Source organism: Leptonotus elevatus, chromosome 13 (genome assembly GCF_054856555.1).
Source record: "Leptonotus elevatus isolate MCC_2025b chromosome 13, RoL_Lele_1.0, whole genome shotgun sequence".
Taxonomy (NCBI): domain Eukaryota; kingdom Metazoa; phylum Chordata; class Actinopteri; order Syngnathiformes; family Syngnathidae; genus Leptonotus; species Leptonotus elevatus.
Window position 1 is genome coordinate 2878854 of NC_141251.1, and position 117909 is coordinate 2996762.

At 41.0% G+C, this 117909-nt stretch overlaps 5 protein-coding genes and 1 long non-coding RNA gene across 8 annotated transcripts; 3 read left to right on the plus strand and 3 right to left on the minus strand.

The window, feature by feature from the left end:
• Positions 1 to 960: 960 nt before the first annotated feature.
• Positions 961 to 12227, plus strand: LOC147163476 (monocarboxylate transporter 9-like). Of its 2 annotated transcripts, XM_086093701.1 has the most exons (7): positions 961 to 1014; positions 1099 to 1461; positions 2802 to 3025; positions 4631 to 4774; positions 6112 to 6207; positions 7925 to 8785; positions 10170 to 12227. In XM_086093701.1, the coding sequence occupies exons 2-7, from the start codon at positions 1277 to 1279 to the stop codon at positions 10355 to 10357; spliced, it is 1698 nt and encodes a 565-aa protein (XP_085949827.1). In that variant the 5' UTR covers positions 961 to 1014; positions 1099 to 1276; the 3' UTR covers positions 10358 to 12227. The 2 variants fall into 2 exon arrangements, with proteins under 2 accessions (XP_085949827.1, XP_085949826.1); XM_086093700.1 differs by lacking the exon at positions 961 to 1014 and having other exon boundaries at positions 1073 to 1461.
• Positions 12228 to 12665: 438 nt separating this feature from the next.
• On the plus strand, positions 12666 to 15685 carry LOC147163477 (protein FAM13A-like). 2 transcript variants are annotated; one of them, XM_086093702.1, is made up of 6 exons: positions 12666 to 13269; positions 13705 to 13906; positions 13980 to 14186; positions 14582 to 14762; positions 15001 to 15143; positions 15227 to 15685. In XM_086093702.1, exons 1-5 carry the CDS (start codon positions 13186 to 13188, stop codon positions 15140 to 15142), a joined length of 816 nt encoding a protein of 271 aa, XP_085949828.1. In that variant the 5' UTR covers positions 12666 to 13185; the 3' UTR covers position 15143; positions 15227 to 15685. The 2 variants fall into 2 exon arrangements, with proteins under 2 accessions (XP_085949828.1, XP_085949829.1); XM_086093703.1 differs by having other exon boundaries at positions 15231 to 15685.
• Positions 15686 to 20411: 4726 nt separating this feature from the next.
• fam13c (family with sequence similarity 13 member C) lies at positions 20412 to 31357 on the plus strand. Its single transcript, XM_086092771.1, has 10 exons — positions 20412 to 21192; positions 22307 to 22550; positions 23777 to 23906; positions 24039 to 24120; positions 24918 to 25135; positions 25226 to 25309; positions 26510 to 26614; positions 27125 to 27306; positions 28405 to 28506; positions 29697 to 31357. Exons 1-10 carry the CDS (start codon positions 20967 to 20969, stop codon positions 29821 to 29823), a joined length of 1500 nt encoding a protein of 499 aa, XP_085948897.1. The 5' UTR covers positions 20412 to 20966; the 3' UTR covers positions 29824 to 31357.
• Positions 29897 to 47567, minus strand: phyhiplb (phytanoyl-CoA 2-hydroxylase interacting protein-like b). The gene is made up of 5 exons (XM_086092773.1): positions 47348 to 47567; positions 39433 to 39629; positions 37971 to 38145; positions 36046 to 36163; positions 29897 to 33681 (listed from the first exon to the last, which is right to left on the minus strand). The coding sequence occupies exons 1-5, from the start codon at positions 47451 to 47453 to the stop codon at positions 33126 to 33128; spliced, it is 1152 nt and encodes a 383-aa protein (XP_085948899.1). The 5' UTR covers positions 47454 to 47567; the 3' UTR covers positions 29897 to 33125.
• A 30-nt stretch (positions 47568 to 47597) lies between these two features.
• LOC147163480 (uncharacterized) lies at positions 47598 to 48699 on the minus strand. Its single transcript, XR_015096855.1, has 2 exons — positions 48551 to 48699; positions 47598 to 47720 (listed from the first exon to the last, which is right to left on the minus strand). It is a non-coding gene; the product is annotated as an uncharacterized LOC147163480 (long non-coding RNA).
• Positions 48700 to 55233: 6534 nt separating this feature from the next.
• On the minus strand, positions 55234 to 117649 carry LOC147163481 (protein bicaudal C homolog 1-like). Its single transcript, XM_086093758.1, has 21 exons — positions 117231 to 117649; positions 103591 to 103637; positions 94368 to 94437; positions 87389 to 87468; positions 85901 to 86059; positions 83310 to 83363; positions 78878 to 79060; positions 75306 to 75557; positions 73166 to 73297; positions 69865 to 70057; positions 67819 to 67968; positions 66791 to 66978; positions 66567 to 66708; positions 63857 to 64010; positions 62747 to 62906; positions 62613 to 62652; positions 62388 to 62542; positions 62096 to 62258; positions 60758 to 60921; positions 60340 to 60439; positions 55234 to 58890 (listed from the first exon to the last, which is right to left on the minus strand). The coding sequence occupies exons 1-21, from the start codon at positions 117427 to 117429 to the stop codon at positions 58763 to 58765; spliced, it is 2913 nt and encodes a 970-aa protein (XP_085949884.1). The 5' UTR covers positions 117430 to 117649; the 3' UTR covers positions 55234 to 58762.
• Between the last annotated feature and the right edge of the window lie 260 nt (positions 117650 to 117909).

Sequence of the window (117909 nt, forward strand, 5' to 3'; positions counted from 1 at the left end):
AAAAGGGGGGGGGGGATAAAATTCCTCAGGACCTTCGCCGCTTCCACAGCGGCGCTTTGCTGTATTTTCTGGAAAAGAATTCGGCCCAGTAATCCCCCTCCTGCCAGGAAAAGTGACAGGAGCGAGAAGTATTTGCGTAGCGCTCACACTGGCATTAAAGTGACATGTTGCCTGAGACCAGTTCCAACCAGATTGAGAGCATGTGCATGGCGGGCATGGGTGGGGTGAGAAGGTGCGGGAACCCGAAGAGGTCAATCATCAACAAAACATCAAAGGTTCTGCTCTTCTGACGTTCTTCATAACCACAGCAATGTTAGAAAGATCTTCACGTCCAATAGAAGGGATGGAAAAAATAGTGAGAATATAAAAATCAGCCACCTCAAGTATCAAGATCGAATCTCATCTCAAGTCATCAATCGGACTCTTTCTTTGTCAGAGATCATAAAGACGCAAAGCTGTTTTATTCATTACGGCCTATGAAAACTGGACTTGACAACGACTCAGTCTACAACTTGGATAACAGTCATTGTAAATTTAATGTGCCCTCAAAGTGACTCAACGGACAGTCGTTTGTGTCGAAACTGCTAGCAACAAAAGTGAGAACACCCCAAAGTGAGATGAATGCCCACATTTTGACCACAGCTTGCCGCGTAAAATGTACCATCCCCTTAATTTTTTTGCTGTAATTTAAAGTAATCGGTGTACATCTTGTATAACATTTGCACACTTACTGTATCCACTAAAAAATAACAACTCACATGTAAACCACTGGCAACAAAAGTGAGTACACCCCAAGGTGAGACTGCCCTAAGTTTTGTGTATAAAAATACTGTTAGCTGTGTGAACTGCCAAGCCTTTCATGGGCGGAGGTTAATCGATACATCCCTTCTTTTATATTCGTTGCCCCCCCCCCCCCATTTTATAACTTCCCAGCTTGCACACGTACAAGTCCACTTCATAACCAACTATTACCAATTAGCTTTTGTCCTTCCATTTTTTGGCCGCCTATCTGAGGTAAATATTAATATGAAATGATTTCTAAAAAGGTGTGTCATGTGTGGCTTTTTTGTTTTTTTAATTTTTTTATTGCTCATAAAGAGCATCCGTATGCTTTTACGGGTATAGTCGTGCTCCCGCTGGCCGGCGAGAACAGCTTGGAACCGGTTTGATCGCCTCGTCGGCCACAAAGCGGCCAGAAAAACCAGAAGAAGAAGACGACGACGACGACGAAGGAGGAGGAGGAGGAAGAAGGAGGAGGAGGAGGCGCAGTGCGCTGATGCTCGGCGTCTCGTCGACACCTCCTCTACCAGACGTCACCAAAACAACACCGCGTTTGTTTTGTTTGCTTTTTTTTTTCTCCTCCATCTACAAAACCGCTTGTCGTCGTTCCATCCCCGTACATGGAAAGTTGTCGCGGAGGAGCGAGCATCAGCACCGGCTGCTGCTGCTGCTGCTGTTGAGGTGAGTGCCGCAGGGATTGTTAGACAAAAACAAAAAAAAATACATAAGATAAGATAAGAGATGGTTTCTATTACGATCTGGAGGCTCGACGTCGTCTCGGCGTGCGATTCGACTCACGGTGACATGACAAGAGGGTCTGCACTGTTGTCGTTGCGTTGTAAACAAAAGCAAGGCGGAATGCTGCTGTTGCTGCAGTGGTTTGTTTTGTTTTTGTTTTTTCAGTTGCACTTGCTCTCGAAAAACAGCCTGGCCACCAAACGTAGGGAGATAATGTACTAGCGAAGAAAGGAAAGTCACAATGAGGGGAGAGCAAAGAAATAAGCTACATATTCTTGATGATATGCTTGAAGCCGTGATTTAAAACCTATATTGCAAACCCTAGCCCAGGCTAGAAATCCTGACTTGAAACACACATTCGGGCTAAAAAAAAAAAAACATACATGAAACCACCAATACTTGATTGAAATCTCAACCCTCGCAAAAAAAAAACCCCAACTCATTTTAAAAAATCTTAGCCCTAAGCAAAACACGATTTGAAACCCTAACTACAAATCCTGTTGTAGGGTAGAACCCCTACTTGGAAACTTGAGCACTAAACTTAATTTGAAAACTCTTTAACACTGTGTTGAAAGCCCAAATCTTCCACTAAAATTTCATTTATCACAACGATGAAAAATTTCAAAGACCTTTCTTTCTGACGCAGATACAGCGCCAACTACTGGCAAGGAGGACTTGATGTCGCTTTTTTTTCAATTAAGTATCAGTAGCCTGGAGGTGTTCCAGGCATGTCCAGCCGGCGGGAGGCCCCGGGGACACGCTGGAGACACAATGTCTAGGTTGAAAAATCAAGCTGGCACAATCACTGGTATTGGTACTTGCTCATTTGTATGTAAAAGCCTAACTTGAAGCCCTAACCCTGTCATGAAACCCTAATCTTGTCTTGACACGTTACTTTTAAACTCCTCAATAGTCCACAAAACCCTAACACTTGCCTTGAAGCACTATTTCGGAAGGCTAACCCTTGCAAGAGGTCATCTGAAGTTTTCTGGAATGTTGCAACATTTGAGGAGGACATTTTGAGAATTTACCAAATGAAAATGCGCTTAGGAATTGTGATTGAGTAATTGTTCTGTGTCAAGATGAAGATGCTGGCCACACACACACACCAACAACCCCCCCCCCCCCTTCCCCCCAACTTTCCCCTCCTCCAAGGTGTGGTTATAAGAAGCAAAAGTGCACCGACTGTGTCCTCAGACACATCCAGGAGACGGCCCCAGAGTGTACACTTTTGCAAAAGATGACGGCGAATTGATTTGTCAACCCCCCCCCTCCCCACGCAGGATCCCGGCGGGCGGCAGCGACCTCGCCGACATGGCTTCCAAAGCGCTGGACGGCGGCTGGGGATGGGCCATCGTGGTGGCCTCCTTCCTGGCGCAGCTGCTGGCTTACGGCTCCCCGCAGTCGGTGGGCGTCCTCTACCCCGAGTGGCTGCACGCCTTCCAGGAGGGCAAAGGCATGACGGCCTGGGTGGGCTCCCTGGTGGCCGGAGTGGGCCTCATTGCTAGTGAGTAAGCACACGCGTGGACCCCAAAAAAAACATGTTCCGATTTTATTGGCGCTGTCAGAAATGTTGTGGTTGTTGTTCCTTGTACGTCGGTTGCCTTCATTTGCTTCATAAGTGGCAAAAATATAGTTTAGAAAGTCAATCACTATTGATAGGATTGAGAAGTGAAAAAAACATTTTTCACTCAAGACTTTTTGTGATGTTTTTTTCATCTTGAACTTGATAAAAAAAAAGTTTTTTTCTTATTGAATATTTTTTGTGTCTTTCTGAGTGTTTTCCTGTTTTTCTGAATATTTTTTCCGTTTTTTAAATATGTTTCCTTTTTTTCTGAATAATATTTTTTTGGGGTTTTCTGATTTTTTTAATGACAGAAAAAAGTAATTTTTTGGCTCTGTTTTTTGAGTATTTTTTTCTGCTTCCCTAATATTTTTTTTCTGTTTTTCTGAGTTGTTTTTTGGGGAGGGGCATTTTTTGATTTTTTTTTTTAAGTTTCTGTTTTATTGAATATTTTTTGTTTCTTTCCCATTACGGTATTAGTATTTTCCCTATTTTTTAAAATAGTTTTTTCCTGTTTTTCTGAATATTTAAAAAAAATATTTGTTTCCATTTTTCTGAATAATAATTTTTTCCGTTTTTTCTGATTAGTCCCCCCCCCCGTTTTTCAGAATTAATTCATTAAAATATTCAAAAACAGAACAAAAATATTCAGAAAAACAACAAATATTCAATAAAACTACTCAAAATGATGAAACGCGAAATCGAGAGCGTCTACATTAAAGCACTTCCTGAGGCAAATAGGTGCATAATATTATGACTAGACAGTATAAAATGATCATCGGGAAAAAAAAATCTGCCTCTAGCTTAAAAAACAAGAAATCAGAGATCGAAGGTATACCTTAAGAGGTGTCAATCATTTCATGCACACTCATTGTGCGGTAGTTTCTTTTATTAAAAAAAAAATGAGAAGCACATTTCTACAACAGACAAACAATGTTTTTCATGTCATGACTATTTTAACAAAACATAACAAAGAGGAACTTCATATTTTTTTATATGGTTTGTGTGGATGCCAGTTATGATGGCGCATACTGTCGATCACAAAGGAGTGGCTTCTCCCTCAAAGAGTAACAAATCAATGTTTTGGCAGCGCATTTTATGTTTTGGCAGCGTCATCTGCTGACATGCGCCATTATGCCCCCCCGCACTACTAAAAAGTGGCGCACTAAAGCTTGACCTTTACACCTTGACCTTGTTTCCTTCCTCTTGTGACGCCGCCGATAAAAGCAAGCACGGACTCAGGGAGGGAATTCAAACGATGGCGCTGTTTTTTTTGCAGCATTTGCAACAACAGGGGCGGAAGGGGAAACCGGACGTGGCTTTGATGAGCACTTTAGCGGCTCGCTGAGCTGAGGTCGTCGCTTTTGAGCTGGAAAAGCAAACAAGCGCGAGTCGAAGGTTACTTTTCGAACCACACGAGCGTGAGGCAAAAACTTGGTCAAAACAATTTTCTTTTTTTTTCTTTTTTTTTGTCAGCACTTCCTAAAGGTTCCATTTTGCCTTCCGTAATGAAACGGCACCAATTTCTCCCCGTCTTTCTTTTGGTAGGTCCCGTGTGCAGCGCCTGCGTGGACAACTTTGGCGCTCGGCCCGTCACCATCTTCAGCGGCGTCATGGTGGCCGGCGGCCTGATGCTCAGCGCCTTCGCACCCAACGTCCAGTTCCTCATCTTCTCCTACGGCATCGTCGTCGGTAAGCGCGAGCCCGGGAATGCCTTTGATGTCAAAAGCGGCCACCGGGAGCGGCCTAAGCTTCTTATCCCTTTTGAAACGCACGCAAATATGGATAACGATTCCAGACAGCTGCGATGACGTAACGCGGGAGCTGATGACAGCTAATGAATATGAGCGTCGTGATAAAAGCAGCACTTGTTTTGACATAACGTCAGGGACTGAAAAATAACCAATGGCTTTATCGCCGGGTCCCGGCGCGACCTTTTATGACCCTTTGCCACCTGTTACCAAATGAAGCGTACGTAACGCTGCAGAAAGCAGGAAGCCCCGAGCGGACGTTATGCATATTTCAAGGCCCTGGTTTATTCATAGAGATGCGTCCTCGTGCACGTGCGGCGTATTGTCAGATCGGCGTTTGCGTTGAGCGCGTATATGGATCGCGCACGGCAATGCGGCGTTAACGTATGACGCAAACGAGCACAGGCGTGCCGCGCCCGCGTTGAACGCTGACAACGTTGAGAAGCAGCGGACTCGTTGCAACTGATGTGTTTGGATTGGGAAAAAAAAGATTCCATACGAAATCGAAATAACGTTTTAACACTTAACACTGCAGATGATATGCTGATATTAACTCACAAAACACATTTGTCATGCCCACAGGGATCATTTGGCAAATCTCATGATTATAAATTTAAATAATCACATCAAAATTCAAAACCGTTTTTTGACATGCATCTCCTTTTCACACATTTCATCCGATTCACATCATTCCAATGTCAACATATTCCAAAAATTCCAAAAAAAATAAAATTTCTAAAAATTCTCATCATGGGGGTTATTACTCGTCTCATTGCAGAAATTCTCAGTTTCCCCCAAATTCTGCATTTTCGAACCAACATTTCCAACGGGACATTCAACATAACAGATTCACAGCACATCGTTCCCATTTGGGATTTTAATGGCAGAAATTCACATGCGCCGAAAAGTCATCATTTTCACAATTCTCACAAAAAAAAAAAAACTAATTTATTCACAAAGACACATTTAACAAAACAGATCACAACCATTCTAAACTCTTCATGTTCAGCTCATTCAGTTCACCTTGAGAACGACCTTCCACATGCCAACATTTCCACAATCACCCCACAAAAACGTTCTTCATGAATTCCAAATGACACATTTGAAAAAAACAACAGCCATTTCATTCTATAGCGTTCCACATCATTCTGAGTCATTCCACATGTTTCCAGATGTTGTCATTCAGTATTTCACACAAATTGCAAAATTCACATTCTTGTCTTTTTTCTTACTAATATGAATTCCTCCCCCTGCCTTCTTGGCTCTTCCCTCACGTAGGTCTGGGTTGCGGTCTGGTCTACGCGGCCACCTTGACAATCACCTGTCAGTATTTTGACAAGCGGCGCGGCCTCGCCCTCGGCATCGTCACCACAGGTACCGACCGCCGCCGCCTCCTCCTGCACTGCTGCTGCAAAGTCTCCTTTTCCGCGCCTTACCGCTTTCGTGCATGCGCCGCTGCTTGGCAACCGTGGAAAACCTACCAGGTAAAACATCCGCAGTGCAGCAACGGGCAGAGTGTTTTGGGAAGTGGGTCGGTTTGGCTGGCAGCGCCAACTGCAGTGCCGGTTTTTGAAAGGTTTGCAAAAAATGCAAATTTGGCCAAAATCGATTGCAAAGAAAATGGTCGTATTTTGCTTCACTAGAAATATTTGCCTGCGGAGTTTCCTTTCCACTTTGCTGTTTATTATGGTCTGTGTATCGGTTATCTCTAAATGCGGTCCGCTTTGCACAAACAGCCAAAACGTGGACGGCTGCCAAAGGGGGCCGCACCCGCAGCTTCAAAATAGCCGATGATCGTTCGGCGGGTGACGCCGCGTGAGCTCTGTCCACTTCCTGTTTAAAGTCCAACGTCCACACCCAGCAAATGCAAGATATTATGGAAGCTGCTGAGCTATGGCAATATTTAGTTTTAGTATTCATTATTCATTGTTACGCAACCAGCTTGATCTTGTGAAATGGGGTAGAGGTGTGGATGGTCACAAGGTTCCAAGTACCGCTAAAGGATCCAAACGTATGCAATCGTCGTTTCATAAATATGCATCCAAATTCGGTCAATTTAAAAAAAAAGATCGTCAAGTTGTCGATAGGAATGAACGGTTGCACATGTAACCTGAGATGGGCTGGCAAATAGTCCAAGTCACCCTTGTGAAGCGATGCATCTTTTTAGAGCTGTTAAAATGATTCGATTAATCGGCAAGTAATCGATTGTCAAATTAATCGACAACTATTTTTAATAATCGAGTAATCGTTTGGAGCCATTTTTTCATTTCAACTTGTCCAAATCCTCTGATTTCAGCATATCAAACAGTAATTGTTCACTGGTCATGAAAGAAGGCCGATTATCTTCTGTGTTTAACTCGTTCACTGCCATTGATGGCAAAAATTCATTTGAACTATTTCTATTAGTTTAACTTTGTTTTCCACTTTTGTTAACAAAAGTATGAAAACCTAGAAAAAAACATTTAGAACAGATATCAAATTTGTGATTAATCGTGAGTTAACTCGTGAAGTCATGCGATTAAATTACGAAAAAATTTAATCGCCTGACGCCCTTAATTTTTAATAATCTTTTCTTCTTTAAGGTAATTAAAAAACTTTTTGGGGGGAAAAGTTGAAAATGTTAATAAAAATTAGGGGCATCAGGCAATTACAGTTTTTATTCATAATTAATCACATGACTTCACTAGTTAACTCACGATTAATCACAAATTTGATATCTGTTTTAAATGTACAATTCCCCCCCCCCCTAGCTTTTCATACTCTTGTTAACAAAAGTGGTAAAAATGTTACACTAATAGAAATAGTTCAAATGAATTTTTGACGTAATGGCAGTGAATGAGTCAATCAAAATAAGACATTTGCAAACAATGACCGAACCGATAACAGTACAACATCAATCCCCCCTTTTTTTTTTTTTAAATCACTATACGATACAAAGTACAAAATAAACACTAATCACGCTAATCAGGGGGAAAATGCTTTTTGTAATACACCTTAATGCAAAATTAAAATTAATCCGATGAGTCGATGAATCGGATTGAACAATCCATACATGAATGGATTCTAAAAAATATTCACGTCTGCCGTCCAGGCACCAGCGTCGGCGCCTTCATCTACGCCACGGCTCAGAACGAGCTCATCGTGCTGTACGGCCTGGACGGCTGCCTGCTGATCATCGGCGCGCTGGCGCTGAACCTGATGGCCTGCGCCGGCTTCATGAGGCCCCTCAACATGCCGGGCTACTACCTCAAGCAGAAGGCGGCGGCCCTGGAACGCAGCACGGAGGAGCAGCTCTTCCAAAAGCCCCAGCCGGACGAGCTGAAGACGGCGCCGGGTTCCGCGGCGCAAGGCAAACGTCTGGCGAAGGAGATTCTCATCGCCATCGACGGCATTCAGGCGGAGAAGAAGAGGGGCGGCCCCCTGGCCCGGCTGGGCATCATGAAAGTCGTCAAGGAAAAGAGGCGGGCCTACTCCAAGTACATGAGCGTCATGCACGAGATCCTGCAGGACCAAGCCATGGTGGCCTTCTGCATCGGCGTCTTCCTCTTCAGCCTGGGCGCGTTCCCGCCCGTGCTCTTAATCGAGGACGTGGCGCAGAGCCAGGGACTCATCGAAGAAGTCAGCGTCATTCCGCTGGTGTCCATCGGCGCCATCGCGACGTGCGTCGGCAAGCTGGTGCTCGGCATCCTGGTGGACATCAGGTGCATCAACAGCATCTACATGTACACCTTCACCATGTTTGCCGGCGGCGTCGCGCTCTTGCTCATCCCCGTCACCGAAAGCTACTTGGGGCTGCAGATCCTCGTCGCCGTCCTGGGCTTCTTCTCGGGAAACTGGTCCATCACGTCGTACATCACCACCAAGATTGTCGGCTTGGACCGACTCACGCAGGCCCACGGGATCGTCATGTTCTTTGGCGGATTCGGGATCATGCTGGGACCGCCTGTTGTTGGTAAGTAGATGAACGCTAGGCAGAGGGAAAGCTACCTTAGACCTGGGTTCACTTCGGGGAACGCCACAAAACTACCAAAGGATTCGACCCGCTTCGCGCAGTCACAGAACTACCTAAGAAATGTGCTTCTTTGTGTGAAGTGTTCCAAAAACCGAAGAACTGGGCCACAAAGTCAGAACTGGACTTTGACTGTGACAAGGGACAGAACAACCTCAGAACTGGACTTTGACTGTGACAAGGGACAGAACTACCTCAGAACTGGACTTTGACTGTGGCAAGGGACAGAACTACCTAAGAACTGGACTTTGACTGTGACAAGGGACAGAACTACCTAAGAACTGGACTTTGACTGTGACAAGGGACAGAACAACCTCAGAACTGGACTTTGACTGTGACAAGGGACAGAACAACCTCAGAACTGGACTTTGACTGTGACAAGGGACAGAACTACCTCAGAACTGGACTTTGACTGTAACAAGGGACAGAACAACCCCAGAACTGGACTTTGACTGTGACAAGGGACAGAACTACCTAAGAACTGGACTTTGACTGTGACAAGGGACAGAACAACCTCAGAACTGGACTTTGACTGTGACAAGGGACAGAACTACCTCAGAACTGGACTTTGACTATGACAAGGGACAGAACTACCTAAGAACTGGACTTTTGACTGTGACAAGGGAAAGAACTACCTAAGAACTGGACTTTGACTATGACAAGGGAAAGAACTACCTAAGAACTGGACTTTGACTGTGACAAGGGAAAGAACTACCTAAGAACTGGACTTTGACTGTGACAAGGGACAGAACTACCTAAGAACTGGACTTTGACTGTGACAAGGGACAGAACTACCTAAGAACTGGACTTTGACTGTGACAAGGGACAGAACAACCTCAGAACTGGACTTTGACTGTGACAAGGGACAGAACAACTTCAGAACTGGACTTTGACTGTGACAAGGGACAGAACAACCTCAGAACTGGACTTTGACTGTGGCAAGGGACAGAACTACCTCAGAACTGGACTTTGACTGTGACAAGGGACAGAACTACCTCAGAACTGGACTTTGACTGTGGCAAGGGACAGAACTACCTAAGTGAACCCACTTCTCACAAAATGACAGAACTACCAAAGAACTGTGTCCGCCTTGTGGCAAAGAGACACGACAACCTAAGAACCGATCCACTTTGTGCAGTGGCAAAACTACCCAAGAATTAGATCTGCTTACTGCAGGTGACCCAGAAAATAAGATTTGCTTTACTGAAGTTTACAGAACTATCCAAGAAGGTAGCGCAAGTGATACAGTAGAACTACCTCAGACCGAGACCACTTGGTTAAATGTTTTTCGGGCTGACCCGCTGTTTTGTGTTTCATCACCTTTTAGGCTGGTTCTTCGACTGGACGCAGTCGTACGACCTGGCGTTCTACTTCAGCGGCGGCTTCGTGTTGCTGGGAGCGCTGGTTCTCTCCCTGCTCACGCTGCCTTGCTGGACCAGGAAACCGCCGTCCGACAGCGACAGGCCGGGCGTCCAGTACACCATCAACTGTGACAAAGTGGCCTCTGTAGCTTGAATGGCAGCACACGCGGGGTTAACATGGCAACGCTCAGCAAACTCTACCCGAAGAACCTCTTGAGTGCAACGAGCACGGTTGGCCCTTGTTAACTGCTGCCAGGTTTTCCACGCGCCAAAATACTTGCCAGAGGAAATAAAGGACTTTCCTCTCAAAAGCATGCCTGCATTTCTCAGGTTCACGCCAAACACACATTGCACATCCGCTGAAGGGGGAGGGTCTTTCTTTATAGCCTCATTTTACGGGGTGGTCCGAATCAATGGCCGAGCCAAACAAACGGCTGTGCGCTGAAACTTGAAACCACTGGAAATGCACAAGCAAAACGTCAAGAATTCCCAAAAAACTTATAAATGTGTTCTAGGTCAAATATGACTATGCTCCCAAAGACGTATTTATACGTTTTTGTGTGTTCTACAGCATGCAGGTTTTGATGCAGCCTCTGGAGTGAAGAGAATGGTTGAAGCAATGGCAGTTATTACAAAAAACGGCCAGCAGGTGGCAGCAGAGTATAAGAGATCAACCAGGGCCATATTGCAAAAAGCTCTTTCCCCCAGTGTTTTAAACTGATTTGTGAATAATGATGAAACGTAGCTATATTCTAATGCTAATTGCAGCCACACGGAAACAGAAATATACTTGTTTTCTCCTGACGAAAGAGGAGATCCTAATCTTTCTTTTTGTTAGGTTCCATGTTTTTATAGCAATAGAACACAATGTCCTGTGGGCCTCGCAAAATCAGTCAAAATCCAGTCAAACGGCCGGGAGCGAAGGGGGTTGCTTCGGTGCAAATGGCTGGGAGTGAATGAGTTAATAATCGTAAGCTAAGCAACAAGTGTTCTGTACGTACAATTACACCTCGTACGTTACAAAAGCGTCTTTGCGAGTTCCACGTGACGCCCGTTTGAACAACGCACACGTCTTGCTTTGTAGATATTTCCTTTTCAACTTTTTTTTTCTCCTTCAACCGAATATCACAACGTGAGCTACACTTGCACAATCTATTGAGCTCCAATACAAGAGCTGCGCCAAAAAATATAATAACGCTCAGCATTGATTGACACTGTCGGATGCATTCATTTTACAATGTTTATTTTTCTGGTTTCTGTATAACTTTTTACAGCAAAAGGAGTGTCAGGATCAAAGACATGTCAAATCTGTTCGGTTTTTTTTTTTTCTTTTCATATTTCATCTCTTTGTGGCATAATTATTTTTGACCAGGCTGGTCCTTTTTCATGCCTATCGCTGGCGCCGGGCCAAAATCTTGTACCTCTAAAATCGTCACTTTTCAGGAGACCCCAAAAACGACCCCCCCCCCCTCCCAACCATTAAAGAGAATAAGCCATTTTTAACACTTTAGATTGATCAATAATTGGTAAAAAAATGACACCCAACACCAAAAGTATAGAACATGAAACTTGCCAACTTGTTTCGGCCCGTCGCCAGCGATATGTTTGTATATGTTGCGTGTGTTCGTATCTGCGCATGCACACACGGGGTGCACTGTGCAAACTTGTGTGTTGTTTGATATACTTTTGTATTAGCACTAGTTGAAGTCCTACTTACTAGTGACTTTTTATATGCACCAGGCTGTAGATCTTGTAAGTCATGTTGTAACTGTGTACGTGTAATCACACGTAGGCTTTGAGAATCACTTGGACGTTGTTCAGGAAACAACTGAAAAAGGAGTTCTAGTAGCAGGTAAAGATTGTTATTGTGGGATTTTGTGTCAGCGAATGCAATACAGGGTGCAGACGTGATGCAACTGACACTCACTTTGTATAGAGACCGTTATGTCTGTTTTCCTACACTTATTATATCTATGTATTTTATTTCTATTCAATTCTTTTGTATGCATCGTGCCAATAAAATATGTTTTGAAGACTTTGTGTGTGTTTCTTTTATGCAATGCACAAAACATATCAATTTGATTATTGTACAAAAGTTTATGAGCACTCACAGTAGACAGGTCACGCGGGTTTTCAATTTCCTGGGTTTTCTTCTGGCGTCCTCTCGCAAATGTACTAAAAAGACTAATTTGACAGAGTTTCTGATATTTTGGTTACCTTAGTTAGGCACATTGATCAACATACTAGCGCAGAAAAGTTGAATATATATTTAGAGTAGTTTATATTTTTCCTTTAAAAAAAAAATCGTACAAATTTACTTATTGATATGGCTGCTGTGAGATCATGTGGGCGCGGCTTGTGACGTCGACAAACACGGAAGTAGATGACCACGATCATAACGATAATGAGGTATGTTCTTTAAAGAAAACGTCGGCATTACGCGAATTTAAAAATGACAAGTACATCACCGCAACGCTACTTGTTACGTGTACGTGAACTGATTACACAAAAACCTGTTGGTCGGTCATTTATTTTTATTTTTTTTACACTTTCTCGTAAACCCGGAAGTTGTAAGCGTTCAAAACGTCGCACAAGTAGTTCCGTTATACGTCCAGTAGTCCCGTTAGTCAAAGAAAGTAAGATACAAGCACTCTGTCCAGACACAGTATAGTATTTGTTTTACTTTAAAACCAACAATACTCAAGTGTCTTTGTTATTCAGGCTCTAAAATATAATCGACTTTGAGAAAACAAGCGCGCGGATCGATATCTACGTCACGTCAGTATGCGGCTACATTTCCCTCCGCCAGCCTTATTTCTTTTTTTTCTTTTCGGTACCGATGACCTCATTGGTTAGTCCCTAATCTCGATTAAATGGCTCTCTGTAGCTACAGTACAATTAATTGAAGAACACAACAATACAATGGAAAAGTCAAGGGTTGTCTTAAAATAGGCAACCTTTTCTGAGACCAAATGGCTGCAAATGAGAGAAATAAATAAAACACCAACAGAAGTGCTTGATGTGCCATCTGGCTGCAACATGGGAGGAAAACTTTCATTAATCTCTGTAAGTAAGTCCTCAATCACTTATTTTCACCTTTGTCTGTTTTGGGAGCTATCTAAAGGTTAAATGATTTCATAATACTTTGCTGTATTTATAATTTGATAATGTACCCGCACCTAAAAAGTAAGGAGTGGACTTAATGGAGTTAATGAATGGGGGCGACCAATCCTTGCCAACAGCCTCTCAAAAATACACATTCTCATTTCCTTGTCTTTGTTTTTGTGCTTCATTATAATAAATAATAATACTACACAGTATATTGTATGCGGAGCCTTAAAACCAGATGCAGTTTTGAGGTCAATGTGCGCTGTTCAATGGCTTGGTGTGTGCTGAAAAGTCGCCAACTCATCCTTTTGTGATGGTCCATTTGAGTCGCTTTCGGCCGCTTCGCATGGCGTCCACCAGTTATCGTTGTTGTATCCTTCCCCTTCCTTCCAGCAGGAAAGAGCTTCGGCAATAAGGATGTGGTTTGGTATTCATTTCAAGCGAGATCCAGCTGCTCCTCTCCGGGTGCCAAAGTCTGGAGTGGCGCCCAAGTCTGTGTTTGGCGTTCCTCTCCAAACGCTGAGACAAAATGGGATGATGAACAACGGGATACCGCTCGTCTTACAAGATATGCTGGAGTGCCTGGAGAAAAATGGTAATTGATGCGCACATCTGTGATTCATTCTCAAACTGTTTGTGACTCCATTTTTTTTTTTTTTAATAATCAGGGATGGAATACAAAGATCTCTTTCGCGTGGGCGGCTCAGTGGTGAAGATCCATCAATTGAGATGGCGGCTGGATCGTGGCGAGAAAGTCAAACTGGAGCTGGAACATGTTTCCACTGTCGCGTCGCTCCTCAAGCTTTTCTTTCAACAGCTGCCCGAACCCATCATCCCCGAGTACCAACGCAGAAATCTCGTCCAGTGCTTCAGAGGTACAGTACTTGTGAAGTCAAGGGGGGAAAAAAAATGTTTGACACCTGTGTAAATAGTAGGAGGAGAAATAGAAGAAGCGAGGCTAGTTGTTAGCTTCAACTTGTCATTTATTGTGCTGAATGACTCGACAGCAACACAACTCGTGACTTCAGTTTGTGGCTGGCAACAGCGCCTTCTTCAGGTCACTTTGGTAATTGACTGTGTATCCTGCTTTTAGCGTTACTCCTGAGACTTTTTCATCGGAAACTTATACAAAATATCTAAATCGAGGACTGCCACTCATTATTTTCAATCTCATTCATTTTTTTTCCCGCATTTCTCAAATGTTCATCTTGAGCTTGTAAGTCTTAATGTCCAGACATTCCTGTCCCCTTTTTCATGTTTCCTTCCTTAGCCAGCACAGACGAGAGCCAGTTCAACATGGCCTTAAAAAAACACCTTTGCCGCATCCCGGACGAAAACCTCACCATCTTGTTGTACTTCGCCGACTTCCTTTCCAGAGTGGCCGCTTGCAGCCAGTTGAATCACATGACGGTGGACGCTCTCGCTTCCATTTTCGGACCCTGCATCTTTCAGTAAGTTGCTAGAGGGACATTTAACACTTCTGCACGTTACTTACTGCTTATTGTAAACCGAGTTCACAGAGTTCATATCTCAAGTTTGAGCTCAAAAGTCAAAGCAAGATCATATCTGAAGGCGCCGCTTACAATCCAATGACACTTCTGCTATGCATAATTGTGTCCACTAGATGGGAGTGTTTCACAACCCGTTTGTAGACTTACTTGCCTGTCTCGGCATGTTTTCCCCATGCAGCGTTCAGGCTGGACCCAGAATGCTGGAGGAGCAGAACGTGTGCAACACCGTATTGGTCCATCTCCTCCGGAAGCACAAGATCATCCCTCTGCCCCCCAGCGCCTCCCGCCCACCTTCCCCGACGCCCTCGGACCCCTTCTGAGGTGACCTTTTGACTTCTTGCCAATGTAAAAAAAAAAAAAAAAAAAAAAAAAAGGCTTCAAAAATGAACAATCTCATATTGAAGGCAGGTGCTGAGTTATCGCTGTGGACAGCAGGCCGAGCATGTCGCATGCACCATCGAGTTGCAGATTTCAAGGGCGGAATTTGAGAAATTGAGGGTGGAAGCGGCTTTCATAGGTTGGATTGCCAACGACTCGACAGAGAGGCCACACGAGCCAGTGTGGTTAGGAAACAGTGTTGGGAAGCGCATGACAGCCTCGACAAAGTGGTTAGGAAGTGTGGAGGTGATGGGGAGGAACGTGAACTCTGTAAGAGAACTGAGGATGATGATGATGATGATGAAGTCCATCCTCATGAACAGCCGCCATCTGCACGACACTGCGGCTGCTTCTCTTAGCAGCTGCAGTGACAGATTTTTAACTGATTTATTTTATATTATTTAATATGGATGTACTGTTAGCTACTGGATACCTTGAATTTCCCTTTTGGGAATAAATAAAGTATCTACCTACATACCTGCAAATTGACATTAGGGCTGAATTATTTTTGAAAAATAATCTAATTGCAAATTTTTCCCCCCTCAATATTGTAATTGCAATATAATAAGCGATTATTATTTTTTCAAGGCTTTTCCATGTCATTTTTTTAAACAATGAATAATATAGTAATAATAGTTCCATCCATCCATCCATCCATCCATTTTCTGTACCGCTTGTCCTCACAAGGGTCGTGGGGGTTGCTGGAGCCTATCCCAGCTGGCTTCGGGCAGTAGGCGGGGTACACCCTGTACTGGTTGCCAGCCAATCGCAGGGCAGTAATAATAGTTATAAGATTTATTTATTTTTATTATAAATAAAAGTTTTGGCATTTTAAGTTAAGCCCGTATCCCACTGATGGATGAACATTAATGCTCTAGCACAAGAAAAAAACAAAACATAAATATGTGTTTGGGAGCATTGTAATATTTAAATATAACTTTTTTTTTAACATGTTCAAAATGTCATTGATTACCTTAAAATAAGGCAAATGAGCCAAGAATTCATATGAAATAGTTTATTTATCTACTTCAATTAAACCTCTTACTAAACATTTTTGAATTGTAAGTGTTCAACAACTATTTAACCAAATTCTACAATACAAGTATGTTGTAAGTGATAAATAAGATTACAACAATAATGCAAATGCAGCAGCGGCTTTATCACTTCAACTCAAGAAACAGTATGTGAACATGTGCAGGCCACATGTTCAGCACAAAATTAGCTTGACACGGTCAATTACGGAAAGGTGAAATGTGGAATCAACATTTTTGGCTGGCGAGTGAGTACGCTCAAACGCATTTAGATGCACCACGAGTGGGGGGAAAAAATGCTTTCTTAGCATTTAGCCCACATTATACAATTACTGTATGTAAATTAATTAAAAACTGTATGTAAATTAATTAAAAAATTAAGTAAAAAAACATTGCTTATTCTTTGATTTATTACTATGTCTGCAGTGCATTTTTGCAGTTCAGCATTTTTTATATAGAAATACTAATAAATATTTTGATAATAAATATGTTTGTAGCCTATAAGTACATTGTTTTGACCGTACTTGTGAGTACGTTCAAATACAGTATTTAAATACATTGAATTGGGATACAAATAATAATAAAAAACACCTACAATTATTTTCAATTAAAAACAAAACAAAATCTACAAATATCCTCTATTGTGATGATGACAATTTAAATGTGCTTAATTATTTCTTTGATGCGTTTCGGCCAGAAGCGACCTGTTTGAATGCGAGTGTTCGCGCGCATCATTTGTGACCGACTTGCAGCTCCTTCCAGGGGCTGCAACGGGCGCCGTCCCGCTGTGCGTAATGTTTACGTGCGTAGCGTTTGGGCTCCGGCTGTAATTGAAAGCATCGCGTTGAGCCGCTCTGCCTCCAGGAAGTCGCTCGTTTGACTATGGCGGGCTCATCATGCGTGCGTTCTCCTCGCTAATGGAAGCCGCCCTCATGTCAGCTGCACGCTTGACTGCCGGCCATCGGACATGCAAAAGCGTGTTGTTGTGTTTGCCGCTCTTGTGCGCTTCGTCTGTTGATGCGCGGCAGGCGCGTTATTTAACATGCTAAAACCATCAATTCATTTTTAGGATGGACATCGATAAAGGTCCAAATATGGATTCCATTTGTTATTTTGTTTTTTTACACCATGTGAGTCACGATGCAATCTTTTGGTCATCCGACGAGACCAAACATGGACAGCCCGATGAGCTAGTGGTTAGCACGTCTGCCTCGCAGTTTCTGATTCTGATACAAGAATTAATTTGCACCTTCTGAGTCATGATGGATTTTGCAATCCTCCGCAAACAACCATGGACGAGCAATTTCTTTATTTTATGTCTGCCTCACATTTTCGGGTTTTAGCCAGCGAGGCACCCGATGGCTGACCACCAAGACAACACACTTATATTGTGTTTTACAACAATACTTAAAGGGGAAGTCAACACCCCCCCCCCCATTTTTTTAAATTGACAATAATATGTTCTATGCAGCCCCAGTAGTCTAAATATGGCATTCTGGTTACTATTGCGTTAGTGGAATATGAATTAAGCAGCAAAATCCAGCAGTTATTATCAATATCAGAAGGCGGCCATTTTGCCGCTCGTTGAGTGACAATGACATCACAGTTGCTCAGGTCTCAGGTAACAACCAATCACAGCTCAGCTTCAGAAAACAGCTGGTGAGCTGTGATTGGTCGTTGCCCGAGCCCTGCGCAACGTTGATGTCATCCTCGGTCAACAGCGCGTGGCAAAATGGCCGCCGCCTGAGGTGGATAAAACAGCTGGATTTTGCTTCATAACTCATATTCCGCAAATGTAATATTCATCAGAAGTTTGTGCTCTTTAATTCACCTGAAACCTGTTATAAATCCAAGACCCCTCACTTTAAACGAATACTTCAGAGTCCCGCCAGAGTTGTGAAGTTGTCAGAAGACCAGAGGAAGGATCAAAGGAAAGAAAGATGAAACAAAGTGAAAATCAACACCAACCAGATGCCAACCTCCACAAATCCATAATCTGTCACCAACCCCAGATGCATCTAAATTCCAAAGGATTAGGCCGACATCAAGAGACCAGAGGAAAGACTAAAGGAAGGATAGATGAAGCGATAGAGTTCCCCATTTTTAAAATGGGAGGTCTTCTCCCATTTAATATTTTTATATCTTTTCTTAGGCAATGATCATAGGAATACACGGAAAAAGTAGTGAAGTCGTTGGTGTCCAATTTGCGTGACCAAATAAGTTACGTCACTTTGCTAAGTTTGCTCCGAAGTTGTCTGTTAAAACTCCAAAAGGCCTGGCTGCCATTGCCGCTTCCGTCTTCACTCAGGTGACGTGATTGTTTGGGACGCCGCCGTCGTTCTTGTCCTCCTTCTGCGGCCAGCTTGACTCGCCTTCGCTCTGCCGGTCGCGCGGTCGGTGTGACAAGTGGGTTATTGGAGCAGCGCGGTGCCCACAGACACGCTTTTTGATATGATTCCAGTCCAAATAACACGGAGGCGCCGCGGGCTTGGGGGGGGGGGGGGGGGCGCTAAGCGCTAACTGGCTATTTTGCGCTGACCTAGTATGGTGGGTGGCACACTGCTTCCAGAGAGCAGAGCTGCAGGACAGGTTGTCTCACTTGCGCCTCACTCACTAAGCCACAACTTGAATGGACTCGCAGCAAAACAACACACTTTCATTTGAACTATTTCTATTAGTTTACATTTTTTTCCCCCCACGTTTGTTAACAAGAGTATGAAAATGTACATTTAGAACAGATATAACATTTGTGATTAATTGTGAGTTAACTAGTGAAGTCATGCGATTAATTACAATTTAAAGTTTCAATTGCCTGGCGAGATGATTATTAAAAACATTTGGGGCGTCAGGCGATTAAAATTTAATGTACTTAATCGCGTGACTTCAATAGTTAACTGATGAATAATCACAAATTTTATATTTGTTCTAAATGTACAATTAAAAAAAATCTAGGTTTTCATACTCTTGTTAAGAAAAGTAGATATTAAAAAAAATAAAAATAACAGAAATAGTTAAACAAATTTTTTGACGTCTATAACCGTCAATGGCAGTGAATGAGTATGGCGATAGATGTCAAAAATTAATTTGAACTATTTCTATTAGTTTAAAATTTCCCCCCACTTTTGTTAACAAGAGTATAAAAACCTAGAAAAAAACTTATTGTACATTTAGAACAGATATGAAATTTGTGATTAATCGTCAGTTAACTATTGAGGTCATGCGATTAATTACACGCCTCTAATTTTTAATCATCTTTTCTTAAAAAAATATCTAGGTTCATACTCTTGTTAACAAAAGTGGGGGGAAAAAATGTTAAACTAATAGAAATAGTTCAAATGAATTTTTGACGTTTATAGGCGTCAATGGCAGTGAATGAGTTCATATGAATATGCAGGACAAACATAATGTTGACATTTTGAGCGAGCTGCACTTTTTTTGTTGTTTTTTTTTGTATGCAAGAAAGCACTTAGCATTGCGACACAAATGAATGATCGTGGTTATTTTGTTGTTGTTTTTTGCTTCAAGCCCTTTTTTTATCGGGTTACGATATTTCATGATCTTTATCTTGCATCATCAAAAATGAAATCTATTAAGAGCATGGCACACAAGCACACATTTGATCTTGATCTAAAATCACATGTTTGTCATACATGTGGTTCGAAAGTGCTACCATGACGAAATCAACTTATTTTGTCATGCATCTTTTGTCACGTGTGCGTCCCTTGCGTTTCAACGGTCTGCCGCACAATGACACATCATCACTGCGTTGGTCTTCCTTCAGGCAAAAAAAAGAGGAGGAGGATGCGGCGCTCCTCCTGACGCACACGCACTGACAATTACGCCGGCGATGACGTCCGACGGATCCCTCCGTCCTCGCTGCCATTTTTAATCTGTGACAAGAGGGCACCTTTCCACGCTGCTGCGAGTATTTTTTGGGACTTGCTTCTGGAAGCGCGCTCATCTATTCATGCCCTCCCCCTCCCCCTCCTGCTCCTCCTCCTCCTCCTCCCCCCTCCCATCCCAGCCCTTTGTGACGCACAACAATGTCTTTTTTTTTTATGAATGAACAGTGCAGGAGCGTGAGAAAGCAGCGTTTGAAGCCATGACGGTGACGTCAGAGCTACTTATTTAACCCCCGCCCCCCCCTCACAAAAAAAACAACAACCTCAAAGCAAAATGCTTTTCATTGCAGCCTCCATATTTGATAGCGACGTGACTCCTGCATCATCATCATCATCATCATCATCATCATCACCGCCGCGTAGCCGCCCGCGCTGGCTCTGACAACGTTGCCGTGGTAACGCCCTCACATCATCCTCCTCATCTCATCTCCTCTCCCCGAGCACGCACGCACGCACGCACGCACGCACGCACACCCACGCCGCACGCAAGCCATACGAGCGGTATTCCCGCCGCGCCCCTTCTCGCCGCGCCTGATGAATAATCCATGTGGAGGCGGTTGAGCAGGGAATGCCGGTGTCGGCCATGTGCGGACGTCGGCGCCTTTTCCCGCTCGTCGTCGTGTTTTCCTGCATGATGGACTTCGCTCCCGGATCCCGCGCTTGGACGCCGACGTGCTTGGACAGTGATCCTTTTTTGGCTGAATGGCATCATCGACAAGGTGATGTTGGAGACGTGAGGAACGGCGAGGCGGAGGACGCCATTATTTACTACTTCCCACGCGGCGTCAAAACAGCGCGGAGACTTTTTTAAGGACACCTCTGCGGTCGTAGCCATGTTCTGCTTCTGCTTCCAGAGCCCCTCCCTCAAGCTCCAAGCCCTGGAGGCTGATTTCAGTCCCCCATATCCGGAGCAAGAAGACCCCCGAGACCAGAAGAACCTGCCGGGCCGCCAGCAGCCTCTTTTGAGCGGGCGGCCAAGCCCGCATTTGGACCACAAGCCGATTCTACACTCGCGTCCGCCGACGCCAGCTCAGGACAACGTACACTCGTTGCAGTACAGTGAGTGCACACGCACGCACGCACACACGCACACACGCACACACGCACACGTTCAAATATCATGTTTATGTTTATTTGAAAAGCAACTCCCTATTTTAAGAGACTTGTCATCTATTGTATTTGTTCTCTTTTTTTGTGTGTGTGTTTGTTGGAATGCAATGTTTCCCAACACCCATCAGACGTTAGAAACATCTCACGACACACCAAGGATATTACCAAAAATAAAACAAACTTTTTTTGTTAATGAAATAAATATATATATATATATATATTTATTTTTTATTTTTTTGGGGGGAGCTTTGTTCTTTTGAGTGTTTTTTTTCCTTCAGTTTTATTGACCCCCCCCCCCATTAAAAAAAAAAAATTTCCTCAGTTTTTTTGAATAATTGTTTTTCTGAGTAATTTCTCCCTGTTTTATAATTTGTATTTTTTTTTTTAATGGTTTTCCCTCAGAGATTAAAGAACAAACCACAATACAGTATACACATTCATTCCTTTATTGCGAGCCAGTAAGTAAACATGACCATCTTATTGCATATGGAGGTATGCGGTCCGCTTCCGCTATAAGTCACTTGGAGTTCAGAGGTAAAAAAAAGAAGAAGAAAAAAAAAACAACACCAACTCAATTTTTCGGAAATTTTTTTTTCCTGTTTTTTTTTAAATATTTTTTTTCAGTCTGTTTTTCAGACAGAAAAAAAACATATTCAGAAAAACTGAAAAAAAAATACTCAACAAAGCTTCCCCCAAAAATTAGTCAGAAAAACAGCAGTTTTTTTTTTCTCAAGTGAATGCAATACGCTTCCATATTACATATATATATATATATTATATATTATATATATTCAACAGACTGCATTCTGATAGCCTTTATTGGTCCACAGGCTAGCCGCTAGCCTGTGGTCTCAACATGTCCGACTGACTCGTTGTACGTTCCACTCTTGAACTGGAATTTGAGCCGCTGCTCACTGCTCCGCATGCTCCCCAATGCAAGTGGACTGTAACTGTCAAATATGCAAATATGCCTTTGTTTGCTTTAAGTTTAATGATGCAAACAAAAAGTCACTTTTCCATGCTATATCCTTTAAAATGTTGTCACGTCTTCCCTGCCCGGCAGTTCCTGCGCCTTCCCAGGATTCTTCATGTCCTCCTGCTCCGTGTAGCCCCTCCCCTCCCGAGGGAGCGCCGGCACGTGACGACCCCCCGGCCAGCCCCCCGGTCAGTCCTCTCCTGCTCTCGGCTTTCACCACGGGCGAGTGCCCCGTGCCGTCGCCTCGCTGCCCCAACTTGAGCAGCAGCCTCCGCTACAACCTGGACCCCGACGCCGCCCCGTCGCCGCCGTGCTCGCAGCACATCCGCGTGTAAGAGATGACCTCGACCGAATTAGGAATGTTTTTTTCAAAATGTCTTTTGGTCCAAAATCAGAAGCGTATTTCGTCATCTGGACTGCAACCCGTCTGAAATTATATTTTCATCATTGGCTGAAAAGTTTTAAAGTATTGTTGTCAAAATGAGTGAGTTAATTTTGAGTTAATTTAAAGTTCCTTTCACGCCACAATTTTTTTTTTTACGCGCGATTAACGACCGCTCCTACTTGGAAAGCCTTTACTGAAGGAATTCCAGTTGCAATGCAAAATTTAACAGCCATAAATGTAATAATAGTGCATATATTTGTGGAGACTGGGGTTCAAGTTTCATTTTACAATTTAAAAAATGTGCAGCGTTTCACAAGTTACTTCATGTTAAAGATGACATAACTCTTCATATGAAAAGGAAAATGCACTGAGCTGTCACCAATGTCTTACTAATTCAATTATGCCATCTAGTGGCAGAAAAATGACCAACACAATTCAATATCACGCTCGTTCTTTACAATACAGTACAGGTTCATCTTTTTAATTTTAACTCGGTTTTATGAATTAGTATGAAATTACGGTATCAGTGACTAAAACATGCAGCCATATTTCGATTAGTTTAACATTTTTTCCACTTTTATGTTAACAAGAGTATGAAACTTAGAAAAACATATTTTATTGTACATTTAGAACCGATTATAAAATTTGTGATCAACTCATTCACTGGCAGCCATTTTCACTGAAGCAACCCCCTTCGCTCCCGGCTGTTTTACCGGATTTTGCAAGGCCCACAGAATATTGTGTTCTATTGCTATAAAAACATCGAAACTACCAAAAGAAAGATTAGAGTCAACAAGTATATTTTTATCTGTTTCCGTTTTGCAGCAATTAGCATTAGAATGTAGCTCAGTTTAATCATTATTCACAAATCTGTTGAGAACTGTGGGTGAATGAGCTTTTTTCAACATGGCCCTGGTTGATCTCTTTTGCTCTGCTGCCACCTGCTGGCCGTTTTCTGCAGTTGAGAAGTTGCATCAAAGCCTTCTGTATGCTATAGCATAAAAAGACGTATAAATACGTATTTGGGACACAAACATTTCAAATAGAACATATTTATGTTTTGGGGAGCAAATGAGTTAATCGTAAGTTAACTATTGAAGTCATGCGATTAAAATTTTGAATCGCCTGACACCCCTATTTTAAATCAAAAGTTTTTTTATTTCCATCTTTAGGGCGCGCTGCAGCGTCCGCGCGGAACCCGACGACGGCTCGCTGTCCGTGTCGGTGTTGAAACGACACGTTCAGACCTTGAGGAAGAGGATCCGACAGCTGGAGGAGCATTTTGAGCAGGAGCGGCTCAAGGTGAACACCAAAGTCGAAGCGGCTGAGTCACGCTTGGCCTGCGAGCCGCCGCCGCCGCCGCCGCATCTCACCACCGCTGACGTCACCGCACGAGTCTCACGTGGTTGTGTTTTTTTTTTGGGTTTTCGCAAGCCTTCCTATTATGACAAGAACGCACATCCCGAGGTTGCCAGACTCATCAAGGAGCTTCTGAAGAGCCGCAAGCAGCTCAAAGGTCTGATGAGAACATCTGATGCTGTTTTTATAAGAAACACAACAAAAACTATTTTTGTTGCTCATTAAGAAAAAAAAAAAAGGGATCTATTTTTTCCATGTTAAATGTCCAAAATAGGTTTGGATGAAGAGAAAAACAAAAAACTAAACAAAATTTCATAACATTTCTAAATAAAAAAAAATATTTTTCATTATTAATTATTCGCTCACAAAATTTGGAGATGTTTTTTTTTTAATCCAAAAAGGCATTTTATACTTATTTTGATAAAAATAAAAAATAAAGTTGCTGTTTATTTATTTGCTTATATGCTTTTTGTTACTTTTTGAGGATTCAAATTTGTAATTTTTATTTTGAGATTATGTGCAATTTCACTTTATTCTAGTATGGCTAATAATAATAATAATAATAATAATAATAAAATAAAATAAAAATAATATTAACATTAAAAAACAGACAATTTAAAGACACATTTTTATTGCAAATTGTAATTTTATTTTGAGATTATGTGCAATTTCACTTTATTCTAGTATAATTATTATAATAATAATAATAATAATAATATTTTTTTAATAAAATAAACCTGACAAAGATACAGAAATTTTTATTTCATTTTCAGATTTTCTGCGGTTAAGAAAATGGATGGATGGATGGATTTTCTGCAACAACAAAAAAAAGTTCATTGTTAATCAAAACAAATAACTCAAAATGTCGATTTGTGAAAAATGTCAAACGCAACTCAACTCATTGTGAATTTTTAACCCTGTGAGCACCAAGTACTTGTTTGTGTGTTCCCGCAGAGCTGAAGTTGTGTCATGCAGAGGAAGGCGTCATGAAAGCAGGTTTCCACCCTCCGCCAGAAAGGAGCAATCGGAGCGAGGCGACCCGTTCGGGGCTGGAACTTCAACAAGTCAACAACATCAGCAACACCAAACCCAGCGTGGAGGAAACGCTCCGCGTCATCACCGGGACGCTGACGGAGACGCGGCGAGAACTCGGCTTGCCGGACAATATCAAGGTTCTCTTACTTCCATTTTGAACGGCGTCAATGTCGGCACGAGCCGTTGTCCGACTTCTCGGTCCCGTGCTGATGTGCGTTCGCGTGCAGGAGATGAACCCGTCCCAGATGAGCTTGGAGAAGTCCAGCCTGCAAAAGTGTTTGCTCTATTTTGAGAGTCTGCATGGACGCCCGGTAAGAAATGTGCTCTTCTCATCTCTCGACGAGTATTACGTACGTTATGTCATCATAACTCTGCTCGTATCAATTTTCCAGCGATCGTCTTCAAGCTGTTAATGTCCTGCAGGCGTTATGATGTATATGATACACAACTTTTAAACGGATTCTTTTGGGATTTCAATGAAAGAAACATATTGCTTTTCAGTAATATCAAAAAAACAACAACCTCTCATTAAATTTTGAGTTATCGGTACATTCTTTTTTTAGTTAAAAAAAAAAGAAGTTTTAATTGAATTTTTTAGTTAGTTTTTTTATTTTCTTAGTTTCTTAGTTTTTTACAATGCAATATATAACAATTTTTTTTTTTTAGGTTTAATAAAAAAAACAACCTCACATTAAATTTTGAGTTACCGGTACATTCTTTTTTTAGTTAAAAAAATAGTTTTAGTTGAATTTTTTAGTTAGTTTTTTAATTTTCTTAGTGTTTACGGCTATGATTTGGAGACTTTTTGTTTTTAGTTACTTGGGTTATATAAATGTTGCTTTTAGTTTTTGATAAAGTGCAAAATGCAACAAAATGATTTTTTTTACATTGTTATTCAAAATAACAGATGGATGATGTTTTTTTTTGAATTCCAAAAATAATTTGACGATTATTTAGTTGTTCAATAGTGCATAGTGTTTATTAATGAACATTTCGATAGTTACCAAAAAGTGTGGCTGCACAATTAATACAATAGAATGTGCAGACTGCGTGTCCTAATGGAAGAGTTAAAAAATGCGTTTTGATGAGATGAAATCACAGCTATCAGAATTTTTTTTCCCCAAAAATTTTTAGGCAATTTTTCTCAATGTGAAGAAAATGTTTCTAGTTTTTTTTTTTAGGTTTTGATTTTATTCAAAACTCAACCAATTTTGCATGTTGATTTTAGATCCATGTTTTTTTTTTTTTTTATATAATTGTTGAGTGTTTATGCAAAACACATTTTTTTTTTATGTTAATGCTTTTTTGAGGTTCTAATTAAACAACAAAAACCTTCTTGGTTATGATCAAAAGAACCAGTTTAATATCAGCATTTTTTGTTCAGCTTATTGACTGATCTTTTCAACTGGCCCGCTCTCTACCTCTCTAAAGTTTTCATTCATTCATTCATTCATTCATTTCATTACACGTTGCTCTCACTAACGATGTGCTCTCCGTTTGTGTTTTTTTAGAGTAGCGCAAATGAGCGGTTGCTGGTCAAACCTTTCTACGAGCGCTACCGCATCCTCAAACAGATGCTGCTTTCCTCCACCACCTCCGCACTCATCACCACCATTGTAAGTAGAAACAGCTTGAAAGGCAACTTCGCCACACTTTGGTGAAAACTCATTTTTAGCACACACAAAAAAAAAATCTAATTCCATGACAAAATCATAGTTTTTAGTTGTTCATCAAAAGAAATAACCCACAACATTTGGAGATACATGATCAATTAAAAAAAACAAAAAAATTATGGTTTTGATAACCATCACTCATATTCTAATGATTTTGTTGTTGTTGTCAATTAAAAAATTAGATACTGTACATGTTAATTATTTTTATGCAAATCAAAACAAAATCACATTTGCTCACGAAATGTGAAAATACAGGATAATTTTTTTATATAACAAAACATCATGGATAAAAGTTATTCACCGTTTCCACACATTCAAATGAAATAGTGTACTTTGCTGTCCTCTAGTGGCAGTGTGGGCACATTACATGAAATCTGACCAATATGCATCAACTTAAGCCCTTGTTTGAACTGCATTGTTATTGTCCAATCAATAAGCGACGTGTGACCACAGGAGGAAGAGGAGGGCTCCGACGACGACCACCAAACCCCGAGACATCAATGCGTGTCACCGGGGGGGCCGCCTGCCCCTCCCACTTTGGAAATGTCCGACACGCCGCTGGTGTCGCCTCTGGAGGAGGTCAAGTGTCTTCAGCCGCAGATCGTCACCATGGCAACGCTCCATGAGGCTTCCAGGTACACATTGTGTGCACTGTGCGGTCAATCGTTTGCACTGGGGGGGCAATTTTTGAACATTTTATTCTATTCTCGCAAACGTTTTGGCGGCCTTAACGTGGCTGAGTGAAAATGAATCCAATTTTTATTTGTTTGCTGTGAAAAATATTGCAAACATGCGCCCCCAAAATCATTCAGTAGTGACCCCTGGAAAGTAAGAAAAAAAAATACCCCTGACAGGAATTTTAGGTGGACATGAAAAAGTCTCAAAGACCCGTGCCTGAAATTAAACAGGAAGTCGGCCATTTTGTGGCTATAGTGTTGACCAAATATGGAATTTGAACCCCGACTAGAAGCAAATGAGCAACAACTAATAAATATATTTAAATAAGTAAAAAATTATTTGTAGTAAATAAGAAATAAAATAGCTTTGAGAGACGTTTTGCCATCGAATGTGTCAAATTTTGACAATCATTTGAATTATTGGCCAAAAAACGAGAAATATTTCAAGCCTAATTTTAAGACGCATGTCATTTTTTTACATAACAAATTCCCATGTCCTTTTTTTCTTTTTAGATAATTTTAACATAAACAAATAATAAAATAAAAATAAACTAATAAAAATAATAATAATATAATAATAATTTAAAAAAACAAATACAAATTATATGATATATATTCATTAGTATAAAGTAAATTAAAGTATAATTATTTTTTATTTTTTGTTTTTTTACGTTTTTGGGATGTCTGCATTCAGTTTCATCCCCAAAAACATACAAATGTAAAAAAAATAAAATAAAATGGACATAAGTGTTTTTCACATAGCAGTATATTTATCGTGGATAGGTAACCTGATTATTATGCAATTCAAACAATATACTTTATGCATTTTAAATAAATACTCCCATTATTAATTTAGAGTAATTATACTTTATTTAAATACTAAATACATACACCTGAGGATTAAGCATTTCAAATAAATAGGCTTTATTAAACTCATGAATATGTATGTTTATTTGGTAGGTTTGTGTTCAAATTATCCCCCCAAAAAAGAAAACGAAAATGAGAATTTCATCATGTCAAAGTGCAGTTTCTTGACGACTTGTATTGATCACGCAGATCGGAATTACTGGACCATCTTCGGATCACCCGCTTGGAAAAACGAAGGCTCCACCGAGCACTGCGGGAGTTTGAGGACCTTTTCTACACCCTGAGTGGAAGGTACGCATACGCAAATATCAATAAATATTTTACTATTTTACTTTGCAACTTGACTTTGCCTTGAAACTAATTTGGCTTCCAACAAAAAGAACAAAAGAATTCCGTCATTGTAATAAAATATCTCCTCGACTTACAAGTGACCTGACGTGAGTTTTTTGAGATGAGAGCCTTTTTTTTCTTTCGTTTGTCTTGAATTGTGAGCAAAAACTTGAGTGCTAGCCTGTAGTAGCTAATTTGACAGTTTGACACATAGGGAAATGTTTTGCAAAAACGTAGCGCAATGCTTGCTTCGAGCTATAAAAAAAAAAAAGAAAGTCAACTAGCCTAATGCTAAAACACGATGCAAAATAATATCAGACGGGCTAACAAAACTAGCATCGATGTTGCAGTACCACTCCCAATTTTAGAGGCTATCTACATTAAAGTGATACTTGACTCATTGAGCCATTTCCAGCAGCAAAAAGTTAAATATTTTTATATTTTGTCCAGAATTAATTTGATAACTTCCATTATTTTTCATGTACAAGTTAATACCTTTCAAATCAATTTATTCCACTTGCTGTCGCCTGATGATGACATCACCTGTGCTGAGGAAGTAGGTAACGAGCAATCACGGCTCACCTGTTTTCTGGGTTTGGTCAGTAAACTGATAAACAAAAGATGAATTAAGTTATTACATTAATTATAGATAAAATATGAACTTTTTACTGCTCAATGAGTCAAGTATCCCTTTAAAAAGTGTTTTCTCCAACTGGATAATCATGCTTCCGTTTGTTTGAACTTTTTATCCCAATTCCATGATTAAAGTTTAAATTTGATTCCCATCCTATCAGTCTCTAATGCAGACATAAATAACAATAATCGCAGGCATATATTTTTTATCCTCCCGTTGAGTTAATGCATGGAATAAATTCTCTCTATTATGTTTTATAGAGTTTAGAGTGCTATTTTTCTTGTAAAAAAAAAACAAAAACAAAATTTAAGGTCTGGAACCAATTAATGGCATTTCCATTCATTTCAATGGCAAAAGATGATTTAAGATGCGAGAGTTAATGCTACACATTTTGTGGCAAGTTTTTTTTGTCTTTTTTAATTGAAAGAGACAAACTAATCCGAGTAAAGCAACAAAAGGAGCATGGAACGTTTTTTGTTTTGTTTTTTGATGAGCATGGCGTGCTGCCCTCCCACAGGGTGTGTCAGAAGGAGGACCGCGGGCCCATGGTGGAGGAGTACTGCCAGTACAAGAACCTGAAAGCCAAACTGCGCCTGCTGGAGGCCCTGCTCAGCAAAAAACAGGACACGGCCAAGAGCAACTGAGCCCACGATGAGGATGATGAGGATGAGGATGATGAGGATGATGATGACGATGATGCACTTTACAGGAGGACAATGGCGTTGAAAGGGATTTATTTTTAGTCCAAAAAGCACACGATGAAGCAAGTGTATGTTGTTTAGCATCCGGACTCTCAACTTGATGTTATTGTACATTGTGAGTTGTGTCAATATTTGTGCAGCTGTGTTATGGCACTTTTGCTTGTTCTTATAGTGGAATATGCATTTTCTAAAAAAACCCCAAAAAAACATCAATTGCATGAGGGAGTAAGTAACATGCCGAACACAGAAAAAAATGGTACAATTATGAGGAAAAAGTCACAAAGCTATCAGAACGGTCGTATATTTTTTCTAGAAATCGTAATAATTTCAGCAAAAGGTATTAATATTCAGAAAACTAAACCGTGTTTTTCCTCCACTCAAAATTAACTCCCAAAAAGATTTTTGTTCTCAAATGTTTTCCCAAGTATTTTTTTTCTTGACTTTATATGTTCATAACATCCTTTTTTGTAATAGCGCCACTTAAAAATAAATAAAATAATTCCCTTGCCTTGCCAAATTTACAATTTAGTTTTTTTGTGATAGTCTGACTGTAGTAAGACTTTTCCTGAAAAAGTGATAAAAAAATGAAAAAAACTTGGTTGCTATATTGTGACTTTTTTTTGCACAGTAAAAAAAAAGTCACAATCTTTACCAATTCTTGAATTTACATGAAATTATACCAAATAATATTTTTTCCTTTGAGCAGTTGCTAAATTAAAACAAAGAAATAAGAGATTTTAGTGGCAATAACAATACAGGAAAATAATGCGTCCCCAAAATCACATTACAAGAAAAAGAAAAAAGTCATTTTGAGGAAAACTAAATTGTCTTTTTTGAAACTAAATAAAAATGTATGAGGAAAAAAAAAGTAATATTACGAGCTAAATTGACAAAAGTTGTAATATGAAAACAAAATATTTTTTTGAGCCGTCTATGTGAAGAAATTAAAAGTTTATTATATTTTCAAGAAATATGTGTTATTGGCGTGTAATGTTACGACCATATTTTTTGGGGTCAAATAACTTTCTTGAAAAAAAATCTGCATCCGAATTGTGACTTTTTTTTGGGATAAAGTGAGCCACTAATTCGTGTTAAATGCAATCATGGAAACAGTTGACGTCCTTCGTTGTGCTCTGATCTGCATATATATATTTATATATATATTTTTTACATTTATTTCTTGTAACTATTCCCTTTGAATGCTGACTTCCTGGTGAACGTCGGCATGGCAGTGCATCGCAGTTCCGCTTTTTGTGTCTCGTCATATCTTGTGTTGGAAATTCCACTTAACTCCTTCACTGCCAGTGACGGATATAGACGTCAATTTAAGCGGGGGCTGGAAGTCAATGAGTGAAACGCTCTCAGTGACATGAATCCGAGCTCTGTGCACTTCTGCTTTATCGAACGCTCTATATAGCCTCCCTATATATGTACATATGAATGTATCAATAAAAAATAAATACTTTTTTCACATTTACCCCGCTCAACTTTTTTTTTTTTTGGTGCCTTTCTATCAACCACTGCACGACGACGACAACAGAGTGTTGCAGAAAGGGTTGCCATGGCGACGAGACTCAGTACACCCGTGCTGCAAAAAGACTGCATCATGCTTTTTTTTTTTTTTTTTTAAGGTTATCACTCTTGTCCATCACAATACACACTTTCCAGGCCTTGTTTGCATGACTTTGGACAATCACTTTCCACAGCTTTTTTTTTTTTTTTTCTCCACAGTCTTAAGTTGTTTTGAATCCCTTTGGTTTAAAGAAAGAACAGGATGAGGCAGGCAGCCTCACAAAGTTGGACGACCAGTCCACGCCATAGTTGGAGGTAGCGAGAAGGTGTCGCCCGCCGCAACGGCAAACGAAAAGGATCACAATTAAGCTGGAAAGAAGAACGATGCTTGACAATAACAATAACGACGCAAAAAGGAAATCATTAGTAAAAACTGAATAAAAAAAAAAAAAGTAAATCAAGCAGAGAAGCATGTTTGTGTTAGTGTTGGTGAAATGTTGTGCAGTGTGTGTGACTAGCGTGCATGTAAGCATGTATTACACATATTACACATTTTTTCATAATACTAAAACGTCATGAAAAAAGCTCTTCATAATAGAAAGAACAGTCATATTTTTGATAAGATGAAATAGTACGAGAATTTTTTTTTTAAAGGTTTTCGCTTTGAAAATGATCACAGTGTACTAGAAATGAATAAATAAATTCTTGCCGAAATTTTGAATGAGAGGTCAACAGCGAAAAAGTTGCAATACTTTGAATCGGCCAAGTTTTTTACTTTGAAATTTTAAGAGAAAAAAGTACGGATAAATTGAACAGCTTAAAAGTTTGAACAGTGTCAAAAAATATAGAAATTAGAGGGGGACAAAAACGAAACAAAAATCTAAATTTGGGCTTTCGTTTTGAAATTTTGAAAAAAACGCTGTGGTAGAGATAAGATGAACAGTTAAAATGTTTTGGGGATTTATTAATAAAATTAATTAAAGGGAAATAACCGAAAACTTTTATTTTCTAACTAAAAAAAAAATTGGGGTAGTGATAAAATCAACAGTTTAAAGTTAGTTTGAATCGGTCAAAAAAAAAAGTAGAAATCACAGGGAAAGAAGAAAAATGTAAATTAAATTTTAGCTTTTATTTAGATTTTTTTTTGTAAATTGTGTTTTAAAAGTTTAAAATTGGAACAGTTTGAATCAGTCAAAAAAAAAAAAAAATTAAAGGGAAAGAACCAAAAAAATCATTATTTTGGGGTGTTTTTATTTGGAAATTTGGACAAAAATGTGGTAAAAAAAATATGCTGAAAAGTTTAAAGTTGGAACGGTTTGAATCGGTCAAAAAATGTAAAGATTAAAGGGGGAAAAAAATGCAGTTTTCTGCGGGGCTTTTATTTTTGAAATTTTGATTTAAACAATTGTGTTTAAAGTTGAAATGGTGTGAATCGGTCAGAAAATGAAGAAATTAGAGGGGCAAAAAAAAAATCGAATTTTGGCCTTTTATTTTGAAATATTGAAAAAAAACTTGTGGTAGCGAGAAGATGACATGTTATCATTTGTAATGTTACGGGACCATAATGTGAATTTTGGGGGAGAAAACGGCGTTAACAGTACGAGAACAAAAAGCTGTACGTGAGTGTGCATGGATGACAACATGTATTTACGCATGTGTGTGTGTGTGTGTGTGTACGCGCCGCTTCATGCAAGAGTTGCTCCGCCCCCGGGCGCCCGGACCCCCCCCCCCGATCAACGTCCCACGCTGATGTTGCAGGTCTTGCAGCTGGGGTCCTTCTTGGCGTTGACGGTGGACAGACTCATGAGCTGGTGTCCGCTGATCTCGGCCACCGTGCCCAGCGCCAGGTCCACGGGCTCCGTGTAGATCACCTCCAGGATGACGTCCTGGGCGTGGCGGAACACCAGCTCGCCGGTGCCGTCGTCGCCGCCGCCGTCCTCCCGCTGGCAGGTGAGGAAGCGGTTGTCGGCGATGTCGAGGGCGGGCAGCCGCTGCTTGCAGAAGTCGTCCCCCCGCGAGCCCTTGGGCGCCAGCACCAGGATGACGTAGTGGTAAGCCGTGTACATGCAGTAGAAGTCCCCGAAGTAGAGGTTGGCGTCGGGGCCGAAGAGGGCGTCGGCCCGCACCTCGAAGCGGTGGCGGCCGTACGGCGAGTCCTGCGGGGTCTTGCCCGTGTTGAACTCGGTGTTGCAGCTGAAGAAAAGACCCTCCAGCTTGCCGCTGATGGGAGAGCCGTGGCTGCCGCTGTTGTCCTTCACCGACGGGAGCATCCGGTTGGCCTGCTCCTCCCTGGAACCACAAAGAGCGGGCGGAGGGAGGGGTGTCAACAGGTCCCGGGTTCAAAGCGGCCCTCGACTCATTTTTCAAAGCAAATATGTTTGCTGCCGTCGGGCGCTTTTAACTCGTTCACTGCCAATGACGGCTATAGACGTCAAAAATTCATTTGAACTATTTCTATTAGTTTCGCATTTTTTTCCACTTTTGTTAGCAAGAGTATGAAGACCTAGATTTTTTTTATTGTACATTTAGAACAGATATTAATCGTGAGTTAACTAGTGAAGTCATGCAATTAATTACCAATAATCTTTTTTTTTTTTTATTGTAATTAATCGCATGACTTCAATTGTTTACTCACGATTAATCATACATTTTATATCTGTTGTAAAATGTAAAATAAAATAAAAAATTCAAGTTTTTCATACTCTTGTTAACAAAAGTGAAAAGAATGTTAAATTACTAGAAATACTAGACTTGTGGAATAAAGGAAATCCTGTAATGGTATTATGTAATCAGGATAAAAAAAAAAAGTTTCAGATACATTTATTTAAATTTTAGATTAGATTTTTAAAAGAAACCAAGTGTGCTGTCAAAAATATCTGGTTACTTTCGGGGGCTAGCAGCGGAAGCTAGCCTGCGTGTTAAAATGTGTTGGAATATCATCACAAATTGCCCACAGCTGTTTCTTATGCATGTTAGCTTCTTTGACGTCTCTGCTAAATTGTTTGTAGCATTCAATTTAGCATGCGCGCGTGCCCTGCGCCTCGAGGGCCTCCTCATCTCTTTTGCCCCCCCCCCCGAAAGCACTTTCTTAATCCCAGCAGTGTTTCCAAAATGAAAGCAAAGCTGATCACATTTGCAAAATGAGATCGACTCATTTACACGCAGCTCTCGTGTCGCTTTGCCGCCGTAATGACATTAGCGCAAGTGAAGGAAATTGCCAAGAGAAAAAAGCGGATTTCATTATGACAAAGTGCTGGAAACAAAAGCGGCACATGAGCCGAGCTCGCCCTCTTGTGTCAGGCGCACCGACGCGCCAATGGCGATGGTTCTGGGTTTGAATTCTCTGGTTGGGCTCAGCAAGACCTCAATGAGGGCAAGCGCTGTGGAAAATGGACGGATGGATGTCGATTTATGAACGTAATGAAAACACTCCCCGCAGCTGCCGCGTGCAGGAAGATTGCATGAATACATGTTTGCGTAAATGGAGAAGCGCTAATGGACCACACATTCAAATGCAATATTGATCGGTGGGGATGGATGCATTCGGGAACTTTGCTCGCGTTGGCTTCGTCGTGTTCTTTTGTGCTAGTAGTGTTTTGTGTTGGTTTTGTTTTTTTAGGGGTCAATGAGATTCATTGCAAGTTTCATCATTATGGAAAATATATTAAAAATATGCAAATTCAGTTTTTCTTGGTATTATTTTAATAAAAGTGAAAAGGAATCAAATCTGAATAAACGAAGTAATTTTTTTTCTTGATTTTCAAATGGTGAATTTCACCTGAAATATTCATCGCTAGTAATAATATTAATTAAAAAGGATAATAGTTGCAATAGAGTTACAATTTTCCATGTTTTTTTTTGCAACCAAAAAAAAAGATTTAAAATATTTTTAATGGATAATCATGGATAATCTAAGAATACATTTAATTACATTTAAGGACACATTTTTTTAATATGAAAAAAAGGCGGGGGGCAGCAGAAAAAAATTAATAAAATCTTATTTTTTTGCTAGATTTTCAAATGGTGAATTTGAGTTGGGGCTGAAGGTTTGACATTTAAAATGGTAAATATGACATCAAAATATTTTTACGTTGAAAAAGACAACAATTTATTAAAATGATTATTAAATATTATTATTATTATTATTATTATTATTATTATTTTATTTATTATTATTATTATTATATAAATATTTTTACATTTGAAGGAAAGGGGAAAAGGCCTGTAGTAAACCTAATCTTTTTTTAAATAAATAAATAAATAATCTCGATTTTTTTAATGTTAATGTTATATATTTTTACCATAGTAATGTTTCAATTTAAAAAAAAGTAAAATTATTTCTAAATTGTTATAATCTTCGATAATTAGTAGATAATGTAATTTATACATATTTCTTGTTTATTTACTGTTACTGTTACCTATACACATTTTTTTAAATGTAAAAATCAATAAATAAATGAATTTATTCAAAAGGATTTCTTTCTAAAACTTTGAAATGATGTCCTTGATCGGCAACATTAAATCCATCTTATAGGTTGAAGTAGCAATTGACTCATTTTCTCGTTTGTTCCTTAACGAATGAAACAACTGAGCTCAAGAGACAAACTCGCATCACAACACAAATAAAGTCGACGGCAATCCCAAAGTCGCTACCTGGCGTGGTCAAAGTATTCCTTATTCTGGTTCCGGTAGAAGACGGAGAAACGCAGCATTCGTCCGGAGATCACCTCGGCCTTCGCCAGGAGCTGGTTCAGATGCACTGTGGAATAATCTGCAACGAAAAATACAATCATTTCAAGGGACCGCCATTTTGTGCTGATTTGGTCCCTAATGCAAATTAACCTGCTCAAGCCACTTCATTTATTTATTTATTTGTACTAAAGCCTCACAATGCTGCCAATGTTGCTTTTTTTTGCGCTGCTTTACATCCAGCTGGTGTGTAGTATTAACCCCCCCCCCCTCCCAAATCACGTGACCTCAAAGCTCCCCTCCCCCAAGGTCACCCTCTACCGGCATTAAATGCACTGACCTCTGCGCCGCGAGATAAACCGCATCCGCATCGCTCGCCTGGCTGCTTTATTTAATCCCACCGTCCTTCCCTTAATCTTGACGGCCTCCATCCGTATCAATCTTGCTTGTGCTCTCGTACGTCATGTTGGACGAAAAGTGCTCGGTCACGTCCGGTGTGATGACGGAGCCATCTTTTAGGGCGCACTGACTTCCTCAAGGGTACCCTCAAATGTCGGGACAATGAGGGGAGTCTTGTGTAGGAGGACATTGCACGGACATTCAGCCAGGCAGCGTGGTGCGCTAGTGGTCAGCACATCTGCCTCACAGTTCGAAATCTTGGGTTTGATACCAGACGTCATTCGAACAATTCGACTCACTTCGCAAAAAAGCAGCTGTGTAGCCAGCTTAATGCTAACATATCATGGAAAATGTCATTGACATGCTAACGGTTAGCATCAATAGTCGCGATTTTAGAAAGTTTTAAGCGATATTTGAGCACAGTTGACTTGAAAACGGCCGGCCATCTTAATGCTAACATATCATGGAAATGCTATGGTTATGCTAACGGATAGCATTAATAGTCAGCAGTTTTAGAAGGTTTTAGGCAGCAGATATTCAACCACAGTTGACTTTAAACCGGCCGGCCATCTTAATGCTAACATATCATGGAAAATGTCATTGACATGCTAATGGTTAGCATCAATAGACGCGATTTTAGAAGGTTTTAAGCAACAGATATTTGAGCACAGTTGACTTTAAACCGGCCGGCCAGCTTAATGCTAACATATCATGGAAAATGCCATTGACATGCTAACAGTTAGCATCAATAGTCGCGGTTTTAGGTTTTAAGCAACAGATATTTGAGCACAGTTGACTTGAAAACGGCCGGCCATCTTAATGCTAACATATCATGGAAAATGTCATTGACATGCTAATGGTTAACATCAATAGTCGCGATTTTAGAAGGTTTTAAGCAACAGATATTTGAGCACAGTTGACTTAAAACCGGCCGGCCATCTTAATGCTAACATATCATGGAAAATGCCATTGACATGCTAACAGTTAGCATGGATAGCCACGGTTTTAGAAGGTTTTAACTTTCAAGCAACAGATATTTGAGCACAGTTGACTTGAAAACGGCCGGCCATCTTAATGCTAACATATCATGGAAATGCTATGGTTATGCTAATGGTTAGCATTAATAGTCGGCAGTTTTAGAAGGTTTTAATGAACAGATATTTGATCACAGTTGACCTAAAACCGTCCGGCCAGCTTAATGCTAACATATCATGGAAAATGCTATTGACATTTGAACAGTTAGCATGGATAGCCGCGGTTTTAGAAGGTTTTAAGCAATTGAACAGTTGCCTTAAGAACACCCTGCCAGCTTAACCGCATTCTATTGAATTTTTTTGATTATGTACAATATTCTGTGTGTGTGCTATTTTTCTTCATTAACAAACACAAAAGTATTTGTATGTATTTTTTGTGTGAGGCTGGAACAGGTTCATTAGCCACCGCTAACGTTAGCACGTTACGTTGCGTTTCCGCTGCTCCCTGCGACTCACCAGCAGTGCAGAACTCGATGATTTCGCTCCACTCAGAGACGGCGTAGTCCCCGTCGGTCTGTTTGGACGCCGTCTGGACCGCCACCGTGTACTCGGTGCGCGGGCTCAGGAACCAGTGGCCCCGCACCGTCATGGGCAGAGGCACCGCCTTGGCCACCAGCTTGGTCGGCACATCCTGGAGGACGATGGCACGTAATCCAATTTTCAAACACACGCAGTTGAAATTGAACTTGTTACTCTCGTGCTGTTGTGTTGGTTGTGTACTTTTTAAGGGGCGTGGCAAATTTGAACCGTCAGCATCTGGACTTGGGTTGGCTGGTTAGTCTGTTAAACTCAAATGTTATCTTCGTAACAAGTTGCCACTGTAACGCACCAACATCACATCACAGTGACCCCTTTTCATTGTAGACAGACCCCCCCCCCACCCCCCTCAACCCCCACCCTGTGACCCTCGGGGGACAACAGCACCAATATTTCATCCTCTGCCCAGCAACATCGTGGCACCATTAATCTCCCGACACTGCTGCTGTTGCACACTTTATCAAAACAGCGTTAACGTGGATGCTTAGACAACAGAAGCCCAGTAAGGAGAAGGAGCCAGATGGACAGAAAATTGAAAAAGCGGCTGACATCGAGAAAGCATCCCAGTGAGCCGGACTGAAAAACAGCCTGGAGGCACTAATGATGGCAGCACAAGAACAGGCCCTAAACACAAGATCAATCGAGGGCGGAGTCTATTACATCAGATAGGACCCCAGGTGCAGGCTGTGCAAAACGCACGCGAGAGATTGTGTAAGGCATCATCGTATGAAGAATCATACGGCCGATAATAGATCCATTTCAAAAAGTGTTCAGCACACTTTTTTTTTTTAGGGAACTAATTCTTAAATTTCATAGATGCTGCCGACCCTGGGAACTTTGCACCTTCTGTTTTTGTTTGACGTAAAATTCTAATACTATGGATATTTTGAAATTTTAGAAAACTTTATTTACTGTCGAACACAATAGGGAGCTATTTACTTAAGTTTTTATTTAACCTTTGAAGAATGCGACTGCCCCTGGAAGATCCCTGAATTTTAGCTCGACTTTTCAAACAAAGATGTTTATTGACTTAATTTTTTTTAAACTCCAATATTTTACGATCCCTAAAAGTTGCTTAAAAAAAAAACTGGAGTATGTATTTTTTTTCCAAATTTTGATGCCAATATTTTCCCTTTGGTGAAAATGAACATTGGCTCCAAATATCGGTTATCGCCGTCCTTGACAACTAATAATCGGTATCAGTATAAAACATAAAAAAAAACATATCGGTCTATCTGTAGCAGTAACCTCCAGAATAAACGGACATGTACTGTTGCGTAAACATTTTGAGTCCATCATGCCTTCAAGCGCACATGAAGGTAACATCAGGGAGTCAAACACAAGCAAGCGGGAAAACAAAAACGCTTCGCTGGTGCGTCACCTTGTGTTTGAATTTGTTGGAGTTTTTGTTCTCCTTCTTGTTCAGGTCGATGAAGTAATGCGTGATGCGCTCCTTGCCGCGCTGCTCCATGTCCCAGCAGATCTTGAAGGAGTCGCAGGTGATGTTGCTGATCTTGATGCTCTGCGGGACGGGCAGCTCCTCCATGTCGGAGATGGCGCCATCTTGGGATTTACTTCCTGCGCAGAAAAGGAAGTCCCAAAATGTTGACATCTCCCCCGCCGGTGCATTCATTACGCTCGCAGCGCTCGTTCTTTTTATCCGCTTGATTCGCTGCTCGTGATTATTCTCGCGCTTCCCTGTTGGCCACTTACAGTATAACCGGCGCAGGTTGCCATGGAAACACATCATCCCGCTCACAACGCGTACCTGTGCGCTTCCCCGAGCAGAAGCCGCGTTGAATATTTCAAAACGCCGCTGATTGAATGGGCAGAGGAAGATCCATCTCTAATCAGCAGCGAGGGTTGCAAAAAATGACATTTGCCGCTCGATTTGGTCCGATCCGTCACGTATTCGTCAGTCGTCGTCGCACGTGGGCGCGACCCACGGCGCAAAGCGAGGTCAACGGAAATGTCAAAACGCGGCTCAACGGCGCCTTTGTGGAATCGCGGAGGAATATAGACTTTTTGCGTCACACTCAACAATGCGGTGTGTGTGTGTGTGTGTGTGTGTGTGTGTGCAACGCGAAGAATGCACGTCGAAACAATGGCGGAAGCAGCCGAGCGTGGTGCAGCCATCTCCATTCATGCGCCGAGATTAAAAGCAATTCCATAATTGGACTGTCTCGCAACCGCATCAACACGTTTACACACATGTACACTCATTTAGGAATAATAATAATTAAAAAAAAAAAAAAATTTAAAAAAGGAATAAGAATGCAGAGTGTGTAGTTTGGAAATAGCCAATCGGAAGGCAGCTTGCAGAACTGGGCGTCACTGTTACATGAACACATGCATAACTAAATATGTAAAGTGGAAACGTTAACCCTCGTGTTATGTTGTGGGTCAAAATGACCCATTTTCAAGTGAAAGAACAAATATTAGCTTTTTACGATAAAATGTTTTTTCATTTCGACATTATTTGCAATAAAAACACTGAAGCAACCCCCTTCGCTCCCGGCTGTTTTATTGGATTTTGACTGATTTTGCAAGTTCCACAGAATATTGTGTTCTATTGCTATAAAAACATGGAACCTAGCAAAAAAAAAGATTCGAGTCTCTTCTTTTAAGAAAAAGGTCTGTTTTGGAGCAATAAGCATTAGAATATAGCTAAGTTTCATCATTATTCACAAATCTGTTCAAAACAGTGGGGGGGGGGGGACTTTTTGCAACATGGCCCTGGTTGATCTCTTATACTCTGCTGCCACCTGCTAGCCATTTTTGTAATAACTACCATTGCTTCAAGCATTCGCTTCAGGTCAGAGGCTGCATCAACGCATTCTCTGTATGTTCTAGCATTAAAAAAACAAAAACAAAAAAAAACATTAAAAAAATAAATAAGATGCCACAATAAATTACATTTGTGCGACATTGAGGTATGTCATTAGCCAATCAAACCTGAATCGTAAACGGTAAATAACACTTTATATACACACTATCATGGTGCCTAATAGGCTCTGAATCAGCACTACTGATTCTGAAAGCTTTGGGCAGATTAGCTTGACATAGCAACACAAGAGAAGCGGAAATTTAAATGGATTTAAAAAAAAAAAAAACATTAAAAATAATTGTTTTTTACATACATGCACTGGAAACCACCAAATGAAGAGAATATAATTTTTCATAATTAATAAACACGATTTCATGTGACAAATATTCAAAAAGGAAGTCACGATAGCAAAGCACGTTCGTTATCTGCATACGCTCCATCCGAAAGTACATTTTGGACCGTCGTGGTTGTGCAAGTGTTCGGTCCCACCTTTTGTTCCTGACCTTTTGATTCAGGCAAGAACCGCGGGGTCAGCCAAAATAAATGGAAACGGAACACTTGAGAGACTCAGTACATCACCAAAGTCATCTCGGCGCACGGCGACTCGAGACTGGCCTTTCATATTTGAATTTAGTTGAGATCCAACAGTGAGCGAGCGTGGCCACTCAACTTTTATAATGATCCCGACAGCAGATCGTGCCACCATATTTCAAATGAGGCTATTATTTCTTTTGTGGCGTATCCCGTCCTCTCCGCGGTCATTTATCACAATCCACCAGGGGTCGTAACATTAGGCGAGCAAGATCATCTGCATTATTATTAACACTGTCCATCATCGTAACGATGAAGCACTGCAAGAGAGAGAGAGAGAGAGAGAGAGAGAGAGAGAGAGAGAGAGAGAGAGAGAGAGAGAGAGAGAGAGAGAGAGAGACAGAGAGAGAGAGAGAGACAGAGAGACAGAGAGACAGAGAGAGAAAGAGTTGCTAAATGGAGACAGTTGGAAGAGATGCTAGTTAGCTTGTAAGCTAGCTATACAGATCATTTTACTTTTTGTACTTCATTTTTTAAAGTAAAATGAACCCTTTCTTATTAAAACAATATAAAATGTTTTTTAAAAAGTAAAACCGTGTTCTATGTTATATTATTTATAATAATTAGATTAACTTGAAGGGATAGCAAGATAGCTAGCTAGCAGCGGCCGGAGTAGCTAGCTAGCTAGCTAGCTCGAACTTATATGCATAATTCGTGGACATTTAAGAGTTTCTTTCTTGTTCACGTCAAAATCCTATTTTAGATAAGACTTTTTCATTCGACTGCGTCCCTAATATTGTGGCCAGCCCGCTCTGCCTTTTCCAGGTACAGTGCGTGCGTGCGTGCGTGCGTGCATTCAAGCTTTCGCCAGCCTGCGCCGCTTATCTGCGACCGATCCTCCGGGGACGGTGAGAATGAAAGATGGAGGATGAAGGTCAGACGGAGGAAGTAGAAATTAACCCTCAAAGTGCTCGCCTGGGACGACTCGAGTGTTGCCGTGACTCACATTTGTCGGCGCGTCGACTGCATTGAAGCATACATTCATTTTGCAGCATCGCCATTTCACCTGAAAAGCCACTGAATGATGACTACATATTTACTATTGGAATGCGTTATAGACCAAACAGAAAGAAAATAAACACGCATCAACAGTAGCTGTGTTAGTATTATTCAAAATCTTTTTCATGCGGTTTTAATCCAGTCCAAACATATTTTATAGCCCCAGCCCTAATAGGAAGTGCTTACAAGAGAGCTCTCAGGTGCCATCTTGTGGCATTTTATTGCCAAGGAACTATGCTGAAAAAAAGGGGAGGAGCTTCATTTAGACAAGGCCATTTCCCAAAGAAGTGCTTTGCTGCCATCTTGTGGCATCTATAGGCATTTGTAAACTTCTTGAGGGCTCGTCAGTTATCGGCAGATTTTACACTCAATAAGGACTTTAATTCACTTCATTTGAAATTAGAATTTGGGCTTTTGAGCGAGGATGAGGTGGTTTATGCACTAACAAAATGCCACGTCCTTTTGTCTTGGACCGTAACCCACTCGGACCAGCCCGCCATCGTTTTTAGGTTAGCAGCGCAGCAGCGGACACGGATGTTGGCCCGGCCTTTAGAAAAGCGCGTCTTTGTTGCTTTTTGCGACACGGCTTACTAGACTGACACGGATGTCACGCTGAGAGCGCCGAGCAACCGCAAACAAGAGCGTCTTTCTCTCGACACCGAGCCACGCAAACAATGTGCCCGTTCATCGGCGTGTTCGCACATCAGCAAGTTTCCCATAAAAGAAAATAAATTCAAGACAGCACATGACATATACTGTAGCTTTAAGTAACATCGCATTGAAGAAACTTTGAAACTATTAGGGCCCGACCCATATGCATTTCTTGAGGTCAATGCCGATACCGATTTTCGGTAGAAAAAAATACAGATTACCGATTAATCTGCCGATTATTTAAAAAAAAAAATATATATATATAATGCATAAAATTGTTTACCTCGTTTATGTTTAACAAATTTAAAACATCATAAATCATGCTGTTTCTACTAAGTACTGTCTCAAATGTTCTCCAATTTCGATACTGTAAATGTATAGGATCATATGCAGAGAAATGTTTTTTTGGGAGGAGCAATATGGCGGCCTTGCGGATTAAAAAATCAGTCAGTAATATAGACAGATCAGTGGATCCTCCCTTCGCTTTTAGCATTAGCGCTAGGCTAACAATGTTTTAAAAACAAAGCATGTTTTATATTTAAATATACAGCGGATGTCATTTATTGTAATGTAATTTCACACATTGGGAAGAATTTGTGCCTTTGCGTAGTATCTTATCTGTGTGTGTATGAATATTCGTTATTTGGAGGGAAAACACTCCCGAAGTCGATGCTAACTTCCAGATAGCATTTGAATGGGATCCTCCCTGAGCTTTTAGCATTAGCGGTAGGTTAGCGATGTTTTAAAAACGAAGCATGTTTTGTATTTAACTATACAGAGGATGGACGTCTTATCGTCATGTGTTTTAGTTTTACAGTTAACTCCAACTGGGGTGTCATTAAACAACTCGAAGGACGGCTTAGGGACAACAGAATAACCAAAATAACACGCTACACATTTGCTAATTGCTAATGCTACGCAAGCAAAATGGTGCATTCAGGTTACTTTCACAGCGTCTGAAACTTCGGTTTTCTTCGATGATAACGTTTTAAGCGGAAAATTATCTGCCATTTGGCCCAATTGGTCGATCGTTTTGTCAGATGTTTGAAAGGCAATAATACCGATTAATTGATCGGGCGCTAGAAACTATCGATGGAGCCAATCATATCATTTTCCTTACGACTGTGCCGTCATGTTGTAGACACGCGGCCGGCTGGAAAACGAGCTTTCAAATTAGCCGTCGAGCGCTCGCGCCGCAAGTCGGCGCAACGCTGACGTTAATTTCCTCGTCTGCGTCGTTAGCAGTAAGCGCACGTCTGAGGCCGACATCATTAATTTGCATTTGATTAAAACTCGCTCCTCAGAGAACTGCGCAGGCTAATTTATTTAGCGGACGACCTTCCATGATGGATCAAAACAATCGACTTGTGATGGTGCTAAAATGGCCAGTGCAGATTAAAAGGTATATTCGTGTACAGGTATATTCCTTGTACGTTTTTCTACTATACAAACAATTATCTTAATGTTACTTTTAATCTGGGAGTGTCGAAGTAGCGCGTCCTCCATTTTGAGGAACAAGTCCTGCATTTAGACTGTAGAACTTTGTCATTCTCCACCACACACTGACAAACGGTCCCAGCGCGTGTTTATTGCATTGAAATGCACCGACAGCGCTCTGTGTGTGCGCGCGCGCGAGAGTTCCGTTCCCACAGACAGGAAGAGGCCCAGTGACGCTGCATGCGCTCGCTCCCGTTTGCTGGCTCAGCGTGGCCGCCTGCAGCCTCTCATGCTGCCAATTAAATATTGATGGCTGTTAGAGGTAAATTTAGAAAGCAGCCAAAGTACCGAAATGAATACGGTCCGGAGAATGGAAAAAAAAGAAAAGAAAAAGTTTTCCAGATAAGGACACTGGCTATTTCCAGAAAAATCAATGCGAGTAGTTTACATGCGGGCGTTGCGTCTTCCATGCTTGTCATGTTCAGGGTCGAGGCTGTTCCTGTTTGTCAGGGTTCCAAGCAGTCGATTCTCGATTTTGTTGCGGTTCTCTTGGCTGAACTGATTCCAGTAGGCTGCATGTACCGTTATGTGGATGGTAGATTATTTTTTGTCCAATCAGATTGCAGCTTCTATGTGTCGCCATGTTAGTCTAATTTGCCCGGCAACTTCCGCATCAGTCGCGCTGACCGATGCAATTTCGGATAGATTAGCAATGGGGCTGTTTCGTTAACCAATCAAATTTTGAATTCACCTCACAGGGCTAGCTGGGCAACAATGTCACCAGCAGGCGTGTGGTTGGTTAGTCAGAGCAAAACTGTTTGACAAGCAAAACAAGTCTAATTTAAATGTAAACCTATGTTAGCATTTGGCCTCCTTAATCAATCCGATTTTGAATTAGGGCGAGCTCGTCGACAATAACGTTAGCGGTCCTGTGAATGGTTAGTCAGAGGCTAGCAAAATTGTTCAACAAGCAAAACTGTTTACCTAGCTTAAATGGTAACTTAAACTAGTTTAGCTAACCAATTAGATTCTGATTTCACATCAAAGGGATAACTGGTCAACAATAACGTTAGCGGTCTTGTGAATGGTTAGTCAGAGGCTAGTAAAACTGTTCAACAAGCATAACTGTTTACCTATCTTAAATGGTAAAACTTCAACTAGTTAAGCTAACCAATTAGATTCTGATTTCACATCAAAGTGCTAGCTCGTCGACAATAACGTCAGCGGTCCTGTGAATGGTTAGTCAGAGCAAAACTTTTCAACAAGCAGAACTGTTTGACTATCTTAAATGGTAACTTAAACTAGTTAAGCTAACCAATTAGATTCTGAAATCACATCAAAGGGCTAGCTAGTCGACACTAACGTTAGGGCGCTCAAGTGACTGGTTGGTCAGACAAAAGTTAGCAAAACACACCTCTAAATCCTACAATTTGTGCTAAACTACAATAGTGATGGGACTGTTTTTTTTTTTAACTAATCATTTTCACCGATTTCTCATGCTAGTTAGCTGACTCACAATCGCGTTCGCATTTTTCTTCCTGATTGGTTGGTCAGAGCAAAACCTGTCATAGCCAATTTAGACTAGCAAAACATGCTAATACATTTTACAATCAGCGTATCTGCTGAGTTTTATGTATTTATTGAAGTTATTTTCCATGTTGTTAGCTAAATAATGATCCCGAACGACTGCAGGTGACATTGTGAGCTGTCACATTGCGTGTTTGTGTTTTGTATAGTGGAATGCGAAGCTCGCTAGCTGTGCGGGGCAATTTTTTTTAGCTTTATGATGATGATGATGATGACACGGTCCTGCAACTAAAACCGGTCTTTCCCGCTTCCATGAAAAGCTCATCGTTCGTTGGCCATCAAAGCAGCCAAAATGTGCGTTTGTTGCTCCATAAACAAACACCATGTGGGTGTCTCAAGGACACACAGGGCTGGATTTGTTTGTTGCGAGCACAAGCGGCTGCAAATGTTATGAAAAGGCTCCCCCCCCGCTTGCACCTGCAGCCTCCCAGGGCGCCCCCCCCTGAAAGCTGGCAGCGAGTCCACTTCTGACCATTAGCCAAATGAAAGCCGCACAATCAGGACAGCAGCGCGCTAAGTGCAGCATGAGGAGTGGCTGCACAATCACCAGGTAGAGTTGGTGGAAATGTGTAAATAAATAAATAAATAAATAAATAAATAAATAAAAGAAAAAAAGGAGAATTGATCTTTTGGTGTCTTTGAGGCTGTTGCGGATGCTGCACGCTCGCTCACATGTGGCTGCAGCCATGTTGGAGGCTCGCAGTCTCTCCTCATGATGACTTGCTTTTTTTTTTTTTTTTTTTTTTTTTTGGGCCACCACATATTTGAGGGTTCAACACCTCTGATCTTCAATGGTGCAGACTCATTATGGGATGGTGGCAAGACATCCAATCCACTCTCATTAAGACCATCAAGGGAGAATATTTGCAGTTATGATGCATCTTTACGAGAAAGCAGTTGTAGGTGTGGTGGTGCCTGGACGGCTGAGATAAGATGTTTGTTTCTTTTTTCTTTTTCAACATGCATTGTGGCACAAAAAAAAGGGCTTTGTTGCCTCTTGAAATTCCACACACGCACCAGCCCTTTCAACAGACCCCCAACGAGTCGCTTTAAAGGCACACGCGTAAAAAAAGAAAAAGAAAAAAAAAACGCAAATTCTGCACGTCACGTGAATAAAAACACAAGAAAACTAAACAAAACTCGCACCCGAATACACTAACGCACTCAAAATAACACTCGAGTAGTAAGTTGACGCTGAGCTCACCGTCTCGTTCGCACAACTGGATGGCGTCCAGGCTGAGGTCCTTGAGCATCCCCTCGCAGGGGCTGAGCGGGCTGCTGATGTTGCGCGCCAAGCCTGGTGCCTCCATCTCGGCACGGACGACGATGCTGCGCTGCCGTGTGGGCTGAATGGCCGGTTCGGGGCTGCTCCGCGGGTGCGAGTGGACGAGGAGGAGGAGGAGGAGGAGGAGGGGGAGGAGGGGGGGGGGAGGAGAAACAAATGGACTTTGCGGTCGGTCTCTCTCTCTCTCTCTCTCTCTCTCTCTCTCTCTCTCTCTCTCTCTCTCTCTCTCTCTCTCTCTCTCTCTCTCTCTCTCTCTTTCTCTCTCTCTCTCTTTCTCCCGACACGTCACGGGCTGAGGAGGGAAACGGAAGAAGAAAAAAAAAAAACCCGCCCCGTTGCACACTATTACACGAATGCAAATATGATTTCAAAATGCACAATTGCTTGCTTGTTCGTTTCTCGATCGCGGTGAGAGCCACAAGTGTGCGCGCATGCGCGGATTAACGCGAGCGTTCCGTCGTCAATCGAATGGGCGCTTATGTAAGGAGATGATCCCGCGGGTTCTCCTCCTCTGTGTTGCGTCAAAAAAAGAGAGAAAGAAAGAAAAGAAAAAAAAAACACGCCTAACGTCAGAAAGGCAGTCGTATCAAAGGAACCACGACGTTCGGCTGTCGGTCCGTCCGGAGCTCAGCTCAGCTCAGCTCAGCTCAGCTGCGAGTGGACTAATGAGCTGGCGGGGAAGGAAAAAAAAGGGGGTTGGGTTCGAATTGGAGCCCCCTTTGACATATTGCACGACATAATGAGTGCACATCTGCAGGCTTTAAGCTTGATTGATGCCGAATTAAAGCCTTTTTCTGGACAAATTAGCAAAATCATCAAGGAGGCCAATTGGAAGAATTACAGCTGCCGATTAAAAGGAGACTTAATTGTTATGCTTTAAAAGCAAGGAGTCTTAATAACATGACTGCTTTTGTTAAAAAAAAAAAGAAGAAGAAAAAAAAGCCTGTTTTAGGAGGACCCTTCTACTGCGGGGCCAATGCCAAGTCGTTGCCATTAAAATGAGGAATTTGGGTTTAGCGACAGCCGCTGCAGTGTGGAGAAGGAAAAACACACCGATACATAAATCCAATCATGTTTATATTTATAATTACATCAGAATCTCATGAGCTTGTGTAGTTGTACCTAATGAAGTGTCTCAGTGATGGAACGTGCACAGCCTGCCGCGTGTGTTGTGTTGTGTTGTGTGTGTGATGCTGATTACGGGCAGGAAGGTCTCCCAGAGGTCACGAGTACGATGAATGGACGACAAAGCGATGATTTGCAGGCCTTGGGCGCCTCCTAACACCGTTTGGCCGCGTTGGAGTCGGGAGTCATTTTCATGAGTGAACCTCCCAAAGCGTCCAACTGTCACTTTGTATTTGTTTTTGTCGCTCTCGCTAATACACAAAAGCACCCCGAGGAGAGGCGACGGGGTGCTTATCTATTCAGTGGACAACCCCGTTTGTAAATGCGCCCCCCGTGAGACCCCTGAGTCATGCTGTGTAATATAGGGAGGGGGAGGGGGAGGGGAATGAGGAGGAGCCTGGTAGAATATATTCTGGCTGACAAATGATTCGGTTTCTCTGTATATTTTTTTAGTGCTGTCAAATGATAATTTTTTTAAAACTAATTAATCGCACAATAATTCTGTAATTAATTGTGATTAATCGCATTTTGTACTACTATTTTCTTCCATGCTTGTAACATATTTGAGTGAGTAAAATCTTGGAATTCATGTAAAAAAAACAACTAACTAACCCTAACCCGGTAAATTTTTTAAAACGAATTAATCACACAATAATTCTGTAATTAATTGTGATTAATCGCATTTTGTACTACTATTTTCTTCCATGCTTGTAACATATTTGAGTGAGTAAAATGTTTGAATTCATGTAAAAAAAAACAACAAACTAACCCGGTAAATTTTTAAAACTAATTAATCGCACAATAATTCTTTAATTAATTGTGATTAATCGCATTTCGTACTATTTTCTTCCATGCTTGTAACATATTTGAGTGAGTAAAATCTTTGAATTCATGTAAAAAAAAACAACTAACTAACCCGGTTAATTTTTAAAAACTAATTAATCGCACAATAATTCTGTAATTAATTGTGATTAATCGCATTTCGTACTACTATTTTCTTCCATGCTTGTAACATATTTGAGTGAGTAAAATCTTGGAATTCATGTAAAAAAAACAACCTAACTAACCCTAACCCGGTAAATTTTTAAAAACGAATTAATCGCACAATAATTCTGTAATTAATTGTGATTAATCGCATTTTGTACTACTATTTTCTTCCATGCTTGTACCATATTTGAGTGAGAAAAATCTGGGAATTACTACTGTAAAATACAAAGGTTGAACAAAATCAACAAAACTAATTAAGTGAGTTAATTTTTTAATGCTTTAAAGAATTTAAATTGATTTCTAGAGTTAACACTTCCATTTTGACAGCCCTCTTTTTATTTTTTAGACAAATGACTTTGGGTTACCCACTATTTTCAGTTCATAAACACTCTTGGCGTGGCTGTGACAGGCTCAGAACTTTATGAACATCGTCTGTGTGCTTCGGGTATCCCTTCAGCTGGCCTAAAATGGCCGCCGCATCCCACAACGTAACGCAAAAGCTGGCCAATGGTGCCAAGTGTCACTTTGAAACGCTTCCAAAAGCGCGCGGCTTGACCTACATGTGTCTGTAAACAAGCCGCATTTTTCCACGCACATTGCGGGATTAGCACATCAGGTTTTACGGAGGCCAGCGGGATCCAACTGCAAGCTAAGCTCATAATCACGCCGCGCTCAGTCGGACGGCCAAGGCCTCGTTCACCTTTTTAACATTCGAGCCGAGCAAATCTTGCGAATTTGCTGCCCCGAAGGTCGTGCCGGCTCCTGCCGGCTCTGCGACAAACACACGGAACATATCGAGAAGTTGGTTCCGCTCGTGATGCTCTTACGTAGACTTAATAGGACGCAGCTTGTGAGCGCGACTTAGCAGCTTGCCCCCCGTTGCGTTTAAATGCCTTCATCGCTAAAAGAGCTCAGCGCCCTGATAGCCGCAGATTAGCACACGAGCGCTCGTTGAAAGGAATTTTGAGCTTCACAAACACCAAGCGTTACATCATCAAAAGGCCTCAAAGAGCTACGACGAATACAAAAAAAAGATAGGAAGAAAAAAAAACAAAGCTGATTGTTATGCACGCCATGCATCGTCTCGTTCTCTTTGTCGCTCTGCTTTTTTTTTTTTTTTTTTTGCCGGGGGAATAAAAGGAGGAAGATGAGGAGGAGGCTGACTGATTCTGGAGGTTTCATTCCTCCATCCATCAGACGAGCTCATCCCCTCCAGCCGCAGTCATTATGTGTTAAGATCAGGGATGGGGAGACAAACGGACACAGCATCCCATGGAAGATAATATCATTGGGATTTTTGTCAACAAAATTGCGATTCAACGAAATGTTTGTGCTGACAAACCAGCAATAAATTCATCTGAACTACAAAAAAAAAACAATATCAGATTTATTAGTCTTGGCACTAAAACATTCAACTTGAAAATAATTTTAACAAACAAGTGTGTTTTTTTCCAAATTGCAACCTTTGCGATTTGAAAGTGACAAAAATGCTGACTCCATTGTTCAGCCTTAACTCATTCACTGCCATTGACGGCTATAGATGTCAAAAAGGCAGTTGACATTTTTTTATTGTACATTTAGAACAGATATAAAATTTGTGATTAATCAAGAGTGAACCAGTAAAGTAATGCGATTAATTATGATTTACAAATGTTATCGTCTGACGCTTCTAATTTTTAATAATCTTTTCTTAAAAAAGAAAAAAAGAAAACTCATTCACTGCCATTGATGCCTATAAACGTCAAAAATTCATTTGAACTATTTCTATTAGTTAAATTTTTTCCCCACTTTTGTTAACGAGAGTATGAAAACCTAGACATTTTATTTGTAATAATCGTTTTTTTTTAAGAAAAGATTATTAAAAAATTAGGGGCGTCAGGCGATTATTAGTTTTTATTTGTAATTAATCGCATGACTTCAATAGTTAACTCACAATTAATCACAAATTTTATATCTGTTCTAAATGTCCAATATTTTTTTCTAGGTTTTCATACTCTTGTTAACAAAAGCAGTAAAAAAAATGTTAAATAGAACTAGTTCAAACAAATTTTTGTAATTTGTTTCCATAATTAATCGCATGATTTTACAAGTTAACTCACAATTAATCACAAACGTTATATATCTGTACTCAATGTACAACATTTTTTTCCTAGGTTTTCATACTCTTAACAAAAGTGGGGAAAACGCTAAACTAATAGAAATAGTTCAAATGAATTTTTGACATCTATAGCCGTCAATGGCACGCACACACATTGTTGTCCTCTCTTCATCCTCACTTTTCTAAATCCCTTTCATGCTGACATTCATCATACCTTGCTTTATGACAATTATGACCCGCGTGTGCGTGTGTGTGGGATTGGCTCACCTCGACTGTGAGTTCAGAGGCCGCACGACGACAGATGGAGGACGGAAGGAAGTTGGAGGAAGAGCGATGGAGTCTTCATCCTGTACGAGGGACGAGCTTGTACTTGGAACAACTCAAATTAGCGGTGAGAAACGCTTCGTTAGCACATTCTAATAAGAACCTATCAAACACACAAATTGACAATATATCCAACCCCATACCGAATTTCTAAGTCATGATATGAAGGCAAGCTGGGTGAAGATCCAGAGCCATTTTCAAGCGACGGGCAGATTCTCAGGAATTTGTCTTTGGTGACGTGACCGTTTTCTTCATACACACAGTAGTAGAGCAATGATTATCCAGATGTGGTACGGATAAGACTAGAGGTACAAGGGCGCCACCTAGTGGTATGCAAAATAATTGTATTTCACTTTGCATTAAAAAAAACATTTTTTTTAATCTTTATCTTTCATTTACAAAACATTTTAATTGAATCATAATTGCAAAGTAAAGCATTCTTCTGACAACATTAAAGTCTAAATATGTCACAGTGGATTCTAAAAATATAAACAATTAAAGACCTAAAAAAATAAAAAACATAAATGTGTGTTTTTTTTAAGAACACTGCATTTTATTATTAACAACTAGTTTGTACTTCTGCAATATACACTCACCAACAAGATCCAGTCTGCTGTTTGGCATACACTTACTGGCGAGATGATAACTGCCAGACACTTAAGCTCTTGCCAGGTATAGTAAATATTCAAGAATGTTTTCAACGGTGGGGGGGAAAAAAAGTGTCTTATTTAAAGAATGAAATCTCCAAGAATAAAATGAAATTGTGCATTTCCAAACATAATCCATCCATCCATTTTCTGTACCGCTTGTCCTCACAAGGGTCGCGGGGGTTGCTGGAGCCTATCCCAGCTGGCTTCGGGCAGTAGGCGGGGTACACCCTGTACTGGTTGCCAGCCAATCGCAGGGCACACAGAGACGAACAACCATACTCACAATCACACCTATGGACAATTTGGAGTGTCCAATTCACCTGCCATGCATGTTTTTGGAATGTGGGAGGAAACCGGAGTACCCGGAGAAAACCCACGCAAGCACGGGGAGAACATGCAAACTCCACCCAGGAAGGCCGAAGCCCGGACTTGATCTCACAACCTTTGCACTGGGAGGCGGTCGTGCTAACCAGTCAGCCACCGTGCCGCAAACATAACGTGGAAGCAAATCACACCTCGCGCGGTTGACACTTTTTTTTTTCCCGCAGAGGCAATCTGTCGACGTGCGTGCGTGCGTGCGTGAACAATATTGTGGAGCGTCAAGTGGGAAGCTTGCCCACATCTTGATTGCTGCTTAGTCATATCAGTTGTTTTCGTTCAGCAATTTACAAGAGTTTCTCACATCTCGGCGATGCAATGGGACAACATAACCGTGCTGTTGATTGAGGATGACTTGATTGACAGCTTTTCTCAGCAAACCTCATGTTTGACTCAACGGGGGAATTTTTTTTTAAAGAAAATGTGACATGTTAAGAAGCTTCTGAAGAAGTCAAAAGATGCTTTTGAGAGTGAACGCCACAAGAGAGATTTCGGGCTAAGAATGAGCCTGAAATGCACTTTACAGGTGAAATTCATTTGAGAAATCACTTTTTTGTGCCCTAAAAGGAAGCTTTAAAACCACTCCAATAATCACCGCTTGTGTTCATCTGGTACCGCAATAAACGTTTCCCTCCCACATATTAACCCAGTGAGAGAAGGCTGTATTGACACAGTCGTCAGTGTTACACAACAAACAGGTGGGAAAAAGCGGTGGTGAAGAAAAAAAAAAGGAAAAAAAAGGTGACGGAGGGGAAAAAGTGCAAGTGAGTCACATGCTGGTGATGAACAGACGCTTCGGTGGCGCCACCTGTTTGGAGGAGGAGCCTCCTACGTGCCATCATCATCACCACCCTCCAGCTGACGCGAGCATGACATCACACAAAAATGAACATAAAAACAAAAATTTAGATGAAAAAAACCCAACTGCATTTCAAAGAAACGCAACGGGAATTGAACTAGAATGTGTGCAATGTGTCCATCTTTAGTGTTTATTTTTGAAGCAGCAACACTGCCCCCTTGAGGCTTGATATGAAGTCGTCATTTGGACAATATGACCCAATGGACTGTTTTTCTTGTTGTCATAAGAGGCGGCAAATCCAGGTCCAGAAAATAAAAACTCTGCCACAGTTTGGCTTTAGCCCCTGATGCTAGTTAGCTAGCTCCCTAAAAGGTAAACAAGCACCATGGGAGCTAGCTAGGGAGCTAGCTAGCTAACACCGTTTATCTCAATAATTGACAACCCTTCCAAATCATGCAGTAGTCTGACACCAGCCTCATTTAAATACTACAGTAGAAGGAGCCATGATTATTGTTAACAAATAAAAAAGGCCCAAGAAATATTCAACAACAAAGGTGGCAAATCCAGGTCCAGAAAATAAAAACTCTGCCACAGTTTGGCTTTAGCCCCTGATGCTAGTTAGCTAGCTCCATAAAAGGTAAACAAGCACCATGGGAGCTAGCTAGCTAACACCGTTTATCTCAATAATTGACAACCCTTCCAAATCATTCAGTAGTCTGACACCAGCCTCATTTAAATACTACAGTAGAATGAGCCATGATTATTTTTAACAAATACACAGGCCCAAAAAATATTCAACAACAAAGGTGGCAAATTCAGATCCAGAAAATAAAAATCCTGCCAGTTTGGCATTAGCCCCAGGTGCTAGCTAACTAGCTCCCTAAAAGGTAAACAAGCACCATGGGAGCTAGCTAGATAGCTAGCTCCTTTGGCACAGTTTTTACTTTCTGGACCTGGATTTACCACCTCTTGTCATCCATTTTGAATCCATCCATCCATTTTCAATAGCACTTTTCCTCATTAGGGTCGCTGGTGAGCTGGATTTTATCCTTGCTGACTTTAGCCGAACTAAATGGATATCTTCCATACGGATTAGAAGTCACGGTAGTTCAATGAGAGATGCAAATCAGAATTAGCACTCACAATTGTAAGAAGAAGAAGAGACTATCACATAAGAGCATGAAAAGTGTTCTTTCTGGCTTCCATCCACCTGAAAATACAGCAGACACAGAGAAGAATCATTTTTGCATATCAACTGCGTGAGAATGTTTTGGAAGCAGAAAGGTAGCAAGGGAACGAAAAGCTTTTAGATAGCGACAGACAGCCGAGATTCTCCACTCGGAGCCTCCCTGGAGTCTCACTGGAACGTTTGGAAAAGAAACACACACCAGATGGAACATTTCCCAGACAAAGCACAAGAAAAGAAAAGAGTAATTTTGCATACATTTATTACCTTCAGAATATCAATGTTGTCAATCATTGTTTTTGTTTTTTTTGCCTGACTTATGGTTTATCAAAACAAAACAAAAATACTTCTTTAAGATAAGACAAGTGGAATAACAAACTGTGAACAAGAGCTTTTTGGCCACGATGCACAAATCCTTCGGTGCAAAAAAAACAGTTCTGGATTGAAAAGTTGCACAAATGTTGCAGAGTTCCCTTAGTGGTTTTACATTTCTTATGAATTTACCATAAAACTGCAGTACAAAGACGTTTCCAATAAAACCCTTTTGGCATCCAACAAGGCTGTGAGGAGCTGCAAGTAAACTTTTTTTGACACGATGAGTCTCTCTTCATGATCCACAGAAAAAGAAAACAAAAACATCAAACCTCAAATAAAGCGCTTCTTTTTCAACGGGGGAAGTCCACTTAAAAAAAGTATTTCAAATATGTTCTACACGCCCCAACTAGTCTAAAGACAATATTTTGACATTTGTGGAATATAAATTAAGCAGCAAAATCTACCCGACGACTGAAAATTACATCACAGTGCCAGAAAACTGTGATGTCATTTTCAGTTGACAGCAGAGGGCAGTATAATGTCAAAATGGCCGCCACCTGAGATGGGGGACGATTTTGTTGCTTCATTCATATTCCGCAAGCGCAATATTTGTCACAATGCCGAGTTTAGACGAGTAGAGGCGCATAAAAGAACATTACTGTAAAGAAAATTCTTGACTTGACTTCCCCTTAAAAGAACATTCACCAGTTTCCATGTAGTGCTTCCATTTTGTATTTTTTGAAGATTTCAATACAAAAAACAACAACAACATAAAATTAGCTGATTAGCATCGGCAACCTTGTCTTAAACTAATTCACTGTACTGTAGTGTTATTGACAACCGCGTTGACAATGGTTCAAATAGACGTAAAAATAGGCAAAAGTGGTTGAAAAATTGCAATTGAAGGAAAATAATTCCGATGCAAGGCACTAAAATTTGTTTACTGCTGATATTTTCCATCAATAGTTTAGATGCATCGACACTCGAAAGGCGGTCAATTTTTTTTAAAGTGGAAGTCAACCTTAAACGTTTCTTGACCTCACTAGTCTAAACATGACATTCTGATTAATATTATATTTTTGGAATAAGAGTTAATGCAGCCATTTTCATTCATCTAAAGGGGCGGCCATTTTGCCACTTGCTGTCGACTGACGATGACATCACAGTTGCTCAGGACTCAGGCAACGGCTAATCAGAGCTCACCTGTTTTCTGAAGCTGCGCTGTGGTTGGTTGTTACCTGAGACCTGAGCAACTGTGATGTCATCTTCAGTCGACAGCAAGTGGCAAAATGGCCGCCTTCTGATATTGATAAAAACGAATGGATTTGGGTGTTTAATTCATATTCCACTAAGACAATATTTAGACCAGTGGGGCTGCATAGAACATATTAATGTCAAAACAAATGTTTTGGGTTGACTTCCCCTTGAAGGCACTTTTTACACACAGAAAAAGAAAATCTTGATCCTTCATTTGTAATACTGTCAAATATTAACAACGACGCAAAATTGCACTTTTGTTTCAAATCGAACCTCTAAATCTTCAAGAATCTTGAGAATAGATGCGTAATCCACTGGCTTCGTGAAATGCAGCTTAGGCAAGGTTTTCATGAAGATGACCCCAAAATATGACAGAAGAACATTCTCGAAGTTTCTTTGCATTCCTTCAAATGAGTTGTCGTGGTTTCTGTGAGATGCAGTCAGCGCAAAACGTCCCTTCTTCAAGCGCAAAAAAAAAAAGAAGAAGCTAACTGGCACTTGAGGCTACAAAACGTTCCTTGACGAGGTCCTTGCTCCGCGGAGAAGGCAGAGGAGTGCATTGTGGGATTTTGAGGCCCACCGTCAGGCCGACGCTGACAAATAACAGGCGGGGGGGAGAAAATACAAAAATGATGCAGACGAAAACATGCTGCGGCCTTCCAAGCGCTCCACAGACGGAACATAAAATGACAATAATAAAACCAAATAATCATATTAAGATATTTGTAACATAGAAAAAAATACACATGTAAACTGATTACCATTATACACCCCGCCCCTTTCCCCTAACATGGTCATTAAAAAAAAAAAAGTTTTTATAAACGAGTAGAACATTTGGTCGAGGAACTCCACGGACGCAAACGATGGCGAGATGTCGGAACAGCTGCTGAACATAAACACGGACTTGGGAGGTTTGTTCCCAATCAAAACAGTTCCCTTTTTGGTACACGGTCTGCCGACCAGTCTACTTTGGTGCGCTGACCTACTTTGCACTTTGTTTGGCCACGCCCCCTCACTCTCATTACGACGGTGTATTACGGCCACATATAAAAAAAAAAAAATTCAGAAGGGGGGTAATATTTTTTATTTATTTATTAATTTTTTTTAAGTGTGAGGTTTTTTTTCCTCACAAATTTGCCATTTTATAAAGTGGAAAATTATAGTCGCAAATGTAAGATTTTTTTTCTTGCAAATGTGCTACTTTATAAAGTCAAAAATGTTCCACGTCATAAAGTCGCAAAATTATGTTTTTTTTTCTTGCAAATGTGCTACTTTATAAAGTCGAAAATTTCCCACTTCATTAACTCGCATATTTATGTTGTTGTTTTTTTCGCGAATTTGCCACTTATAAAGTGGCAAATTTAAGAGTTGTTTGGCAAAATTCCAACTTTGTAGTTTTAGCAAATTTTCCACTTTATAAAGTCGCAAAATTATGAGTTTCATGAGTCACCGGTTTTAGCCGCAAATTTAGGGTTAAGGTTTATAAAGTGGCAAATTTCCCACTTTATATAGTCGTAAATTTAAAAACAAACAAACTATAAAGTTGCAAATTGATGTTTTTTTCTCGCAAATTTGGCACTTTATAAAGTCGTAAATTTGCCACTTTATTGTTGCAAATGTATTAGTTTTTTTCTTACTAATTTTTGACTTCATAAAGTCGCAAATGTATGTTTTTTTTCTTGCAAATTTGCGACTTTATTGAAATTGATGAGCTTTTTCTCAGAATATTACCCCCCCTAAAAAAAAAAAAATATGTGGCCCTAATACGCCGTCGTACTCTCACCCGCAATCAGGCTGGTTAAGTGCTTACATTTGGCTTGGTACAAAAAAAAGCATCAGTGCTTTTTAAGTCGGATGCATAGCTATTATTATTATTATTATTTCAATCTATTTGAAGGCGTTCACAGGCAAAAATCTAGTAACCTTAAAGTGCATGTCACCGACACGGCTGCAGCGGCGTCAGTGGCTAAAATGATTGAACTAATCATTCTGCCTGTTCCCTTGAAAAAGTGGAGTCGGAGCGCACAAACGCTTCCGATAGACTCAACGGCTCGGATCGGAGTGAACGTCGAACCTCAGGAATCCATTTTTGGCAAACTATGGCTTGGAACTGCATGTTTATACAAGATGGCGCTGTCTGTCAACAGTCTGGGCCTTAAGAAAAAAAGGTGGCGCGGCGCCATGGAAAAAAGGGACGGTGCCGGGACGGGTTGGCCTACCACCGGCCGCTGACGCTGGCCATGTCGGCGTGGAACTGGCGGGAGAGGCGACCGCTCGCGCCACCTTCCAGGAAGGACGAGCGGATGGGGGGCTCGAATAGTTTGCGCCGGTTCTTGTTCAGTTCTGAAAAGACACGAGCAAGGAAATCCTCGTCCTCAATCACATAAATGCAACAGATTTTTTTTTTCCCGTGCTTGTGTTTGTTGAATAAAATACACGGGAAGAGGACCTTGAAAAAATGATCACAATATTGGAAGAAAACAATAAATCAATTACAGAATTTTTCAAAACGATTGCACCCTAAATCAAATCATATGCAAGTCATATATTTTCCTACTTTCTTCCTTGTTCAAAATCACTTCAGCTACAGAACGGCAGAGTGCAAAAAGATGACATCGCTGATGAAAAACGACACCCAAACAAGAGCATTGGAGCCAGTGTGTCAATAAAACAAAAGTAACATCAGCTAGTGGAAAAATACACACACACAATGCTCATCTACAAAGAATTAAAATGAATCCTTCTTCATCCTGCGTCCCTTATTTTCCATTTACCGAGAGGGATTGGCCTTGTCTGACACGCAAGAGGAGGAAGGTTCTCAAGTGACAAATCACTAATTCGTCGATTTTTTTGTAAACATGGACAATAGTGAAATAAAAATGGTGCACACTTTTTTTTTTGTTTAACTATTCAAACATACAAAATAAGAAAACGTTCACGAAGCTGCTGTAGGTCACTACTCACACTCACGCAGGCTAAGCCCCTTAAAGGCACACCTCTAAATTACGAATACTACCAAAACCGTTCACTTCTTTAAATTATTTTTTGAATTACATTTGTATCCAATACAGTGTCACAGTATTTGTCTTAAATTTACAACACAAAAATGTTTTGATTTTTTTGGGGGTGGCTGGAACGGCCCGGCACGTAATGATGGTATCATTTTAATGGGGAGCATTAATTTTTAGATGCAAGTGAATTGAGTTCAATACGTGGGAATGAATAAACTAAAAATAAATAATTATATAGTAATAATAATAATAAATAATAATAATAAATAATGAATAAAGAATAAAATAATAATAATAAATAATGAATAAAGAATAAATAATAATAATAATAATAATTATTTATTATTATTATTATTATAATATAATTATTTGTATTTATATTTAAAAAAATTATTTAATAATAATAATAAATAATAATAATAAATAATGAATAAAGAATAAAATAATAATAATAAATAATGAATAAAGAATAAATAATAATAATAATTATTATTATTTATTATTATTATTACTATATAATTATTTGTATTTATATTTAAAAATTATATTTAATAATAATAATAAATAATAATAATAAATAATGAATAAATAATAAAATAATAATAATAAATAATAATAATAAATAATGAATAAAGAATAAATAATAATAATAATTACTATTATTATTATATAATAATTAAATAAATAAACAACGACAGTATTATTGTATATGTTATTGATTGATCTGATTGAAATGATTATTTCAGCATTTTGCCACAGCGTCTGCCGGGTGTTGAAGTACCTGAGATGGCCAGTAGCATTTTCCTGCGAGCGCCAAAGGTGGTGATGCCCAATTCCTTCAGGTCCTGGTCGGTCAGAGTCAGGAATGTCTGGAGGTCGATCTGAAAGTCACAACAAAACCATTTCAGGACTATTTTCACAATTCCGCAACCTTTATGAGAAGCAGTCCAAACCCATCATGTACTCTGTACACAGAAAACGATTCAATTTTCGAGGTTGGCCTCGACTCCTTTCGTTGCCCCTGTATAGGTCATTTTTCATAACTTTTTTTTTTTGGGACAATTGTATGCGTTTTTGCTATTTTGATGCGGAATAAGCTCCCCCAAACCCTGTTAACAAAACTTCCTAATCATTTAAAAAGGGTTGCAGTTGATAAAACGAGACAAATTCTGTCCACATTCCGGGTCAATGCGTCTTACCTCCTGTTGTTGAAAGACGTCGGTGTACTTCCCCAGGCCCAACTTGCTGAAGAGCTCGGGCAGGTCCGAACCTTTGAGGGAGGAATTGAGGCTGCAGCCGTTGCTGCCCGTCACTGACGAGATGCAGTCCATGTAGTTGCTGCTGCTCAGGTAATGTTCGGCCGCTGGACGTCAAAACGACAACAAGGGAAACGATGTTGAAAACGATGGAAGTATGGAGCTTTGAAAAATACAGCATGAGGAGAATAAACTGTAATCATAATACGAAAACATAAATATGTGGAAGATCTAACAGGTACAAATAAATAAATAAAGTAACTGCAAGTATTAGTCGTAATAGAAGTAGTATTAATAACAGAAGAATTATAAAAAGTAGTAGCAGGAGAATTAGTAGTAATAGTGGTAGAAGTAGTCAAAGAAGTACGACTATTATTGTTAAAAGCAGTAGTCAGGCCCGGACTGACACGGCGGGACCAGCGGGATTTTCCCCCGGTTGGCCGCCAGGGGGCGCTGTTTATTTCGGCCCGCAATAGCATGTTTGGCTGATAATTTTTCTGCTCGTAATTTAATGTTGTGGTATTTGTATTTGTTGGGAACAGTAGGTTTTTCATTGAGGGGGGGGGGGGGGGCATGCTTCTCCAATAAAAGGAAGAGATAAATAGCAGGGCTTGATCTGCTTTCTTGGAATAAAAAAAAAAAGTAATTACATTGAAAACAAATATAGAAACGACTTTTTACTTTATTTCAAATGTGACTGAAACGAACTTTTGCATTTTTTACCCAATTTTGTAAACCCCGCCCTTCCTAGTATATATACTTCTTCATTGAAACACTGTAAACTAAAGGGTGCCGGTCCGAGCCATGAAACTCCAGGGCTGAAAATGAGTCTCTGGCAGTAGTCATTGTAATAGTAGAAGAAGAGGTAGTGAGAAGTTGAAGTGATAGTAGTAGGAGAGTAGAAATAGATTACATACCATAGGGGTGTGCAAACTTATGAAAATGGATGGAAGGCTTGCAAGAGAGGAGAAACTTTATGCTAGAACGTTTGTTGATATTTGACATTAACAAAAAAAAAAAAAAATCATTCTGTCCTTTCTCACTCAGTCAGCCTGCACTCCAAAAAGTCACGAAGGCCAATCGCCATGGCAACCGCACACAGAACTGGGCTCGCTGACCAAGCGTAATGGTGCGGAATGGAGAGCAGCTGCCACCCGAGGGCAACTTCAGCTCAATAGACGCAAGACGTTTTTTGTTGTTGCTATATCTGACTTTATTGTCATCAGTAATAATAATAATAATAATAATAGCAATTAAACGAAATGGAAATCTTCTGCCGACCTGATTTGTTCTGCTTCCTCTTGGGGCTGCTGACGGCGGCGGGGAATTCGGCGTGGGCCTGCAGCCCGTTGGACGTGCCGTTCCTCTCTCGCCAGTTGTCAGAGTCACTGCCGTTGGCCACGCCTTCGCGGCTGCCGGCGCGGGACAGCGACAGCGGGGAACCCTGAGGGAGGAAGTTCACCCAAATATTAGGCTAGCCCGTCCCAATAGTCGATATCAGTTGCAGACACGTTGATCTGGGAGGTAAAAAATGGCGGGGGTGGGGATGAGGGGGGAGGGGGGGGGGTCTAACCTCATAGGTGGTGCTCATGCTGGGCTTGTAGGGCACGTGATTGGCTCTCCTGAGTTCCTTGATGGTTTCGGCCGGCATGGACTTGGAGAAGCCGAGACCGCTCCAGGTGTTCGTCGGGGTGCGTACCTCCGTCACCACCGGTTTCTTCAACATGGCTGTGAAAATACGTTATTTGAAGAGCCTGCGACAGCATTCAAGGATTTGAATAAAAATATGTTAACTTACCTTTGGTTGCTAACAACTTTTTCTGTTCATAGTCAAATGCCTGTAAACAAAAACAGTATTTGTTCTCAGTATCAAAACAATTGTGTTTTTCTCTCTCGTTTTTTTTTTTCTTTCCGGTATGCGTTTGCAAGCACCTGCATGTTGGCAAAGGAGGTCTGCGGGGCCAAACGTATGCGCTCCCTCTCGTTCTGCTGCGCCGCCCTCTCGGCCGCTCGCTCGCTGCCCGGCGCCCTTTTGTCGGCAACGGGACTGTCTGACGAACTGGACTCGGCGTCCGACAGGAGACAATCGGAACTGCACAGAAAATGTAAGTTACATTAAATGACATGAGCATGTTTTTTTTTTTGTCATCTCTGGATGACTGTAATGCACTTTTACTTTGGAGTCAGCCGTCAAACGTCTCCCAGTGTGTTGGTTGATTTGAGAATCTTTTATTAAAGTTTTTACTTAATTTAAATTTTTTTTTTTAATTGATTTCACATAACATTTTTATGATTTTTTACCTCCGAGTGCCAAAGATATTTGAATGATTTCTGGGTCATTTTGGGATGCTGATTTATAAAAAATAAAAAAAAGGCATTAGTTTCTTTGAATTGCCTTTAGTTTTTCACATATCAAAAGTTTAGACAATTAATTGATTGATAATTCTTTTGTGAACATCAAAAATGCGCATAAAAAAACTGAATTAAAATGAGACAAGCCTACAAACAGCACAAGAAAATTTGTAAACATCGAGTTATTTTTTTAAAATTATATACATATATGTATATATATATATATATATATATATATATATATATATATATATATATATATATATATATATATATATATATATACCCCAAGAAACAAACAAACTAGAACCAATTCGTAAAAAGTATGCCACATTCGGATTCAGCGTCATCAAAATACCCCAAAACTGTAGAAAACTGAAATATGTTTTGACAAATGTTTTAATATGTTTCTTCATTTGTTAAATCCTTTATTTGTAATGAAGAATTAATTGTAGTAACTTTGCTTAAGTTGAATGATTTAGCTTATTTCATTTTGTCTTTTAAAAAAAGGAAAGTGTGGAAGGTTGTCCGTTTCCTACAAATTGTATTCACTGTATTTTAATATAAACCCTGCAAATTTCTCATTGATGGCGTTTTTCCACGAGCAAAGCGCAACTGAAATCCTCCAAACGGCTTCAAGTTCACGACCGCACTAAATGTACTGCAGAGTGTTGCTAAATTGTGACGTACTGCAGATGGGAATTCTTGGTGCCCTGCAGAAGTTCGACAGCTTGCCGTTTTCCCGACGACTTCTTGCAGGAGGCCAGCATCTGCTTTAACTCGCTGCCGCTGGCCGAATGCGAGGGGCTCCTTGGCATGCCCACCTCCACAAATGTGTCCGAGCCTTCAACGCATAAACAAAGACGCCGTTAAAAGTCCCGGCGGATTTGAGGATTAGTGAAAAACAGCAGCTGGAAAACTTCCTTTTCAGCCGGCCGCTATATGCTGCGCGACGGGACGTGTGAGAGTTCACATCAACACGATATGAATATGCATTTTAAGTTGTGCACGGCCAAGAAAAATAAATATGATGTCAGGCGATCTAATGGAGCTCTCGGGGGGGAATTCGCGTTGGAGCGGCCCACCCTGCAAAAAAGACTAAAGTGAGCGGAGCCGGGGTGGGCGAGCCAGTCCAAATACACTGGGAGACACAGGAGGAGGTGATGGAAGGATGGAAGCAAGGAGGGATGGAGGGAGTGGGAGAGGGAGAGAGAGAGACAGAGTGGGCGACAGAGCGGGAGGGAGGGATGGAGACAGAGAGAGAGAGACAGCAAGAGAGAGAGAGAGAGAGAGAAAGAGAGAAAAAGACAGCAAGAGAGGGATGAAGGGAGGGAGTGAGAGAGACAGAAAGAAAGAGCGAGACAGAGAGAAAAAGAGAGAGAGACAGAGAGAGAGAGAGAGAGCGAGAGAGAGCGAGACAGAGAGAAAAAGAGAGAGAGACCGAGAGAGAGAGAGAAAGCAAGAGAGAGAGAGAGAGACCGAGAAAAAAAGAGAGAGACAGAGAGAAAGAGACAGAAAGAAAGAGAGAGACAGCAAGAGAGAGACAGAGACAGAGAGAGAGAGAGAGACGGAGAAAAAAAGAGAGACAGAGAGAAAGAGAAAGAGAGACAGAAAGAAAGAGAGAGACAGCAAGAGAAAGACAGAGACAGAGAGAAAGAGAGAGAGAGAGAGCGAGAGAAAGAGCGAGACAGAGAGAAAAAGAGAGAGAGACCGTGAGAAAGAGACAGAAAGCAAGAGAGAGACAGCAAGAGAGAGACAGAGACAGAGAGAAAAAGAGAGAGACCGAGAGAGTGAGAGAGAAAGCAAGAGAGAGACAGAGACAAAGAGAGACAGAGAGAGAGAGAGAGAGAGACGGAGAAAAAAAGAGAGAGACAGAGAGAAAGAGAGAGAGATAGAAAGAAAGAGAGAGACAGCAAGAGAGAGACAGAGACAGAGAGAAAGAGAGAGAGAGAGAGAAAAAGAGAGAGAGGCCGAGAGAGTGAGAGAGAAAGCAAGAGAGAGACAGAGACAAAGAGAGACAGAGAGAGAGAGAGAGAGACGGAGAAAAAAAGAGAGAGACAGAGAGAAAGAGAGAGAGAGACAGAGAGAGAGAGAGACAGAGAGAGTGAGAGAGAGAGAAAACCTGCCCATGACGCGTCACATCAGGGAAAACGTGTTCGGTAAACACGCGAGAAAAAGGAGATGCGTGAGAGAGAAAGATTTGAGGAGGGAAACCGCGAGGAGGGCAGAAGTTAAATTGTCTCCGCTCGCGAGTAATAAGACAGACTGAGAGGTTCAGGGAAATCGGGTGATTTGAAGTATTCTTCACGGGGCTTTAAAACTTACATAAATCTTTCACATTCTGAACTTGAGGTGAGGACGACAGCTCAGGAGAAGACAGGGGAAAGCTCCCGCGCTTAGTTCATGGATTCATGGATTATCTTTTGGTGTTTAAAAATAGACATCATATGGATCACCCCCCCCCCCCCACACACACACACACAATTTAAAATACTTCCCTGGTGTTTTGAAGGAGAGATTTTTTTTTCTTCACAATTTAATTCCCAGGGTGTATTACTACTAGGGCTGCATATGTCGAATTTTACCTCATGTTCTACACTGTATTATCTATGACTTTGAGTGTGAATGGCCTTAGAAGGCGAGGCATGGCCTGGTGAGTGACGTGGGTGTCAGAATAAATGAAAGTAGGGTTGGCCGTTGTGAGCTCAGGATTAACGGCTATGCATTATCAAACACCATAAAAATGTGCCTATGCTAAATGGTTAGCAATCGCAATTAGCATTAACATTCAAGGTAAATAAACACTAACCACTATTTAGTTCACACATACTATCTACATTACACACGTAACAGTGTTTTAAAAGTCACTAAAAAGCTGGGCAATTTTGGGCTGCTGATTAAAAAAAAAAAAGGCATCTGTTTCTGAGGTGATAGTTAGCTAGACAGCTAACTAGCTAGGTAGCTAGCTAGACAGCTAGCAGATATATTGATCGCTAGCTAACTAGCAAATAGATAGATAGATAGATATAAAAACAGCAAAGCATAACTTCATATAAAATTAGCTCAGGGTTAGCGGCTATGCATTATTAATGACCAACAAATTAGCCTATGCTAAATGGTTAGCAATCGCAATTAGCATTAACATTCAAGGTAAATAAACACTAACCACCATTTAGTTCATTATATCTCCATTACACATGAAAAAGTCTCTTAAAAGTCACTTACAAGCTACCTCTTAGCTACAATTAGCTCAACAACTTCCTGTCCAATACGTGCGTTCTGCAAAAAATGTCCGTGTCGAAACGCGGACGGCGGCGCAAACACGGTTCCGGCGGAGTTTCGAGGCAGACATTTTCAGCGGAGCTATTTTTAAAGTCGACTTCTCCCGTGTGATGCGTACCTTCATCGGTGCTGGACTTGCTGGACCGAGGTTCTGACGGATTATGTCCGCTGGCCTCTTGGACCGAGTCGCACGGCGCCGGACTCAAAACCGTCTCAGCGAGCGAGGCGGTGGCGATCCTCCCGTAGACGGAAGCCGGATGCTGCGCAGACGACGCAAAAAAAGTGAAAATATTGAAAGGAAGCCGTTAACAAGCGCGACGGAGCGGCGAATAATGAGCTGACCTTCACGTGGCCGTTGAGAGCGCAGGCCGCCTTGGCGCAGTCGGGGACGCCGTTGGGCTGCTTGTCGATGGGCGCCAGGCCCGGCGGGGGGGAGGGCGTGCTCTGCGTGTAACCTTGCACGCCTGACAGCAGGATGCTGCTCAGGGTGGCGTGGGTGGCCGGGTGCAACATCAGCTGGGACGAGAAGGCTGGGGAAGAAGAAGAATGAAACATCAGGAGTCCATTTTGTTTTTTTTATTTTTTTTAAAGAATAGTCATCCATACAGTTCCAAAAAGCGTTTGCATCATTAGAGTCCATTTAGAACAGGGCTCCCCAGCGGAGGACCCCAATGAGTACCCTGTTATTAACATAACGAATTGATTCGATGTTCAATGACGGGACATCGTGATTTTCTCGGAATGTTGTAGTAGTGATCATTTGAAAATGTGGCAGAGACTTATTGTAAAGATATATATATATATATGGGTGTTTTTTTTTTTTTTTTACACATATTTTGGACCAATCAAAAGCATTGAAATGGCTTCCGCTCGGGCTGCGCAATTAATCGAAATTCAATTCCAATGTCAATTATTACACTCCACAATGACAAAATCAGCCTAATTGTAGGGAAATAAGAGTATTGATAATAAATGAGTTATTTGAGTTGTTTAAATTGATACATTTGCAACCATTTTTTATTTATTTTTTTAAATAACAAATGTAATACATTTTGTTTCATCCAAAAGGAACTTGCATATTATATTGTTTCAAATTGTTTTTATTTGTCTTCGATTTTTTTTTACGTTTAAACATTTTCATCATCCTAATCGTGATTTCAATTCTTACCATTGTAATCAGGATGAATATTTTCTTCATCATTGAGCAGCTCTGCGGCTTCCGCACTTTGACGATGTAATGTTACTACATTAAAAGCTATTGTTGCTTTTTTTTGAGGGGGGGGGGGGGGGTCTCCTGAAAAGTGCCGATTTTGGAGGATTTTCGATACCAGGGTTATGTAAGAAGAAGAAGAAGAAATGGATGTCATCACCTTGCGTGCTGGTGAGCGAGCTGGGCCAGAGCGAGGGCGTGGGGGGGCTGGGGGCCTGCAGGGGGCTCATGGAGGAGTTTAAGGTGTTGAGGACGGCGTTGGGGGCGGGCGAGTTGGCCAGCGAGTGGGACGCCGTCGCACCCAGGAAGCCTGTGGGACAAATCGGACAAATCAGTGGTCAAAAAATAACTTTTTTTTCCTTTTTTTTTTTTTAAGCTAATCATATGTTACGCCAAGCCCTCTGGGAAAATAATCAAACTTTTCCGACTATTTAACAAGAATTCCATCGAGGCAGCGGGCAAGCGTGAGAAGGAATTTCTCGGCCGCTCTGCAAGGTCAGCACCGATCCGCCGGGCCTCGGTACCCCAACGCAGCCTTGTTATTGAGACAATGCGCCGCTGAGTGCGTTGACCCCAAGTCCGAGTATGAAAACAGAGAGCAGCAGGTCTGTGGCTTTACCAAGGGGCTCGTTTTGGCTCCGGGACCGAGGCACGGGACTGCGCTGGCAGGCTGCTCTGTAATCCGAGCAGGAGAAGCATGTAGCAATTACTAACGGCCGGGATGTGGGCCCGTCCACAACTTGGTCCGCCAACTTTGAACCCGTTCAAGAGAACTGGGCCTGCCTGCACGGAATGCTATTATTATTTTTTGCCCACTGATTATTTACATTAAATCTACTTTTCCCCGCTTTTCATTTGGCAGGAAAAGTGAGGTGATAAAATGTATGTTCATTGAGTTTAAGCAAGGAACACGCTGTCCCCCGTAAGGAAGTACGGATTCTTGTACGAAACCTTGAAACGGCGAAGAATTGAGAATTGGACAAACGAGAGCAACTTTTGGGGGGTAAAAAATATCCTTCACTCATACGCTCCCAGCTATTTTCACTGAAGCAACCCCCTTCGCTCCCGGCTCTTTTACTGGATTTTGACTGATTTTGCAAGGCCCACAGAATATTGTGTGTTATTGCTATAAAAACATACCCAAACAAAGATTAGAGTCTCTTCTTTCATCAGGGGAAAAAGTATATTTCTATCTGTTTCCGTTTTGCAACAATTAGCATTAGAAGATAGCTAAGTTTCATCATTAATCACAAATCTGTTTAAAACAGTGGGGGAAAGAGCTTTTTTTGCAACATGGCCTGGTTGATCTGTATACTCTCATGCCACATGCTGGCCGTTTTTTGTAACAACTACCATTGCTTCAAGCGTTCTTTCTCTTCAGTTCAGAGGCTGCATCAAAGCCTTCTGTATGTTTAAGTATTAAAAAAAAAACCATTAAAACATATAAATACGTTTTTGGGACCTTGTCAATAGAACGTTTTTATAATTTTTTTGGGAGCAAATGAGTTAAGTATTTCAATTAATGACACAGCAACTTTTAGGTTATCTTGAAAATTCAATGGCACCTTGAGATACAAGTGGCTCAAATTAAGAGCTTTTTTTTAAGACATGAGCTGTTGTCCAGACGATTAAAAAAAAAAACTTTTAACGATACAAGCACAACCTTGAGATGCAGCAATTTGGCAGACTTTTGGCAAAATTAATACCGCTCATTGAGGCTTCTCAACTCCTCTCAGCTCATCAGTACGGCACATTAACATAACATTCGGCATTCTTTGCAGAGGATAAAGAATATATGATTGTGAGTATTTCTTGTGTTGATTAAGGGGTTAGAGCAAAGCAACATAGATACTAATGCATAAGGAAGTTCAATACCACTTTTTCCTCTTACTCTTGAGTAGTGACCGATACTAAGTACCACTGGTACCGATACCACTTGTAAAGACCTATTACATAAAATTAATGGCAATTTTCTATTCTTCTAATTTCTAATTACTGATTGTAAAATAAGGCGGTGTATTGGTACCTGGTATCGGTACTCGCCCATCCCTACTATTTAGCATTAGCACCAAGCTAGTGGAGCGAAAACCTTTCTGGCTGTTTGAAACACACCAGAAGTAACCGATTTGACATTTATACGGTCAAATTCAAGAAGTTGAAGCCTCTTTTTGTTGAAGAATTTTTGACAATTTATCATTCTTACTACCCAGATTGCTGAGCCCCAGACCAGCTGAGGCCAGGATGTCCAGGCCAACGGGGCAGATGAGGGACGGCGAGGGCCCGTTGGGGGCCACCGAGGGCGAGGGGCAAGGCACGCCGTTGCTCTCCAGGCCCAGGAGGAACTTTCGGGCTTCGTACATGTTGACGGCGTTCCTCTCCACGCTCTTGACGATGACCGACTGAAAAAAGAGAGAAAAAGGAGGGAAAGGATTCAATATTTGCGCGTGTGTCGCAACACGTGAGGAGCACGGGAGGGGACGGGAGAGGGTTTGGGAATGTTGGACGCCGAGATAGGGAGGGAAAGGGAGGATGAGGGGGGGGGGGGACAAACACGGTGGGAAGGAAGGAAGAAGGGAATTAAGGAGAGATTAGAATGACAAACAGTCGGTCGGTCGGTGTGGGAGCAACATTTGATGGACGACTTTTTTTCAGCACATCACGCTCACTTACACACACAATGGAAGTATGAAGGAAATATTATTCCTGCCTTTGACGTCACATTAGGAGGCAAAAAACACAAAAAAAAAACACATTATGATGATGAGGAATGTTAAGAGAAACATGTGGGGACAATTATCACACACAGTTGAAAAGTATGTCACAAGGATCCCGCAAATTGCCAGCTTTTTATTTTTGATGGCTTTTCAAAAGCATTCGGTGATGCAGCCAAGAAGGGCGACCGTCGTCATGTGATCGCGACCGCCGCCTCTCAAAAAAGCTGCTTATGATGACGCCGATCGGACCGGGAAAATGGATTTGGGAGAATATAGCACAAAAGGGCATTAAAACGAGCGAGCCACGACAACGCGGGATGTAAATAGTGAAAAAAGGAGGTCATGTTTCATCCGCTGCCAGGATTTGTGGAAATGTAAAAGGATCACAGAAAAAACACAACTAATTACAAGTTGATCTGATGAGATATGACAGCGATATACTGGAAGTGTATACGGTGAGATTTGTTAAATGGGCCGATTGCTGCCAAATGTGCAATCTGGATCCGATTTGAAGGAAACTTGCTTTGACTTCACATTCCCCGACACACATAGCACGGTACGATCAAATTTGATACCATAAGACATGTTTTTTTTATTTTTATAATTATTATCCCGAGAATACGCTCTATGTTACATAAAGTGGTGAATGTGTGACCTGAAATGTTCAGATCTGGATTAATTCTGGTTTAACTTTTGAACCTGTTCATGCACAGGGAATTTTGTTGCTGTGACTTTTATTTTATTTTTAACACATATTTTCTCGTTTCAAAATCAATTCGAATTTTCAATAAATTTAAAATGTAGTGATTAGCATGTTTTGTTAATTCCCCCAAAATAAATTTGATCTGAATTCAATCTGGTTTGACTTCTGATCTTGTACAGACACAGCAAGTTTTCTTGAAGTCACAACTTCCCTCATTGGGCCGTTATAAAAGTGAAACCAAATACGTTTTTAATCGTCTTATCGTATTACTACGTATACACAAAAAAAATGATGGCTTACTAGTTTTGAAATCAGACGTCAAGAATAATAGTTTGTTGAATTATTCTTGAATTCTTTACGTTAGCGTAAAAAGGATAACAAAAAAATTCTTGCAAAATCTCAACAGTATTACATTTATTACGCATGACAATTTAAAATTTCAGTAAAGATTTGACAAGATTTTATAAGATTTGATTTTGCAGACCTTGAGCTTGACACAGGTCCTTTACATTGTATTTGATTTGTCAAAGTCATATTTTTTTGTAATTATTTTTTATACATTATCTAGATTATCATTTTATCCATCCATCCATCCATCTATCTATCTACTAGCTACAGCTAGCTAGCGATTGACATATCTAAAGGCTATAGCTAGCTAGCAATTGATATATCTAATGGCTATGGCTAGCTAGCGATTGATATATCTAATGGCTATAGCTAGCTAGCGATTGATTATATCTAATGGCTATAGCTAGCTAGCGATTGATATATGTAATGGCTATAGCTAGCTAGCGATTGATATATCTAATGGCTATAGCTAGCTAGCAATTGATATATCTAATGGCTATAGCTAGCTAGAAATTGATATAGCTAATGGCTATAGCTACCTATAGCGATCGATAAGCAAATAAAAAGTATTATATGCTATGCAAAAAACAACAACAACTGAGTAGCTCGCAATGAAGAGCATGCATGCAAATGAACACACATTCTCATTGGCTGTGGTCATACATGACGCAAATATCTTCATAAAGAAACACAGAACTTGAAGCCACACACTCCCACTTAACGCAAATATTGGGAAAATGAATTCAATATGAGTTGTTAGAGAAATAATCAAGTCAGACCGCTCATTCGTCTTCTAATCGCACGGACCGTTTCCAGCCAAACCACAAGCTCTGCCCCTCTTGGACTGCAAACAATCATAAATGCGAGAAGAAGAAAAAAAAATCACACACATCATGTTTGCATTTGACCATTCTTCAAAAAAACAGAATCCAAATCGTTCTTTTATGGCTGTGCCAAAGTGCTAAGGGAGTGGGCCGCCTTTGGACGGCGGGCCTACTGCTGTCGCCTCGTTAACATATTTAAGTGAAGGGTTTTTAGGAGGGTCGGGGGTCAGAGGTGGGCAGCTGGAACAGCGCTTGGCATCTCCGTATTCGTCTCAGTAGGTCAGTATGGGTTGGGCACGGCGCCTCTTGGCCCGGACGAGTCTGGACTGCTCCGAAATGAGCAAAGTACGGATTTGGCGATCGAGTGACATTTCAAGTGCACTATAAACTTGAAAGGCGAACTTAAACGAGCTTTTCTAAACGTTTGAATTGTGCATGTTTTTGTTTTCTTTCCATACTTTACACTATGTTGGCGTCCACGCGGATAGCGAAATAAAAATGTCAGATTGCAGAGGAAACATGTTTCTCCCGCTGTTCTTATGATAATAACCATGTCGAGTTTCCACGCATATTAACCAAGAATGCAAGCAAGTCTTCCTGCGAGACACAAAACAGAGCCGGCCGGTCCTCTTTGCTTTACGCACAGCTTGAAGACAAGACTGTGGTTCTCCGCTGCGGCAGACGCCGACTGAACATGGCACCGCCGGTTCCCCTTTGATTTCCCTTCCTGATTTTTTGCTTTTTAAGTCGCTCACATACTGAAATGCGACCTGTCAATATGTTTGTTTAATATCATCGGACAGACCGACGCCGCCCTCGCTCGCTCTCGCCTTTGAAGACGCGAGGTGCTTTTCTTAAGATGGAATGTTGTTCTTTCTCGAGGAAACGCGCCGAGACGGGCGATTGCGACCGTCATACCTTGCTGGGCTGCTTGGGCTTGGGTTTGATACTGATGAAGACATCCAGTTGCTCCATGAGGGCTGTGATGCACTGAGGCTCCACCTCCACGTCCTCTTTAATGTCGAACATCAGGACCAGCGGCAGGCAGCCCTGAGGGACAAAAAAATAAAAAATAAAAATAGGCATGTGTCAGAATTTCAGGCAACACACACACACACACGTTCTCGTCCGTGGGTGTGCAAACTTTTCTTGTATTTGATTTATAAAATGGACGGACGTGCCAGGTCATCTGTAGATGAAGTCAAAAATAAAAACAGATAAATAAGTAAAAAATGTGTACTAAAAAAATAGATTACATTAGGCTACTATTATTTTACTTAATTATTTATAGTAAAAATGTACAATATAAAATGTAAAAAAAAATTATTATTTTTTTTATTCACAATTAGATTAACAAAGACTTGCAATTGAGGTGATTGCTAACGAGCTAGCTAGCTAATATTGACTGCTAAACTGGCTAGTTAGCTAGCTAGATATAGCGATCGCTTTTGGTAGCTATAGCCAGTAGATATATCAATCGCTAGCTAGCTATAGCTATTAGATAGCTAGCTAGATAGCAAGATATTATAACAATAAAGTATAAGTTCATATGAAATCTGGGAGCAACAACATAAACCCTCAGTACGATTATCACTTGTAAACTCGGGAGGTAAAACCAATCCAATAAATACTCAAGACTTGCCGGTGGACTTTTTGCATCTTAAGTTTGGGGAAATTCCGCCAAGTGCAATATGCTTCACATTATCACCACCACACCACAAGACCACAGACATCTATATTTTTGGGGCCGAGCGCTGCACGGCCGGCGTTCCTATTGTGAATAGATGTAATTAGCAGCAGAGTAGCTCCCGCTTCTGACGAGTTGAAGATTGGAGCTGTAATCAACATTGCGAGGGGCCAAATCACAAAGTGCGCCCTGACGGGGCAGGACTCCCCGTCCCGCGTGTCCACTTGACGTTTTATTTTAGGCCTTTTTTTCTTTTCTTACTTCTCGGCTTTGTGTTTGCTCTCCTTCGCCACACTACGTGAAGCTGTTTTTCTTGCTCCAGTTTCCAAAGCATGAGAAAGACGCGTTCAGTCACCACAAGTGCGCTGGTCGTCGTTAACGGTTGTCCACGCCAAATAAGAGGCGATCGGCACAAAGAGAGGGAAGCCCTGTAGAATTTCTGCTGAGGGCTCTTTAGTGCGAACACAGCAGTCCTCTTTTTTTCCCGTTTTTCTTTTTTCTCCTATTAATTAAACCCTTATTAATCCAGGTAATATAAGAGAACAACGTTTCATTGGCCGTAGACAAACATTTTTAAATGCATGATTTCCCCCTAAAATTGGTTATTAAAATACATTACGTATTATTTTTTAACCCCCCCCAAAAATTGTGGATTTTTTAATTGTAAATTTGGAGTCATCCAAATAATTTTATGTTTTCCATGAAGACGCAGCAAAGTGAAAATAAATGCATGCTTTTTTTCCCTCGACGACACTAACAGTGTACAAATGCAAATTTATATCTACAATAGTGCTTTTCTTTTCAAAACCAATTTTCTTTGAGTGGTAAATGAAAACAAATCATATAACAATTATTTTAAAATATTTTTCATACACACCCCAAAAAAAACAAAAAACAAATATCTATTGTAATTGTAATTGTCAAAAATGACTAGTGATGATAGTCCAAAATAGAGTTACCTCAGGTTCAAGGGCACTCTAAAAAATATATGAACCACAATGCACTTCCGAACCCAAACCAAATTGTCAAAAATGAACTCGCAATTGCAGTCTGAAATCCAAGCAAACCATCATCATTAGCGGCAGGCAAGATAATGTGTCTAACGAGCAGCTATGTGGCACCTTAATAGTTGTTGCCGAACTGCGCATGCACATTTTAGCGAAGCCGGCCAAGGTTCTCCCCAAACCCCAAAAAGGTCACGGTGGTTGACGTTGCGAAGCCCGCACATCCCTCGCATACCAAACTGATGCTGGTCCGACTGTGACATCCATTATGGCTCCCGCACCGACTGGGGAATTGCTTATACGGTCGGAATAGCGACCGCAAAAAAACAAACGCTAGAGAGGTTTGAAGCCGGCGCAAAATACGCACCATGAGGTACTGCCGGGCGAGGCAAACCGACTCGATGGTGCCCTGGATGTAGACGGTGGACTTCTTCTGGGGGCTGTTGGGGTCGGGGAAGTGGATCTGGGCGCCCGTCCTCTGGGTGATGTGCTTGATGTTGCTGCCGTTGCGGCCCTTCATGAAGAGGTGGTGCTGGGGGGCGATGTCCAGGTGGGTGGTGACTGAGATAGTGCTCACCAGGCCGCCTGCCAAGTGCTCCAGGAGCACAGCTGTGCCACGCTGGAAAATACAAATCAACAACAAAAAAACAAAACAGTTTGGTCATTCCAAAAACAAGAAACATTGATCGCAGGGAGGACAGCGATCCTCCCTCCATCACAAGTACGAGGGTTTGCTATTTTGCGGATTTTTGTACAGTTTGTATCTCTATTTTGCGCTGCCCCCCCCCTATTTCCTTTGGGTGTAATTTCACTGCAGACCTCTAGATGGCAGCAGACCATTTTGCTTGGCATAATATTTTCCTCCATGTGGCCCCTGAGCTAATATGAGTTTGACAAAGAAGAGTGAAAACAGGAAGCGTTTCAAGCGCAGCCTAGTTTTTGCTGAAGATTATGAAATTGATTATTGATGCAAAATTAGCAACATTTTTGCTGAACTGGTATGTTTTTTTTAAACATTTTGTTTATTTCTAAATCCAGAATGTTAAAAGGAATCCTGACTGTAATGACGTTTGCGCTATATTTATTCGGTTGTTGCTAAAAATCATTTCCAGTTTAATATCATTTTGTAGAAACTTTATTTGGACATTGTTATTTACGTCATAACGCATTCAGTGCGTAGTGACGCAGAATGGCGGCTTTGCTCTGCCGAGCAAAGTGAGACGCGTATAAAGAAAGCAAGGTAAGCCTCCGTCGCGTTCCTAAAGAAACAACACGCGAGTTTTAATCGTCCCTTTAGGAACGCGACGGAGGCTCACCTTGCTTTCTTTATACGCGTCTCACATTGCTCGGCAGAGAGCCAGCCGCCATTCTGCGTCACTACGCACTGAATGCGTTATGACGTAAATAACAATGTCCAAATAAAGTTTCTACAAAATGAATTAAACTGGAAATGATTTTTAGCAACAACCGAATAAATATAGCGCAAACGTCATTACAGTCAGGATTCCTTTTAACATTCTGGGTTTAGAAATAAACAAAATGTTGAAAAAAAAACATACCAGTTCAGCAGAAATGTTGCTAATTTTGCATCAATAATCAATTTCATAATCTTCAGCAAAAACTAGGCTGCGCTTGAAACGCTTCCTGTTTTCAGCCGCCATTCTACGTCACTATGCGCTGAATGCGTTGCCACGTAAATAACAATGGCGGCGTACGTCCAAATAAAGTTTCTACAAAATGAATGAAACTGGAAAGGATTTTTGAAAAATTTATCTGATAGTTATGTTATTAACAACCAAATAAATAATATGGAGCAAACTTGTCATTACAGTCGGGGTTCAACCTTACAGGGTCCACCGTAGGGATAGCGGCGCTCTAATGTTACCGTTTACAGTAGAGTGCAGAAACTCCCTCCCAAAAAAAAAAAAAAAAAAAAAAAGCCACTTATGTCCGTATTGTTGTTTTACCACCTACATAAATGTTCTCAACCCTAAAATCATTATTTCTGGCTTGAAAATTAACAATAAAAGCACATTTAGAATTCCGTTCAGATGTAAAACAGTCCATATCCTTGAGAAAATACTCCCGTCAATTTTGAGATCCGCCTGTCAACGAGTTGAGGATACCAACTCGGGGTTGTCTCCCCCCCCTGCTATGCGAGCGATCCACTTGGCCTTGTAAAGCCCGTCTTTCCCATGGCGGAAAGGGGGAATCCATCCCCCCGTGTGCGGCTTTGGCAATCCACCAAGGTATTCCCGGGGTCTCGCCGCACCGCATAATCGCGCTCACGCATTCCACTAATCACGTCGGCCTTCGTCTGGCCTCCTCACCCCCCCCCCCCCCTCTGACCTGCCCGCAAACTCGCAAAAGACGCCGACGTTTCTAACGCATTTACTGAACACACATACTTGATGCAGCTCGCGAACGCATGATTTATTGGCAAGAGAGACGGGAAAAGTCCTCGGCAGGCTCGAGCTCACTTGCAAGTTTGTAGGATTTTGCGTTTCGAGGCATTGCGCATGAGAGAGGACGTTCCTCTCGCTGCAGCACGAGTGGGCTAAGCTAAATACGTTTTAAGAGTTGCGCCGCCCCCGCAGCGGAGTTCACGCCACCCAAACATCACTCAGCACTCTCTGGGCTGCGGGTGCGCGGAGAAGAAATGAGGCGGCTTGTGCGGGAAAAAGCAGTAATGCTGACGGTATTGCTGGGCTCAAGGAAAGAGCCCGGATTCCTTAGGGGGGCTGAAAATTGGAGCTTGGGGCTGAAAATTTGAGTTTGGGGCCCGGAAAATAGTTTGCAATATACAGTGACTTGGATTATGAGTTGAATTAATTTTGTGACCGTTGGCAACTGAAGTGAACTAATATGCCATTAAGACACTCGGTTCTAAAGATGGATTTTCATGTCGTCGTTCCAAATTTGGAATCCAAACAATGTTTAGTGCTAAGAATGTGTTTTCCAGTCTTTTTTGTATGGAGGACCAACATTAAAAATAAATAAATGAATAAATAAATGGATATAAAAAATATATAAAGATAAATATAAATGGAAATTATAGATATATGTATATATAAATTAAAAAATAAATACAAAAATAAAAATAAAATCTTGTTGTTTTTTTAAAATTATTTTTATGTATTTATGGATATATATTTTGTTGTTTTTATTTCCATTTATATTTATTTTTGTATTGTATTTTTTATATCTGTTTTTATTTCCACTTTTATTCATTTATTTATTAATTTATATATTTTTAATTTTGGCAGTTTTGATCCTCCATAGCTGATGTTGCTCTACTGTGAATTCCAAATTTGAAAAGAACGGTAATGATTCAAAACTGCCAGTCTATGGCGCCAATGCACTATTTTAGATTTGCATATATAGATCATATAGATCTGCGTATAATGAGATACAGTCCAGACCCGGACATGTGGTTTTTCGTAATTCACGTGCTGGCCTGGTCTATCATTTCTTCCAATAGCGAAAATCTGCGTAAAATTGACACCCATTGAAATGCACTGGGAATTTTCTTTTTACTTTCCCCCCCTATAAATCGAAAAAAAGATGACAATTCCATTCACATTTTCAAAACCCCACACCCCCTAAAAAACACGGTGGATGTCACAAAATCAAAGAATATTAGCATCAATGTCACTGTTCTGCTTCATATGTTTCGTTTCACAAAACGTCTGAATCGATTATGGCTTCGAACCCCCCTAAAATTGGAAACATTTACATTATTCTCTGTTATTGTAACGTTTGAATTTTTTCCTTGAACATAGCCAACTTTTTTTTCCTTGACCCCAAAAAGTTTGACAAACCCCTTGTTTGGCTTCTTAATACTTTCCATTTTTTGTAGCATTTATAACACTTGGTAAATGAAAAAGTCTCAAATCAGCAAGTACCACGAGCAAGCCCGTCCCATCCGTCGCTCCTCACCTTGACGGCGTTGGCGTTGTTTTGGGAGCCGCGCACCACGCCGGTGGCCCTGTACAGCCGCGTGGGCGGTTTGAAAGACACGGCGAGGTTGTACGTCTGCGAGATGGCCTGCACGCTCGGCGAGCTCGGGTCCGACTGCATGATGGCGGGGAGCTCGAAAGACAGCACTAGAGGGAGCAGCTCCTGAAATGAGTGAGGACAGACGCACATTAGGGATGCGCCAAAATATAGGAACATGTTTTTACTTCATCTCAATTTTCTCTTCAATGCTGCTCTCCTAGTTGCAACGCCCAAGCTCTACTTGCAAAGCTGTGTGGTTTCATTCAAAGTGTGATAAAGTGGATGGCAAAGGTGCTAGAATTTGTTTATTTTTTCACCTATTAGCTAATTCACTCGCAGCCATTTTCACTGAAGCAACCCCCTTCGCTTCCAGCTGTTTTACTGGATTTTGACAGATTTTGCAAGGCCCACAGAATATTGTGTTTTATGGCTATAAAAACATGGAACCTACCAAAAGAAAGATTAGAGTTTCTTCTTCCAGTAATTAGCATTAGAATATAGCTAAGTTTCATCATTATTCACAAATCTATTTAGAATTGTGAGTTAACGAGCTTTTTTACAACATGGCCCTGGTTGATCTCCTATACTCTGCTGCCACCTGTTGGCCGTTTGTGTAATAACTACCGTTCTTTGCAGTTGAGAGGCTGCACCAAAGCCTTCTGTATGCTCTAGCATAAAAAAAACCATTTCAATTGTTTTTATCATTACGTCTTTGTGACACTTAAAACATTTAAAATAGAACGTACTTATACGTTTTTGGGAGCAAATTAGTTAAGATAGCATTCCGATCTAATCCAACAAAAATGAATTAGGCAGACGAGACAAATGAATGTCCGCCACTGCATTAAATGCACGCCGATGTTTTTAACTTTTGGCATTTAAACTATGAGCCCACAAAGTTGTCTGCCAACCCAGACACGCATTTGGCCTGTTGGTCCACCGACAGGATTTTCTAAGCATAGATGATAATCTCAGCGACAGTGGCAGATATCAGCGGTCCAACAATTAACACACAAACACAACCTCACTCCATGTTAACTTATGCATGCAGTTACACACACACACACACACACACACACACACACACACACACACACAAAGTTATCCAAACACTGGCTGTTGGGCAGAACGCCACGTCGGGTTTGGCTTCCAGTGAAGGGTAAGCAGCATGAATCGCTCCGACCAAAGAAATGCCTCCACTGATCAGTCCCATATGTGCTTGGCCTTCGTTTTGTATCACGCTTCCACACTTGCTCTCCGAGGGATCGAGAAATGTAGGTCAGAACACAAAAAGGGCAGCCGGACTCGTGCGATCAATGAAGAAAAGGCCGACTTTTAGAGTTGGAGCTGACCTCAGCTTTACGCTAAAGCAGTCGCAGGAGTACGGTTACAAGTTGAAAGCATGGGTGGAAAACCTCAGTTCGGGATAAGACGCGATGGAAAATGTAAATATCTCGGAGGTTAAGTCAGCTTTCATCACCTGTCTGCTGAAGTTGAACACGCAAAGCTTGTGGGAAACCTCCTGACAATCCAGCACCTCAACAACCCATTCGGTAGACGTGGAAAAAGATGGGAACAACCCTGATGCTAGTTAGCTCGCTCCCTAGCAGGTAAACAAGCACCGCGGGAGCTAGCTAGGGAGCTAGCTAGCTAGCACCTGAAAGTAAAAACCTTGCCACAATTTGGCTTTAGCTCCTGATGCTAGCTAGCTCGCTCCCTAGCAGGTAAACGAGCACCGCGGGAGCTAGCTAGGGAGCTAGCTAGCTAGCACCTGAAAGTAAAAACCTTGCCACAATTTGGCTTTAGCTCCTGATGCTAGCTAGCTCGCTCCCAAGCAGGTAAACGAGCACCGTGGGAGCTAGCTAGGGAGCTAGCTAGCTAGCAAGCACCCGAAAGTAAAAACCTTGCCACAATTTGGCTTTAGCTCCTGATGCTAGCTAGCTAGCTCCCTAGCAGGTGAACAAGCACCGCGGGAGCTAGCTAGGGAGCTAACTAGCTAGCACCTGAAAGTAAAAACCTTGCCACAATTTGGCTTTAGCTCCTGATGCTAGCTAGCTAGCTCCCTAGCAGGTAAACGAGCACCATGGGAGCTACCTAGCTAGCATCAGGAGCTAAAGCCAAGCTGTGACAGAGTTTTTACTTTCTGGACTTGGATTTGCCACCTCTGCACAAAATTGATATATTTCAACAAGTTTAGTAAGTAATAATTTGTGTGTTCTGAGTTTTTGCACAACTTTATGGTAGTTTCATCTCCTTAAAAAAAAACATGAAATGTTAATAATACATTTTGCTTTCAAACCCGATTTCTCGTTCAGGATCCAAAGTGAAAACTTGCAAAAAAGATTGCCATAACATTTGCACATACCGGCTAATAAATCATAAAAGACAGAACATGTCACACAAAACATCATGTTTAACGACAATGAAAAAGCTTACAGAATTGTACTCGACCCAATAAAAACTGACCAGGATCCAGATTTTGGGTTTGGACACTCGGTTTGGGTGTAAGGATACTTTCAAGTGTCTGTAAAGATATTTTTCCAAGGCTTCAACTGAGGCTGAATTACAATTTCCTGGAAAATAATTGACTGTTGTAAACATAACCAGTGAAAGGCAGAATCAATTCCTGGCCGACGGGTCCGAAAGAAAACGTGCCTCTGTTCTCTTCCGCTGACTTGGTGTTCTTTGGATGAACAGTTTTCGGGACGCCCGCCGCCAGCGGCACTTTTTGCTGCTTATGCAAAGAGCTGTTAAGCGCACCGAAGTACGGCCAGATAAAGCCCGACGTGTTTCAGCAGACGCCGCACAAATACGCGCCACTTCAAATCTCTCGCACGCACGCAGAGTCTTGTTGGTTTTGGTGCGGCGCGGACCGTAACGACCACGGTGTTGAAATACGTTTGAAAGTTGACGGACAAGTCACGCAGGCGTTCGGAACGTTAATTTTTTTTTTTTTAAAGAGTGAGGCCTTCTGCAATTTTTCTCCATCAACCAGGTGAAGATTGTGAGACACTACGAAGGTACCGTTTGAAACACAATCATGCTGAAAGACTCGAAATATGATAATAATAATAATAAAAATGAAAGCAAGCAGCATTGGCAGGATTGCTGCAGGTATCATCAAATCTAATTTGATGCTGTTTAATGCAGTTTTTAATTTAATTAATTAGTAATGTCCACGTTGTACTGCATATACTGTTATTATATAAGGATTGTGCGTCGATTACAATTTTTGGTCGTAATTAACTAATTTGCTCCCGAAAATGTATAAATACGTTCTATTTTAAATATTACAATGCTCCCAAAGATGCATTTATAAGGTTTTATGTTTTTTTTTTTTGAATATATGCTAGATTAGACTGAAGTGCAGGGAACGGGTGAAGCACACTTAAAACATTTAAAATAGAACGTATTGGTATGTTTTTGGGAACAAATGAGTTAAAGGCCTTAATTTTAGCCAATTCCATTTTTTAATGATCTTTAACAACCCAGGCAAATCCTGATTGAATTTTGCTGGATGCGCATATTAGTTTTAGCTAACAGCATTAGCTTCTGATAAGTCCATCCAGCTGATTTGAAGAACTGCTGCATGTACTAGGAAAATAATTTTTTGTGTGTATAAGGCAGCTTTATTTATGTAGCGCATTCCATAACTAATTTGCTTCACACGTAGTTAAAAATACAAAATTCAAAGGCTTTTAAAAACGAAATAATTTAAGACGTTTAAAACCAAAGGGGGGGGGGGGGGGCAGAAGCATTTAAGACTTTCAAAAGTAAAGAAATAAAAAGTAGTTTACTAAAATGACTACAAGAGCATACAGCATCACAGCAAAATGCCGATTCACCATGTTTGTTTTTAACTCGAGGCACCGCTAATTGACCCGAGTCTGCTGACCTTAGAGGCCTACTGGATTTACTTGCCACTTCCCCGACACTCTGGGGCCTCAGTCATCATGGTAACGAAAGCCAGACTTGAATGGCACTGAAATTCTTTGATTTCCTCGCCGTGTCCGTGTTATTAAGGCACCTGGGAACTGTTTTCAATTGTGAAAAAAAGCCACAAAATGTCTCCTTTGAAAACAAAAAAGAAGCTGACTCAGAATGGCGGGCATTTGCGTGAAGACGGATGAAAGGAGTTCTGAGCCTTGGAACGTGTGAAACCAAAAACGAGCACTTAGGTCCAAACATTAGTTCGCAACGCTCTGAGCCAAGTGCGTTTAAAGAAAATATACAGTATATGGACGTCCTAAAATCAAATGTGCTGGAATCGTTTCCAAAACTAATAAGTGCAGCGTGTATAGGAAGTGTTCCTCTAAAGCGCTGGCGGTGTGAGTATCATTTTGTGTCACATGAAGACTTGCTCCGAACTTACCCTGATTTTAACTCGAGCCGCCTCCACCCCTCCTGGCTGCCCCGCGATGGACACCTGTTGATAAAAAATGCAAAGCAACACAATGCAAATGAGGCCAAGACAAATACAAGCTCAGATCATCACATCACGTCAGACTACTTGTTAACCTGCTAGGAAACTAGCTAGCTAGCACGAGGGGCTAAAGCCAAACTGTGGCAGGGTTTTTACTTTCAGGTGCTAGCTAGCTAGCTAGCCAGCTCCCGGGTGCTTGATTACTTGCCAGGGAGCTAACTAACCAGCATGAGAGGCTTAAGTCGAACTGTGGCAGGGTTTTTACTTTCAGGTGCTAGCCAGCTAGCTAGCTACCTAGCTAACTCTTCGGGTGCTTGTTAACCTGCTAGGAAGCTAGCTAGCTAGCACGAGGGGCTAAAGCCAAACTGTGGCAGGGTTTTTACTTTCAGGTGCTAGCTAGCTAGCTAGCTCCCCGGGTGCTTGTTTACTTGCTAGGGAGCTAACTAACTAGCATGAGAGGCTTAAGTCGAACTGTGGCAGGGTTTTTACTTTCAGGTGCTAGCCAGCTAGCTAGCTACCTAGCTAACTCTTCGGGTGCTTGTTAACCTGCTAGGAAGCTAGCTAGTTAGCACGAGGGTCTAAAGCCAAACTGTGGCAGGGTTTTTACTTTCAGGTGCTAGCTAGCTAGCTAGCTACCTAGCTAACTCTTCGGGTGCTTGTTTACCTGCTAGGGAGCTAGCTAGCTAGCACGAGAGGCTACAGTCAAACTGTGGCAGGGCTTTTACTATCTGGACCTGGATTTGCCATCTCTGATCAGACTTCATTTCAATGTTGAGCGCTATTAAAAAAAAACAAAAAAAAAAAAAACTACTCGATATTTGCCAGTAATGCATCATATGCGATTGCTGCTCCCTTGTAAGCGATTCTATTTTTAACAGCTGTGATTGCATCTGAAAAGCAGCCCCATGCACGTTGCACTCATACAAGCGCCAAATAAATCCCATGTCAGTAAACAAACTCGCAGACTGTGTTTGAAGCGCTTCCTGACTTCCTGCTTGACGTCATCGAGCGAGCGGACGTTAAGAGCCGCGCAGCTGCACGTACTGTATATGCAGCTCAATGCCCCCCGAGGCTCTTATTACGCATGGGCAGGCTTTTAAAAAAAAATAAAAAGAAAAAAGAAGCAAAATGGGGTCTCGGGTGCAGGAAGGAAGCCCCTTGCCGATTGTCTGCCTGGTGTTGCGTCATCAGATTCAGTGAGAGTGAAAGAGGCTTGAATGCACTCCAGAAATCATGCAAATTGGGATAAAAACGATGAGCTCTGTGTATTGTGTTTTTTTTTAAACTCACATTCTCATGCTTGCTAACGTGCCAGTCAGAGTTTTATCAGACCAATCAACATCCCTCAAGGGCAGCAGAGCGCAGTGCTCTGGGTTGAACGGGAACGTTTCTAATGGAGATTTCTATTTATACGTTTCTCGCCCTGATGAGAAACATATTATTACCCATATGTCACTTTTGGGGCGCCGTACATATGCCATGAACTCATTCACTGCCATTGACGGCTATAGACGTCAAAAATTTTAGTTTAAAGTTTAACATTTTTTCCCACTTTAGTTAACAAGCGTATGAAAGCCTAGATTTATTTTTATTGTATTAGAACAGATATAACATTTGTGATTAATCGTGAGTTAACTAGTGAAGTCATGCGATTAATTACGATTAAAAATTGTAATCGCCCGACGCCCCTCATTTTTAATAATCTTTTCTTAAATAGAAAAGATTATTAAAAAAATAAAAAATTAAATTAAGAAAAGATTATAAAAAATTAGGGGCATCAGGCGATTACAATTTGTAATCGTAATTAATCGCATGACTCACGATTAATCACAAATTTTATATCTGTTCTAAATATACAAAAAAAAAATCTAGGTTTTCATAATCTTGTTAACAAAAATGGGGGAAAAAAAATGTTAAACTAATAGAAAAAGTTCAAATGAAGTTTTGACGTCTGTAGCTGTCAATGGCAGTGAATGAGTTAAATAAGAAATAAAGGTTGCAGACTAAGCCATTTGTATCTTTTTCCAAACACTTCGCATCGCCTCCTTCCCACATCGACTGGTGAAACAAACCGTCTGCCGTGCCGTGCGGTTCGTCCCTCATTGAAAAATAATCTCACAATTTCATGGCCACAACGATGGCAACGAGCGATGTTTATTAAAAAAAGCGGAAAGTCGCAATCAGCGGGGGCAGTTACGGTCATTACAGCTCGCGGTCGCGCTCGCGGCTAATCTGCGCACTTATCGGCCTTCAGCGGCCGTCTGGCTCGTCCGCGGGGCAAACTCGCCATGCGGTTACTGTCGTTTGCATCATTTGTGTTTCTCGGTATGAGGACGCCGTTGACTGGCCTTGGGGGGGCGCCGGCGTTCATTCAGAAGACGCGCGTTTTGAAGAAAGACCAAAACAATGGTGTTTAGAAGCACATCCTTGGATTGAGGTCAATGACCAAGCATCAAAATGTTTCGTGATGACCTTCAAGTCCAAACGTAAGCAAAAATCCATCTTTTATGGTTTTACGAGCATCCGTCAAAAGTACCAACCTGGTTGCTTTTCTCCGCCTGGTTGTTCCTGTTGGAGTCGGGGAAATGGATGTGGCAGCCCGTCTCCTCCATCACGCGCTTGATGTTGTTGCCGCCCTTGCCGATCACGTGCGAGTGCTCCGTGTGCGACACGTCCATTTTCAGCGTGACCCTGTTGCTCTGGGCACATACGGGGCGGATCTTGTTTTTCGTTTCTCAACTACAATTGCAAGCAGCATGTTTCTCTGTCCATTCTTTTGTCTTTTTTTAGTATTCATCACGATTTTTGTCTTGTTCGTTTCCATTGATGTTTTGGTCACTGCATTCAGCTCAACGACTAAACACAAATATTGGGAAACGAGCTCCGAGTATGACAAAGTTCCCTTCTGCAAACGACAGCAAAGACAAAAAGTGCCACTTCTGCAGAAATTGCGCGGGAATGCTGAAAAGCCGTTTGACCGTTGAAAGTGCACGGATGATTGGTTGCCCCCAGGGGGCGCCACAGCACAATCGGCCAGGGTGATGATGCGGTTGTGCTGTTGCCGTGGCAACAGAGCCTCCAACGCATATACTACTAGCGTGTCAGATTGTCAGGATGTGAGGAATTGTGACCCGAGGCAGTGGCGGCTGCTGAATTTGGTACCCGGGCCTTCTTCGCTGGGGATTCAATCCTGCCATGATCACGTTTGCCATTATGAAAACTTTTCAATGCTATAATACAAAATGCACATAAATCAGGAGCGGTTCAGAATGAAAATGTGGCAAAAGTCACTTCAGACTTGTTTTGCTAGTTAAAATGGACTGTAAGCCATTTTTGCTCTATCCAGCCAATCAGAGAACAGAGAAATGCCGATGTCATCGAGGACCAGTGCTCTGTCCGGTGAGGGTGAATTTGAAGTCCGATTGGCAAAAAAAAAAACATAGCTAATCATAACTAGACAAAAAGCAATTTCTGCAGAAATTGTGTGGGAATGCTGAAAGCTGAATGCAGATTTGAATGCATGTGCCTTTGAAGAAATTACGAAAGGACTCAAATGTGGTCCAAGTGGGCTTCGTATTTTTTTTCGAAAAGTGTCTTCTGATGCTGAAAGCTAACATTAGCATTTCATCATTTCAGTGAAAATATAATCCATTTCCTGATCTGATAGTCGCTTAGTTCGAACCATCAAATGTACTAAAATGTGGTTCAAAGCAGGGTTTGAACCCAGGTACTCCGTAGTGGAAGGCAATTGCTCTAACCACGAAGCTAACTTGTACGAATTCATGGCTAATGGCGTATTTATTTTTCGAAAAGTGTCATCTGATGCTGAAAGCTAACATTAGCAATTTAATCATTTCAGTGAAATTATAATGCATTTTTTGACATGGTAGTCAGTTGGTATACATAATAATGGCCATGGATAAGATTTGCAATGTAAAGTCGGAGGTGGGTCCTGGGCAGATTAGATTGACATGGCAACACAGAGCGCGAAATCTGATTGGACACACACAAAAAATGTGTATATTTACCTTTGTATCGAGCACCGACATAATTCTCTCTTTGGCGTCCCTCACATGTTCCCTCTTGCCGCACACCTTGATGTGTGGATCTGTCGTGCGCAGAGTGAGAGAGAGAGAGAGAAAGAGAGAGAGAGAGAGAGAGAGAGAGAGAGAGAGAGAGGGCGAGTCAGGACATAAGGTGATAAAGTAAACACAACATGGCCGCTCGGGGCCAAGCGTGTCCCAGCAGTCTGCCACCGTTGACAAATTACAGCGGCGGCGAAAAGCCCTGCGACGATAATTGCAGCTTTTGATAAGAGCGCGCTCGCGTTTTCGGCCTGCGAGCGACCGCGGCGGCGTGCGAGAAAGTGGGGGTGACGACGGGAGGGCGCGGCGGGCCGTCTGCCACGACTGTGTGGAATTATACTCAGTCCATCTGTCAGTCATTCCGAGGCGGCTGAGCTGAAGATTATGGCTTCGCTTTTGTCGCTTTTGAGCCGAAATAGCAGTTCGGCAGAAAGTAAACGCATCTTTAAAAAAAACAACAACAACAACAAAACAGGATTCAGGATGTTTATTTCAGCTACGAGTTGACGGTTACTGTCAAACTAATCGTAAAACAAAGAGAACTACACGTTGTAAGTTTCAAACGGTCACACGACTTAAATGTGCTAGCTTAATGCTAATACATAATGTCTTTAAAAATCACAACATTATTACGAAATGACTGTCAATGACTAAAAGGTGCAGCCATATTTCTATTAGTTTAACGTTTATACTACTTTTATGTTCACAAGAGTATGAAAACTTAAAAATAAAAATGTACATTTTATTGTACATTTAGAAAAGATTTATTTTAAGATTAATCGCGAGTTAACTACTGAAGTCATGCAATTAATTACAATTGAAAAAATCCAATCGCCCGACACCCTTAGTAAAGATTAGGGGTGGCAATCTTTGTATGTCTCACGATTCGATTCGATTCCGATTTTTGGGTGTGCAATTTGATTCAGAATCGATTTTTGATTCAAACTGATTTGATTGACAATTATTTTTGCTTCAATTTATAGATGTTCAAGGAATCATAATGATCTACTCCAGTCTGACTCGCTAATGCTAATTAGTGTGCTACTTGCTGCACTTTTATCACTCAAAAGAACGGCCCCACGCTGCAAAAAATAACACATTTTATTGGAATAACTTGATCATGACTTTTTCCTTCGACTCTCTAATGCGGCTACAACTTAACAAACAGTGTATCAGACCGCGTGGACCCACACTGCCCCTAAGTGGCCAAATCGGGTACAACGTGAACAGCGCTCACAATAAAGACACACATAAACAAAGGGAAGACAGTATAGAATAATTTAAATTAAATCGTTTTTGGGACATTTAAAATCGATTCTGAATCGTACTAAATGAGAATCTGTTTTTTTGGCACACCCTTAGTAAAGATGTATTTTTAATTTCTATTATTACTGTGGAAGTCGATGTTGAGGGGGAAAGATGCTGTGAATTTTTTTTTCAGTTTGCTATCAAGAGAAATAACACAAGGGGAAAAAAACTTAATTTCAATGTTGTTACCGCCATTTGCATTTTTTCATAAAAAGAAAAAGAAAAATCTGATTCCCCCCCCCCAAACCACAAAGACTAATATTTGTATGAAAAAAAAGTTAAAGTCATCGAATATAAAGCAATTAAAAAAAGAAAGTGCAAGTATGCCATGACCACATATTTTTACACCTCCACGCAAACGAACTTATTGCGCAACCCGAAGCCTCATACGTATTTCGGTAGCAAGCGAGGACCGCTTCGACTTATTAAAACGACACTGAACGGCTTCCACAGACAACTTTCCGCTCAGATAAGCATACAAAGCGACGGCAGCCAATGCTTACATCTGTGCTGCATTGGCTACGTCTCACTTTTGGGACCCCTGCGCAATCAAACACACACACACACACACACACACACAATGACACACAATGGTGTACTACACACATTGGAGGAAGTCCGTAAAGACCCCTTTCCAGGAATCCCCCTCCCCTCCCTTTATACATACACACACAGCACTTGCAGCATCTCCGATTTACAGCATGGCCTTCGGAGAAGACTCTCTGAATCCCAATTTATTGTTACAACGTCGCCCCACATTCTGTGGACCTCTTTAGCGCATGTTTAAACTTTTCGGGTACGGGGGGGGGATCCCGAGTGGGGGCAGAACAATTTGTGATGACGACGGAATTTCGAAGTGTATGGAAATAACAGAGAGCCAGAACACAACACGACCCCCCCCCACCCCCCCCAAAAAAGAGGGAAAAAAAGCAGCCTTTCACATTCCTGCATGACAAAGCTTGGACTAACCTCCTGTAATGCACAATTTGACCATGAGAGGGCGCTCCTCCAGTGTCCCCACTCTAACCTGCAGAGCACCATCTGGTAAAGATTAGCTGGCTTGCAGTTGTGATGTCGAACACCCCCACATTTTTCAAGCAAAGCGTGGCGTGGGCTTTTTTTAAAACATTTTTTTTAGGGGGGCGGGAAGCGGAGTCAAAAATGTGCACCTAACAGCTTCATTTGGCACCCGCAACGCCTACAAAAACAAACACAAATAAGAGCAGACGTGCAAGCGGCTCAAGGTGAGAACTCGCAGTCACACAAAGAAGGAAACTTTTGACGCAAAGCTCACTACTGGAAACGGATAGTATGGCAAGATGTCTTTTACATGAACACATAATGTACGTCTTCATGTTATACAGACATTTCAAAAATGGTCTCAAAATTTGACAAAGTGTGACAAAACTAATGGCTTGATGTGAAACGTGTCCAACAAGAATGTGCAGCCAGGTGCACTTTTTTGGAAATTCAATACAAAAAAAAAATGTTTAGATCCATTTAAATCCATTTAAATATCAAATCAATTTTCTCCATTGAAATGAATTGAAATACTATTAATCCGTTCCAGCGCCCCCAAAATGCTACCATTTTATTTGTCATGTGTTTTTATGAAGAACACGAACTTGTGGGATGTGCGCATACGTACATCAAGGTTGGCCAATAAGTATCGCACCTGATACCGACATCCTTTAAAAGTACTTGATACCTTGAAATAAGGCCGGCATTGCCCCAATACAGATGCCGGGTATTGATACTCACCCATTCCGGTGTCAAATAATGTGCTTTTTTTTGGGGGGGGGGGGAACACACTAGATAAAGTTATGATTATAACGTGGAGCTGAATAATTAAACAACATTGCAATTGAGCAAAATGCAATTTTCAAATAGCAAAGGCAGCAATTTGAATAAAACGAATTCTTAATTTTTTAAGTTTAAAGAAACATGAACATTCGAAGGGATAAAGTCACACATTTGTTTGCATTATTGATGTCATCTGATTTATAAATTGCTGCGCTCACACTACATATAATAAATACATTTAAAGAATGATCAAATATTCAATCACAATTGCAATAATATATATTTTTTTAAATTGTAAAATACAACTTGAACCCATTCTCCACAAATATATGCATTATTATTACATTTATTACTGCTAAATTTGGGATGTGTTTGCTACGTTGTGACCGGAAGGAAGGAATTCCCCCAGTACAGGCTTTCCAAGTAATTAATCACGCGTTAAAAAAAAAAATTGTGGCGCTAAAGGAACTTGAAATGAACTCATAATTAACGCACTAATTTTGACATCACTCGTATTTCTTTTGATTTTTTTTTTTTTTTGTGTATATGTAAACTTATGAGCACGACTGTACGCCACTTAATGACACAAAAATGCTATCAATCGTCACCAAAATTCACATGCACATCTCGTCAACTTCAACCTCTGAAAATATCAAATATCAAAACAATTGCCGCAGTAAAAAATTATTTAAAAAAATTAATTAAAATAAATTAAAAAAAAAAAAAAAAAACTAAACAAACAATTGCCGCAGTATTTTCGATTTTACGGGCATGAAGCCTTTTTCTCACCATACCGCGCACTCCAAGGTATTTCAACTTACAAGCACAACTTTGTAAATAAGTCAAATGAAAACGATGTGAGCCACTCTTGTGCTGACATGAACTCAATTTTGTGCATCTTTCGATGGCTATTTTTTGTTTTCAATGTGTGCAACTTCCAGGCGAGGTTCCACCGTGGCCCTGCAGCCGATGAATGATTGGAAATTTCCATGTTCAATGCGGTGCTTTTATGGCATTGCAAGTTTTGTGTAAACATGTGTCGTTACCTTGCTACCAAATTGTTGCAAGCTGAGGGAGAACATAAAACTTGCAGCTCGGAATGTTTTTCATTAGAATTCATTATTAATATTATTATTATTATTTTGCTTTCTGCCATGAAAATTGGATATGAAAAGGTAGGATTACTTTTCTGGTGCAAAATCACCAAACGGCCTTTTTGGTGTCATTTATGAAATGTTTACATTTTTGAAGAATATTTGTTTTCATTGGCCTGCGCTGATATTTAAAGTTTTCCTACTTTAACCGAGGGATCTTTTTTGAACCGCCAGATGACGCATCGCTAACTTTTCATTTCGCCCCCGAGACCAGCTTGTTAAAAACGTGCGGTCAGTCAGTTTCTCACATGTCTTCTTCCAAGAACACATGTGCTCATAACTGTTTGACAATGGCCAATATTTAAAAAAAAAAAAAAAAAAAAAAAATGATGGCGCCATTCCGGACAACACGTCAACAGATGATTAAAAAGTGATCAATTTAGCGCACGGGACGCGCGCGTGCCAGGTGATGACGCCGACGACTTTGTGCGAGACGACTTCTTATGTCATTTTGTCAAATGTCTTCTATTCCGAGTGAGTGAGGAAGTTGCATAATGCCGTTGGACCGCACATCTGGCTTGAGGACTCGCGCATTGGCAATTCTCCGGTGGGCAACAAAGTGGGCGTGGCTACAACTCAGCGACCAAACCTCGCTCCAAACGAGCGCAATCATGTTTTATTAGTAACGCAGCACTGGAACAACTGACCAATGAAAAGAGTCGCCCACCTGTCCGGATCCAGAACCATCCATCCACTTAGTTTGCAAGTTAGCTGGAGTCTATACCCTCTGACTTTTATTTTGGGGACGAGGTCGTAGACACGCTGGACTGATCGCTAGCCAATCACAGGGCACATCCAGACAAACAACCGTTCATTCAATCATTTTCACACCTAAAGACAACTCGAAGTCGTCAAAGAACGGTAGCGAGCGGTACATTTGGTACCTGGGCCTTCAGTAGTAGGGACTTTCCCTGACCTAATCCAGTTTTGAACTCATTCACTGCCATTGACGGCTATAGACGTCAACAAGAGTACGAAAACCTAGATTTTTTTTTTTTATTGTACATTTAGAAAATATATAAAATTTGTGATTAATCGTGAGTTAACGAGTGAAGTTATGGGATTAATTATGAAAAATTGCACATTTTTAATAATCTTTTCTTCTTTTTTTTTATTTTATTTTTTCTATTTTATTTTTCTCTCTTTTTTTTAAAGAGCTCAGTATTGTTCATTCGGTAATGTCATCATCAGTTTTTTTTTTAAAGTAATTTAATTTTTATTTTTAATAATCTTTTTTTTCCAAAGAAAATATAATTAAAATTTAAGGGCGTCGGGTGATTCAAATTTTAACTAATAGCATGACTTCACGAGTTAACTCACGATTAATCACACATTTTATATCTGTTCTAAATGTACAATAATAATTTAAAAAAAAACTATATTTTCATACTCTTGTTAACAAAAGTGGGAAAAATGTTAAACTAATAGAAATAGTCCAAATGAATTGTTGCCCTCCATAGCCGTCCATGGCAGTTAATGAGTTAATGACACCACTATCCGATCACAATTTTAGAAAAACATCAATAGCATCCAAAAACACAATACCAACCAATCAGATGACGGGAAAATGATGATGTCATAGAGGACGTTGGGGCGGGCCACGTGAAGACGAATTTGAAATCAGGATTGCTTAAAGAAGCCTCATTGCTAATATAGCTAATATAGTTTGTTACATCAGACAGCACTATTGATTTTGGAGGCCTGAGATTGGCAAGGCAGCACAAACAGGCTCAAATCGGATTCTGCTATTTCTTCTTCTCCTACTCATAGCTACTAGTTAGCTACAGCTAGCATTGCTTTTTTCTACTAATCTTTCTAAGCTACTAGCTATCTACAGCTGGCATAGCTCCTTCTATTTCTTCTTCTACTATTTCTTAAGTACTAGCTAGCATAACATCTTCTATTTCTTCTTCTACTATTTCTTAAGTACTAGCTAGCATAACATCTTCTATTTCTTCTTCTACTATTTCTTAACTACAGGTGGCGTAGCGTCTTCTTTTTATTTATTTGAATTCATAATTTCAAATACAAACAATTAAGGCACACACTGTCATACAATTTTCATTAAACAGTCAAAACAGCGTCAAAGCGCAGCCTCTTCTATTTCTTCTTCTGCTACTCTTTCTTTGCTACTCGTTAGCTACAGCTAACTTAGCTTTTTCTACTCATCTTTCTTAGCTACCAGCTATCTACAGCTAGAAGAGCATCTTCTATTTCTTCTTCTGCTAATTCTTAACTACTAGCTAGCTACAGGTAGCATAGCCTCTTTTATTTATTTATTTATTTATTCATCATTTTCAAATACAATAAACTCAGTGCCACAAACCGCAATGGCTAATTAACGTACTTTTGGGGCGGAAACGTGCAGTGAATCGTGAGAACAACGTGGATTTTGGTAAGCGGGTCCTTGTGACTACACATGGTGAGGTTATTGAAAAAACACCACTCAGAACAAAGTGTTTCTGTTCCATGTCTTTTAAGTTGCTTTACAAATTCTGCCTTGACCCTCGTAAATCATTCAGCGAGGCGTTTATTGTTGTCAACGTCATTTCCAATGTAATGATCTCTCAGCATTTTAACCATTTTAAGCAGGAATTAAGAATTCACCTTTGACACCAAACTTGGCGAGAAGCGAAGGCGGGGGGACACGCGCTCACCTTTTTTCGACTTTGCTCCGATCTTCAGTTTGGAAGGCCAGGCGATCTGGGTTTGTGTTTCATCCATAATCTGCAACACAATTCACATGAATGAATGTCATTGGGTGGGTGCATCGGGGTCAAAGAGGTAAAAGCTCATCAGGTGCTCTTTGGTTTACGTGCAATAGATTTGGAGAAAATGTTGGTAAGGATGGAAAAACAGCTTGACGTTTTTTTTTATTATTTTTTTTTTTAAAGCATATAATGCACCTCAGTAAGGCCCAACTGATTAATCGGCCTTTTCAAAATATGAACTAATTGGCTGAAGTTTTGCCAATTAAATAAATTTATCTGACCTACAGAAGAATATATATATATATATATTAGAGGTGTTAGAAAAAATCGATTCGGCAATATATTGCAATATTACAGCACGCAATTCTCGAATCGATTCGATATGCGGCCGAATCGATTTTTAAACATACATTTTTTATGGAAATATTCAACAAAACTTAGGGTTAGGGTTCACACGTTAAGCATGGAAGAATGTTATATTCAAAAAACATTAAGCCTTAATATTTGATTTCAGTGCTGTTCAAACATGAAACAGACTGCAACCTGTTTGTTAAATGCAGTGACTCAGTTATAAGCCTGAATTTTCAGATAAATAAATACATTTTCATACAAATCTTACAGTGTACGTCTACAAGTTTACTGATTAGCATTTTCAAAATTTGAGTAAAAAAAAAAAAATCGCAATAATCAATTTATAGATTCGCATCGGGATTCATCGGTATCGCCAGGTACTCGGCAATTCACACCCCTAATATATATATATATATATATATATATATATATATGACAAAAAAAAACCCGGAAACATTTGTCAAATTTCTTCTGATTTTTGGGTGAGGTAGGGAATGCTTGAATGTTTGTTTAATGTTGTAATTATTATTTTTGAAACAAATAATTGAAAAATCTGCAAATTAAGAACATTTCAAAAGAGCTATCGGTCGATTAAAGTGGTCAGCCGACTTAATAGTTTAATTAAAGGAAAGGATAATCCATCACCAAATATTGCTAAGGCATCAAACGAAAATCCATTGACGGGCAAATGGAAATGAGCATCGAGGAACCGTCAACCTTCAAACAACTGCAACTTTAACACACACACAGAAGTAGCAACACATAAACAGAGCCAGCAACAAATCCGGTTCAAACGTGTCGGCTGATTATAAGTTGCACACAACAACATGCGAAAGCCGCCAGCGCCAAATTGCACGAGAGCCCCTTGACAAGTGCAGTCGTCGTAACCAGGAGCACATGCGAAACCCGCGTTCAGAAAGCCAACCTGCGACCTCCCGCCCGCTCCTCCGTCCAACCACAGGAAAGCTCACCTTGCTTGGCTACAAATCCCCAGACAAACCTCTGGGGCGTTGCTCGCCGAAAGTTAGCAGAAAGGGAAAAAAATTCAGATGTTAACGTTGAGGAGGGGAAAAAAAAAAAAAAAGCGGATAAATCATTTATCTTTGTTTTCATACTTTCAGACATCTTTGAGGTGAAAAAGGCAAGAATTTGTCCAAAGTGCTCCCATGTCTGACACCGGAGCAGCTTTTAAAACGTATTCCTTCATATTCCTCAGTGGTCCGCAGCAATAAAAAGTGAGCGGCGTCGTGTCAACGAAAAGTGCCAAGTGTCAAGATTAGCTGGAGAGATTAGCAACAGCGCTAAAGTCATGATAATAATTCACAGCTTTTTCCCTGAAGGAGGAACTCGAGTCAAAAATGTTCAACATGACCCGGCTGACCTAAAAGTTTGGGAATTTTCACACGATAGTTTGTTTTTATTTTATTTTTTAGTTATTTATGTGTTTAATTTAACTAGTTTAGCTAGTTCTAAAGTAGTAGCTAGTTCTGAACTGAAGAGAACGGTTGAAGCAATGGTAATTATTACAAGAAACGGCCAGCAGGTGGCACCAGAGTATAAGAGATCAGCCAGGGCCATTTTGCAAACAAGCCTCACTGTTTTAAACAGATTTATGAATAATGATGAAACTTAGCTATATTCTAATGCTAATATGCTGCAAAACGTAAACAGATAGAAATATGCTTTTTTTTCCTGATGAAAGAAAATACTCTAATCTTTCTTTTGGTAGGTTCCATGTTTTATAGCAATAGAACACAATTTTCTGTGGGCCTTGCTAAATCAGTCAAATTCCAGTTAAACAGCCGGGAGCGAAAGAGGTTGCTTCAGTGAAAATGGCTGCGATTGAATGAGCTAGGTAAGTAAAGTAAGTTATGTAAGTTTTTAGTTTTTTTTGCTTCAAAAACATGCTTCGTTTTAGTTTAATTCTTTACTGGTTTTAGTATTCATTAAGTTTTCTTTTTGTGTCTTTTTTTTTTATTGTGAATTTCTTCTGTACAAAAAAAATATAAAAAAAAACGTGTAGTAAAAATTCAATAAAAAAACTTTGCTAAAACATTCATCCACAAATCAAATCCAAGTAGCATAAAGAGTGCAGACTTTCAATTAGATTTCCCTTTTTATTTTATTTTGTTAACAAACACACTTTTTACAAGTTTAGCTACAGTAACTTCAGTGTTTTTTCTAGGATATTTTTTTTCAGCAGTTTTTTTTAGGGGTTGTGAAAAAAATAAAATAAATCACGACACGGACATTTATCCGTCGATGCGTGTGCCGATCAGCGAAAATTCACCGCCAGTTCACAAAACCCACGAAATTCCGATGTTTTGTGGTCATCTTTTTTTTACTTTTTTCCATCCGGTGTACCGCCGCGTGCTGCATTCCCAACCAGCCTTGAAGGAGCGACGACTAGGATTTAGGAGCGGCAGGCCACCGCTACTAAATGAGTGTAGAGGAAACACTGTTTTTCATCAGTTTATGTTAATTAAAATAACCTTGTTTTAGACTATCGAGGGCACATTATTGCAAGGAAAATGTCAGACTTGAGTTCCCCTTTAAAAACATTTTGTAATTTAACCGGTTTCACTTGCCAAAATGGAAAACAGCCCGTGTCCTTAAGGGTGGGGTGGAGGGTTTCGGGGGGGCTACAAATTAAAAAGGGAAGTGCTTAAATTCCACCATATGTTCTTGAGGGCGTAGTCGCGTCTGTCCGTCGTCGTGTCTAACGCAAACTGACAGCGCGTCCTCGCCGAGCGCGACACATCGCACCAGCGCGTCTTTCAAATCTGACCGTCATTTCGGACACGTCCGTCCTGCAGTCGCATTCAAGCCGACGGGGGACACAACCTTGCATTGGCAAAATGTAAATGAAATCTTTCTGTTCTGCTTTGAAATCCTAATTTGCATAGCAGAAGTTTTTTTTTTTTTTAATTGTATTTATTTTATATGGAGCATGTGTGGCATTATTTCCGCTTTTGCGGCGATTGGATCAAGCTGCACATCTGTGGACAGTACAATTGTTGTCATCTAATAGCAACAAGAATAAAAATAGAACGCAATCAGCAACGCTTGTGAAGTACGAGGTTGACGTTACTGCCAAATTTTTTGCAAATGCAACACAGAACTCCGTTTCAATATGATAATGTGGAATAAAAATGTTTTGGGTTTTTTTTTCATTTCAGGGTCATGCTGATGCGTCCAAAAGGGGAAATAAGACAGCAAGGCAAATCGATGAGCCGGCCTGGCACTGTGATGTCATTTTCAGTCCACAGCAAGTGACAAAATGGCCGCCCTCTGCGATGGATAACAACAGGCGGCTTTAGCTGCTTTACTCATATTCCACAAATGCAATTTTAATCCCATTAAAATCAAAATTGGGGGGTACATAGAACATATTAAGAACATTTTTGACTTGACTCCTCCCCTTTAAAGTTTAGCGTCAAACTGAATACAATTTCACACAACTTTACATTAAAGTCCGCTAGCCTAATGCTAACACGTCATAGGAAACGACATAGACAGGTTAACAAACGGCATATATGTGTCATAACACTTCTAAAAACGCATATTTGAACACAAAATTCCCGCAACACACATAGACAGACAATATAGCAATACTCGCAGGCATATATTCATTATCGACGGCAAAATAATGACGAACGTAGTGCTGGATACCGAGTCACTTGGTGTCGTTTAGTTAGGTGAAAGTCTTTATACTGCCCCTGGTGGCCAAATCATGCACACCAGAGGGAAACACAATTAATGGGGGGGGGGGGGGGTGGTGTAGTGAGTTGGATTTAGAAAAATAAGTAACATACGTAAAAAAGATCAATTACAAAAATTACACATACAATCAATTACTTGCAAAAATCTAATTCAATGAAACTGGATAAAAAAAATAATAATCTGCCTCACAACTGAGCGGTTCGAATCTTGACTCCGGCCTTCCTGTGTTCGGTTTGCACTTTACGTTCTGAAATATTCACATTTATTACTATCTTATCGCATAGTAATCTGAAGTGGTCATCAGTGTGCCCTCCAGTGGACCAAATTAGCAACAACAATGAATTATAACATTTGTCTTCTGTCCAGATGGGCCAGTTCTGGCCCGCGGGCCTCAAGTCCGACACCCCTGCTCGAAATTGTCCAGAAGTGAGAATGTTGAGTGCGAACAGCTGTTCGTCTACGCACACACAATACGTGCCCTGTGATTGGCTGGACAACACGTCCACGGTGCGCCCCGCCTGTTGCCCAACATCAGCTGTGTTAGGTGAAGGACAAAGAAGGTTCGAGGTCCAAAAATCTCAGCTTTGACCCTTTACTTTTGTTTTACTTCTTCTTCCCGTACTTGTGTGGGTTTTTCTCCCGACAGTCCCAAAACTTTAAAGACTGACTCGTTTGTCTTTATGAGCTCTGTAATTGACTTGCGAGCAGTCCGGGGTTGTGCGCACCCCAGGGGCGCACCCCGCCTCTTGTCTAACATCAGCCCGGGATGACCGGCAACTCACCGCCCATTTTAGTGAGGACACGAGAAAATGGACGAATGGAGGACGAGGTACGAACAAACCCAATAATGAACTGAAAAGCGTATTTGAAAGGACGCGACGGCTCCGATGACTTCCCCAAACTCTCGAAGCGTCATCGGGGACGTCTTTGAAAAAAGAGGTCCTTGTTCAGAGAGCGCGAGAGACATTTCCTGTTCAGCGCTGCTGTTCTTGGCGGCGGCGAGCAGATGGGACTGATTTCTGTCAAGACCACACACTGCTTTCATGGACGGACGCGGTTTCTTTTTTGATGAAAAGACTCGCCGACAACCCTCCGAATGCACAAAATTCCGTTTTACCTTTAACGCGACACCTCTCTCTTTGCCGACGCCCCCTCGCGGAATGCGTAAATAGAAAACGTCGCCGCTGATTGGTTCCATCGCACAGCCTTGACATGATGATCGCCTCTTAGAGGTTTCCAGCTGCTGTGCGAGCAAAATCAAACAAGATTTCCTTTTTTTTTTTTTAACGTCCGGGACTGGAAGTCAGCACATGTGTCGGGCGCACGTGACCGTGCACGTGCGCGTCGGTATGCGTGCACGTAGTATATCGCTGCAGCAATCAACATGGCGGAGGCATGTTTCTTCCTGGCCCGCGCTGCGATGGCGCAGCTGTTGTTTCAGCTGGAACGCGTGTGTGTGTGTGTGTGTGTGGCAGCGGGACGTCGCGAGTAGAACTTTTTTTCTTACACGGCAAGTCAACCGACATGACGTTTTTTTCGCAGAGAAGCAGAAAAAAATAATAAAATAAGAAAATCCCTGCTGGCCCTGAAGTGGACTCAAGGTGCGTTCAATGAAAGTGAATTATTTTGTTCCCAGTTTGTAGCATTCGGCTAATTGGCAGCGTAATGGAGAAGAGCAGAGAAACGCACGCGCACACTCAAGCAACGTTACGCGTTGAGTCACGCGAGTGCCAATGTGTTACCAATATTTAAAACGGATGACATCAGATGCAGTCAAATACAGGACTTCAAAAATAAGACATGCAATGTGAAAGCACATACAGTGTATACATAAATATATATATACAGCACTTACATAAATTAACATGTACGCATCCTAATATTTTGAATTAATAAAAAATATAAATATTATTTTGCCGCTTTTGCTGATTTTTGTACCGTTTCCGTACTGATATTGAGGTGTCTTTATGCAGGAAGCCAAAATTTCTTCCTACGTGTTACTACTGTGAACTAGTAACTAGTAATAGTGAAGTGCTAGATGTTCACCCGTCGAATTTCGCAATGCCACTAAGCAGTACGAAAGGCACACACAGTTATCATTTAATGCCTCCTCATTAACATGTCGTTGCACGGCTCGTGCCTAAAAAAGCGTACCAGTTCATGGACTTTAAGCGGGACAATTCAGTCGAAGAACTCTCTTCCTTTTTTTATTTATTTATTTTATTTTTTTATTTTTTATTAATTATTTATTTATTAATTATTTATTTTTATTTTTATTTTTTAAAGAGCTCAGTATTGTTCATTCGGAAATGTCATCATCATTGCTCTTTATTTTTATTTTTATTATTATTTTTTTAATATATATATATATATATATTTTTTTTGTATGTGGGTGAGAATGTGTATGTGCGTGCGTGCGTGCGTGTATTTGTTAGCTCACCAAAAACCTATTAGAAAAAAATCCCATACCGTTCACCTAAACCGAACACCGCCGTCAGGAGACCCGAGAGGACCAAAGAAAACCAAAGGAAGGTGAAATCCAGCACCGACCAGACACCACCCACCGGGCCACACACAAGAACTCTCTTCCTCGTAACACATTGTTACTTTTCCACTAATGCATGATATTTCTGCATCCTAGCATGGAGCTTGCGAAACATGGCCGCTGAATGCACGTGATTACGTACTGCTCGTCATCCCGTTGGTTTGGCGGTGACATCATGAGGTTTTGCGCCGCTGTGGACTCAAAGGAAGTCCAGTAGACGGTGAGTCAGAGTGAGAACTGGGCCTGGGGGGGGGGGGGAATGTGGGGGTGGACTTTTTTTTTTCTTTTTTTTTTTTACTGCGCCGCTTTCGTCCGTTTCGACAAGCTTATTACTCTTCCGCCAACTGTGGTACCTTCATTTAAAAAAAAAAAAAATAATAATAATCCAGCGTGCGCCGCAGCTAGCTTAGCATGTCATCCACGCTGGAAGAACGCGGTCAAACTACCAGTTTCCATTTTTCAACAGCTTCAAGGTATGGCACGCAAGCACTTCATTCACTTAACGCTACACGATAGCATGGCGCGGTCCAAAGCCGTGTTTATTTTCCCAGCCTTGAACGAGGCACGGACGGTTGGACACGGGTCACGCTATCTGAGGGGGCGATTGCGCACAAATGGCTTGAAATGGAAATGCGGTCTTTTGCGGTCATTTTGCGGTCTCCCAACTCAAAACAGCCTCGCGCTCGTTTCAAACTGATGATTTAACCTTGACGACGATGTTGAGGTCTTGCGACCTTGAAGGGGGCCAAAGTTGCCACCCCCTTTCCAGGCACATTTGCTTCTCGTGGCTCTGTGGCGCATTTGACGGGATTTCAACTCGTACCGTCGAAGCACAAGAGGTGGAGAGATTCCAACGAGTAAAAATTCCTTTCGGAGGACACTTAATGCACCTGCTTTGCATTACTTTTTCCTTCAAAAATGTGCGGCAGGAACTCTTAAATTGTCATCTTGCCTCTGCATCATGAAGTCCAATACCAAATACTTGAAACAGTCAAAAACCGCTAAGACGTTAAAAAATGTTGTCAAAAAGTTTATGCACTGGAGCCTTCCAAGCTTTAGACATTTTTTGACAAACACTCTGGGCTGACAAAACTCCTCCATTTTGAACACAATTGTTATAAACATGACAGGATTAAACTGTCCATTCGTCCTCGCTGGAAGTTTAAGATTGGGCCAAACCAGTTCCCATTAGAACACGCCATTCACATTTTTGGGGATTATTTCAACTCCCAAAGTTTTTGTTTGCGACCTTAAAGATACTAAAAAAAAAAATCAAAGCAACTCAAAGCTTGTATTGAGAAGTAACTCGTTTCAATTCAAATGCATACAAATCCTTTTCCTTTAGCGACCAATTCTCATTTTCAAGCGCTATCGTTCACGGTCAGAACTCGAACCCTTGGAATCCTTTATGCTATTTAGCGTCACAAAAACGGTACTTTTTCTAATGGTTGAAAAACAGTGCAGTGTTGCGAAGCCTTTTGGGTGGTTTGGGGTTACTTAAAACGATTAGCGATCACGGCTGGTTGGAAATTTGCAACCAGCGTTGCTTCCATTTAGCTCAAATGGGCTCGGGTCGGTGTGAATGGCAGAGGTACGATTGGTTGGCGAGTGGTGACTCGTCCGGCGGGGTTTACCCAAAGTCAAACATGGGAAGGCTCCAGTTTATAAAGTAACCCCTTAATGAGGACAAGAACTATCAAATCTGGAGGAATGGAAAAAACTGCTATGAATATGTTGCTCATTGCTTAATGTATACATTTTAACTTAAGATGAGATATTACTTTTATTTGGGGTACAAGAACATATGAAATATTAAAATAAAAAAAATAAAAAATAAAAAATAAAATATATATATATATATTAAAAAAAAGAAAAAAAAAAGAGCAATGATGATGACATTTCCGAATGAACAATACTGAGCTCTTAAAAAAAAAAGGTAAAAAAAAGAAAAAAAAAGAAAAGAAAAAAATATATGAAATATTTTGTTCGACGTGGGCTTACAGGATTATTTTTGTTTTCATTTTCCTATATTTAAGAGCAATATTGATGCTTAAAAAGTTTGCATAATGTTATAGAGGCTTACAATAGAACGAAATGTACTCTTTAGGAGTAAAAATATTTTTTGGGAGGTAAAAAGTTCGGGAGCCGCTGACACAAAATCGATACACGTCATGAAGTAATCAAAACGATTCCGAGTCGTACGATGATAAGGCGAGTTGCTGACTAAAAGTATTTGGTGTACTCAAAAGTTTCAGAACATGAACTAAATCCTCTCCGTCCAAACTCACGTTTGCAAACACAAACGTGCGCTTTGTGTTCCGTTACATAAGCGAGAAAACGACCCCGGGTGTTGTGTCAGCTGCGTTGCCGGGGATCAAAACGCGGCGGCCCGCGGCGATTCAACGTCAGCGTCGGTTCCATTTCTTTTTATGTTTTGTTTGGATTTGTAATCAGGAACAACTGGACAGAGCACCTGACGTGCGTGTGTGCGTACGTCCCCTCACACCCCCCCCCCCCCCCCTACCAGAAAAGACACCCTTTAACACTCACCTTCTGAAAGAAATCCTCCCCGCCGTTGACTCTCCCCTCTGAGGCAGCTGGAGCGGGAACAGAGAAGAATAAAAACCATCAAATAAGTCACGACCTCGCTCTTGACGATCGCGTCTTCAACGTGGCAGCGTTTATGGTTGCGTCATCGGTGCCGCTCGTTTTACAGGAATAGCGTGAAAGTCATTGTCTGTCATCCCAAAAAAGATTGGAAAACAATCCCGCGTGACCGAATTGATGGAGAACAGGGCAACGTTGGTATCGCGTGACACGGAAGCCGGGAATGGTGAAATTAATACAAGGTTTGGGCCAATTTGTCGTCGACTTGCACTCTTTGCCGGATTCCTCGGCACAATTCTGGGAATGCCTCGGAAAACTGCAGTCCAGGAACGAATATGAACCACATAAGAAGGGTCCCGGTGCAAACAAAACAAAAATCGCAATTTACAAGAGCTTGAAAGTCTTTTTCCGAGCACGAAATAGAATACGGACGAACGCCCTCAGCCGGTCCTGAGATTTGAACTGCAGCTGGTTGTTAATAAATGTGAACCACGTAACCTTCTCGTAAAATAGGGTTGAGGTCAAGTATATTATTCGCACGCACGCACGCACACACACACACATACACAAAAAATAAATAATAATAATAAAAAAAATAAAAAATAAAAGAGCAATGATGATGACATTTCCGAATGAACAATACTGAGCTCTTAAAAAAACGAGAAAAAATAAATAAAAGAAAAAAAATAACGCACATACACATACTCACCCACACACACACACACACACACACAAAAAAAAATAAAAAATAAAAAAAATAAAAGAGCAATGATGATGACATTTCCGAATGAACAATACTGAGCTCTTAAAAAAAAGAGAAAAAAAAAAGAAAAGAAAAAAAAGAAAGAAAAAAGTATATTATTCGGGGCAGTACACGTAAAACAAACTGTCTCATCAAATAATTGTGTAGGATGATGAATTGTAATGATATATAAAGAAGCCATGCCAAATACACTCAGTAAATGTGTAGGAAATGACAACATACAGTATGGAATTTTGTCTTTGTCTTTGTTAGCTGCCTAGCAACAGACATTTTCAACCTTGCGAGCTGGAGAAAATTACTTTCGCTTAAGCAGCAATAAGATCAAACTTATAAATCAAGCTGAATCGTAATGGTTTGAATTTGCCATTAACATGATGTAGACAAAAAAAAAACGGTTTAGTTTCGTTTCACGTCAAGGTGGAGCCGATCAAAGCGTTAGCTTGCAAGCTAGCTTAACAAATTCAAAAAATACATCAAAATCATCACATATTTGCTGTTGCTATGTTACTAGTTTATTGAGACGAAACATTTGAACCACGAAAATGGATTGAAAAGAACATACTGACCTGCAAAATTTGAAGGAACGCTAAGTAGCCTGTAGCATGATTGATTTTCATAATATAACAGCAGCAATGGAAAATAAGCTCGATAAATGTATACAAAATGCCTGATTATTAGAGATGTTGTTTCTTTGACACTTTCTAGTCACCGACAAAGTCACACTAACAAAACAAGTTGAATTAAAAGGCACCGGCACTTGACCTCATGTTTCTCATTTGCGACACGTATGCTAGCAGACAGTTAGCTTCCAAGCTAGCTAAGAGAACTAAAAAAAAATGCATCAACATTGTGACATATTTGCTCTCGTCTCGAGAACAGCGATTGAGACGAACGGCGGAACGTGATTGAAAACGGCAGAATGCGCTTCAAAAGTTAAAGAAGCGCATCCTTAAAACAAACATCAAATTCCGACTTCATCCGATTTAAATTCGGGCCACAGCTGATGCAACGAGCGGCAACCGGTGCGAAATTAATCAGTCGTTAAAAATATGACACACGCAGTCGGATTATTTTGACGAAGTACCACTTTGATCCGACTTTGACTTGAGTTGGACCCGAGCTGGATGAAGACGGGGGCCAAACAGCAAAAAGCCAACGAGGCTTGTCGTCACTCCAACACATCTGCAAGTCTTCCACTTTTGCGGCGGCGCCGCCGATGTAAAAAAATGCATATCTGCCGTCCGAGGAGAATTCTCATGTTTCGCTATCATTTGAACAGGAAGTTTTAATGACGCCTCTTTTAACCGGCGTTCCCCGAGACGGGATCCGTTGCCGTCTCGTCGGAATCTGGGTCAGGCGCATCCCGCGGATCTCAATGTGGGCAGATGCATCAAAATTGTCCAGACGCGGACGCTTATTAACGCTGATATTTTTCAAGGCATATGCAGAATGTGAGAAGCCTACTTAAAATGAAAAAAAAAATAATAATAATAATAAAATCTGCTTTATTGCCATTCGGCGCAGACATTGCGGCCTTCGGCGATGCGCGCCGACGTCATCGAGGAGACGTGACACTTTCGCAGGCCGCTCAGTAAACGACAAACCCGAGCACTTTATGATCACATTGAGACTGTTTTGCTGTCGCTACATTTCGGACCTGATTTAGGCCAAGCTAAACTCTCAATCCCGTATTCTGCTAATAACAGATGGTGTCTGGATATTTGCTGGATCAGTACTTTAAAAAAAAAAAAAAGTAATAAAAAGGGAAAACTGAAAATTGGCTGTTGTGCGGACAGACGCTTAAAAATAAGTTTTCACATAGTTAGCGGCCATATTGCAAACAGCAATGACCATCCTTCTCTCCGTACCAACTAATAAAACGGGCAGCCAATCAATAAAGTGACGTAAGTCTCCCATCAAAGACTTCATCTCTAAAAAAAAAAAAAAAAGAGAGAAGACAAGAACTTTGGAGAAAACATGAGCAAAAAGCCTCAAACTGAAAGGGAAACATACGAGGCACGCAAACCAGCTGCGGGAGAACCCAGACCCGAGACGGGAAGATTACGACACCCACTGGGGGGGGGGGCGCTTATCGCGCCGAGGACCCCATCGGTGGACCCCATCGGTGTTTATAACGCTTACGCCGAACCTGGGCCCGCTTGACATGCTTGACTTCAAATCAGGAATTTTGCAGTTCATCGCTATTTGCGTTGCATCACGCTGAAAAAAAAAAATGCGAAGAGGCTCGTCGTTTGATAAATAGAGAGAAACAGAACTCGGGAGTTTTTCCTTCACTGTAGCAGCCTTTGGAACGAAAAATGGTCACTCCGGGCCGACAACAATCTCGTCTGCAGGCCCTGGAACAGCTTTGTCGATGGTTCGACAATGATCTCCGATTTAACAATCTCTTGTAAAAAATAATCGACAGGTATCAGGCCGATAACAACATCAGTAATAGTCCGATACCAGTTTCTTGTATTGTCTGTACTGTCGAAAACAAAAAACGGCGCCATCTTGAAAGACCGCGATCCCTCAAAGTTCTCCTTCATGTGGCCGTTATGTCAACAAAGTGGGTCGTCGTTGCTCAGAACCGCGCACCCTTCAGCTGTCTTAAACCATCAAGTCGCGCCACAGCATCCGTTATTTGGCACCAACTCAAGAATGTGCTGAAAGCCTTCTCGCCAAAAAAAGAATCGAGTTCTTCCTCGATCGCTTGAGAATCCGCGAGCTTTTCGAGCGCCGGCAAGGAAATCGAGTGTTCGTCGTAAGTCAGTTTGTCATTTTGCGGCGGCGGCGGCGACTCCAATTAGCGAACGTATCCGACGAGTCCATCTGTCGCGGCATGTAAACGAAGCGACGCGCTGCGGAGGAAAGCACGAAGGCCTTAAACGCCGACAGATGATATGATGTCTGTTCTCCATTATTTCACGCAGAGAGTCTAAATGCGGGAGATTCCACTGTTGCGACACGGGCGGAATGTAAACAGTGTTGATTTCTACAGTTGTGGCTGCGATCCACGTGCAAACAATACCTTCTAACGCCATCCAGAAGTCGTGGACAGTTTTTTTTTCCTTGCCGGATTCTTGCACTCGCGTAGCAGTTCAGCTTCGACGGGACGGGTGAAATGCAGGTTGTGGGAGGAGAGCCAAAACGGAGACGAAAAATACCCAAACTCCACAAAGAGCGTTCGTTTACAGTTGTGACGTAAACAAGTGTCCGTTCGTTCGAACAACGTTACAACAGGCAATCCGTTAGAAAGTACTCAGATTACTCAAGTCTTTCCACAATATGTATTCCAATTCCATGCATCGCAAAATAGCCTTCAAAGATAATCACCCTTTTGTTTATTTTAAACCAAAATATGTTTGCCATCAACGATTACTATCAATAGTTTATCCACAAAATGGAAAAAAACGGTCGCCAAGTGGTTAGCCTGTAGTTAACGCCCTCAAAAATGCAACAACAAACCGCTAATGTTTCACTTTTGGCAACACTCCGTCATGCTAACAATGTAGCAGCCTTGGCGTCCCAGCGAGGGGCGTTTCTTTGGCTAGGCTGTCAATTACAAACCTTTTAGAATCGATCAACCTTTTGATTATTCCGCGGATTACTCGGATAATCTACCCTTTATTTTGTTTTTTTCGTTCACAACACTCCCCAAACAATAAACACTTTAAACTCACAATCGATCACTGCTCTAGTGATGTGTTGATAAGAGTAAGCTAAGCTAAGCGAAGTGAGCCGGAGAAGCTAACTTGCTAACATGCACAGAGACAAGTTTAAACAGTGACGACAATTTTAGCAGAAGACGATTTTATTCCCACAAAGTCGTGATGGGACGTACGTCGGTGACGAGGCTTGTGCGTTTAGCGCTAGGTTACCGGTACTTAAAAAGTGCTAAAGCTAAGTTGTCACGCGTATACGTTCCTGTTCAAACCTAACCCCAAACCTTGGGCATCTTTTTGAATTTTTGACTACTGCTACATGGAAGTCGAATATTTGTTGTTTTGATTTAGCTCTTTTAGTCGTGATGGGACGTACGTCGGTGACGAGGCTTGTGCGTTTAGCGCTAGGTTACCGGTACTTAAAAAGTGCTAAAGCTAAGTTGTCACGCGTATACGTTCCTGTTCCCAACTCAAACCTAACCCCAAACCTTGGGCATCTTTTTGAATTTTTGACTACTGCTACATGGAAGTCGAATATTTGTTGTTTTGATTTAGCTCTTTTATTGAACGGATTCAAAAAAAAAAAGTGAATTAGTGACCACGTCTAAAACCAACAACGACCGAACGACGTGAGCAAGAATTTGCGAGAGACGTCCAGATATCAAGCTCATTTCATTTCTCGCCTCCTCCCGCATCATCCCTCATAAATGATGCCAAGCGATTACACAAGGCAGCGCATTCCTGGTGCCTGGTATCTGCAGCCCAGTATCGGGTCCCCTGCCGAGTAAAAGGGAGGGCGTCTCGCTTGGACACGGTTGCTGTGTAAACATGATATTGTTGGGGAATCGCCGTTAATCATATTAGAACCGCCGGCGCGGTGTTCTTCTCAAGTCGACTTGGCTGATCTCACCACTTAAATGCGTCCACTGATACTGTCAAAAACGGCCAATCAGAATGCTCAGGAAATTAACTCATTTACTGCAATCGACGGCTATAGACGTCAAAAATTCATTTGAACTATTTCTATTAGTTTAACATTTTTTTCCACTTTTATTAACAAGAGTATGAAAATCTAGATTTTTATTTATTTATTGTACTATTAGAACAGATATAAAAGTTGTGATTAATTGTGAGTTAACTAGTGAAGTCATGCGATTAATTATGATTACAAATTTTAATCGCCTGACGCCCCAAATTTTTAATGTTTTATTTCTTTTTATTTAATTCACTGCCACTGACGGCTATAAAAGTCAAAAATTAATTTCAATTATTTCTATTAGTTTAATATTTTTTTCCCACTTTTGTTAACAAGAGTATGCAAATCGAGAATTTTTTTATTTATTGTACTATTAGAACAGATATAAAATGTGTGATTAATCGTGAGTTAACTATTGAAGTCATGCGATTAATTACAATTAAAAAAATGTATCGCCTGACGCGACTTAACATTTTTGATCGTAATTAATCCCATGACTTCACAAATTTTATATCTGTTCTATATGTACAATAAAATATATATATAGGTTTTCCTAATCTTGTTAACAAAAGTAGATTTTTTTTTTAACTAATAGAAATAGTTCAAATGAATGTTTGACATCTATGGCCGTCAATGGCAGCGAATGAGTTAACATCAAGTTCACGCAAATCATATCTCCTTTTTTCTGCACCGAAGTGAAGAACATTCCACAAATAGATCCAAAAGAATGTTTTAAAATTTCTCTCTAATCAGGCAAAAGGGACGAAGCGCAGCTTGCAGTCACTGCTGAGTGATCGGATGGAGAACAACAAACCAAAACCAGAGCGTGTCCAAAAAGGCAAACGCCGAAAGGGGCGTGGCTAAAGTGGCGTGCCCACATGTATGTGGATGTAAGTCAGGGGTGCCCCCCCCCCCCACCCCACAATCCCTGCCCCCCAAACCCTCAAAGAAACATTTCTAAAATAGCAACCGCAAACCAGACAGAATGTAAATCTGCACGAGAAAAAGATGTCGGCGGGCCGTGGAATAACAGATATTCATTTACAGCCCCGCCGGCACAGAAATGGGTCAGAGAGCTGAAATAAGACTCCCCAGGCTGCGCTTTTTTTTTTCTCTTTCTTTTTTTAAGTAATGAATTACAGAGCTTTTTCCACCAACTGGAGCTCAATTATATTGCAGCTGCCGGGAGCTTCATCACGGCCGCGATGGAGGAATGCGAGCGAACGTGGAATGGAGTGCTTTTAATTGGAGCGGCATGTTGTTGTTGTTGCGGCGACGGGCCAGCGAGAAGGTGCGAGAAAGGAAGGAGAAGGTGGCGACACGGCGGCAGGGAGCCCCCGCTGTGAAATCAGCTTGAGTTACACGCCGCTCGCTGCCATTGACTGGCGACCGGTCCAGGGTGTCCCTTGCCCCGCGGCTCAAAGGAAGCCGGGATAGGCGGCCGCTATAGAAAATGGATGGAGTGCGGTTACGCAAAAAAAAAAAAAAAAACACATGTCCGATGAACAAGCCGCTATTGAGATCCAATGCTAACATGCTATGCTAACACAATATGCTAAAAAGCTGCTTTTAAAATGATAATTTTGACATAATTTTTGACTGATATTAGATTGTGACGGTGTGATAACTGTAATTGCGGTATTAAAACTAAAGCTTGAAAATGAGATTTTTTGGAAATATTTTGGTTTAAAAAAAAAAAAAAAAGATCTGCATTTTTTTCTCTCTCTCCATTGAACACAATAGATACATTGAATATTAGGTGCAGAAGAAATGTCTACCTGTTGCATTTAAACAAACAAATAAATATATAAATTAGGGGTGTCAAAATTAGGGTGTTAATTTTGAGTTAATTTAAAGTTCCTTTAGCGCCACTAATTTTTTTGAACGCGCGATTAACTCATTCACTGCCATTGACGGCTATAGACGTCAAAAATTCATTTGAACTATTTCTATTAGTTTGACATTTGTTTCCACTTTTGTTAACAAGAGTATGAAAAAAAAGGTCTACATTTAGAACAGATATAAAATGTGATTAGTCATGAGTTAACTATTGAAGTCACACAATTAATTACAATTTAAAAATGTAATCTCTAATTGTTTAATATTTTCTTTTTTGTTCAATTAATTATTTAAACTCAAGATTAATCACAAATTTTATATCTGTTCTAAATTTACAATATATTTTTTTCTAGGTTTTCATACTTCTTGTTAACAAAAGTGGGAACAAAATGTCAAACTAATAGAAATAGTTTAAATGAATTTTTGACGTCTATAGCCGTCAATGGCAGCAAATGAGTTAATGACCGCCCCATACTTGGAAAGCCTGTACTGGCAGAATTCCAGTCGCTTTTAGACATTTCTTTGATTGACTTTGTCGTTGCGACCAACATCAACACAACGCTATCCCGAACTCATGTTCAATCGCTAATTTAGGGACGCTAAGAAACTGCTAATTAATTACGCCGTCATTGTTCGATACGGTAGAAGTTTCTGACCTAAGTGGCTAGCGGCTAGCTGTTAGCATGACCAAGGAGTGTCTGGCTGGTAGCTGTAAATGAGTTTGGCAGCTGGTGACTGGCTTACTTGAATTATTTTTTAATATATTGGACCAAGGCTCATTTGTAATTCACTCTCCATATGTTTAAAGGAAGGGAATGTGCCTTAGTTTGAGGTCTTTTCATTATTTAAAAAAAAAAAAGAGAAGAAGATATACGGAACTTTGTCTTGGAAAAATGATTATTTACAAAATAAATGAAGACAAAGTAAGTACTTTTTTTTTTTTTTTTTTGCTGATCCGAAGACAACTTACTCGCTTATAAGCTTGCTTGATGTTTTCCTTTATATTGTGAGACAAAATATGCGTTAGGATAACAGACCCCGCTCGAGTGAAGCCATTTGAAGGCCCTAAACTTCAACGCATGCATTCAATCAAGCCTGGCCGGGAGCTGGCTGCAACATCTGCAGAAGGAAATCAGGAAAAAAAGAAAAAAGAAAAAAAGATGTGAACAGATGGTTACTGAAACTCCAAGAAGGTCATTTCCTGCTTCTGCTACTTTCACATTAAAAGGCCTTTTAGCGGCGACAGCTGTGTTTGCTTTTATTGTGAAGTTGTCAAAGGAAATGTAAAGCGAGCTGTCCTCGGAGCACGTTTGTTTTGACGGCGGCACCCGTTGGAAACGTTGCGAAGGAGGCGCGGCCTCACACGGCTATGATGGGGAAAAAGAAGGACACGTGCCTGATTCTTTGTTAAAGCGACACAGCTTCGCCGTGGGAATAAGACTAAAAAAAAGAAAAAAACAACAAGCGCAAGTATTTGACATATAACTTGTCAAGATGTTGATGTTTGTTCTGAGGACAACAGAAGATTGTTTGAATCCTCCGGAGGAAGCAAGAGAACGTGAAGGCCTGCTCGCATTCCCCCTCAAGACGCACGCTTCCTGTCCAAGTCTTACTCAGCACACCCGGGAGGAACACGAGGATGACGTTTTTCAAGAAAGACGGCGTGACGCCACCAAAATAAAAGTGATTTTAAATTGAAACTTAAAACACTTATTTGGTGGCTAGGCTAATGTAGACATGGATAGCGAACGCGGATCTTTTGTGTGAGACCGAAATTTTTAATAAAGTAATACCATTAATGCTTCCATTTCCTGTCAATTGTTGGTGCGTTACTTTTACCACCATTTTGACTGTATTGTATGATAAAATACATATAAGAGGGAAGACCTGGATCTGAATGCAGACAAGGTGGATGACTGGCCCAGGAGTAAATGTTAATGCTTTCCCACCACACTTGTCTTCTTGTCTTTTAAAAGATTAAAAAAATAAAAAAAACAGGCAGAAAAGTGACCACACAGGGTTTTGTTGTCCACATGAAGCCATCTTTCAGGCTTTCATGCCGCTGTCAAGCTCTCCAAGCTCTTACAACTTGGGAGATCCAGTCGGCGGTGCCAAAAACACAACAGTAAACTGCGATGGCTACCGGGGCAAGATTCTGCTTTCCCTTAAAAAAATAAAAATCTATTTACTGATTGGACTGGCTCAGTCCAAAGATGGCGCTGGAACTGCTGGCTTCATAGTTTCCATTTTCTTCCTGGAGAAAGCGGGCCAAAAAAAAAGAGACGACTGCGGGGTTTGCGAGCCCCTGTGAAGTCGCGCCAGATTTTCCGCAAAGTCACACAACCCGTGACGACATGGCCGCCGTGCACCGTCAGCGTCGTGCTGGGAAGGACTTTTGAAATTCTTGATTCTAATGGCTCGCATAATTGCAAACTTTCATTCTGCTCCGTTTTTCCATATCATAAAAAGTATGTCAATCCGTGTTCAGTAGCCACATTGTTGTATTATGGGATGCTGGTCAAATGTGATTAAAGGCTTCACTATCTGCTCAAAATACACGTTTGGTCCTCGATCCCGGGCAGGATGCGTTGTGTCGCAGGCCACAATTGGGATGCAGTTTCGTTGGCAGGACGAGCGGACGCCACACAAGCTGAAAGTCATTTCGGGTGGCCCCGGGTCACGTTTGCCTTCAGCGGTGTGTTGACAATGAAAACGCGCACTTTCACATTGATGTGACATTTTCATAGTAAATGATTTAGAGGTCCTGAATACGTAAGAGAAATGCTCATTGAATATAAGACGGAATTCATCAAATCAATTTGATTAATGATGTCATTTTAAAAATGGACGGTTTGAAAATGTGCTCAATAGGAATAAATAAAGAGTTCAATTTGAATCAATCAAAGTTGGTGCTGATTATTAAAAGTTGTTGTTCTTAAGTTCGGTTTTATCCAAATTTTATTTTGAATTGTAATTTTTTAATTTTAATTATTTTTAATTTTAATAAAAAAAAAATAATAATAATTCCCGCGACCCTTGTGAGGACAAGCGGTACAGAAAATGGATGGATGGATGGAATTTTTTAATTCTTTAAAATGTATTTAAAATCAGTATTCATTATTGTTGTGTGAACATTTATTTTTGAAATTTATTTTTTAATGAATTCAACCTTTTTAAAATATGTTTTATTCATTATTGTATTGATTAAAATCGCAATCGTCCAGAATGGCTATTAAAACAAAAGAGAGATTTAATACAGGCCAACATACACTGACGAAGGTTATTCAAAAGACGGTCAGATCAGATTTGGGACGGCAAGCTACTAGTTTACATCATTTATTACTCTCTACTTTTACTCTATTTATTGTCATTTGATGTTGCCCTCTTGGGATGACCAAAAGATGATTTTTGTATTTTGACTGTCTCACGCCACCATTCCAAGCAACTTGACGATGTAACAAGCAGTTGGCCATCAAGTCGTGTACAAATGGCAGATGCAGAGCTATGATTGGACAGTAGCTTTCGGCCAAGCATCACATGACTATTTTTTATTTATTTTTAAAGAAGCAAGTCAGAGGTACGGTCACACACAATTAAAGCAGACGTAAAAATACACCAGAGCTCTCGTGAAATAACGTCCATACGATCAGAAGGGGTCCGAACATGTCAAACAGAAGCTAATCCCCAAAAAAACACAACCAGATGTTAGAGACGGACAACTTCATGAAACCAACGCTGAAACGAACGAGAAAGAGCAGATTTAGATTTACTTCAGAAAAGCACACTTGACTACTAAGTAGCTCATCTCTGCTATTTTGCTGATTTTTATTTTATTAAAATTGTTTTAATGCACTGAGATTTTGTTAAGAAAAAAAATTAGGGCGGCCAGATTATAATCGGACGATTATTGCCCTTCAAACACATTTGGACGATTATTTTCCCCTTAAAACGTTACCATCAAAGACAAATCGACGTTTCCGACGCTCTGGAAGTACCATGAATGCACCATTTTGCTTGCGTAGCATTAGCACCTAGCAAGTGTGTAGCGTCTGTTATCCCTAAGCATCCTTTAAGTTGTTTAATGACACCCCAGTTGGAGTTAACTGTAAACTAAACACATGACAATAAGACTTACATCTACTGTATATTTAAATACAAAACGTGCTTCGTTTTTAAAACATCGCTAGCCTGGCGCTAATGCTAAAAGCGAAGGAAGGGTCCCATTCAAATGCTAACAGGAAGTTAGCATTGACTTCGGGAGTGTTTTTTCCTTCAAATAACGAATATTCACACACAATTGCCGTGGGAACACATACCCACGGGTAAGATAACACTACGCAAATGCACACATGCTTCCCAATGTGTGACAAAGTAGTTATTTAAATCAAATTCATTTGGAGCCCAGTCCAGTAACTTTCTTCTGTACTTATTTTGTGTATACAATGGACGCATGGCACCACACTGCCCCCAAGAGGCCAAAACGCACAGGAACAGTCATTAATTGTTTTCAACTGTCTTTTCAGTTGCTATTATTTTAGTTAATTCTTATTTCACTTTCTTATTGTTTTATTTTGTCATTGTCCTTACAAGTTATATTTAAAGTTAATATTAAAATAATTAAAAGACTTTCTTTTCTCAAAATTCAAGGATGCAAACATCCAAGGATTTTTTGGGGACTTAACACACATTTCCACATGATTAGCAAAATAAGTCCCAAGACTTGTAAAAACAACACAAGATAAAAACATATTTTTAAATAATCGGCAGATTAATCAAGCCAAAAATCGGTATCGGTCGGGCCCTAAAAAAAGCAACCCACAACCAAATGATCAGACATCCTGCATGACTCCTGGAGGCAGGATAAGGTCAAAGGTTAAAGAGGTTTCATGGTTCAGATAATGTGGCTTCCAGAGTTGAACTAATAAATAAAGAGGAGGCGAGCAAGCGCTGGACAGAGGAACGCGCATTCTGTGCTCCGCCGAGGCTGCTGGCGAACCAACAAACCGGGAACATCCAATCAACTGAACATGACACGCACACACGCACACGCACACACACACACACACACACACACACACACACTGACACACAGCGTGACGTGGCGCATGGTATGTCCGGGACACTTTTGGCTCTTGGGCCGCTCGCGAGCTAAGTTGTTTTCCTGGAAGAGTTTGAGATGACATGCAGCTTTGAGGAATGCACTTGAGCAAGCGCGGCAACGCCAGACATGGAGGACGACGCGAGTGCCGAGAGATAAACATCAACTTGGGCGGCCACAACATTGGGTACACAGGATGCGTATTCGGTGTTACCTTGCATTGAGTGGGGACTTGTCCAACTTTAACAACACTCTTACTTAGTTACAGTTGACAATTCCGAACATTTCTGATATTCTCGCAATACAATGCAATGCAAACGCTTCCTGAAAACAAACGATGTATTCTTTTTTTTTGTTTGTTATTGCTTTTGCCTGTGACTAGCATACAGACAGGCAGATTGTAATAGTAGTCGCCATTTTGAAATCAAAATAATCCGCACAAATCAAATCACAACTATCCAAAGCCCAATGCTTTTCAATGAACAGAAAGGTAATTTCACCAAGTACGACCGCCATTTTGACTTGTGACGTAAGCTCGGAAATGTCAATACCACGTATGTCATCTGAAGCGGTGAAGAATAAATATTGATCCTGTAACATGCCAAAACCACATTAAAAGATTCAAATAAAATACACCATACTCACCAAGGATGCACATTATGCTACAAAAATGTTTTGCTAGTTGAAGTTAGCTGTGACAAGTTTTTTTTTTTCTAAGCAACCAACCAGAGGGCAGAAAAATGACAACGTTGTGGAACCGCTAATTGCCACTATAAATATGATTTGAAGAAACACATTGCCAAAATCGTTTAAATCAACTTTCAACAAGAATGATGTCTGAATTCTGACGGCAGTTAATGTTCATGACAGCACCTCGAAACAATAAAAATAAAACACTTACGTGTACTGGAAGCAATGAAGCAAAGAAACACGCTACGAAATGAAGTAGACCCACCATTTTTTTTCCTCCTAACTAACGAATGTACTGAACGCAGCATTCGTGCTGTAAAGACCCGAGCTAAATTGTAATTCCCGAGTGTAGATGATGACGCACGTGATTAGCAGATGATCAGTGCCACTGGCCAATCAAAACAAATCCCGCGTGTACTGTTACCATGGGTCAAATTAAATTGAGTACAACTTTTTTTTTTGCTGTGTTTTTGTTAATTAAACAAAAGCTGCTTAGACGCAGCGCTGCAAAAATATCCAACAGAACTTTTGTTTATTTAATAATAATAATACCTAGTAACATGAATTCCAGCTTCTTTCGGTCCACTCGGAAGCGCTCCTCCGTCCACTCCGGGTCGGGCAGCTGGTGGGGTCCGCTCAGGTCATCCTCTGAGCCCGGCAAAGGAGAGTCTGTGCTGCGCTCGCTGTTGGAGCCCGGGTCCGACTGTTGCTGCTGCAAGTATCCGCTCAAAGCGTCGCACTGGGCGGCCATGGCGGCGCTACTCGTCGGCGATGATGGGGGGGAGGCCTCAAAAAAAAAAGTTGCGCTGGGCCGCGTGTTCCGTCACTCGGGAGCTGGGCCTCGCCAAGCCTTCACGGACCGTCATTTCCCCACATTTGAGCGCCGATTTGGGGGTGCTAAAAATAGGCAGACCCCGCTCTCTCTTTCTCTCTCTCTCTCTCTCTCTGCAGGCTGAGCGCTCAAGTGCAGAGGCTGCGCCAAACACACACTGACAAAAAGTCTTCCAAGCAAAGTTTCACATGTCATCGTCCTGCACTCAGACTCCTCCCACTCCAACTTGAAGCATCCCTTTTTCCCCTTTACTAGTATAAGAGGGGCCATGGCCCGTTAGTTCCATCATTTATACGCCATAACGTTCATGTACTAGAATGCTAGTCGATTTGTCCTCACTAGTTGAACAAGCATTTCTTTTGTTTTAGCAAAACCGCACAAGTTGACCTCTGCGCGCTA

Bases quoted from the DNA above. Each gene is read 5' to 3' on its own strand.
- LOC147163476 (XM_086093701.1), top strand. From the start codon at position 1,277: ATGCTCGGCGTCTCGTCGACACCTCCTCTACCAGACGTCACCAAAACA. The intron at 3,026-4,630 runs GTGAGTAAGCAC...TTCTTTTGGTAG, and splicing joins CGGAGTGGGCCTCATTGCTA to GTCCCGTGTGCAGCGCCTGC. The intron at 6,208-7,924 runs GTACCGACCGCC...TCTGCCGTCCAG, and splicing joins CCTCGGCATCGTCACCACAG to GCACCAGCGTCGGCGCCTTC.
- LOC147163477 (XM_086093702.1), top strand. From the start codon at position 13,186: ATGAGAGAAATAAATAAAACACCAACAGAAGTGCTTGATGTGCCATCT. The intron at 13,270-13,704 runs GTAAGTAAGTCC...CCTTCCTTCCAG, and splicing joins GAAAACTTTCATTAATCTCT to CAGGAAAGAGCTTCGGCAAT. The intron at 13,907-13,979 runs GTAATTGATGCG...TTTAATAATCAG, and splicing joins GGAGTGCCTGGAGAAAAATG to GGATGGAATACAAAGATCTC.
- fam13c (XM_086092771.1), top strand. From the start codon at position 20,967: ATGTTCTGCTTCTGCTTCCAGAGCCCCTCCCTCAAGCTCCAAGCCCTG. The intron at 25,136-25,225 runs GTTCTCTTACTT...GTTCGCGTGCAG, and splicing joins GCTTGCCGGACAATATCAAG to GAGATGAACCCGTCCCAGAT. The intron at 25,310-26,509 runs GTAAGAAATGTG...GTGTTTTTTTAG, and splicing joins AGAGTCTGCATGGACGCCCG to AGTAGCGCAAATGAGCGGTT.
- phyhiplb (XM_086092773.1), bottom strand. From the start codon at position 47,453: ATGGAGGCACCAGGCTTGGCGCGCAACATCAGCAGCCCGCTCAGCCCC. The intron at 36,164-37,970 runs GTGAGTCGCAGG...TTTTCGTTGCAG, and splicing joins CATCGAGTTCTGCACTGCTG to ATTATTCCACAGTGCATCTG. The intron at 33,682-36,045 runs GTAGCGACTTTG...TTGTGGTTCCAG, and splicing joins GAATACTTTGACCACGCCAG to GGAGGAGCAGGCCAACCGGA.
- LOC147163481 (XM_086093758.1), bottom strand. From the start codon at position 117,429: ATGGCCGCCCAGTGCGACGCTTTGAGCGGATACTTGCAGCAGCAACAG. The intron at 70,058-73,165 runs GTATGACGGTCG...CTCTTTTTTCAG, and splicing joins AGCCCAAGCAGCCCAGCAAG to TCGGTCATCGTCAAGAGCGT. The intron at 58,891-60,339 runs GTACTTCAACAC...GTGTCTTTTCAG, and splicing joins AATGCTACTGGCCATCTCAG to AACTGAACAAGAACCGGCGC.